This window comes from Rana temporaria, chromosome 8 (assembly GCF_905171775.1).
Source record: "Rana temporaria chromosome 8, aRanTem1.1, whole genome shotgun sequence".
Classification (NCBI taxonomy): Eukaryota; Metazoa; Chordata; class Amphibia; order Anura; family Ranidae; genus Rana; species Rana temporaria.
The window spans coordinates 181,021,788-181,163,088 of record NC_053496.1 but is presented as its reverse complement, the minus strand read 5'-3'; the positions used below and the strand labels follow the sequence as shown (position 1 = coordinate 181,163,088).

Here is a 141,301-nt window from a genome sequence, read left to right as displayed (position 1 = left end):
CTCTAGATATTAATGGATCACCAGATATTTTATGAACTACTTTAAAATCCTATAAAAAGAGAGACACATTTATCACTACAGAGTTCACAGAATCCTCCTCACCTCTCCAGTCAGGTCTATTTAATTAATAGAGATAAGAGTGATGTCATGTGACCTCCCAGAATCCTCCTCACCTCTCCGGTCAGGTCTCTGTATATGGTTTATAGACCAGATACATCCTAAATATAGAAACATTTATCCAACTGTCCATCCAGAGCCTCTGGTTTATAGACCGGATACATCCTAAATATAGAGCCATTTATCCAACTTTCCATCCAGAGCCTCTGGTTTATAGACCGGATACATCCTAAATATAGAGCCATTTATCCAACCAGAGCCTGGGCAGTTGGATAAATGTTTCTATATTTAGGAAGTATCCGGTCTAAAAACCAGAGGCTCTGGACAGTAGGATAAACGGTTTTATCTTGCGTGTGTATCATCATCTGCTGGAGATAAAAGACATCACAGTGACTATGGAGGAAGAGGAAGGACATGACGGGGGAGTCATTGGGTGTAAATATAAAATAAGATCTTATTACCTCCTCTGCTCCTAGTTCCAGGAATGTCTCCTCTCTACTTCCTCCTGAACTCTCACCCGGAATTTCCTTTTTACATCACTTCCTGTTTGTACCTTACATCACTTCCTGTCTCTGCGTTCCACTGACAACACGTAGAACCACCACCTTGTGGAGGATAAAAAGTCTGCAGCCTATATTGTTTTTCGATTCTTTGATCCCGTTTATTGTTGTTATAATACCCAAGTAAAAACCCCAAGCATAAAAAAATAAAATAAAAATATGAGCGACAATAAGATTTTTGATAATTTGATAAATATATATATATTATCAAATATCTCATTGCAGTCTTATATATATATATATATATATATATATATATATATATATATATATATATATATATATATATATATATACACACGGAAAGTATATTTAGATATGATAAAAATTAATAAAGAGATATTAAAAATATATATATATATACACACACGTATACAAGGGCTTTACCAAAAGTAATGCAAAAGTGGGTATTAACTTACACCGGCATTTCGAATTTCAGAGGTTAGTAGGGAAACTCTTCCTCTATGCAAAGTTACTACTCAACTTAGTCTCTATCAAAAAAGTGTTGCATCTGCGTCATCGTTCAACCAAACTCTCAAATCCTCTTTGAAAAAAAATTCAGGTCTGTACTGTTGGGCCCACCACTTCCCATCCACTTTCACCTTATCTGTGCCATCAAATCATTTTCCCCCGAAAAATTGTCCTTCATTAGATTGAACAAGTGGAAGTTGGAGGGCACTTAGGGCCAGATTCACGAAGAATTGCGGCGGCGTAACGTATCGTAGATACGTTACACCGCCGCAAGTTTTCATCGCAAGTGCCTGATTCACCAAGCACTTGCGATGAAAACCTACGCCGGCGGCCTCCGGCGCAAGGCGGGCCAATTTAAATGGGCGTGTGCCATTTAAATTAGGCGCGCTCCCGCGCCGGACCTGCGGCGCATGCTCCGTTTCCGAACTCCCGCCGTGCTTTGCACGTCGTGACGTCATTTTTTCGAACGGCGACGCGCGTAGCGTAATTCCGTATTCCCGGACGGCTTACGCAAACAACGTTATTTTTTAAATTTCGACGCGGGAACGACAGCCATACTTTATACAGCACATACGTGTGCTGTGTAAAGTTAAGGCACCAAAAAAAAAATCTAACTTTGCGACGGGAAACTAGACTAGCGGCGACGTAGCGAACGCGAAAAACTGTCGGGAATCGCCGTAACTCCTAATTTGCATACCCGACGCTGGTTTACGACGCAAACTCCCCCCAGCGGCGGCCGCGGTATTGCATCTTAAGATCCGACAGTGTGAAACAATTACACCTGTCGGATCTTATGGCTATCTATGCGTAACTGATTCTATGAATCAGTCGCATAGATAGAACAACAGATACGACGGCGTATCAGGAGATACGCCGTCGTATCTGCTTTGTGAATCTGGCCCTAAATCTTTACTAAGGGCCAGATTCACGTATCTTTGTGCGGGGCGTAGCATATCCTATTTACGCTACGCCGCCGCAACTTAGACAGGCAAGTGCAGTATTTACAAAGCACTTGCTCCGTAAGTTGAGGCGGCGTAGCGTAAATTGGCCGGCGTAAGCCCGCGTATTCAAATTTGGAAGAGGTGGGCGTGTTGTATTAAAATGAGCCGTGACCCCATGCAAATGAGGGGCCGAACGAACGGCTCATGCGCCGTCCGTGGACGTATCCCAGTGCGCATGCGTTGGATAGAATGCCTAAGATACGTCGAACACTGCCTACGATGTGAACGCAACTTACGTACAGCCCTATTCACGTACGACTTACGTAATCGATGTAAAATTCGACGGCTGTTCCGACGTCCATACTTTGCATTGGCTGCGCAGTGGTAACTTTACGCCGGACGTAAGCCTAACGTAAACGGCGTAGCGGGCATAAGTACGTTCGTGAATCGGCGTATCTACCTCATTTGCATATTCTACGCGTAGATCTACGGAAGCGCCCCTTGCGGCCAGCGTAAATATGCACCTAAGATACGACGGCGTAAGAGACTTACGTCAGTCGTATCTTGGCAACAGTGAGGCGTATCTGATTCTATGAATCAGGCGCATAGATGCGACGCCTCACATTCGGACTTACGACGGCATATCAGGAGATACGCCGTCATAAGTCCTTTGTGAATCTGGGACTAAGTCTTTACTAGCCAAGTTTGCCATCGCTTAATTTGTGTGTGGTCACACATTGTCATGGTGAATGTGGATTGTTTGCAGATTCCTGTTCGATCTCGTCCTCCTAATGGCTTCTCTAATGCCGTGTACAAACGGTCGGAAATTTCCGACAAGAAAAGTTTGATGTGAGCTTTTGGTCGGAAATTCCGACCGTGTGTAGGCTCCATCTGTCTTTTTCTGTCGGAATTTCCGACAACAAAAATTTGAGAGCTGGTTCTCAATTTTTCCGACAAGAAAAGTTCTTGTCGGAAATTCCGATCGTCTCTATGCAATTCCGACCCACAAAAAAACACGCATTATTGAACTTCATTTTTCTCGGCTTGTTGTAGTGTTGTACGTCACCGCGTTTTTGACGGTCGGAATTTTGTGTGACCGTGTGTATGCAACAAAAGTTTGAGGCAACACTCCGTCGTGAAAAAATCCACAGTTTTCTTATGGTGTGTACACGCCATTAGCATCTGAAGTGTCTCCCTTCGCTGGTCGGGGTATGGCCACATTCTAGAAAATCACGGAGAATGACATCCGTGTCATCCCAAAAAACAGTCACCGTGACCTTTGCGCTGATCGCTGGTTCTTGAACTTTTGAGGCCTATGGTAAGAGGTATGACACCATTCCATGGTCTGCTTCTTCTTTCCTGGATCATAAAGGTATGGCCACATTTCATTCACCAGATTGGCAAAAAAACGACAGAGGGTGATAACTAAGTCTGTGGTATGGTTTGTGTGTGTAGTGGTCACTTTGCTGTATGTTAGTAATGTGTTTATTGCAATAAAGCTCTTGGTATATTAGTGAACCCTGTCCCTTCTGGTCTGGAATTCTATAGCTAGTTTTAACTCAGGGCCCAATAACCAGCATAGACTAGAGCCAGGTTAGACATCAGATGACCACTTGGTAGTTAGAGCTCCCGTTATCTGACTGATTAGAAGCTACTAGGGACTAAGACGCAGAGTAGATAAGCTGAGTTCCAGTACCGTGGTTTCTGCTATTGAGAACTGTGTTCCAGGCTGGTTGGACAATGGCTGGGAACCCCCTCCCCATCATTGCTGATCTTGTCTTCGGGGCTTCAGCATCCAGCAGACACCACATCGTGATTATCTTCAGGAGCCCCTGCAATTGGACTTTGCTGCATCATTCATGTAGAACAGTGGTACTTCAAACTGCGGCCCGGGGGCCAGATGTGGTCCTTTGCTTTCCTTTACAGTATCTGACCCTTAGGACACTACTCCATTCATTGACACATATGATGGGGTATAATTCCTGTTGTTGACACCAACAATGGGGCACTATACCGTGAGTCAGTATACAGTGGAACCTTGGATTACAAGCATAATCCGTTCATTGAGAATGCTCCTAATCCAAAGTACTCCCATTGAAGTCAATAGAAACAAAAATAATTAGTTCCGCATTGACTTATATGGCATGCAATACAGCAGCATGTGGCCAGAGGTGGGGGAGGGGCGCCGGAGAGCCTTGGCTGAATTCGGAAAACCTCGGAAAGGCGCCGGAACTGAGTATTTCTGAGTTTTTACGAGTATTTCCAAACAGCTCCGGCACCCCTGCACCTCAGGCCCGACACACGGTCGGGCTTTTTGCCAACAAACTTCAAAATGAGCAAGTTTTCCAAAAAATCCGACCGTGTGTATGCTCCATCGGACAAGCTTTTTCGGTTTTCATCAGACAAAAATTCGCTCTGCAAACGGACAAACTTTTCGGTATCAAAAGTCCGATGGGGCAAAGTCCGACAGTGTGTACAGAAATCCATTGGACGCATGCCCAGAACCAATGTTAAAATCAACCAACAATAGCAGAAGTTGACCAAAGGGTGGCGGTAAAGAGCAGAAAAAACATGTGATCTTGGGAAAGTTTTGGGAAGATTTACAGAAAAGTCCTGCCGTGTGTATGCTATGGGTGTGCCCAGCCTACTACCTTCGGACAAAAATCCACGGAAAAGTTAGTTTGAAGTCCAATCGTGTGTACGAGGCTTAAGTGTTCCCTTCACTGGAACTAGGGGCCAAGCCCAACCCCTGAAAAACAACTCCCACACCATAATCCCCCTCCACCAGGGGACCCCTCTCTTGCCGCCGAAAACGGTGATCTTGCGGTGAATCTGCCGCAGAGACCACCATTATTGTAAACCAGATAGCCGCCTGAAGACGATACCTGGGTTATGGCCATAGAGAGATATCCCGCTTCAAAGTGTCGACGTATATAGTCGTGCGGCGGTCCGGAAGTGGTTAACAAGTTTTCATTTGTGTAGGAAACATTTCCCACACTCTGATCTTGAAAAAGGAAGCTCACCCGTGTGAATTATTGGTGTTTAAAAAAGGTCTTCTTTATGAATAAAGCATTTCGCACACTCGTAGTGCTGCAACTTGAGTCACACCAATTAGAACGGGGGCCATTGAAATACATGGATTTTGACTTGCCATGCCACTTCACACGTGTCAAGTTGCACAACCACTTGCAGTAGTGGAAACGGAGCCTTGAGGGCCGGCCATTGTATTGCACAATGGTCACTTTCCACTCAGGCCCCGTACACACGACCGAACATGTCCGCTGAAACTGGTCCGCGGACCAGTTTCAGCGGACATGTTCGGTCGCGTGTATGGCCGACCGGACAATTGTCCGGCGGATCAGACAGGTTTCCAGCGGACAAATGTTTCTTAGCATGCTAAGAAACATGTCCGCTGGAAGCCTGTCCGTCGGACATGTTCGGTCGTCTGTACAGACTCACCGGACATGTCCGCTCGGCCGAAAGCCCTCGCATGCGTCGACGCATGCGTGGAAGCATTGACCTTCCAGGGCCGCGCACATCGCTGCGTAATCGTCGCGGCGACGGCGCGGCCACGTCACCGCGTATCGTGTCTGCGCGGATTTCTGTTTGATGGTGTGTACAACCATCAGACAGAAATCCGGCAGCGGACTGTCCGATGAAAACGGTCTGGCGGACCATTTTCATCAGACAGTCCGTCCGTGTGTACGAGGCCTTACTCTCCCATCTTCCTTCTCCCCCACTTTCTTTTTTATTTTACCCCATGTTTGTCACTTTATGTCTTTTTTTGTTTGGTGCACGTTATGTTCACTGTGTGATTAGTAGGGTACCGATTCTCGAGCCAGCGCACTGAACGTCTTGGGAGTGGGCGGACATGGCCTTCTGCCTTAGTTCGCCTGCTCTAATGGGGTCTCCCTTCGGGGGAGCCCCACCTAGTACTGGGAGGGTTCTGTTTGGGCAGACCCTCCAAGGAATGGGGTCCGTGTCGGCTTTGGCTGCTCGGACCACTTGAGTACCTCACTCCCCGTCTGGAGCCTAATGCCGCGTACACACGATCATTTTTCAGCATGTCGAAAAAACGAAGTTTTCCCAACTTCATCCTTAAAACGACGTTGCCCACACACCATCGTTTTTAAAAAATGGTCTAACAAAGCGCGGTGACGTACAACGCGTAGGACGGCACTATAAAGGGAAAGTTCCATGCGGATGGCGCCACCCTTGGGGCTGCTTTAGCTGATTCCGTGTTAGTAAAAGACGATTCACGCTTTTCTGTCTGTTACAGCGTGATGAATGTGCTTACTCCATTACGAACGGTAGTTTTACCAGAACGAGCGCTCCCTTCTCATAACTTGCTTCTGAGCATGTGCAGGTTTTTTACGTCGTTTTAGCCCACACACGATCATTTTTTACAACCCGAAAAACGACGTTAAAAAATGCAGCATGTTCGAAAAAAAAAATTGTCGTTTTTCAGAGCCTGAAAAATGATGTGAAGCCCACACACGATCATTTTAACCACTTAAGGACCGCCTCCTGCACATATACGTCAGCAGAATGGCACGGCTGGGCACAAGCACGTACAGGTACGTCCTCTTTAAGTGCCCAGCCGTGGGTCGCGGGCTCGCCCGCGACCCTGTCCGAAGCTCCGTGACAGCGGGACCCGATCGCCACTGGAGTCCCGCGATCGGTCCCCGGAGCTGAAGAACGGGGAGAGCTGTGTGTAAACACAGCTTCCCCGTTCTTCACTGTGGCGCCGTCATTGATCGTGTGTTCCCTTTTATAGGGAAACACAATCGATGACGTCACACCTACAGCCACACCCCCCTACAGTTGGAAACACATATGAGGTCACACTTAACCCCTTCAGCACCCCCTTGTGGTTAACTCCCAAACTGCAACTGTCATGTTCACAGTAAACAATGCATTTTTTTATGCATTTTTTGCTGTGAAAATTACAATGGTCCCAAAAATGTGTCAAAATTGTCCGAAGTGTCCGCCAAAAAAATCGCTGATCGCCGCCATTAGTAGTGACAACATTTTTTTTTATAAAAATGCAATAAAACTATCCCCTATTTTGTAAACACTATAAATTTTGCACAAACCAATCGATAAACGCTTATTGCGATTTTGTTTTACCAAAAATATGTAGAAGAATACGTATCGGCCTAAACTGAGGAAAACATTTTTTTTTTTTTAGATATTTTTGGGGGATATTTATTATAGCAAAAAGTAAAAAATATACAATTTTTTTCAAAATTGTCGCTCTATTTTTGTTTATAGCGCAAAAAATAAAAACCGCAGAGGTGATCAAATACCACCAAAAGAAAGATCTATTTGTGGGGGAAAAAGGACGGCAATTTTGTTTGGGAGCCACGTCGCACGACCGCGCAATTGTCAGTTAAAGCGACGCAGTGCCGAATCGCAAAAACTGGCCAGGTCCTTTAGCTGCCTAAAGGTCCGGGTCTTAAGTGGTTAAATGACATTTTTGAAAAACAACGTTTTTTTAATGCCGAAAAAATGATCGTGTGTACGCGGCATTACGCCCCGGGGGATCAGTTTCAGGTCCTTCCTCACAGGAGGACCATTTGACGCCGCACCCGTTGCACGGTTTTGTGATTCACTCCTTATGTGCGTGCACATTTTTTCTTTTTACGGGTGGAGCTTTTGGGTGTGTTTTTGCACGCCATAGGCTTTTCAATAGAAAAAAAACGGAGCCTTGATGTAGTCATGGTCCCGACCCCTAGAGGCCTAATGGTGACCTCCAGAGTCAGGGGGAGCTGACATCCATCTTCACAGTGTGGTTTACTAAGGCATGGTGGGTGCGGTGTAGATAGAGTAAGTTGGGCGCCAGACACTTTGAGAATACAAAAAGATTTATTGTCTCTTAACAGAACTGGGGAGAGAGGGTTAGGGACTGAACACCCTTAGGCAGATGCAAAATACTTGGCAGACTCCGAGACAAAAAGCTTTCCCAACTTCTTCACCGTCCCCGGCTAATGAGAAAGGCTGCTCTGGTACTTCTTCGGGGTTCACAGAACCTGGCCTCTGATAACAGGAGAGATTTTCCCTGGCTGGCGACTGTGTCCCCGACTCTGGTTCTCCCTTGCCTCTGGCGACAGGAGTGGTCGTCTCTGACGGCAACTGCTTTCCTTCACCTGTGGCAACTACTTGGTTCTCCAGCCGGCAGAACCCTCTGCAACTTGGTTGGGCTCCAAGCCTGAAGCCCCCAACTCCGCGCTGCTTGCTTCCAACCTGGATAGGCCTCAGACCGCCTAGCAGCCAGGTACAGTGGAACCTTGGTTAGGATGAAGGAAAAAAGCTGGGACAGCCGCACTCCAAAAAAACTCCTCCTTTAATTAAAAATCACAAAATACATGCCACAGCAAAAAACAACACAACAAAAGAAAAGCTGACGTTTCGCACTATGCCTTAGTGCTTCTTCATAGCTATGAAGAAGCACTAAGGCATAGTGCGAAACGTCAGCTTTTCTTTTGTTGTGCTGTTTTTTGCTGTGGCATGTATTTTGTGATTTTTAATTAAAGGAGGAGTTTTTTTGGAGTGCGGCTGTCCCAGCTTTTTTCCTTCATCCTAACCTGCATTTTGATTGCACTGCCTGCACCCTTGGCTCGGACCACAGGAATCAGATTACCTGGTTCTCTTTGAGCGGTTACCCACTCTCTCATTACAGTGGAACCTTGGATTAAGAGTATAATCCGTTCCAGGAGAATGCTCGTAATCCAAAGCACTCGCATATCAAAGCGAGTTTCCCCACTGAAGTCAATGGAAACGAAAATAATTTGTTTTGCATTGACTTCTATGGCATGCAATACCGCATGTGGCCAGAGGTGGGGGGGCACCGGAAAGCCTCAGAAAGGCTCGGGGACAGCTCGGTTGAACTCGGAAAACCTTGGGAACTGAGTATTTCCAAGTTTTTCAGAGTATTTCTGAACGGGGGCCCCCGCTCCTCAGGCCAAATGCGGTACTGCACACTGCTGTGGCTTGAATCCTGCTCGTTTTGCGAGACAACACTCACAAACCAAGTAGGATTAAAAAAAAAAAAAGTGCTCGTATTGGGAAACGCTCGTTAACTCGCAATCCGAGGTTTCATTGTACTCCCGGATAGGCCTCAGGCTTCTAGCCTAGAAGCCAGGACCTTTAGGCCCCAGACCGCCTAGCAGCCAGGTACTCCCGGATAGGCCTCAGGCTTCTGGCCTAGCAGCCAGGACCTTTAGGCTCCAGACCGCCTAGCAGCCAGGTACTACCGGATAAACCTCAGGCTTCTGGCCTAGCAGCCAGGACCTTTAGGCCCCAGACCGCCTAGCAGCCAGGTACTCCCAGATAGGCCTCAGGCTTCTGGCCTAGCAGCCAGGAGCTTTAGGCCTTAGACCGCCTAGCAGCCAGGTACTCCCAGATAGGCCTCAGGCTTCTGGCCTAGCAACCAGGAGCTTTAGGCCTTAGACCGCCTAGCAGCCAGGTACTCCCGGATAGGCCTCAGGCTTCTGGCCTAGCAGCCAGGAGCTTTAGGCCTCAGACCGCCTAAAGACGAGAGAGGTGCATCAAACCCAGATTTAGGAAAAGGTCAGTGGATCTCCCTAACAATAAGCAAGGCTGGTTACCACCTAGCAAACTAAATTTGTTAGTAACCCGGCCTAACACCAGGGTGTTCTCAGCAGGCCAAGGGCAAAGAAACCCCTGGCAATTGGCTGAGACAACCCATTCACTCCTAGTCTGGATTTACTAAGCCCTTGTCATTCTAATGCCACAGCTAACAATGCCACCTAGTGACAAAAGAGAGAGGTGCATTAAACCCAGATTTAGAAAAAGGTCCGTGGATCTCCCAAGCAAGGCTGGTTACCACCTAGCAAGCAAAATTTGTTAGTAACCCTGCCTAACACCAGGGTGCTACATTAACATGAAAGAGGATGTTCATGATTGTGACTTGTGTCGTGTTTAAGAAGAGCATGTTTTTCACTAAAGGTTTTCCCGCACACTGAACACGAATAAGGTCGCACACCTGTGTGCGTTTTCTGATGTCTACTAAGTGTAGTACTCAGAATAAAAGATTTCCCACACACTGAACAAGAATAAGGGCGCTCACCCGTGTGACTTCTTTGGTGATTAACAAGGTCTCCCTTCGCGGTGAAGGAATACCCGCACTCTGAACATGAAAAGGGACGCTCACCGGTGTGAATTCTCTGGTGCCTGAGTAGGTTATTTTTTTCACTAAAACATCTCCCGCACTCTGAGCATGAAAAAGGACGCTCCCCTGTATGAACTCTTTGGTGTCTATGAAGGTTTTCTTTTAGACTAAAACTTCTCCCGCACTCTGCGCAGGAGAACGGACGCTCACCCGTATGAGTTAAATTGTGTCTTAGAAGAAATCTTTCCTGATTGAACACTTTCCCGCACTCCGAGCACGAGAAAGAACGTTTACCACTTTTACCCCTGTGAATTCTCTGGTGCATAAAAAGTTCTCCAAGTTCGGTGAAAGAATTCCCACACACGGTACATGAAAATAAACTCTCCCCAGCGCGGCTTAAAGAGGATTCCTGGGGGTCGGAGAGACCTGTAGATCCTTCCGTACTCTGAGACTTTAGATGGATTTCCGGAGTCACAGAATGTGAAGATTCCTCAGGATTAGAGGGATCCATGGATTGCTTCAGATGGTCAGGCCTGTGATATATATTATAAATAACGGAATGGACTACCGGAGAATATTGTGTGAGGACAAGATCTTCTACATTACAAGATGGAGATAAAAGAAAACGTCCCTCAGAATTCCGAACATTGTGTCCATCTGTTGAAAGAGATATTAAATAAATATTGCAAGTAGTCTTCATATCATGTATGGTGTACAGTATCTCCTCCTCATTTGTTGGGAACATGACGTTATAGTGAGGAATGGAGATGGACCCTTTATATGGAACATTTAGCTGTGGAGTAGATACATCGACGATGTGGTTATGGTCATCCTCTAAGTCTCCTCAATTTTTTTCCTTACTAAACGCATTTGTTGGGAACATGACATTATATTGAGGAATGAAGATGGACCTTTCATATGGTGTACAGTATCTCCTCCTCATTTGTTGGGAACATGATGTTATATTGAGGAATGGAGATGGACCTTTCATATGGTGTACAGTATCTCCTCCTCATTTGTTGGGAACATGACGTTATAGTGAGGAATGGAGATGGACCTTTCATATGGTGTACAGTATCTCCTCCTCATTTGTTGGGAACATGACGTTATAGTGAGGAATGGAGATGGACCCTTTATATGGAACATTTAGCTGTGGAGTAGATACATTGACGATGTGGTTATGGTCATCCTCTAAGTCTCCTCAATTTTTTTCCTTACTAAACGCATTTGTTGGGAACATGACATTATATTGAGGAATGAAGATGGACCTTTCATATGGTGTACAGTATCTCCTCCTCATTTGTTGGGAACATGATGTTATATTGAGGAATGGAGATGGACCTTTCATATGGTGTACAGTATCTCCTCCTCATTTGTTGGGAACATGACGTTATAGTGAGGAATGGAGATGGACCTTTCATATGGTGTACAGTATCTCCTCCTCATTTGTTGGGAACATGACGTTATAGTGAGGAATGGAGATGGACCCTTTATATGCAACATTTAGTTGTGGAGTAGATACATCGACGATGTGGTTATGGTCATCCTCTAAGTCTCCTCAATTTTTTTCCTTACTAAACGCATTTGTTGGGAACATGACGTTATATTGAGGAATGGATTCGGACCTTTCATATGGTTTACAGTATCTCCTCCTCATTTGTTGGGAACATGACGTTATATTGAGGAATGGAGATGGACCTTTCATATGGTTTACAGTATCTCCTCCTCATTTGTTGGGAACATGACGTTATATTGAGGAATGGAGAAGGACCTTTCATATGGTGTACAGTATCTCCTCCTCATTTGTTGGGAACATGACGTTATATTGAGGAATGGAGATGGACCTTTCATATGGTGTACAGTATCTCCTCCTCAAAGACAGGTATCCTGTCCCCCCCTCCCCCCGAAAGGTGCCAATTGTGGCACCGGAGGGGGGAGGAATCCGACTAGCAGAAGTTCCACTTTAGGGTGGAACTCCGCCTTAAGGACCACCTACTGCAGTTGTACGTCGGCTGTTTGAAAAGGAATACTGTTGTTATGGCAGCAGATAGCTACCATAACCCCGGTATCCTCTTCGAGAGCGGCTTCAGATAAAAGTGGTCTCCGCAGCGGATTTGGCGCGAGTCTCCACCGCTTACTGGAGCCATCGGTAGCGGCAGAGACGATCGGGTCCTCTTCCCTCACAGGCTGGATGCTGAGTGAGGGAAAGATGGCCCCCCCGCTCTGCTCCATAACGCTTGTAAGACCTCTGCACAAATACAGTGTGATAAAGTATTGCAAACAACTGTGATTTTATTCTCTAGGGTGTCTAAAAAATATATACTGTATATACTCGAGTATAAGCCGAGTTTTTCAGCACATTTTTTGTGTGCTGAAAATGCCCCCCTCGGCTTATACTCGAGTCACCTTTTTACACCTGATCTCCGGGCTTTTGGGGACCCGGTACCGGCTGGCCGTAGGACCCCAAACTTGGCACACATATAGTCACAGTTTTTCTCTACAAGTGTGCAAAGTTTTCTGTCCGGGGGACCTACAGCTGGGGAGCACAGATTTGTCAAACCCGGGCACCCCTTCTATATACTCCCATGTTAAACTTTAAGTCTAGTCATGGACACAGTGAGGCATGGGCACAGTGAGGCAGAGTGAGGCATGGGCACAGTGAGGCATGCACATGGACAAAGTGAGGCATGCAGATGGACACCCTAGGCTTATACTCGAGTCAAGAAGTTTTCCCATTTTTTTGTGGTAAAATTAGGTGCCTCGGCTTATATTCGGTCGGCTTATACTCGAGTATATACGGTATATAATGTTTGGGGGCTCTAAGTAATTTTCTAGCAAAAAAAAAAAGATTTTAACTTGTAAACACCAAGGGGCAGATCCACAAAGCGAGTACGCCGGCGTATCTACTGATACGCCGACGTACTTTCAAATTTCTCGCGTCGTATCGTTGTTTTGAATCCTCAAAACAAGATACGACGGCATCTGGGTTAGATCGGACAGGTGTACGTCTTCGTACGCCTTCGGATCTAAGATGCAATTCTTCGGCGTCCGCTGGGTGGCGTTCCCATCGTAATCCGATTCGAGTATGCAAATTAGCTATTTCCGACAATCCACGAACGTATGAGCGGCCGTAGCATTCTTTTAAGTCGTCTCTTTCCGGCGTATAGTTAAAGCTGCTGTTTCGTGGCGTATAGTTAAACCTGCTATGTTAAGTATGGCCGTCGTTCCTGCGTCTAATTTAATTAATTTTTTTTCGTTTGCGTAAGTCGTCCGTGAATCGGGATGGACGTAATTTCCGTCCAAGTCAAAACAATGACGTCCTTGTGACGTCATTTAGCGCAATGCACGGCGGGAAATTTAGGGACGGCACATGCGCAGTTCGTTCGGCGCGGGGACGCGCTTCATTTAAATGAAACACGCCCCCCTACTCGCCGATTTGAATTAGGCACCGTTACGCCACGAGACTGTTGGGTTGAGTTAATTTTGAAGGCTCCAATGATCAGATCTGCTTCTACAGTTCGTGTGGCCAAAGCCTAGTTATCAATGGGGTCTGTTGGGTTGAGTCCATTTTTAAGGGAGTGCAGCTACGCCGCCGTAACTTACGGCGCAAATTTGTTCAGGATTCGAACCAAAAAAAGTAAGTTAAGACGGCGTAGCGTATCTCAGATACGCTGCGCCGGGGCAGATCTTTGTGGATCTGCCCCCAAGTGTAAAAAATAGGCTCGGTCCTTAAGTGGTTAAAAAGTAAAGAAAACTTTGAAAATTTGTGGTCCTTTTACCTTAATAAAATAATAAAAAAATAAGAACCCAGTGGCTATTAAATATAGTCCAACAAAGCTTTATCTGTCTCAAAATAAAAATGATAGAAAAAATTAAGTTGGGCGCAGTGTTGTTTGAGGGAGTGATTGTCTGTCAAACTATTGCGGCGCTGACAACTGGACAATGGTGTGATAATAAAGGGGCGCTATGATGACTATTTACCTGTGCTGATTCCTGGAGAAGACCGCTTCTCTATAGGCGACTCCATCACCCCGACCTCCTCTGTAGGCTGATGATTGGAACTCACATATGTCTCTTCTTCCTCTGTAACCTCAACTTTCACGTCTGCCAGTTCTTCATCCTAAATAAACAATAAACAACAAATAAACAACCACCAATAACAAAAGAGAAGGAATAGAAGATCATGTTTAAAGTACAGTAGAACCTCAGACTACGAGTATAATCCGTTCCTAAGTATTCGGATATCAAAGCGAGTTTCCCCATTGAAGTCAATGGAAACTAAAATAATTTGTTCCGTATTGACTTCAATGGCATGCAATAATGCATGTAGCCAGGGGCAGGGGGGGGGCGCTGGAAACGGCAGTAAAGCCCAACGGACAGCTCGGCTGACCTATGCAAACCTCGGAAACTGAGTATTTCTGTGTCTTTCCAAGCATTTCCGAACGGCGCCGATCGTCTCTGCTTGGCTTCGACCCCCCCCCCCCCACCTCAGGCCAAACGCTGTACTGCACACACTGCTTTGGCCTGAATCCTGCTCACAAACCGAGTTAGGATTTTTTTTTAAATACAGTGCTCATATTCCGAAACGCTCATTAACCGCGTTACTCGCAATCCGAGTTTCCATTGTAGTTTTAAGTCCTGTTACATTCTATCCACCTACCTGATGATGGTGGGGGAAGGTGTGATCTTCCTGTGTGGAATCCCGGGAATACAGAGGATGGGGACATCTCTCTGGTGGGTTCCCATTACTGGATCCATCTGTAGGAAACACACACACTGACTGAATACATTGTTTCTATTTGTTTATCAGATGATGGGGGATCTAGGTGGACCCTCCGTACTGCTCTCTCCTTTACAATAATGTGCACCACCCTACAGTTTGGGCCCCACTGTTAGCTGGGAATACAGAGGACGGGGACATCTCCCTGGTGGGTTCCCTTTACTGGATCCATCTGTAGGAAACACACACACTGATTGAATACGTTGTTTCTATGTGTTTATCAGATGATGGGGGATCTAGGTGGAGCCTCCGTACTGCTCTCTCCTTTACAATAAAGTCTCCTCTTACCCGGTGATGTGAGGGGCAGCTGATAATCCATCATGACATGAAAAGCCTCCTTGACTTTAGCTGGCACTATAATGGTACCCTCTTCCGTGGACTGGTGACCTTCTGCTTTAACCTCATCTTTTATATCTATCAGATCGTCACCCTAAACCAAGAGAATGTTTGGCAGATATAAGGTTCAATGATACTAGACCACAAAAAAAATTGTAGGGTTCAAACTGTCTTGCATTGTTGAGTCACGTTTATGTATTTGATGCTCCAACCAACCTGATAACAGCGTGAATAGTTGTGATCTTCCTGTATGGAATACAGAGGACGGGGACATCTCTCTGGTGGGTTCCCATTACTGGATCCATCTGTAGGAAACACACACACTGACTGAATACATTGTTTCTATGTGTTTATCAGACGATGGGGGATCTAGGTGGACCCTCCGTACTGCTCTCTCCTTTACAATAAAGTCTCCTCTTACCCGGTGATGTGAGGGGCGGCTGATTCTCCATCATGACGTCCTTGTAGAGATCCTTGTGTCCTTCTAAATACTCCCACTCCTCCATGGAGAAATACACAGTGACATCCTGACACCTTATAGGAACCTGACACACACAATGATACAGTCACCATCCAGACACATCCCTTGTCTGTTACTGGATAATGTCCCAGAATTCCCGGCACCGCTCACCTCTCCTGTCAGCAGCTCCATCATCTTCTTGGTGACTTCTAGAACCTTCTGCTTGTATTTTACCTCTGGTTTCCGGAAGTAAGGTGGAGGTGCACTGCTCGGGGATGTCCCATGTTGATAGTTGTATGACAACCGCTCTACACACGTCTTCTTTGCTCTTTCAAAATCCTTTTCAAAAGTTGAAAGTAACAACTACTTTTATGTACGCCCTCAGAACCCATCAAATCTAATTGTTTAATAAGTAGAGATAAGAGTGATGTCATGTGACCTCCCAGAATCCCCCTCACCTCTCCGGTCAGTAGGTAGATGATCTCCAGGGTGAGGTCCAATATCTTTGTGATACAGTGATCCTGGTCCTCCTCCATCCTCATGTGATCCATACAGGACACTTCTCTCTGTAGATATTTAACAAACTGAGAATTATATGGACTTACATATCCAACATTCCATCTAGAGCCTCTGGTTTATAGACCAGATACATCCTAAATATAAAGCCATTTATCCAACTGTCCATCCAGAGCCTCTGGTTTATAGACCGGATACATCCTAAATATAGAGCCATTTATCCAACTGTCCATCTAGAGCCTCTGGTTTATAGACCGGATCCATCCTAAATATAGAACCATTTATCCAACTGTCCATCCAGAGCCTCTGGTTTATAGACCAGATACATCCTAAATATAGAACCATTTATCCAACGCAATAAATGCAAACAAAAATTGACAATTGAGATGTATCTGGTCTAATAACCAGTGGCTATTGATAGTTTAAAAAACTTGAAATATATGTGTGTATCATCATCTACTGGAGATAAAAGACATTACAGTGACTATGGAGGAAGAGGACGGACATGACGGGGGTTACTGGGTGTAAATATAAAATAATATCTTATTACCTCCTCTGTTATCATTTTCACCAATGTCTCCTTTCTACTTCCTACTAACCTCTGACCCGGAAGTTCCTATTTATATGTGACATCACTTCCTGTTTGTACCTTACATCACTTCCTGTCTCTGCGTTCCACTGACAATGTGTAGCGTCACCTCCTTGTGGGGAAAATAGAATCTGCAACCTACGTAGTTTTTCAATTCCTTGATTGCTGCCCCTTGGCTCACTTTTTACATTTATTGTTGAAATAATAAATAAATAATAAAACCCAAATAATAAAAATAAACAATAAAAATGATTGATTACTATGTATTTTTTTCCCAATACAAAATGTTATTTCCAATATTTACTGTAACGTATTTGCCGGCGTATAAGGTGACTTCGCGTATAAGACGACCCCCTAATTTTCCAGCTAAAAGGTTGGTTTTGGAAAATACTCGTCTTATAAGTCGACCCCCTTCCAACTAGTCTGTCTAGAAGCTGAGGGGTAACAAGAACAACCGCTGACAGCAACAGGCTTTATTCAGCTTTTTTTAAATCTCACTGTGCCCACTGCAAGCCTTACCTCACTGTGCCCATTGCATGCCTCACCTCACTGTGCCCATTGCATGCCTCCCTTTGCCGATCTCCATACCTTATCCCTGACATGTAGAGTCAGACTGCGGGTGTCCATTGTTAAAAAGTCGCGCCTCCTCCTCGTCCTGTTCCGTGATAGGCGGGACACTCAGTTTCCCAGCAGAGCCTGTGTTTTCCGCCTATCACGGATGTCCTATCACGGAACAGGACGAGGAGGAGGCACGACTTTTTAACAATGGATGCCCGCAGTCTGCCCACAGTCTGACTCTGACTCATTCTGCATACAGTTACGGGTAGTACCGGGGGATATAAGACGACCCCCGATTTTTGGAGGATATTTTTAAGTATAAAAGGCCGTCTTATACGCCGGAAAATACGATAAGTTATTTTTGTTGGCTTCTCCCCATGTCAGCATTCTACAAGTCATCTATATCTCTCAACCCCATAGGAAATCCCCCTTATTCCTTTCCATTCAGCTCCCCCACCCCTCCGCAATGTAGACTTAGAACACCAGGACGAGAAGATTTGGCCAGTTTGACTGCATGAACCTCAGTCTTCTACAGTTGGATGTCAGTCATTTAGTGATGCCAACAAATGACAGCTACCTGCCTCCCACCTGCTTGTTTCAAATTGTAAGTGTAGCACCCTCTACTTAGGTAGGTGCTGGAGTTGAGATTTTTAGTCAGTGCAGGTAAATTTAGGCAGGTCTAAAGCCTGAAGCTAGGCCTGTTTGTTTTGATCTGTGGGGCTGGGAGTGGCTCAGAGGAGCCTGGTGACTCACAGCTAGCTTCACCTTTTTGGTTACCTACCATCTGCTTCTAGAAGGAAGGTGGGGAAGAAGGGTGGAGCTGTCTGGGGTGTTCCAAGATGGTGGTAATGGGAATATGACCATGATGAGGAGAACCAAGATGGTGGTAATGGGAATATGAACATGAGGAGGTGAACCAAGATGGCGGTGATGGGAATATGATGATGAGAAGATCCAAGGTGGCAGTGATGGGAATATAACCATGAGGAGGAAAACCAAAATGGTGGTAATGAGAATATGACCATGAGTAGGAGAACCAAGATGGCGTTGATGGAAATCTGACCACGAGGAGAAGAACCAAGATACTAGTGATGGGAATATGACAATGAGGAGAAGAACCAAGATGGCAGAGATGATAATATGACCATAATGAGGAGAAGCAAGATGGCAGTAATGGAAATATGACCATGAGGAGGAGGAGAACCAAGATGGCGGTGATGAGAATATGACCATGAGGTGGAGTATTAAGATGGTGGTAATGGGAATATGACCATGAGTAGAAGAACCAAGATGGCGGTGATGGAAATCTGACCATGAGGAGAAGAACCAAGATGGTAGTAATGGGAAAATGACAATAAGGAGGAGAACCAAGATGGCAGCAATGGGAATATGACCATGAGTAGGAGAACCAAGATGGCGGTGATGGAAATCTGACCATGAGGAGAAGAACCAAGATGGTAGTGATGGGAATATGACAATAAGGAGGAGAACCAAGATGGCAGCGAGGAGAATATGACCATGAGGAGGAGAACCAAGATGGCAGTGATGGGAATATGACCATGAGGAGGAGAACCAAGATGGCAGTGATGGGAATATGATCATGATGAGGAGAACCAAGATGGCAGTGATGGAAATATGACCATGAGGAGAAGAATCAAGGTGGTGGTAATGGGAATATGACCATGAGGAGAAGGAGAACCAAGATGGCGGTGATGAGAATATGACCATGAGGAGGAGTACTAAGATGGTGGTAATGGGAATATGACCATGAGAAGGAGAACCAAGATGGCAGTGATGGAAATATGACCATGAGGAGAAGGTGAACCAAGATTGCGGTGATGGGAATATGCCCACGAGGAGGAGAACCAAGATGCCAGTGAAGGAAATATGACCATGAGAAGGAGAACCAAGATGGCAGCGATGGGAATATTCTACGTGGCAGTTGTAGTGGCTCCATGTATCTTTTAATATCAACTGACATATGTGTGAAAATGGACCTTCTGGACTCTTCGTCTCACCAATGAAACCCAATGGATGGCTCTCTATGAGCTGATCACATTCCAATCACAGATTATATAAAAATGATAATCATTAAAAAAAAAAAAGACTCAGGACTAAATATTGTAAAGCTTTTTTATTTAACAAGATCAGAATAAGTGACTAATACACAATAGAACAAATCTTGAACTTTATATATCTGAAGTATTGGTTGAACTAGATGGAATTTTTCAACCAGACTACGTAACTATTAGGTAAAGGTCCTCTGTCCCTGAGGAATCTGAGGCACGTGGGGTACAAGCATTACGAGGGGCTCCCACTCGCTTTTCTTTATATAATGGAGAATGCCAAAAGAGGAATGAGGACACCCCAAAGGATGGGAACCGGAAACTTTAGCAAGCAGATTTCACCATTGGAGTCCCCAAGACTCGGGTCATCAGGCTCCACCTATGGAAGGAATTTCACCTTTGACAGAAGATAAACAAATTCTTATAATATGCTTGTTCTATGGACCTAAATAGTTCCCCCCGTACCTTTGTTAACATCTACAGTAGGTGTGACTCCTCTGATGTCTAATTAGATTTCTTTCATATTTACATTTCCCGCAATCGCAACATAAAAAGCTGTCCTTTCGAAGGTGAATCCTTTGGTGTTTATGAAAGTCTCCTTTTTGGGTTAAACATTTCCCGTACTCTGAACATGGAATGAGGTCAGGCCACTCAGGTTCCTCCAGCCCAAACTCGCTTATCCATGTCTTTATGGACCTTGCTTTGGGCACTGGTGCAAATGATTTGGTGGAAGGGTGATTATGGTGTGGGGTTGTTTTTCAGGGGTTGAGCTTGGCCCCTAATGCCGCGTACACGCGGTCGGAATTTCCGACAAGAAAAGTTCGATGTGAGCTTTTGGTCGGAAATTCCGACCGCATGTAGGCTCCATCAGACCTTTTCTGTCGGAATTTCAGACAGCAAAAATTTGAGAGCTGGTTCTCAATTTTTCCGACAAGAAAAGTTCTTGTTGGAAATTCCGATCGTCTGTATGCAATTCCGACGCACAAAAAAACACGCATGCTCGGAAGCATTGAACTTAAATTTTCTCGGCTCGTCGTAGTGTTGTACGTCACCGCGATCTTGACGGTCGGAATTTTGTGTGACCGCGTGTATGCAACACAAGTTTGAGCCAACATTCCGTCGGGAAGAAAAAAACACTGTTTTCTTGTCGGAATTTCCGATCGTGTGTACACGGCCTTAGTTCCAGTGAAGGGAACTCTGAGGCCGGAATCACACTAGTGCGGTGCGAATTTCAGCTCTCTTATCTCTGCAGAGAGATAAGAGAAGTGTTCAGCAGATTAGCAACGTTTTAGATGCGAATTTGGAGACCTGGGAGAAGTTGCGGGTGAGAGGAGAGTGGGGGAGAATTGTATTGAGCTGAATGAGAGAAATTCCTGAAGAGAACTGAACACATCTGCGAATCAGCTGCGTACCCATAGAAGATAATGGGCTTGAATTCGCACCTGAGCCGCACCGCAATGCCTAAAAGACGCACACGGTTTTACTGCAATGCGCAGTGCGAATGCATCGCACATATGTGAACCAGCCTCATTGAAAACAATGTATTTTAAAATGTTCTGCGAATTGGATGCGGTTTAAGCTGCACTCAATTCGCATAGGTGTGAACCTGGCCTTAAGGAGTCAGCATACCAAGACATTTTTGGACAATTCATGCTCCCAACTTTGTGGGAACAGTTTGGCGACGGCCCCTTCCTGTTCCAACATGACTGCGCACAGGGCTTTTTTTCAGCGGGAATGCAGTTCCGGCACCTCCTGGACGGACTGTATGTAATGGCAAGGTGTGCTGCAGGGTATTGATGCTCACTGCTGGTGATCTAAATTTGCAGGGGGGTCTATGGTTGCTGAGGAGGTCTATTGTTGCTGAGGGATCCTATGTTGCTGGGGGGGGGTCAGTTATTGCTGAAATAGATCTACTGTTGGGGGAGGGGGTCTATTGTAGATGGCTGCCAGAGAGTCTATTAATGCTGGCTGTGCGGAGATCTATTGATGCTGCCGGGAGTCTATTGTTGCTGGGGGGGGGGGGGGGTTTTGTTGTGGGTGGTCCATTGTTGTTAGGGGGATCTATTGTTGCTGGCTGCAGGGGATCTATTTTTACTGCTTTTCTTGATATCATTACCAAATTCCATACAAATGACTTAGCACCACAAATATATACTTGGCTCTAGATCATGGGTCTTCAAACTACGCCCCCCCCCCCCCAGTTGTTCAGGAACTAAAATTCCCATCCTGCCTAGTCCGGTCTATGAATGTCAGTGTGTTACAATGCCTCATGGGATGTGTAGTTCTACAACAGCTGGGGGGCCGAAGTTTGAGGGTCCCTGATCTAGATTGTCTAAAAGGGGCGGTACTGGGAGGTGGGTAGAGGCCGGAGAAAAGGGGTGACCCGGAAAGGGGGAGTAGCTGCACCAATTGTCTGAGAAAAAAAAAAAGCACTGACTGCACACCAATGCACAAAGCAAGGTCCATGAAGACATGGAAGAGCGAGTTTGGGGTGGAGGAACTTGACTGGCCTGCACAGAGTCCAGACCTCAACACCTTTGGGATGAATTAGACCGGAGACTGCGAGCCAGACCTTCTTGTCCACCATCACAAATACGCTTCTGGAAGAATGGTCAAACATTCCCATAGACACACTCCTAAACCTTGTGGACAGCCTTCCCAGAAGAGTTGAAGCTGTTATAGCTGCAAAGGGCTGGGCCAACTCAATATTGAACCCTACAGACCAAGACTGGGATGCCATTAAAGTTCATGTGCGTGTAAAGGCAGGTGTCCCAATACTTTTGACATTTTAGTGTATATATAAGAACTCTCACTTGTGTGACTCGGCATGAAGGGGTCCTTAAGTGGTTAGTTGTCAGTTAAAGCGACGCAGTGCAGAATCGCAAAAAGGGGCAAGGTCCTTAACCTGCATAATGGTCCGGGTCTAAAGTGGTTAATGATCAGCAGCTACAGTATTCGTAGCTGGTGACTTCATTTTTCGGGGGGGAGCTCCTCTTTAACATGAATGAGGATGTTCACGATTGTGACTTGCGTCGTGATTTAGAAGCGACTGCTTTTTACTAAAAGATTTCCCGCACACTGAACAAGAATAGGGGCGCTCCCCGGTGTGAACTTTCTGGTGTTTAACAAGGTCTGCTTTGTGCAAGAAATTCTTTCCGCACTCTGCGCAGGAAGAGCGCACCCCCGTGTGAACTCTCCTGTGCTTGCGAAGGTCCGCTGTCTGAACAAAACTTTTCCCGCAATCTGGACACGAATAAGGACGCTCGCCCGTGTGTCTCCTCTGGTGCGTAAGACATGATCTTTTCTCGCTGAAAGATTTCCCGCACTCGGAACAAGAAAAAGGGCGCTCCCCCGTGTGAATTCTTTGGTGAGTAAGAAGGTCTCCTTTCAAGAGGCAGGAATAGCCGCACTCTGCACATGAAAAAGGGCGATTACCGGTGTGAATCGTCTGGTGCCTAAGAAGGTTATTCTTTTCAGCGAAACTTCTCCCGCACTCCGAGCACACGAACGGACGCTCGCCAGTGTGCGTTTTCTGGTGCCTAAGAAGGTTTTCTTTTAGACTGAAACTTCTCCCGCACTCTGCGCAAGAGAACGGACGCTCGCCCGTGTGAGTTAAGTGGTGCCGATGGAGAAACCTTTCCTGATTGAACACTTTCCCGCACTCCGAGCACGAGAACGAACGATTGCCACGTTTGGCCCTGTGAGTTTTCTGGTGTATAAAAAGTTCTCCAAGTTCGGTGAAAGAATTCCCGCACGCTGCGCATGAAAACAGACACTCCCCGGCGCGGCTTAAAGAGGATTCCTGGGGATCAGAGAGACCTGTAGATCCTTCCGTACTCTGAGATTTTAGATGGATTTCCGGAGTCACAGAATGTGAAGATTCCTCAGGATTAGAGGGATCCATTGATTGCTTCAGATGGTCCGGCCTGTGATGTATATTATAAATTACGGAATGGACTACCGGAGAATATTGTGTGAGGACAAAATCTTCTACATTACGGGATGGCGATAAAAGAAAACCTCCCTCAGAGTTCCGAACATCGTGTCCATCTGTTGAAAAAATAAAAATTGTAATTAATGTTGTTTTTTTGTACTGAGGCTCAAAATTTCAAGTCCTGAGCTACTAGCCAGGCCTGAAGGGTTACTCGCCACCGGTTGCCCCACCCAACCCTTACCCTGCCCCGCCCCTAATGACGCCCTCACAAATGATCTCATGAAATGACACTTAAATGTTTTATGCAGAATTAAGTTACAAAAATAAATATTAACAACAACTTTATCAGTTCCCCTCAGCACCTCATTGCAGCCTCACCGTGCCCACATTGCAGACTCACCGTGCCCCACATTGCAGACTCACCGTGCCCCACATTGCAGACTCACCGTGCCCCCATTGCAGCCTCACCGTGCCCACATTGCAGACTCAACGTGCCCCACATTCCAAACTCACCATGCCCCCATTGCAGCCTCACCGTGCCCCACATTGCAGCCTCACCATACCCCACATTGCAGCCTCACCGTGCCCCACTTCGCAGCCTCACCTTGCCCCCATCGCAGCCTCACTGTGCCCCACATTCTAGCATCCACCGTGCCCCCATTGCAGCCTCACAGTGCCCCAAATTGCAGCCTCACAGTGCCCCAAATTGCAGCCTCACCGTGCCCCACATTGTAGCCTCACCGTGCCCCACATTGTAGCCTCAACGTGCCCCATTTGCAGACTCACCATGCCCCCATTGCAGCCTCACCGTGCCCCACTTCGCAGACTCACCTTGCCCCCATCGCAGCCTCACTGTGCCCCACATTCTAGCCTCACCGTGCCCCCATTGCAGCCTCACAGTGCCCCAAATTGCAGCCTCACAGTGCCCCCATTGCAGCCTCACAGTGCCCCAAATTGCAGCCTCACAGTGCCCCAAATTGCAGCCTCACAGTGCCCCAAATTGCAGCCTCACCGTGCCCCACATTGTAGCCTCACCGTGCCCCACATTGTAGCCTCACTGTGCCCCAAATTGCAGCCTCACCGTGCCCCAAATTGCAGCCCCACTTTGCCCCCATTGCAGCCTAACTGTGCCCCACATTACAGCCTCACCGTGCCCCACATTGCAGCCCCACTTTGCCCCCATTGCAGCCTCACCGTGCCCCACATTTGCAGCCTTACCGTGCCCCACATTTGCAGCTTCACCGTGCCCCAAATTGCAGCCTCACCGTGCCCCACATTGCAGCCTCACCGTGCCCCACATTGCAGCCTCACCGTGCCCCACATTGCAGCCTCACCGTGCCCCACATTGTAGCCTCACGTGCCCCATTTGCAGACTCACCATGCCCCCATTGCAGCCTCACTGTGCCCCACATTTGCAGCCTTACCGTGCCCCACATTTGCAGCCTCACCGTGCCCCAAATTGCAGCCCCACTTTGCCCCCATTGCAGCCTAACTGTGCCCCACATTACAGCCTCACCGTGCCCCACATTACAGCCCCACTTTGCCCCCATTGCAGCCTCACCGTGCCCCACATTGCAGCCTCACCGTGCCCCACATTTGCAGCCTCACCATGCCTCAAATTGCAGCCTCACCATGCCCCAAATTGCAGCCTTACATTGACCACATGGCAGCTTTAGGCCGCGTACACACGGTCGATCCATCCGATGAGAATGGTCCGACGGACCGTTTTCATCGGTTCACCGCTGAAGCAGACTGATGGTCTGATGTGCCTACACACCATCAGTTAAAAAAACGATCGAGTCCAACGCGGTGACGTAAAACACACGACGTGCTGAAAAAAATTAAGTTCAATGCTTCCAAGCATGCGCCGACTTGATTCTGAGCATGCGCGGGTTTGGAACCGATGCTTTTGTGTACTAACCATCGGTTTGGACCTATCGGTCAGCCGTCCATCGGTTCGATTTTAAAGCAAGTTCTCTAATTTTTGTCCGAAGGACAACAGACCGATGGGCTGTACACACGGTCGGTTTGGACCAATGAAACTGAACTTCAGTCCGTTTTCATCGGTTTGGACCCGTCGTGTGTATGCGGCCTTACAGTGGCCCCATTGCAGCCTTACAGTGCCCCCATTGCAGCCTTACAGTGGCCCCATTGCAGCCTTACAGTGGCCCCATTGCAGCCTTACAGTGCCCCCATTGCAGCCTTACAGTGGCCCCATTGGGCGGAGGAAGTGAGAGGGGTGACGGGATCGTGACTGGAGTTAGAACAGAACTGGATCACTGAGCGGTAAAACACGCTGTAACAGCATTACATTATTATTATTATACAGGATTTATATAGCGCCAACAGTTTGCGCTTTACATCGGGGAAGACAGTACAGTCACAAAACAATTCAATACAGGAGGGATCAGAGGGCCCTGCTCGTTGCAGCTTACAATCTAGAAGGGAGGGTCAAGTGGAACAAAGGGTAGAAGCTGTGGGGGGTTATCAGATGGACTCAGGGATCCTCTAAAAGCTAATAGAGAAGGAGATAGACGGACAGATTGGGGTAAGGAGTTCCATAAACTTGGAGAGGCTCTGAAAATGTCCTGGAGATGAGCATGGGAGCAGGTGATGAGAGAGCTAGAGAGTAGGAGGTCTTGAGAAGAACAAAGAGAACGATTAGGTTAGTATTTAGAGACTAGGTCATTGACATTGCTCTGCTCACTGATCTCACACAGCCCCGCCTCCTCCTAACCCCGCACCTGTGATAGACAGAACGCGGGTCCAGTGCTGGGATGAATTCTGTCTATTACAGACGCGGGGTTAGGAGGAGGCGGGGCTGTGTGAGATCAGTGAGCAGAGTGGAGACAGTTTCAATGTAATGCTGTTACAGCATGTTTTACCGCTCGGTGATCCCGTGGCTCTCCTCTAACTCCAATTACTCTTCCACCAGGAAAACAGGCTCTCGATCAACCCTGCCCGCCAGCGGTGCTTGCCATCCCACTCCCAGGCAGTCCAGCATCTCGCCAGACCTCATTTTCCACTCGCAAAATGCGAGTAGGTCAGTGGGGGCTGGTATACAGTTTCTCTCTTCATTTGTTGAGAACATGACGTTATATTGAGGAATGGAGAGGGACCTTTCATATGGAACATTTAGATGTGGAGTAGATACATTGATGATGTTGTTATGGTCATCCTCTAAGTCTCCTAAATTTTTTTCCTTACTGAATGCATTTGTTGGGAACATGACGTTATATTGAGGAATGGAGATGGACCTTTCATATGGTGTACAGTATCTCCTCCTCATTTGTTGGGAACATGACGTTATATTGAGGGATGGAGATGGACCTTTCATATGGCCTTCTCCATGTCTGTCTGTCCACCTGCAAGGTGATTAATGTGGCCAGTCTGTGGGTGGAGACCAAACCTGATTTAAGCCAGCCAAGCCGGCAATCTCAGAATCTCCTCCTCATTTGTTGGGAACATGACATTATATTGAGGAATGGAGATGGACCTTTCATATGGTGTACAGTATCTCCTCCTCATTTGTTGGAGACATGAAAAATATATTGAGGAATGGAGAGGAATCTTTCATATCACCCTCGGCCAGAGCACTCGTTACTGGCCATGAACCAAGCCATCATCTGATGTCTCGATTCACAAACAACGTACAGAGCAGCCCTCTACCTTGTGCTGTTTCCATTCCTCAGAAGGGGATTTTTTTTTATTAATTAACCATGCAGTTATTACTTCCAGATCAGCAGCAGCCGACATTCTAGGTTGTAGAATTATCGTTAACCCTTTCATCACCCCATACTCTCCTGTATATCTCAGCTAAATCCCGGTCTCTGTAGTTACCTGTATATTAAAACTTTTACGACGCTGAAAACTGAACAATGGCCTAATAATGACCAGGATTATTATTATTTACCTGTGCTATCTAAGGAAGATTCCTCCTCTTTGACTCTTATCTTCAACCCAAACTCCTCTGCAGACTGATGATCGAAACTCACATACGTCTCTTCTTCTTCCTCTTTAACTTCAACTTTTATATCAATCAAGTCTTTGCCCTAAACCCCAAAAGGACAGAGAATTACACCTGCAAAAAGTAAGCTCTAAAACCAGTAGACAACAAAGAGGAATATCAATTCATTCTGGAAAGTTCCATCTACCTGATGATGGTGGAGGATGGTGTGATCTTCCTCTGTGGAATCCCGGGAATACAGAGGACGGGGACATCTCTCTGGTGGGTTCCCATTACTGGACTCATCTGTAGGAAACACACACACTGACTGAATACATTGTTTCTATGTGTTTATCAGATGATGGGGGATCTAGGTGGAGCCTCCGTACTGCTCTCTCCTTTACAATAAAGTCTCCTCTTACCCGGTGATGTGAGGGGCGGCTGATTCTCCATAGTGACATGAAAAGATTCCTTCTCTTCAGTTGGCACCATCATGGCGTCCTCTTCTATGGGCTGATCGCCGCTCACATATGTCTCTTCTTCTTCTGCTTTAACCTTAATTTTTAGATCCATCAGATCGTCATCCTAAACCAAGAAAAGGGTTTGCAAATATAAAGTTTAATAACGCAAGACCATATTTTGGAGGGTTCACACACTGTCTAGCATTGTTGAGTCACATTCATGTTCTAGATGCTCCAACCAACCTGATAACAGCGTGCGTAGTTGTGATCTTCCTGTGTGGAATCCCGGGAATACAGAGGACGTGGACATCTCTCTGGTGGGTTCCCATTACTGGATCCATCTGTAGGAAACACACACACTGACTGAATACATTGTTTCTATGTGTTTATCAGATGATGGGGGATCTAGGTGGATCCTCCGTACTGCTCTCTCCTTTACAATAAAGTCTCCTCTTACCCGGTGATGTGAGGGGCGGCTGATTCTCCATCGTGACATGAAAAGATTCCTTCTCCTCGATTGGCACCATCACTTCACCCTTTTGCATGGACCCATCACTAATTTTCTCAGCTTTGACCTCAACCTTAACACCCATCAGATCTTTACCCTAATTATTGAAAATGGTTGGGAACAAGTGATTTTATAATGCATAATCAATATCATCTACTTATGGTCTTTCAATGTTGAGTCACTTTAATACTCTAGATGCTCCATCCCACCAACCTCATAATTGTGTGAATAATTATGATGTTCCTGTGTGGAATCCCGAGAATCCAGAGGACGGGGACATCTCTCTGGTGGGTTCCCATTACTGGATCCATCTGTAGGAAACACACACACTGACTGAATACATTGTTTCTATGTGTTTATCAGATGATGGGTGATCTAGGTGGAGCCTCCGTACTGCTCTCTCCTTTACAATAAAGTCTCCTCTTACCCGGTGATGTGAGGGGCGGCTGATTGTCCATCATGACGTCCTTGTAGAGATCCTTGTGTCCTTCTAAATACTCCCACTCCTCCATGGAGAAATAGACAGTGACATCCTGACACCTTATAGGAACCTGACACACACACAATGATACAGTCACCATCCAGACACATCCCTTGTCTGTTACTGGATAATGTCCCAGAATTCCCAGAATCCTCCTCACCTCTCCTGTCAGCAGCTCAATGATCTTCTTGGTGACTTCTAGAACCTTCTGCTTGTATTTTACCTCTGGTTTCCGGAAGTAAGGTGGGAGTGCGCTGCTCGGGGATGTCCCATGTTGATAGTTGTATGACAACCGCTCTACACAAGTCTTCTTTGCTCTTTCAAAATCCTTTTCAAAAGTTGAAAGTAACAACTACTTTTATGTACGCCCTCAGAACCCATCAAATCTAATTGTTTAATAAGTAGAGATAAGAGTGATGTCATGTGACCTCCCAGAATCCTCCTCACCTCTCCAGTCAGGTCTGTGTTTTATTAATAGAGATAAGAGTGATGTCATGTGACCTCCCAGAATCCTCCTCACCTCTCCGGTCAGGTCTGTGTTTTATTAATAGAGATAAGAGTGATGTCATGTGACCTCCCAGAATCCTCCTCACCTCTCCAGTCAGGTCTGTGTTTTATTAATAGAGATAAGAGTGATGTCATGTGACCTCCCAGAATCCTCCTCACCTCTCCGGTCAGGTCTGTGTTTTATTAATAGGGATAAGAGTGATATCATGTGACCTCCCAGAATCCTCCTCACCTCTCCAGTCAGGTCTGTGTTTTATTAATAGAGATAAGAGTGATGTCATGTGACCTCCCAGAATCCTCCTCACCTCTCCGGTCAGGTCTGTGTTTTATTAATAGAGATACGAGTGATGTCATGTGACCTCCCAGAATCCTCCTCACCTCTCCAGTTAGTAGGTAGATGATCTCCAGGGTGAGGTCCAATATCTTTGTGATACAGTGATCCTGGTCCTCCTCCATCCTCACGTGATCCATACAGGACACTTCTCTCTGTAGACATTTAACAAACTGAGAATTATATGGACTGTACTCGGACGCGTAATATCTACACAGAGGGCCAGATCCACGTAGCCCGGGCGCAACTTAACTTTCCCGATTTAAGTTACACCGCCGCAATTTTTCCAAGTTAGTGCCCGATCCACAAAGCACTTACCTGGAAATTTGCAGCGGTGTAACTTAAATCGGTCCGGCGCAAGGCGGGCCCAATCGAATGGGGCGAGTCCCATTTAAATTAGGCGCGCTCCCACGCCAGACGTACTGCGCATGCTCCGTCGGGTAAATTACCCGACGTGCATTGCGCTAACTGACGTCCCACCGACGTCATTTGCTTAGACGTTAACGTAAATGGCGTCCAGCGCCATTCACGGACGTCTTACGCAAACAACGTTGATGTTTAAATTTCGACGCGGGAACGACGGCCATACTTAACATGGCTTAAGAGAACTAGGGCTCAGCCCTAGTTTTACGCGGCGTAACCCGACGGAAACTACGTAGATTTAGATCGACGGGCCTTTCGAGACGTTCGGGGATCGCCGTAAGTCTTCATTTGCATATTCTACGCCGGCCGCAATGGCCTCGCCACCTAGCGGCCGGCCTAGAACTGCATCCTTAAGATCCGACAGTGTAATTCAATTACACCTGTCGGATCTTAGGGCTAGCTATGCGTAACTGATTCTATGAATCAGTCGCATAGTTAGAAACAGAGATACGACGGCGTATCAGTAGATACGTCGTCGTATCTCGTTTGTAGATCTGGCCCAGAGTTCCTCCATAATACGGACATCTCAGAAACCTTGTGATATTACAGGCTATTCTACCCTGCAAATAATATTTTGTAGAGAATCTCGCAATTTTGGTCCTATAAATATTTCTTCATGTTTGCAGTGTATTTCTGTTAAACCAGAGGCTCTGGATGGACAGTTGGATAAAAGGCTCTATATTTAGGATGTATCTGGTCTATAAACCAGAGGCTCTGGATGGACAGTTGGATAAATGGCTCTATATTTAGGATGTATCACGCCTATAAACAGCTGCTATTGACAGTTTATACAAGTCGAAATATATATCTTCGTGTGAATAGCTGTTTGCTGGAGATAAAAGACGTCACAGTGACTATGGAGGAAGAGGACGGACATGACGGGGGTTACTGGGTGTAAATATAATATAAGATCTTATTACCTCCTCTGCTGCCAGTTCCAGCAATGTCTCCTCTCTACTTCCTCGTAACCTCACACTCAGAAATTCTTTTTTGTGAGCAATCACTTCCTGTTTGTACATTACATCACTTCCTGTCTCTGCGTAGAATCTCCTCCTTGTGGAGAGTATAAAATCTGCAGTTTATGTTGTTTTTCATTTCTTTGATCGTTGCTTCTTGGTCCACTGTTCATTTTTATTCTTTATATAATATTCAAGTTAAAACCGAAACCATAAAAATCAATAATTTGTTTTCAATTTTTTCTTTATAATTTTATATATATATATATATATATATATATATATATATATATATATATATATATATATATATATATATATATATATGCAGGGCTCAAAATTTCAAGTCCTGAGCTACTAGCCAGGCCTCAAAGGTTACTCGCCACCAGTGCCCCACTCAATCCCTACCCTGCCCCGCCCCTAATTCCGCCCCTAGACACACCCTCATAAATTATCTCATGAAATGACACTTAAATGTTTTATGCAAAAATAAGTTACAAAAATAAATATTAACAATAACTTTATCAGTGCAGCCTCACCTGTGCCCACCATTGCAGCCACACTGTGCACCCACCATTGCAGCCACACTGTGCACCCACCATTGCAGCCACACTGTGCTCCCACCATTGCAGCCACACTGTGCTCCCACCATTGCAGCCACACTGTGCTCCCACCATTGCAGCCACACTGTGCACCCACCATTGCAGCCACACTGTGCTCCCACCATTGCAGCCACACTGTGCACCCACCATTGCAGCCACACTGTGCTTCCACCATTGCAGCCACACTGTGCACCCACCATTGCAGCCACACTGTGCTCCCACCATTGCAGCCACACTGTGCACCCACCATTGCAGCCACACTGTGCTCCCACCATTGCAGCCACACTGTGCTCCCACCATTGCAGCCACACTGTGCACCCACCATTGCAGCCACACTGTGCACCCACCATTGCAGCCACACTGTGCTCCCACCATTGCAGCCACACTGTGCCCACTATTGCAGCCCCACTGTGCCCGTTGCAGCCATACTGTGCCCATTGCAGCCATACTGTGCCCGTTGCAGCCCCACTGTGCCTGTTGCAGCCATACTGTGCCCGTTGCAGAGAAACTGTGCCTGTTGCAGCCATACTGTGCCCGTTACAGCCATACTGTACCCGTTGCAGCAGCACATTGCAGCCATACTGTGCCCATTGCAGCCATACTGTGCCCATTGAAGCCTTACTGTGTCCATTGCAGCATCGCCTGGGCCGAGGAATGCATGGCTGGAGGAAGAAGAGAGCCGTGGGATAGCACGCTGTTACCGACGCTTACATTATGATTGTCTCTGCTCTGCTCGAAAATGAGGTCTTGCGAGCTGGGCTGCCTGCCTGGGAGAGGGGGGGAGAGCACCGCCGGCGGGGTTGATCGGGAGCATGGAGGAAGAGGAGAGCCGTGGGATAGCATCGTTACCGGCGCTTACATTATGATTGTCTCCGCTCTGCTCGACACAGCCCCGCCTCCTCCTGACCTGCGCCTGTGATAGATAGAACGCATCGCAGCAGTGGACCGGCATTCTATTTATCACGGGCACGGGTCAGGAGGAGGCGGGGCTGTGTCGAGCAGAGCGGAGACAATCATGTAAGTGCCGGTAACAGCATGCTATCCCACGGCTCTCATCTTCTTCCATGCTCCCGATCAACCCCGCCGGCGGTGCTCTCCCCCCCCCCCCCAGGCAGGCAGCTCAGCTCGCAAGACCTAATTTTCCACTCGCAAAATGCGAGGGCTGTATATATATATATACACACACACACAGTATCTGCCAAAATTGAGTACACCCCTCACATTTTTGTAAATATTTTCTTCTATCTTTTCTTCATGTCACATCACTGAAGAAATGACACTTTGCTACAATGTTGTATAGTGAGTGTACAGCTTGTATAACAGTGTAAATTTGCTGTCCCCTCAAAATAATTTAACACACCATTAATGTCTAAACCGATGGCAACAAAAGTGAGTACACCCCTAAGTCAAAATTTCCAAATTGGGCCCAATTAGCCATTTTCCCTCCCCGGTGTCATGTGACTCGTTAGTGTTACAAGGTCTCAGGGGTGAATGGGGAGCAGGTGTGTTAAATTTGGTGTTATCGCTCTCACTCTCCCATACTGGTCACTGGAAGGACAACATGGCGCCTCATGGCAAAGAACTCTCTGAGGATCTGATATAAAGAATTGTTGCTCTACATAAAGATGGCCGAGGATATAAGAAGATTGCCAAGACCCTAAAACTGAGCTGCAGCACGGTGGCCAAGACCATACAGCGGTATAACAGGACGGGTTACCCTCAGAACAGGCCTCGCCATGGTCAGCCAAAGATATTGAGGTCACGTGCTCAGCGTCATATCCAGAGGTTTTCTTTGGGAAATAGACGTATGAGTGCTGCCAGCATTGCTGCAGAGGTGGGGGGTCAGCCTGTCAGTGCTCAGAACATACGCCGCACACTGCATCAAATTGGTCTGCATGGCTGTCGTCCCAGAAGGAAGCCTCTTCTAAAGATGATGCACAAGAAAGTCCGCAAACAGTAGGAGGAGGGGAAGAGGACTCCAGTGGCAACATGTGAAGCTCTGGTGAACTCCATGCCCAAGAGGGTTAAGGAAGTGCTGGAAAATAATGGTGGCCGCACAAAATATAGACAATTTGGGCAAAATTTGGACATTTTCACTTAGGGGTGTACTCACTTTTGTTGCCAGCGGTTTAGACATTAATGGTTGTGTGTTGATCCGCTGATCGGTGAAGAGGATGACAGGACAGAGCTCTATGAATGTAAATAATACAGAGCTTTTTCCTGTCAGCAAGGATGTGCCGCTTTACAGATAACGGATAGATCTGAATTTCATTCCATTCGTTAAAGGGCCCTTCTTCACTGACCACCAATGTAAGGAGTCCCTTCTCTACTGATTAACAATCTAAGGAGTCCCTTCTCTACTGACCACCAATGTAAGGAGTCCCTTCTCTACTGACCACCAATCTAAAGGAGTCCCTTCTCTACTGACCACCAATCTAAGGAGTCCCTTCTCTACTGACCACCAATCTAAGGAGTCCCTTCTCTACTGATTACCAATCTAAGGAGTCCCTTCTCTACTGATTACCAATCTAAGGAGTCCCTTCTCTACTGACCACCAATCTAAGGAGTCCCTTCTCTACTGACCACCAATCTAAGGAGTCCCTTCTCTACTGACCACCAATCTAAGGAGTCCCTTCTCTACTGACCACCAATCTAAGGAGTCCCTTCTCTACTGACCACCAATCTAAGAAATCCCTTCTCTACTGACCACCAATCTAAAGGAGTCCCTTCTCTACTGACCACCAATCTAAGGAGTCCCTTATCTACTGACCACCAATCTAAGGAGTCCCTTCTCTACTGACCACCAATCTAAGGAATCCCTTCTCTACTGACCACCATCCAAAGGAGTCCCTTCTCTACTGACCAGCAATCTAAGGAGTCCCTTCTCTACTGACCACCAATCTAAGGAGTCCCTTATCTACTGACCTCCAATCTAAGGAGTCCCTTATCTACTGATTACCAATCTAAGGAGTCCCTTCTCTACTGACCACCAATCTAAGGAATCCCTTCTCTACTGACCACCATCCAAAGGAGTCCCTTCTCTACTGACCACCAATCTAAGGAGTCCCTTCTCTACTGACCACTAATCTAAAGGAGCCCTTCTCTACTAACCACCAATCTTAAGGGAGCCCTTCTCTACTAACCACCAATCTAAGGAGTCCCTTCTCTACTGACCACCAATCTAAGGAGTCCCTTCTCTACTGACCACCAATCTAAGGAGTCCCTTCTCTACTGATTACCAATCTAAGAGTCCCTTCTCTACTGACCACCAATCTAAGGAGTCCCTTCTCTACTGACCACCAATCTAAGGAGTCCCTTCTCTACTGACCACCAATCTAAGGAGTCCCTTCTCTACTGACCACCAATCTAAGGAGTCCCTTCTCTACTGACCACCAATGTAAGGAGTCCCTTCTCTACTGATTACCAATCTAAGGAGTCCCTTCTCTACTGACCACCAATCTAAGAAATCCCTTCTCTACTGACCACCAATCTAAAGGAGTCCCTTCTCTACTGACCACCAATCTAAGGAGTCCCTTATCTACTGACCTCCAATCTAAGGAGTCCCTTATCTACTGATTACCAATCTAAGGAGTCCCTTCTCTACTGACCACCAATCTAAGGAGTCCCTTCTCTACTGACCACCAATCTAAGGAATCCCTTCTCTACTGACCACCAATCAAAGGAGTCCCTTCTCTACTGACCACCAATCTAAGGAGTCCCTTCTCTACTGACCACTAATCTAAAGGAGCCCTTCTCTACTAACCACCAATCTTAAGGGAGCCCTTCTCTACTAACCACCAATCTAAGGAGTCCCTTCTCTACTGACCACCAATCTAAGGAGTCCCTTCTCTACTGACCACCAATCTAAGGAGTCCCTTCTCTACTGACCACCAATCTAAGGAGTCCCTTATCTACTGACCTCCAATCTAAGGAGTCCCTTATCTACTGATTACCAATCTAAGGAGTCCCTTCCCTACTGACCACCAATCTAAGGAATCCCTTCTCTACTGACCACCATCCAAAGGAGTCCCTTCTCTACTGACCACCAATCTAAGGAGTCCCTTCTCTACTGACCACTAATCTAAAGGAGCCCTTCTCTACTAACCACCAATCTTAAGGGAGCCCTTCTCTACTAACCACCAATCTAAGGAGTCCCTTCTCTACTGACCACCAATCTAAGGAGTCCCTTCTCTACTGACCACCAATCTAAGGAGTCCCTTCTCTACTGATTACCAATCTAAGGAGTCCCTTCTCTACTGACCACCAATCTAAGGAGTCCCTTCTCTACTGACCACCAATCTAAGGAGTCCCTTCTCTACTGACCACCAATCTAAGGAGTCCCTTCTCTACTGACCACCAATCTAAGGAGTCCCTTCTCTACTGACCACCAATGTAAGGAGTCCCTTCTCTACTGATTACCAATCTAAGGAGTCCCTTCTCTACTGACCACCAATCTAAGAAATCCCTTCTCTACTGACCACCAATCTAAAGGAGTCCCTTCTCTACTGACCACCAATCTAAGGAGTCCCTTATCTACTGACCTCCAATCTAAGGAGTCCCTTATCTACTGATTACCAATCTAAGGAGTCCCTTCTCTACTGACCACCAATCTAAGGAGTCCCTTCTCTACTGACCACCAATCTAAGGAATCCCTTCTCTACTGACCACCAATCAAAGGAGTCCCTTCTCTACTGACCACCAATCTAAGGAGTCCCTTCTCTACTGACCACTAATCTAAAGGAGCCCTTCTCTACTAACCACCAATCTTAAGGGAGCCCTTCTCTACTAACCACCAATCTAAGGAGTCCCTTCTCTACTGACCACCAATCTAAGGAGTCCCTTCTCTACTGACCACCAATCTAAGGAGTCCCTTCTCTACTGATTACCAATCTAAGGAGTCCCTTCTCTACTGACCACCAATCTAAGGAGTCCCTTCTCTACTGACCACCAATCTAAGGAGTCCCTTCTCTACTGACCACCAATCTAAGGAGTCCCTTCTCTACTGACCACCAATCTAAGGAGTCCCTTCTCTACTGACCACCAATCTAAGGAGTCCCTTCTCTACTGACCACCAATCTAAAGGAGCCCCTTCTCTACTGACCACCAATCTAAGGAGTCCCTTCTCTACTGACCACCAATCTAAAGAGTCCTTTCTCTACTGATTACCAATCTAAGGAGTCCCTTCTCTACTGACCACCAATCTAAGGAATCCCTTCACTACTGACCACCAATCTAAGGAATCCCTTCACTACTGACCACCAATCTAAGGAGTCCCTTCTCTACTGACCACCAATGTAAGGAGTCCCTTCTCTACTGACCACTAATCTAAGGAGTCCCTTATCTACTGACCACCAATCTAAGGAGTCCCTTCTCTACTGACCACCAATCTAAAGGAGCCCCTTCTCTACTGACCACCAATCTAAGGAGTCCCTTCTCTACTGATTACCAATCTAAGGAGTCCCTTCTCTACTGACTACTAATCTAAGGAGTCCCTTCTTCTCTACTGACCACCAATCTAAGGAGTCCCTTCTCTACTGACCACTAATCTAAGGAGTCCCTCCTCTACTGACCACCAATCTAAGGAGTCCCTTCTCTACTGACCACTAATCTAAGGAGTCCCTTCTCTACTGACCACCAATCTAAAGGAGCCCCTTCTCTACTGACCACCAATCTAAGGATCTTGGGGACGGCCCCTTCCTGTTCCAACATGACTGCCCACCAGTGCACAAAGCAAGGTCCATAAAGACATGGATGAGCGAGTTTGGGGGTGGAGGAACTTGACTGGCCTACACAGAGTCCTGACCTCAACCCGATAGAAAGGACATTCAAGTCTATGAGTTCTATGAACTGATGTTTTAATAGGGAAACCTTTCCCCGAACACTGACCCTGAACTGTGATGATGAGGACTCTCACTCGTGTCTTCTCTGGTATTTAACAAGGCTTAATTTGTGAATGAAACATTTCCCACACTCTGATCTTGAACAGAGATGCTCATCCATGTGATTTATTGGTATTTTTTATGAATAAAACATTTCATAAAAAACATTAACATTAATGGGGGTGTTCATGATTGTGATTTGTGTGGTGATTAAGAAGTGACTGTTTTTCACGCTCCCCGGTGTGAATTCTCTGGTGTTTGACAAGGTCTGCTTTAAATGTGAAAGATTTCCCGCACTCTGAACATGAATAAGGGCCCTCGCCCGTGTGAATTCTCTGGTGTCTAACAAGGTCTCCTTTATGCACAAAACTTTTCCCGCACTCTGAACAGGAATGAGGACGCACCCCCGTGTGAATTCTCTTGTGCTTGCGAAGGTCCGACTTGTCGACAAAACTTTTCCCGCACTCCGGACACGGATAAGGACGCTCGCCCGTGTGTCTTCTCTGGTGTGTGAGAAATGATTTTTCCTCAATGAAAGATTTCCCGCACTCTGAACACGAATAAGGGCGCTCGCCCGTGTGAGTTCTCTGGTGAGTAATCAGCTGTCCTTTGAAAAGGCAATTATACCCGCACTCTAGACACGAAAAAGCGCGCTTACCGGTGTGAATCGTCTGGTGCCTAAGGAAGTTGTGCTTTTCACCAAAACTTCTCCCGCACTCCGCGCACACAAACGGACGCTCGCCAGTGTGAATCCTCCGGTGTTTGAGAAGGTTTTCTTTCTGGCTAAAACACTTCCCGCACTCTAAACATGAGAAAGGGCGCTCGCCAGTGTGAACCCTGTGGTGCCTAAGGAGAAACCTTTCCTGATTGAACACTTTCCCGCACTCCGAGCACGAGAACGAACGATTGCCACGTTTGGCCCTGTGAGTTTTCTGGTGTATAAGAAGCTCTCCAAGTTCGGTGAAAGAATTCCCGCACGCTGCGCATGAAAATAAACACTCCCCGGCGCGGCTTAAAGAAGATTCCTGGGGGTCTGTAGATACTTCCGTACTCTGAGATTTGACATGGATTTCCATCTTTCCATCTGTTGAAAAAAAATGTTTAACCACTTCAATACCGGGCACTTACCCCCCCTTCCTGCCCAGGCCAATTTACAGCTTTCAGCACTGTCGCAATTTGAAGGACAATTGCGCGGTCGTGCTACGCTGCACCCAAACTACGTTTTTTTTAGCATTTTGTTCCCACAAATAGAGATTTCTATTGGTGGGATTTGATCACCTCTGCGGATTTTATTTTTTTGCGTAAACAAATACGAAAATTTCGAAAAAATATATTTTTTTCTTTGTTTCTGTTCGTTTTTATTGCAAATAAGTTAGTTTTCTTCTTCAATGACGGGCACTGATATGGCTACACTGATGGGCACTGATAAGGTGGCACTGATGATGGTCACTGATAGGCGGCACTGATGGGCACTCATAGGCGGCACTGATGGGTACTTATGGGTGGCACTGATAGGTGGCACAGATGGGCACTGATGGGTGGCATTGCTGGGCATCACTTTTTTTTAATTTGACCATAATGTTGCCAGTCAGTGCCCATTTGTGGGCACTGATTGGCATCTATTTTGCTTATTTTTTCATATGTGGATGACCATGGGGTACATACCTGGCCATCCACATGTTGCCCCCTTCCCTGGTGGTCCTGGGCGGCATAATGGCGGGGATCCGATGGGGGGGCTGCGCTGATAAACAATCAGCGCAGACCGCCCCCTGTCAGGCGAGCCACCGATCGGCTCTCCTCTACTCGCGTCTGTCAGTACGGGGCATAATTTCCGACAACAAATGTTCGGTGGGAGCTTGTTTTGAAAATTCCAACCGTGTGTAGGCTCCATCGGACATTTGCTGTCGGAATTTCCGACAACAAAAATTTGAGAGCTGGTTCTCCTCCTGATTTGTTGGGAACATGACGGTATATTGAGGAATGGAGATGGACCTTTCATATGGTGTACAGTATCTCCTCCTCATTTGTTGGGAACATGACATTATATTGAGGAATGGAGATGGACCTTTCATATGGTGTACAGTATCTCCTCCTCATTTGTTGGGAACATGACGTTATATTGAGGACTGGAGATGGACCTTTCATATGGTGTACAGTATCTCCTCCTCATTTGTTGGGAACATGACGTTATATTGAGGAATGGAGATGGACCTTTCATATGGTGTACAGTATCTCCTCATTTGTTGGGAACATGACGTTATATTGAGGAATGGAGATGGACCTTTCATATGATGTACAGTATCTCCTCCTCATTTGTTGGGAACATGACGTTATATTGAGGAATGGAGATGGACCTTTCATATGGACCGTTCTCATCGGTTAACCGATGAAGCTGATTGATGGTCTGATGTGCCTACACACCATCAGTTAAAAAAACGATCGAGTCCAACGCAGTGACGTAAAACACAACGACGTGCAGAGAAAAATGAAGTCCAATGCTTCCAAGCATGCTTTGACTTGATTCTGAGCATGCGCGGGTTTTTAACTGATGCTTTTGCGTACTAACCATCGGTTTTGACCCATCGGTTAGACCAGTGTTTCTCAACTCCAGTCCTCGGGGCGCACCAACAGGTCTTGTTTTCAGGCTTTCCATTATTGTGCACAGGTGATTTTATCAGTTTCACTGCCTTAGTAATTACCACAGCAGTTTGATCTGAGGGAAATCCTGAAAACATGACCTGTTGGTGCGCCCCGAGGACTGGAGTTGAGAAACACTGGGTTAGACGTCCATCGGTTGAATTTTAAAGCAAGTTCTAAATTTTTTGACCGAAGGATAACTGACCGATGGGGCCCACACACGGTCGGTCCTTCAGTCCGTTTTCCTCGGTTAAGACTGATCGTGTGTACGCGGCCTAAGTCTCCTCAATTTTTTTCCTTACTGAACGCATTTGTTGGGAACATGACGTTATATTGAGGAATGGAGATGGACCTTTCATATGGTGTACAGTATCTCCTCCTCATTTGTTGGGAACATGACGTTATATTGAGGAATGGAGATGGACCTTTCATATGGTGTACAGTATCTCCTCCTCATTTGTTGGGAACATGATATTATATTGAGGAATGGAGATGGACCTTTCATATGGTGTACAGTATCTCCTCCTCATTTGTTGGGAACATGACGTTATATTGAGGAATGTAGATGGACCTTTCATATGGTGTACAGTATCTCCTCCTCATTTGTTGGGAACATGACGTTATATTGAGGAATGGAGATGGACCCTTTATATGGAACATTTAGCTGTGGAGTAGATACATCGACGATGTTGTTATGGTCATCCTCTAAGTCTCCTCAATTTTTTTCCTTACTAAACGCATTTGTTGGGAACATGAGGTTATAGTGAGGAATGGAGATGAACCTTGAAAATTGAAAAATGGTTTGATAATGAAGGAGATATTATGATAATTACGGTCAGGGCTGGACTGGGACAAAAATTTGGCCCTGGACTTCATCCAGACTGGCCCACTTTGACAGGTCTCTCCCAAAGCGGCCGGACAACTCCCGCACCCCCGACCACCCAAGCCCCCTCTCCCCCTTCACTAGCCACTAGCCGTTTTACTTTATTAGAGTAGAACGGCTGGTACTGGTACTCTTAAAGGCAGTACCAGTGGGCAAGCTAGACATTATTTCTCCCGGGGGAAAGAATCAGTTTGGTGCCCCCCCTTATGGGACAAGATTAGGCAGAAGTGAGAAACTCCCAGACCGCTGTCACTGAAGCCGGCCCACTGAGCCATCGGCCCACCGGGAAACTCCATGTAGTCCCAATGGCCAGTCCATCCCTGATTACGGTGAGTATTTACCTGGGCTGACATCTAAAGGAGATTCTTTCTCTTTAACGGTCTCCTTCACCCCAACCTCCTCTGCACGCTGATGATCATTCCTCACATACGTCTCTTCTTTTTCCTCTTTAACCTCAATTTTCACATTTGATACTTCCTCATGCTAAATAAAGAAAATGTTTGAAAATAATATTCTTAAATATCAGCATCAATAACAAAAATAAATAAAAATAAAAGATCATAATTTAAAGCAGTTTTAAGTCGCTTTCCATTCTCTCCAGCTACCTGATGATGGTGTGCATAGATATGATCCTCCTGGGTGGAATCCTGGGAATACAGAGGAGGGGGACATCTCTCTGGTGGGTTCCCATTACTGGATCCATCTGTAGGAAACACACACACTGACTGAATACATTGTTTCTATGTGTTTATCAGATGATGGGGGATCTAGGTGGAGCCTCCGTACTGCTCTCTCCTTTACAATAAAGTCTCCTCTTACCCGGTGATGTGAGGGGCGGCTGATTCTCCATCAAACCATGAACAGATTCTTCATCGTTAATTGGCATCATTGTGGCGCCCTCTTCCATGGACTGATCGCCCCTCACATATGTCTCTTCTTCTTCTCCTGCTTTAACCTCAACTTTTATATCTATCGGATCTTCACCCTAAACCAAGGGAATGGTTGGCAAATATAAGTTTTAATGAAGCAAGTCTACAAAAAAATTAAAATATTTTGTAGGGTTCACACACTGTCTTGCATTGTTGAGTCACGTTCATGTATTAGATGCTCCAACCAACCTGATAACAGCGTGCATAGTTGTGATCATCCTGTATGGAATCCAGAGGACGGGGACATCTCTCTGGTGGCTTCCCATTACTGGATCCATCTGTAGGAAACACACACACTGACTGAATACATTGTTTCTATGTGTTTATCAGATGATGGGGGATCTAGGTGGAGCCTCCGTACTGCTCTCTCCTTTACAATAATGTGCACCACCCTACAGTTTGGGCCCCACTGTTAGCTGGGAATACAGAGGATGGGGACATCTCTCTGGTGGGTTCCCATTACTGGACCCATCTGTAGGAAACACACACACTGACTGAATACATTGTTTCTATGTGTTTATCAGATGATGGGGGATCTAGGTGGATCCTCCGTACTGTTCTCTCCTATACAATAAAGTCTCCTCTTACCCGGTGATGTGAGGGGCGGCTGATTGTCCATCATGACGTCCTTGTAGAGATCCTTGTGTCCTTCTAAATACTCCCACTCCTCCATGGAGAAATAGACAGTGACATCCTGACACCTTATAGGAACCTGACACACACAATGATACAGTCACCATCCAGACACACCCCTTGTCTGTTACTGGATAATGTCCCAGAATTCCCGGCACCGCTCACCTCTCCTGTCAGCAGCTCCATCATCTTCTTGGTGACTTCTAGAACCTTCTGCTTGTATTTTACCTCTGGTTTCCGGAAGTAAGGTGGAGGTGCACTGCTCGGGGATGTTCCATGTTGATAGTTGTATGACAACCGCTCTACACAAGTCTTCTTTGCTCTTTCAAAATCCTTTTAAAAAGTTGAAAGTAACAACTACTTTTATGTACTCCCTCAGAACCCATCAAATCTAATTGTTTAATAAGTAGAGATAAGAGTGATGTTATGTGACCTCCCAGAATCCCCCTCACCTCTCCGGTCAGTAGGTAGATGATCTCCAGGGTGAGGTCCAATATCTTTGTGATACAGTGATCCTGGTCCTCCTCCATCCTCATGTGATCCATACAGGACACTTCTCTCTGTAGATGGTAAGCAGTGCATTTATTTTAAACCAGAGGCTCTGGATGGACAGTTGGATAAATGGTTCTATATTTAGGATGTATCCGGTCTATAAACCAGAGGCTCTGGATGGACAGTTGGATAAATGGCTCTATAATTAGGATGTATCCGGTCTATAAACCAGAGGCTCTGGATGGACGGTTGGATAAATGGTTCTATATTTAGGATGTATCTGGTCTATAAACCAGAGGCTCTGGATGGACAGTTGGATAAATGGCTCTATAATTAGGATGTATCCGGTCTATAAACCAGAGGCTCTGGATGGACGGTTGGATAAATGGTTCTATATTTAGAATGTATCCGGTCTATAAACCAGTTGCTACTGACAGTTTATGCAACTCGAAATATATATCTTTTTGTGAATAGCAATGTTTTCTGTAAATAAAAGACATCACAGTGACTATGGAGGAAGAGGACGGACATGACTGGGTGTAAATATAAAATAATATCTTATTACCTCCTCTGCTGCCAGTTCCAGCAATGTCTCCTCTCTACTTCCTACTATCCTTTCACCAGGAATATTTATGCGCCATCACTTCCTGTTTGTACCTTACATTACTTCCTGTTTGTACATTACATCACTTCCCGTCTCTGCGTTCCACTGACAATGAGTAGAATCTCCTCCTTGTGGAGAATTAAAAATCTGCAGCCTACGATGTTCTTCAATTCTTTGGCTGCCCATTGGTTCACTTTTTTATATTTAGGGGCAGATCCTCGTACAATTGCATGGGTGCAGCGTATGTGAGATACACTTCGCCGCTATAACTTACTTTTTTAATCTTTGAATCCACAAAGAATTTGCGCCGTAAGTTACGGCGGCGTAGTGTATCCCTCGCGGCGTAACGGCACGTAATTCAAATCGGCGAGTAGGGGGCGGGTTTCATTTAAATGAAGCGCGTCCCCGCGCCGAACGAACTGCGCATGCGCCGTCCCTAAATTTCCCACCGTGCATTGCGCTAAATGAAGTCGCAAGGACGTCATTGTTTTGACGTGGACGTAAATTACGTCCAGCCCCATTCACGGATGACTTACGCAAACAAAATAAAATAACCGGCAGATCCCCGCGCATGTGCGGAAATATGGCATTAACTCCAATTATGCAATTCACAAAAATGGCACGCTCAGTACGCCTGCGCTGTTGTCTACGGTGCAGTGTTTTCAGCAAATATCTCCTTAACCGTGTGGGTTAAGGAGATATTTCTTGCACCTACAGGTAAGCCTTAATCTAGGCTTACCTGTAGGTGCAAGTTGTGTGGTTGGGTTTACAACCACTTTAATTGAGTATGCACATGGAGTCCATACTAGGCACACAGAGGGCCCCCGCTCCCTTACTGGGAGTGAGGTAGCGGAGATAATGGTGGAGTGGGCATAGGCTCAGCGTGTCCCTCCTAAATGCAACAGCAAGAGAGTACATGGACATGGGGGCAAGAGAGTTAACTGGAGGACAGTTTGTTGTTCAAGTGTACACGGTCATCTCTAATGTTGGAGGCCCACCTTAAGGTTGAGCATTCCCTGAATGCGGCCTTGCCTTGTGCTGGGGGCATTTATGGTGGATACGGTACAAGTAAAGGTACTCCAGGTGCAGGGGAGTGACCCTATTCAAGGTGCCTAGCATAGTCCTAAAGAACCCCATGGTGTACCCCTCCAGGCGTCAGTCCAACAACATGGCACTCAGTTCCAGCTATAGAGGCAGATCCTCCACTGTGCACCACTGCCCACTCACATGCAAAATACTTACCATGCCTTTTAGCAAATACCTTGGAGTTTCTACTTTCCACAAAGTCATTTGGGGGGTGTTTATGCTGTCCTGGCATTTTAGAGCCTCAGAAAATGTGATAAGTACACATTGGATTTCCTGTCTACCTAACACCCCTTGAAAGTCTTTAGGTGCTCATTGGATTTTGGGCCCCTGTACGTAGCTAGGCTGCAAAAAAGTCTCACATATGTTGTATCAGAATGTGTTGAGGTATGCTTCCATGTATACCCATGGTATGCTTGAGAAATATCTCATTAAATATTAACAAATTAGTGTAGAAAAAGCAAAACATTTTTTTTTACATTTTCCAAAAATGTGTGGCCAAAAAATAAGACCTTTCATCGATTCAACATGCCTTTCATGAAATACCTTGGGGTGTATGCTTTACAAAAAGGGGCAATTTAGGGGGTGTTTATACTATCCTGGCATTTTAGGGCCTTCGAAAATGTGATAGGTAGTCAGGAAATCCAACGTTTAATTAACGACCCATTGGATTTTTGGCCCCTCTATGTGGCTAGGCTGCACAAAAGTCTCACACATGAGGTATCCCCATATTTGGAAGGAGTAGCAGGATGTGTTTTGAGGTTAAATTCCATGTATAGCCATGGCATGTGTGAGAAATATCTTATTAAAGTGACGACTGTGTAAAAATAATAATTCTGTTTGGGGGATTTTTCAAAAACTTGTGGCAAAAGAGCACCAGAACCCCATTGGACCAGGGGCGCCAATAGGCCCGGGATTAGGGGCTGGAGCCCCGAATGGGTCCCCGTAAACCCCCGAGCCACGGGCACTTAGCTGTCCATTGTTAGCCCCGAGCAGCGAGCACCAGGACCGCTCTGATCCCGAGTGCCGCCCCGCCGAGTGTGGCCGAGACCGAGTCCTGCCGAATGTGACCGAGTCCTGCCGAGTGCGATAGCAGGTCCCGCCTTCTGGAGCCAGCAACGCCTATGATGGACGTCCCACTGATCCAATGCCGAGACCGCGGGACGTCCATTATAGGCGCTGCAAGCTCCAGAAGGTGGGAATTACAATACCGCCGCCGCGCCACATCACTGAGATGATCCCCACTCGGAGCTCAGGCGAGCGGCTCTCGGATAGATCAGGCCAGCGGAGGAGCGATAGCAAGGTAAAAAGGCAACTAGGTCCAACAGGCAGCAAAGTAAATGTAAATGAAAAGTCAGGTAGGTGTATGTACGTCAGGTAGGTGAGTGTATGTAGGTCAGTGTATGTCAGGTAGGTGTTTGTATGTCAGGTAGTCAGTGTAATGGTCAGTGTGTCAGGTAGGTGAGTTTGGTGTTCAAAATTGATGGGCAATGGTAAGCCAGGCAGCAACCAGCAAGCGAGCTTACCCTCCACCGCCCAGCCAAAAAAACCTGCGCCATGACCATCCCGGATCCAAAACCGCCCCGCCCCCACTCCCCCCCCCCCCCCCCGGTGTAGGCGTCAGGCTGAAGCCCCTGGTCTTCTTGCCACCTAGCAACGTCCCTGCATTGGACGCAATGTGTTCCCCTTAAGGGGCGTCCGTCGGGGTCTGGTCTCTGATCTATTTTACAACAGCTTTACCACTTACAGATGGTGGCCGTCCGCATACTCAGAGTAGGCGACACTACTACTTACTATATGAGCTGTACTGGTTACTTTCCTCTTGGAACTTTCTTTGAGTTATTGTAAAGTCATGATTGAAAGAGCTGTGTTATCTTGTATTGTTTTGAACCACTGTAATACATGAAACAAATGTATACCAACTGTAATGTTAATCCACTGAGTTTATACGACTTCAATGAATACTGTACTGTACTTTTTTCGATCTCTTTAAAAATCTAATAAAAGATATTGAAAAAAACAAAAAACTTGTGGCAATAAAATCTTCCATGGGCTCAACATGCCTCTCAGCCCCTCGGTGTCTTTACTTTGGGTGGTGTTTGAACTGTCCTGGCATTCTACGGCTTCTGAAAATGTGATAGGTAGTCGGGAGCCCAATGTGTAATTAATGTCCCTTGAAAGCTTGAAGGTGCTCATTGGATTTTGGGCCTTTTTACATGGCTAGGGAGCAAAAAAAGTCTCGAACATGTGGTATCCCCATACTCGTGAGAAGTAGCAGAATGTGTTTTGGGAGTGTTATTTCAACATACTGTATACCCATCCACCATCCAAGTTTCTGAAACGGAGGTCTAGCTTTATACACAACTGCTTCATTTCTTAGTCGATATGACTAGGTGATATTGCTAGCCAGACCGCTTTTGAAAATGTATGTAGTACATATAATGATAAACAACACAGTTTGATATCCACAATTTACTCCATGCTATTGTCATCTTCCTCTAAACAACGTTATGTGCTAAAATGGGGACAGAACCTGCAAGTGGAGTTGGATCTTGAGGATTGGCACAAACTAGCAAGCAATGCATCCAGAACATACCGTATATACTCTGACCCGAATATAAGCCGAGGCACCAAATTTTACCACAAAAAAATGGGAAAACGTATTGACTCGAGTATAAGCCTAGGGTGGGAAATGCAGCAGCTACTGTAAGTGGAAAAGAGGGTCAACAATGCCCATCTGCAACCTCACTGTGCTTACCAGTCTCATCAGTGCCGAGATGCAGCCTCACTTTGCCCACCTCTGCAGTTGGCGGTGTTCTGTCAAATTCTCCAACTGGGGGTACTGCTCATGCGCGTCCATGTGAACGTCTTTCTGCTGCACGTCATCAACCCATCAAATACACCAACTCCACTAGCCGCCGCACCGCTCCTGCGCGGCCTTCGTTTAACGCACAATAATCCCCTATCACACACCAGGAAAGACGTTCTCGAGGACGTGCCCGCGCAGTACTCCCCGGCAACGGCCGCCGTAAGACAGCATGACACAGCGGGAGACTTGAGTATAAGCCGAGGGGGGCTTTTTCAGCATAAAAAAAAAAAATGTGCTGAAAAATTTGGCTTATACTCGAGTATATATGGTATATTAAAGCAGAGGTCCGCCCATCCCTGTTGCTGCCATTGCGGGTAAGGGAACCCGGCAGTGTAGCCTTACAGCATCATGCCGGGAACCCTACTGTGCATGAGCAAGGCTCTGCTCCTCTCTCCTACTAGCCTGGCGGCGGGGAAAGGAGGAGGGAGCCCGAGCTGCTGGCGTAAGTTGCCGCAGCTGGACTCCCGGAAGTGGGGACACTGCCCCTCAAAAGGTGCCAAATGTGGCACTGGAGGGGGGGGGAGAGGAGAAAAATGAGCGGAAGTTCCACTTTTGGGTGGAACTCCGATTTAACACCTCACTTATAGAGGCAAATTACAAAGTGATACTGGCATATGGTCCCAACGAGACTGGCCTCCTACATCCCGGGAGGCTCTCCACACTGTTTTAGAGTCTGCTCCCAAGGTGGTTTGTTCCTCCATATTTGGTGGGAGTGCCCAAAAGCGCATAGATTATGGATAAGGGTATACAATTTTCTCTGCTCCATATTAAGCATGAACCTTAAAAGGAACCCTCAAGATTCAATTTTAGAAGCTTCCACAATGCGTTTGTGCGGAAATTTACCTGTTTTGTCTTTTTAGCAGCCCATATCGCAAAAGCTAGGTCGTAGAGGTCACCTGATATACTGTTTGACCTGATTAAGGCCAAGCTATCCTGGATAATGATCAACCATCCTCAATGATAAAATGCCAAAGTTTGAAAAGATGTGGGAACCTTTGATTAACTATCTGACAGGGCACTTCTAGAGTCGCATCTGGAGTCCCAGCTTGGAGTATAATCATCGCACCAAACACCTTGCTTACCCTTAACTTTTCTTTTTCTTCTTCCTCAACTGTACCCCCAGACTGGTTATCTGGAGCCTGGGAAATCTTCTTTTTAAGGGGGGGGGGGGGGTAGTCGTAAAGGCCTATTCCTGGTTTGAATGTTATCATTGGTTGATCTTGATGGATAATAATTTTCTATTATAGACATTTGTAATTGTTTGATATGCACTACCTGAAAATTACCAGTAAAAATTGTTGGAAACAAAACCTCTGCCATAACAAAAATAAGAAAGTATATGCCGAGCAAGTATCGCCACCTGACCACCCCACACTCCTAACGCTGGGCATACACGTTATTTTTTATTTATTTTTTATTGCGCATGAGAAATCTCTCCCTGCAGCGCTGCAGCCACTGACATATGTATTCTGAGAGCAACAGTCTGTTGCTCTCAGAATACACAAATCAGTGCTGCAGCGGATTGGCGTTCCTGCAAAGCAAACAACAGTTAACAATAACATTAACTCAATAAAACAACTTTTTTTTTTACTTTTTTCAACGTTTTTGGTAACAATAACTTTTCCAGCCTTTGGTTTTAGGGTCTCTGATAGTTTCCTGACTACCCAACGTCTTTAGAGGCACAGAAATGTGTGGACCTCTTTAATGTGCTGCGTTGTACCCAAGACTAATAGTTCACTAAGGTATGGTAGCGCCGGAAGCAGTTCTTGATGCAGAGACCAGGGTGGTTGGGACAGGAGGGACAATAATACCGGGTGTCACGCCTCATCCCGCGTTTACTACAAACTCGACATCTTCTTTGAGGTGCCCTTTGTGTTGGGGTGGGTTGGAGGATATCTGGAAAATGCCTCTCGTGCAGACGGCTAGCTGCCTCTGGGTTTGGGCGTTGGGCCACAGCACCTTCAGGACACAAACAAAACCAGAATCAGTGACCAACCCACAATAGAACCGATCTTGAATCATTTATCAATTTCTTTTAAAATTACGAACTTTAAATGTAATCATTTCCCGTACTCGGAAGAAGAAAAGCTGTCCTCCCGTTGGTGAATTCTCTGGCGTTTATGAAGGTCTCCTTTTTGGGTGAAACATTTCCTGCACTCGCTACATGAAAGTAGACCTATACCTGTGTGATTTCTCTGATGTAAAAGGAGGCTTGCCTTCTAAGTGAAACATTTCCCGCACTCTGAACATAAAAGTAGACCTACAGCTGTGTGATTTCACTGGTGTAAAGGCTTACTTTCTGAGTGAAACATTTCCCGCACTCTGAAGATAAACAAGGGTTACTCATGCTCAACCGCGTGAATTATTGGTGTGTAACAACATATTCTTTATGGAGAAAACACTTCCCACACTCTTAACATAAATGGGGATGTTCAGGATTGTGACTTGTGTGTGTGGGGGGGGGGGGGGGGATTAAGAAATGTCTGTTTTACATTAAAAAGATTTCCTGCACACTGAACAGAAATAGGGGCGTACAGTCCTCTGGTGTCTAGCAAACGTAATATTCAGACACCCATGTGAATCCTTTGGTGTTTGAGAAGATCTCCTTTTGAAATGCAAGAATACCTGCACTCTGAACATGGAAAAGGACGCTCCCCTCTGTGAATTCTCTTGTGCCTACAAAGGTTATTTTTCACATTAAAACATCTCCCGCAGTCTAAGCATACATATGGACGCTCTCCCGTGTGAATTGTCCGGTGTCTAAGAAGGTGTTGTTTTTGACTAAAACTTTTGCCGCACTCCAAGCATGAAAAAGGACGCTCACCTGTGTGAACCCTGAGGTGTCTAAGAAGAGATCTTTCCTGACTGAAAATTTTCCCGCACTCTGAGCATGGGAAAGAACGTTGATCCCTGTGAGTTTTCTGGTGTATAAGAAGTTCTCCAAGTTCCGTGAAAGAATTTCCGCACACTGTACATGAAAATAAAGTATCCCCTGTGTGGCTTAAAGAAGATTCCTGGGGATCAGAGAGACCTGTAGATCCTTCCGTACTCTGAGATTTTACATGGATTTCCGGAGTCACAGAATGTGAAGATTCCTCAGGATTAGAGGGATCCATTGATTGCTTCAGATGGTCCGGTCTGTGATGTATATTGTAGGTAATAGAATGGACTACCGGAGAATATTGGACAACAAAGTCTTCTGCATTACGATATGGAGATGAAAGAAAAAGTCCCTCAGAAGAGTCTTGAACACAGTGTCCATCTGTTGAAAGAAATGTTAAATCGCGGTTATAAGTATTCTTCATATCGTGTATTCAACAGTTATAGGTTGGTACTGAGCTCCGGCATTAGATTGGGTGCAATCAAAAAAGAAAATACAAATGCAAACAATATAAAGGATACAATACTTCCGAACAACATTGGGTAACAGGAGCTTTCATATAATGTACAATATCTCCTCCTCATTTGTTGGGAACATGACGTTATATTGAGGAATGGAGATGGACCTTTCATATGGCGTACAGTATCTCCTCCTCATTTGTTGGGAACATGACGTTATATTGAGGAATGGAGATGGACCTTTCATATGGTGTACAGTATCTCCTCCTCATTTGTTGGGAACATGACGTTATATTGAGGAATGGAGATGGACCTTTCATATGGTGTACAGTATCTCCTCCTCATTTGTTGGGAACATGACGTTATATTGAGGAATGGAGATGGACCTTTCATATGGTGTATTCTGATGGTGGGATGGCTCTTGACATCTAATGTAAAAGGGAGGGGATGCGCTGGACATCTAATATTACAGATACAACCGGCCCTTTTAGAGGGCAATCATAATGCCCATGCGGCCCACAATAAAATTGAGTTTGACACCCCTGGTGTACAGTATCTCCTCATTTGTTGGCAACATGACGTTATATTGAGGAATGGAGATAGACCCTACTATACAAAAAGGTTGTAATTTAAAAAAATAAAAAAAGAAAATCGTACTTTCCTGTCATTATTTCATACATTTTATATTGAAATGTAATGTTGTTTCACATTGTTGGTCTTCTTTTAAAAAAGATAACAATGAAGAACCCAATTGGTATTAAATACTACCAAACAAAGCTTTATCTGTCTCAAACAATTATATAAAAAATGCCATTGGGTGCAGTGTTCCATAACTGAGTGATTGTCAGTCAGACTATTATGACACTGAAAGAGGATAATGAAGGGGCATTACAAGGATTATTTACCTGTACTGATATCTAAAGAAGACTCCTCCTCTATAGGTGACTTCATTATCATAACATTTTCAGCAGGCCAATGATCAGAACTCACATACGTCTCCACTTCTTCCTCTTTAATCTCAACTTTCACATCTGCCAGTTCTTCATGCTAAATAAAGAAAAAAATTGAAAAATAACATCCTTAAATATCAACACCAATCACAAAAAACAATGATATAAAAGATCATAACTTAAAGCAGTTTGAAGTCACTTTACATTCTCTTCACCTACCTGATGATGGCGAGTGATGGTGTGATCTTCCTGTGTGGAATACAGAGGACGGGGACATCCCTCTGGTGGGTTCCCATTACTGGATCCATCTGTAGGAAACACACACACTGACTGAATACATTGTTTCTATGTGTTTATCAGATGATGGGGGATCTAGGTGGAGCCTCCGTACTGCTCTCTCCTTTACAATAAAGTCTCCTGAGAGCCTCTTGTGCTTCAGACTGTGGGGTACAGACCTGCTGCTCTAGCCTGTCTGTTCCTGCACCAGACAGGTAAGCCACAAAAGACCAGGACCCTAAAGACTGCAGACCACCATGTGCCCAGGACAAGATTTGCGGTATACCAGGACTAGTGAGCGGATTCAGCTGTGTTTTTGTTCCACTGCTAGTAATCCAATAAAACCAGAGACTACCTTTGCATAACAGCCTTGCATTTCTAAAGAGGCGGTAACATGTGCACCACCCTACAGTTTGGGCCCCACTGTTAGCTGGGAATACAGAAGACGGGGACATCTCTCTGGTGGGTTCCCATTACTGGATCCATCTGTGGGAAACACACACACTGACTGAAAACATTGTTTCTATGTGTTTATCAGATGATGGGGGATCTAGGTGGAGCCTCCGTACTGCTCTCTCCTTTACAATAAAGTCTCCTCTTACCCAGTGATGTGAGGGGCGGCTGATTCTCCTTCATAGCATGAAAAGATCCCTCCTCTTTCATTGGCATCATCGTGGCGCACTTTTCCATGGACTGATCACCCCTCACATATGTATCTTCTTCTTCTGCTTTAATCTCAACTGTTATACATATCGGATCGCCACCCTAAACCAAGAAATGGTTGGCGAATATAAGGTTTAATCTTGGAAGACCACAAATAAAATATTTTGAATTGTTGAGTCACGTTAATGTTCTAGATGCTTCAACCAACCTGATAACAGCATGCGTAGTTGTGATCTTCTTCTGGGGAATCGCGGGAATACAGAGGACAGGAACATCTCTCTGGTGGGTTCCCATTACTGGATCCATCTGTAGGAAACACACACACTGACTGAATACATTGTTTCTATGTGTTTATCAGATGATGGGGGATCTAGGTGGAGCCTCCGTACTGCTCTCTCCTTTACAATAAAGTCTCCTCTTACCCGGTGATGTGAGGGGTGGCCGATTCTCCATCATGACATTAAAAGACCCCTTCTCCTTATTTGGCACCATCCTTTGAACCTTTTCCATGGACTCATCACCCATCACATACGTCTCTTTTTCTTCAGCTTTAACCTCAACTTTTCTATTCATCAGAGCTTTACCCTAATTCATGAAAATGGTTGGGAAAATATGATTTCATGATGCTAAAATCAATATCATCTACATATGGTCTTTTATTGTTGAGTCACTTTGATATTCTAGATGCTCCATCCCATCTACCTGATGATGGTGAGGGATGTGATCTTCCTGTGTGGAATCCCGGGAATATAGATGACCTCCCCCTCCTATAGACTGCTGAGCTTTGTTTATAGACATCTCTTCTTCTTCCTCTTTAATCTCAGCTTTGATGTCTTTCAGTTCCGCATCCTAAACCCCAAAGATGACAGAATATATGTGTAAAACAGAATAAGGGATTACATAGAAGAATGTTCTGTCATAGCTTAGAATTCTGTTTTAGTTGATCACTCCCACCTACCTTATGATAGTGGGGGATGGTGTGATCTTCCTGTGTGGAATCCCGGGAATACAGAGGACGGGGACATCTCTCTGGTGGGTTCCCATTACTGGATCCATCTGTAGGAAACACACACACACTGACTGAATACATTGTTTCTATGTGTTTATCAGATGATGGGGGATCTAGGTGGAGCCTCCGTACTGCTCTCTCCTTTACAATAAAGTCTCCTCTTACCCGGTGATGTGAGGGACGGCTGATTGTCCATCATGACGTCCTTGTAGAGATCCTTGTGTCCTTCTAAATACTCCCACTCCTACATGGAGAAATAGACAGTGACATCCTGACACCTTATAGGAACCTGACACACACAATGATACAGTCACCATTAGAGATGAGCTCCGGCGTGTTCGCACAGCCCACCAAGAAGTTGGCACTGTGCTGCGCTAATCACAGGCAGTGAGACATTGTCCCGATGCGCGGTGGCAGAGATCGGGAAATGTCTCACTGCCTGTCATTAGGGCAGCGCAGTGTCGACTTTCTGGCGGGCTCTGCACGTGGGCTGTGCGAACACGCCGGAGCTCATCCTTAGTCACCATCCAGACACATCCCTTGTCTGTTACTGGATAATGTCCCAGAATTCCCGACACCGCTCACCTCTCCTGCCAGCAGATCAATGATCTTCCTGGTGGCTTCTAGAATTTTCTGCTTGTATTTTATCTCTGGTTTCCAGAAATAAGGATAAGGTACACTAGTCAGGGACATCCCACGTTGATAGTTGTATGGCAGTTGCTCACCAGAAGCCTTCTTTGCTATTTCGTAACCCTTTAAAAAGCAACCAGTAACAATTACTTCTATGTACACCTTCAGAACCTTTCAAATCTAGTCACAGATGTTTAATAAGTAAAGATAAGAGTGATGTCATGTGACCTCCCAGAATCCTCCTCACCTCTCCGGTCAAAAGGTAGATGATCTCCATGGTGAGGTCCAATATCTTTTTGATACAGTGATCCTGGTCCTCCTCCATCCTCATGTGATCCATACTGGACACTTCTCTCTGTAGACAGTTAACAAACTGAGAATTACTTGGATTACTGGGACGATATCTGCACACAATTCCTCTATACAGACTTCTTAGAAAGCTTGTGATATTACAGGCTATTCTACCCTCAAGGTGGACACTCGGATAAATGGTTATATATTTACGATGTATCTGGTCTATAAACCAGAGGCTCTGGATGGACAGTTGGATAAATGGCTCTATATTTAGGATGTATCCGGTCTATAAACCAGAGGCTCCTGATGGACAGTTGGATAAATGGTTCTATATTTAGTATGTATCCGGTCTATAAACCAGAGGCTCTGGATGGACAGTTGGATAAATGGCTCTATATTTAGGATGTATCCGGTCTATAAACCAGAGGCTCTGGATGGACAGTTGGATAAATGGCTCTATATTTAGGATGTATCTGGACTTTAAAAATATAAACAACAAATAAACTACAATTATATACACATATTTTATATCTATCATCATCTGTTGGGGATAAAAGACATCACAGTGACTATGGAGGAAGAGGACGGACATGACGGGGGGTTACTGGGTGTAAATAGAAAATAATATCTTACTATTTCCTCTGCTGCTAGTTCCAGCAATGTCTCCTCTCTACTTCCTCCCGACTCACCTCTCACCCGGAACTTCCTGTTTCTGTCTGATAGCACTTCCTGTTTGTAGCTTACATCACTTCCTGTCTTTACCTACATCACTTCCTGTTTCTGCGTTCTTTTGACAATTCATAGTATCACCTCCTTATGGGGGATATGATTACTGCAGCCTTTGTTTTACCAATACTTTGATTGCAGCTTCTTAGTGCGCTCTTCATTTTTATTGTTATTTTCAACACCCAAAAATGTTATTTTAGATACTTACTATAAATTCCCTTTCTCGGCTCCTCCCCATGTCAGTGTATTACAGGTCAGTTCGGCCCTTGACCCCACAGGATGGTCAAATAACTAGTCTACAGTTTTTTTCCATTCAATCTCTCCGCAGTGTAGGCTCCTAATGAAACACTAGGGTGGGAATTCCACCATATCGAGGCACCAAGACAAAATAACAATGGTGACTATCTAAAACATGATTTTTCAGTTCTCCTTGTGTCAGTCAATCCCAACGCTACGACGGACATAAATGGAATAACTATCATTGATCAGGATGAAGTAGTCTATCCCAGAACTTCAACATGTCGATGTCTACCTCTGAGTGAGCAGGTCAAATACTTTGGTTGGATGCTAAAAACAACATACAGTGATAATTTTGGTGGGATAATCACTTTGGCGTTGAGGAGATCACCTGTACCTATGAAGTTAGCCGGAGCCATCTTTCCTCCCCTGCTTCACCAGTAAGGGGAAGCTCCAAGCCTTACCTCCTTGCTGTAGCCTGGTCCTCCAGACACTTCCCAAGAAGACCTCACCAGACTGTTTATACAGAGCCCTACTTAGCAAGATGCCCCACACTGGCATAGGCAGGGTTGATACTACCTCCTATGCTACCACTCTACTATTACTCTGAGGGCATCTAGCAGATACTTGGGATATATCACTAGTCCCTAAGCCTACACTCTACCATGGTAAGCTTAACCTGTGGCCCTCCAGCTGTTACAAAACGATATATCCCATCTTGCCTTTGGGAGTCATGCTTTTAACTGTCAGCCTTGCAATGCCTCATTGGACTTGTATTTCCACAACAGCTGGAGGGCCACAGGTTGAGCACCCATGCACCCAACACCTAGTGGTAAAACTGGGTGACTACACTGGGCTCTCCTGTGCCCCTACTCTGCACTATTACAACTACAACTTTTTCACAGCTCTAGTACCACAATGGCATAGCCAGGGGTGGCACTACCTATCATCTCACACTGCACTACTACCGTGAGGGCATCTAGCAGCTACTTGGGATACTAAACTGGCTCCTCACCATAAAGGTTCCTAAGCCTACACTCCAAGCTATGGTTACACCTAGTGGCAAAATTGGGAAACCACGCCGGGTGCTTCTGTGTCCCTACCCTACAGCATAACAACTTTTTCGCAGCCCTTGTCCCACAGAGGCAGGCCTGGCACTTCCTATCTATCATCTCACCCCACTACTACCGTGAGGGAATCTAGTGTGTACTTGGGACACTAAACTGACTCCTCACCATAAAAGGTGCCTACACTCCAACATAATTTTTGTCGGTGGGAGGAATAGTGCCCCATCATTGTTGTCAGTGGGAGGAATAGTGCCCCATCATTGGTGTCAGTGGGAGAAATAGTGCCCCATCATTGGTGTCAGTGGGAGGAATAGTGCCCCATCATGGGTGTCAGTGGAAGGAATAGCGCCCCATCATTGGTGTCAGTGGAAAGAATAGCGCCCCATCATTGGTATCAGTGTCAGGAATAGTGCCCCATAATTGGTGTCAGTGTCAGGAATAGTGTAAAACTCAGAATTCTCCCAGTAGTAAGTAGTTGCAGCACACATACCCTCTGGATGAGCCACCAGTCTTCTTGCAGTGCTCAAGCCTTCACCTTGCTCTTTGGAACACTCCCGGCAGATGAAATTCCTCCCTAGTGCTCCAGTCCATGTTCCAGCTTCTATCTTCCCCGGTGGACCCTTCAGCCTTGCAATGCAAGCTGATGTAGCGCCCTCCTATGTACATCGTTGTGTAGTGTAGAGAGAGGCTTGCTAGAAGCCTGGGTGTGAGTCAGAGAGTTTTCTTTTAGGTCAGGCTGGAGGGCTCTACAGGTCAGGTCTCTAGTACTTCCCTCTGGTTCTAGAAGCTTGAAGACGTTTCTAGAAGCTAGTGGGTGGAGGTCAGTAGGTCTGGATCTGAATATTTATGGACATTTGGCCAATCCCTAGGCAGAAGGGCTGTCAGGTGGAAGATGGAGTGCTGAAGTGCTCTTGTGTGTTGCCTGGAAGGGGGGCCCCAGAGAAGGGGAGTCTGGAGAGTCTGCTTCAGGAGAAAGGAAGTTGAAAGGAGAGGGCTGATGGGTGCCATACCCAACCAGTTTCCAGGTTTCCCCAGATACTTACACTCCTCCCAGCAGCATTTCTATTCGTTCATAAACGGGAACAGCAGGTGTGCAAAAATGGGAACTCCTAGGGATGGTGAGAACCCTTCATAACGGGGACAGCAAGAATGGTGGGAACCCCTCATAATGGGGACAGCAAAGATGGTGAGAGCTCCTCATTATAGGGACCACAGGAATGGTGGTAACCCCCCTTATAATGGGCACAGCAGGTGTACAGACCTGGGAACTCAGCACAGGGATGGTGGGAATCCCTCATAATGGGAACAGCAGGTGTACAGACCTGGGAACTCATCACAGGGATGGTCGGAAACCCATCATAATGGGCACAGCAGGTGAACAGACCCGGGAACTCAGGGCAGGGATGGTGGGAACCCCTCATAATGGGCACAGAAGGTGTACAGACCTGGGAACTCAGGGCAGGGATGGTGGGAACCCCTCATAATGGGCACAGCAGGTGTACAGACCTGGGAACTCAGCACAGGGATGGTGGGAACACCTCATAATGGGCACATCAGGTGTACAGACCCGGGAACTCAGGGCAGGGATGGTGGGAACCCCTCATTATGGGCACATCAGGTGTACAGACCCGGGAACTCAGCACAGGGATGGTGGGAACCCCTCATAATGGGCACATCAGGTGTAGAGACCCAGGGACCCAGCACAGGGATGGTGGGAACCCCTCATAATGAGCACATCAGGTGTACAGACCCAGGGACTAAGCTCTAGGATCTCACCAATAAAAAAATAGAAGAGACTGTTAGGCTTCTGTAAATTAATGTAATTCATACTTTGATACATTTATATTGTAATTCCCCTTGGAAAAAAAGTCTTTCATGTACAACTCCAGCCCCAATTGGGTCACGGCAAAAAAACAACAAAGGCTTTAACTCTTCCCCATCTGTTCACAAACCACAGCTAGGACAGTCTCATGTTTCATGCACTGAGGCTGTTTAGTTAAGCATACTTCAGGAGGCGGAGTCAGAACACATACAGTAATTGGTGGCTCAGGAAACAGTCACTCTCTTCAGGGGAGGTACCCTTGCGGCAGTTGGGAACACCCTAAAGGAGCAAGGTCTTTGCTTTATTTTTTATTATTATTTAGTTGAATTCCTATATAACAGAATCTCTTTCAAAAAAAGAAAAGAAATTGTAAAATATATATTAAAGGGAAACTCCAGTTATTTTTTTTTTGTTTTGTTGGTTGTTTGTTTTAATCCCGTTGTCCTGTGTTAAAAAAAAAGTTCTCCTCAGTGTGCTCCATCGCTGTCCCCGGCATTATGCCTATTTCTTGAGAGCCCAACCTATCATTTACACGTCCCCCTTAGGGGGAGTATCATAATGCAAGCTGGGCTGACTGTACTCCAGGACGTGGCTCACATCACTCCAGGACAGGGCTCACATCACTCCAGGACGGGGCTCACATCACTCCAGGACGGGGCTCACATCACTCCAGGACAGGGCTCACATCACTCCAGGACGGAGCTCACATCACTCCAGGACAGGGCTCACATCACTTCAGGTCAGGACGGGGCTCACATTAGTCCAGGATGGGGCTCACATTAGTCCAGGATGGGGCTCACAGTACTTCAGGATGGTAAAGCCTCACTCCAGGACTGGACTCACACCTAGGGTGACCACGTGTCACCGGATTCTCCGGGATTGTCCCTTAATTCATATTTGTGTCCCGTGGCCCGGGCCCCTTCATTCCGGGACAATACAGTGTCCCGGAATGAAATAAGGACACACAGCTACACTAATAAACGGCTCAGACGGGGGGCGGATCTGCTTGGCTCGGGCCGGGGCCAGGTCGGCTCAGCTTGGGCAGGTCCACTCTGCTCCAGCGTGGAGCATGTCCCCTCCGCTCAAACAAGCTACACAAGCCGCCTCCCCCATTTATTTCTATGGAGGGCTCCGTGTGCCGCACTGCATGCTTGGAAATGTAGTTTCCAGCGCAGCCCCGTGGATTCTCTTCTCACTGATATGGCAGAAATGAGGCGGGACCCAGGACAGCGAGGAGGAGGAAGAAGAGTCCGGCAGGGAGAGCGCAGGCTTCAGGGAACAGCCTACTAGGAAGAAGTGAGAACCGAGAGGTCGGGGAGACAAGTCCTTATGTGTAAGTGTGCAGTCCCCCTGTCCCTCTATCCATCCCACTGTCCCCCTGTCCATCCCACTGTCCCTCTATCCATACCACGGCCCCCCTGTCCATCCTCTTCCTCCTCTTTTCACTAACTACCTCCGGCCAAACACTCCTCTCCTGTAACATATTACCCCCCTCCATACACTCTACACTCCTCTCCTGTACATATTACCCCCCCCCCCCTGTCATACACTCCACTTGCACACGGGCCCACTGATTTCATACGTCCCTCCCCAAAAATGTCAAAAGTCATCTTTTTTTTTTTTTTTAGGGGGGGGGGGGGGTGTCCCTGAATGGTAGTTTCGAAATGTGGTCACCCTACTCACACCACTCCAGGACTAGGCTGACAGTACTCCAGGATGGGGCTCAGACCACTCCAGGACAGGGCTCACATCACTCCAGGACAAGGCTGACAGTACTCCAGGATGGGGCTCACACCACTCCAGGACTAGGCTGACAGTACTACAGGACTGGGCTCACAGTACTCCAGGATAAGGCTTGCATCACTACAGGACTGGCCTCACAGTACTCCAGGATGAGGCTCATATCACTCCTGGACTGGGCTCCTAGTACTCCAGGATAAGGCTTGCATCACTCCAGGACTGGCCTCACAGTACTCCAGGATGAGGCTCACATCACTCCTGGACTGGGCTCATAGTACTCCAGGACAGGGCTCGTATCACTCCAGGATGAGGCTTACATCACTCCATGACTGGTCTGACAGTACTCCAGCATGGGACTTACATCACTCCTGAACTGGGCTCACAGTACTCCAGGATGGGGCTCCCATCACTCAAGGACTAGGATGGCAATACTCCAGGATGTGGCTCACATCACTCCAGGACTGGGCTCACAGTACTTTTAAGACGAGGCTCCCATCACACCAGGACTGGGCTAACAGTACTCTAGAATGGGCTCACATCAATCCAGGATATTTACAGGTTATTACATGAGCCTTACTCAGTCCTGGAAGAATACCCTCCCACCAAAGCCACTGGAGTAAGAAGAGTAAGTCTTGGTGAAGTCACTGGACTGGTTAGAAGACTGCAGGAAATCGTTATGCATAGGAGTTGTTTTTTTTAGAAAACAAAAAAAACTAGGAGGGGTGACTTTGGGGGGAAGCAAGTTAAATACTTGGAGTTCCACTTTAATAATGTCAAAAAATAACAAATCCGCACAAGACGTCTCAGGAAGAGTCTCTTCTCCCTGACAGGCTGCTCAGTAACTGATCCATCTTGGCTTGCAGAGAGTGCAGAGACTGTTCGATCTTCTCTATACGGGAACCGCCCTCCTCCTCTGTATGGGCTTCACCCACAGACGAGTACCCCTCATTAGACGTATAACTCAGCGGTAGGAGATTTAAGACGTCTTCCCGTACAATATGGTTCTGGCAAGACTGTGTCACCTAGATGGATCAATAATACATCTGTAAAGGTTCTCATTTATTCAGGTGACAGAAAGTTGACAGTAATTTGAAGTAATTTACATAAAACACGCCCCCCCATCCTCATTTGAATTAGGCGCGCTTACGCCGGCCACATTTACGCTACGCCGTCGTAAGTTAGGAGGCAAGTACTTTGTGAATACAGTACTTGCCTCTCTGACTTAAGGCGGCGTAGCGTAGATACGATACGCTACGCCTCCTTAAAGATGCGGCGCCATACTTGAATCTTTCCATTAATCTAAAATATTAAAAAAAAAACTTTTAATAAGTCTCTACACTTAGATGGAAGCACCCTCTTACTGTTGAACATGACTAACTAATACTACCTATCAATAATACAATAAAAAGTTTAAAATATGGTGTATCGTGGGGCCCTATAGCAAAATTTTCATGTGGTCCCCAGGTGTCATCTCTTTTTTATTGTCGTTCTCATAAAGTATGTCTTAAATCGAGGACAGACAGCAGGAGAACTGCCAGCATAGTCTGTACGTCACTAGGGAATCTAGCTTTGGACAAACATTGTCATGAAATATGGAAGCTAAATGGAAGCTTTATTGGTAAATTTACCTTGCCAATGTTGAGTGGTTCTGACTTTAAGCCCTCTGAGAGCCTTGGTCTGTTGGATGTATGTCTGGAACGTATGGTAAGGCCAGATGTAGAGACTTTTAAACCAACATAAATCCCTAAACACCCAATATCGTTATAACATTATAGCACTGTCTCCGCCAATAAAGCTGTAACCAACTCTTTGGGAGGCCGGGTGGGTATGTTCCAAATTGCTGGTTGGGTTCCAAGAGATTGGTTGTCTCACCCCTTCTTTTAAAAACAGTTGTTTATTAAATATGTGGTTTGAATCCAATAAAACTTTGGCTTTACCCTTCGAAAGACAATTCATCTGGTGCTTTATTTGTGGGGCAGGGGTGGGTTAGGGCAGGAACTATGATTGGGATAGGTTATGGTTTGGACTGGAACTATGATTGGGATGGGTTATGGTTTGGACTGGAACTATGATTGGGATGGATTACGGTTGGGGCTGGAACTATGATTGGGATGGGTTATGGTTTGGACTGGAACTATGATTGGGATGGATTACGGTTGGGGCTGGAACTATGATTGGGATGGGTTATGGTTGGGGTTGGAACTATTACTGGGATGGGTTATGGCTGGGGCTGGAATTATTATTGGGATGGGTTATGGTTGGGGTTGGAGCAAGGATTGGCATGGGTCACGCTTTGGGCTGGAACTATGATCGGGATGGGTTATGGTTGGGCCTGGAACTATGATTGGGATGGATTACGATTGGGGCTGGAACTATGATTGGGATGGGTTATGGTTGGGGCTGAAACTAAGATTGGACTAGGTTATGGTTGGGCCTGGAACTATAATTGGAATGGATTATGATTGGGATGGGTTATGGTTGGGCCTGGAACTATGATTCTCAGGAGTCATGTGTCATCTCAATACTTCACCTGCATGTCATCTGCTTGGATATAGCTGGACACCAGAGCGTCCTGTATCTCCGCCGAAGTCATGCTTATGTTTACTTCGCTCTGCATCTCGTCTTCCGAAACCTCGCTTTCCGAGTCAGAGACTTTCCTCAGAGATACCTCTACAAAGCCAACAAAAAATTCAAAGGTCAAATGTGGTGCTTGATGAGGAAAGTCTACAAGACCTTAAACACGTTTGGTATGAGTTGCCTCACCCACCCTTTAGAATTCTGTTCTTTATTTTCATGAATGTTTTTGGCTCGCGGGATTTCAGATCGGAGTAGCGTTTCTGGATCTGGCGCTTTGTTCTGGTGGTTCCGAACTTCTCGTAGAGGTGGGAGGACAGCTGGGTCAAGAGTTGGCTTTTATGCTCGTGGACCCGGCCCGGGAGTCCGCTATCCTCGTAGCCGTGATAGAGCAGGTACTTGGTGATCTCGTATAGCTCGTTGAAGTGGAAGGCCATCGCTCTTTTCCTCGCTGTTATAAGAAAAGTCGTATTATTATATAGGTGCTCAATCTGTGGCCCCCCAGCTCTTGCGAAACTCTTATGCTGCGTACACATGGTCGAAATTTCCAACAAGAGAAGTTCGAGGTGAGTTATTGGTCGGAAATTCCGACCGTGTGTAGGCTCCATCTGACTTTTTCTGTCGGAATTTCCGACAACAAAAATTTGAGAGCTGGTTCTCAATTTTTCAGACAAGAAAAGTTTTGGTCAGAAATTCTGATCCTGTGTAGCCAATTCTGATGCACAAAAATCCTACGCATGCTCGGAATCATTGAACTTCATTTTCTCAGCTCGTTGACGGTCGGAATTTTGTGTGACCGTGTGTATGCAACACAAGTTTGAGCCAACATTCAGTCGGATTTTCCCATCGTGTGTACGCGGCATTATGTATCTATTCATATTGGTGTCATTAACAAGGTCTTGCATACTACCTTTCGAATAGGGGTCCATGGTTTCGGACACTACTATATTGGCCTGTCTACTACTAATATTTCACAAGACTTCTGAGCTCCTAGGTTGAGCAGTGCAAATCTAGACCTTCTTATTATATTTCTCTGCATCTTGTTTGGGTGATCCAATCTCCTTCCACAACCTAAAAACATATGGCTAGACAAACTGACTACCAAACATAATGCCACTGCTGGATATGTCTTGAATACGTGACCATGGTAGGCACATCAGATTGTAAGTTGTCTCAGGAACAGGCACTGATAATGATGGTTGAAGGCCCCTTCAGAACTACGTATGTGTTGCAGTAACGGTTAGTAACACATAGCCATACCTGGGAACCTTGCAGATTTTGTCCAGAGCCTCTGTCTAACTGGTGTATGCTGATGTGAAACATCTGGTTTTGTTTAAATGTTGACTTAAAATTTGCCTTTAGTTTGCTATCTAAAGTTATGAACATTATATGTTTTCAGGCTCTGCCCCTTCTTTGGGGACCAAAGATTTTTGGTGGGGGGAGTGTGTAGTCAGGTGCTTATCTAGAGACAGAAAGCAATTTAGGACACTTTGTTGCAGTGCTCTCTGTGCTCTCAATGGACTTCAACTGACTATCACTACCTCACATCCATCCACCAGATGGTGCACACAAGCAGAAGGCACTCAAGAGACTTGATGGTGGGCAGCATTGAATCATGCAGATGAAATTTGGGAAAGAAACTTTACTATGGCAGTTAATGGACAATTGAACTACAAATCTCTAGTGTGAGCCATGTAAAAAATGAGAGAGCTGTATTTTTCACAGACTAAATATCGATGGGCTTTCTCTTTGCTGCAAGGAGGCCGAGGTCTGCACATCACTGCTCCTGTGTGCACTTCAACCTGCCACAAGCCTGCGCCTGTGTGTTGAGAACTAAGCCTATGATGGGGATAGCCCCATTTATTTATTTTGCGCTTAGCCTGTTACTGCTGACTGTCTCCAGGGTAGAATGGACTCCATGGTTGCCACCATGTTGTGCAGAGGGTCCTGCCATCATACCAAAATCTGTTTGAGGGTGAGGCTTCTTGTATCGGGCAGAGTATGGCCTGCTGCCTACAATGAAGGAAGGCGGGCTGTGCTGCAACTACAAGCTTCTCAAAGGAGCTATGAAGCACCAGACATGCAATAAAGGTGAGGGACATGGTCTCTGCCCTTGCCGGTGAGGAGGACTATGAGATTCTGCCAGCAGAAGTCTTCCTACTAACTTGGACCACAGCTCTTTTATCCCCGTATTTGGCTGTAGCTCACTATGTACTCCGCTATAAATCCCATTCTTTCCGTTTCAGTGTGGAGCACTCTGCACGCCTCTGGTAGCTCCTCCCCTTGCTCCACCCCTCAATCACGGGTCTTAAGGCACCCACTACAGAAAAACACTCACCTCTGTACAAGGAAATTAAATAAGGAATATTGTGGAACATTGAAAAAAAAAAATTACCTTTACTTGCAGAGAAAGCTAATTCCCGTTTTATTAAGTCGGTATGGGGCGAGATTTCATGGTCTGTGAAATGAAAATAAAATAATCAGGCCAACTCTTCTGCAGAAATACTGTATATATTATTTTTAAATCGGGTCGATTTAAAGCTGAAGTCCATAGTTGCATAATCTGGTTAAAAAAAAAAAAAAAAAAACACAAGACCATCTAGTAGTTCAACCATTGAAAGGAGAAAAACAAGAAAAAAGGAAAAAAAAATAATAATAAAAAAACAAACAAAAAACAAAAACAAATCTGATTATATTTTTCTTTAGAATTACCAGTAAATGGTTGAGCTTACCAAAACTGTCTTCCTCTCGCCGTCTGTGTGGGATATGGACGTTGATTGGCCTCTTACTCCTCAGGGTTGGTCTTGTTGCTGTATATACAATGAACATTTGTCAGGAAAAGTAACATATCAAGCTGATAAACAGTAAATTATTCTCTACAGCCACCCTTAATGCCCAACCTGTGGCCCTTGGGCCCCCCACAGACAGCAGTTTGTGTTTTTTTATATATATTTTTTTTCTTATACTCGAAGTGCCACATGGTCCATATGGCTGAAACCAGGCAGACCCTCTGGGAGGTCTGGTGAAACAGACCATCCCAAGTACTAGGTGGGGCTCCCCCGAAGGCAGACCCCATGGGATAGGGAGAACCAAGCCAGAAAGCCATGTCCACCCCCTCACAAGAGTTTCAGGGCAAGCCCGAGTACCTACACCCTACTCATCAAACGTGAAACAAAGTGTACATCCAACCAAAAAAATAGAAAGTGAAAAGACATGACAAACACACAAAAAAACGTGGGGGGAAGGAAAGTGGAGAAGGTCTAAATGGAACCTCACCTTTGCTGACCTCCACAGGAACTTCTTCCTCCTTAATCCTTACTGGCACTGCTTCAAAATCTTTTAGAATCTGATAATCATCTCTTGAACACTCCGGGTTTTCTCCACCACCAACAGGAGAACAATTCATGTATTTGTTCTCTAATGTTCCCTGAACACGGGATTATATATAGATCAGAGAGTGTGATCTTGCTTGGCTTCAATGATCTTAAGACGCATTACCAAAATATGGATTCCACCTACCTGATGATGGTGGGGGATGGTGTGACCTTCCTGTGTGGAATCCCAGGAATACAGAGGACGGGGACATCTCTCTGGTGGGTTCCCATTACTGGATCCATCTGTAGGAAACACACACACTGACTGAATACATTGTTTCTATGTGTTTATCAGATGATGGGGGATCTAGGTGGAGCCTCCGTACTGCTCTCTCCTTTACAATAAAGTCTCCTCTTACCCGGTGATGTGAGGGGCGGCTGATTCTCCATCATGACGTCCTTGTAGAGATCCTTGTGTCCTTCTAAATACTCCCACTCCTCCATGGAGAAATAGACAGTGACATCCTGACACCTTATAGGAACCTGACACACACAATGATACAGTCACCATCCAGACACATCCCTTGTCTGTTACTGGATAATGTCCCAGAATTCCCGGCACCGCTCACCTCTCCTGTCAGCAGCTCAATGATCTTGTTGGTGACTTCTAGAATCTTCTGTACATTTTTGCTTTCAGGTATCAGTGATTGAGGTGGTGTACTGGATTTTGAGAATCTTCTCCAACTTCCTGACAAACTAGGATGACTGCTGGGAGTCAAACACTCGCCAGTCCTCTTCTTCACCACCACGTAATCCTGTTACAAAAAGGCATGCGGATCCCACTACATACATTCCCAGAATCCTCCTCACCTCTCTGGTCAGGTCTGTGTTTTATTAATAGAGATAAGAGTGATGTCATGTGACCTCCCAGAATCCTCCTCACCTCTCCGGTCAGGTCTGTGTTTTATTAATAGAGATAAGAGTGATGTCATGTGACCTCCCAGAAACCTCCTCACCTCTCCGGTCAGGTCTGTGTTTTATTAATAGAGATAAGTGTGATGTCATGTGACCTCCCAGAATCCTCCTCACCTCTCTGGTCAGGTCTGTGTCTTATTAATAGAGATACGAGTGATGTCATGTGACCTCCCAGAATCCTCCTCACCTCTCTGGTCAGGTCTGTGTCTTATTAATAGAGATACGAGTGATGTCATGTGACCTCCCAGAATCCTCCTCACCTCTCCGGTCAGGTCTGTGTTTTATTAATAGAGATAAGAGTGATGTCATGTGACCTCCCAGAATCCCCCTCACCTCTCCGGTCAGCAGGTAGATGATGTTCAGTGTGAGGTTTAATATTTTCTGTGTCACATCCATATTGTCCTTGTCCATTGTGATTGCGAATCTCAGCTTGGACTGTGAAAAAATAACAGAAAAATTAACTGTCGTAAGGCAAGAGAGGAAGAGAAGAGTGAAAGAGAGAAGGACTGGACGAGGGGAAGAAAGAAAAGGAAGAGTGGAGGAGGGGAAGAGAGGAAAAGTAGAGACAAGAGTAAGAGAGGTGACTGGAGGAGGGGAAGAGAGGAGAAGAAGAGACAAAAGATGAGACAAGAGGACTGAAGGACTTGAAGAGAAGAAAGAACAGAGGAGACCGGAGGAGAAAACGTGAGGAGACAAGACAAGGGGAAGGGTGAAAAGAAATAGAGGAGAGAAAGAGAGGTATCCAGGAGGAGGAGAAAAGAGGAAAGGAAAAGAGGAGAGAAAGAGAGGAGACTGTGGGACTGTAAGAGGCGAAGGGGAAGAAAGCAGACTGGAGGAGAGAAAGTGAGGCCAACAGAGGGGAAAGAGAGGAGCATGGACAGAGGGAAAGAGTGAAATGGAAGAGAGGAGACCAGAGGAGGGGAGGAAAAGAACGAAAGAAAGGGGACAGAAGAAAGGATGACAGAAAACCAGAGGAAGGGAGAGAGGTAGAAGAGAGGAGACCAGAGGAAGGGGGAGAGGAGAGGTGGAAGAGAGGAGACCAAAGGAAGGGGGAGACAAAAGGTTGAAGAGAGGAGACCAGAGGAGAGATGAGACCAAAGGTGGACGTGGTAAGACTGAAGGAGGGGCAGATAGGTGGAGGAGAGGACCCCAGAAGAAGGTTGAAAGGAAAGGTGGAAGAAAGGAGACCAAAAAAGGAGTGAGGGGAGAATGGAGAAGGGGGTGAGAGGAAAAAATAGAAAAGAGGAGACTGGGGAGGGGGTGTAAGAAAAGGTGGAAAAATGAGGACCAGAGAGGGGGTGAGAGGAAAGGTGGGAGGAAGGAGAGAAAGAGAGGAGACCAGAGGGGGTATGAGAGGGAAGGTGAAATAGGGAAAACCAGAGAAAGGGGGAGAGGAAAGGTGGAAGAGAGATTAGAGGAGGGATGAGACCAAAGGTGCATAAGAGGAGACTGACGGAGGGGGGCGTGGGGAAGAAAAGTTGGAGAGAGGCAATTGGAGGAAGGGTGAAAGCAAAGGTAGAAGAAGGAAGACCAGAAAAGGGGTGAGAAAAAATGTGGAAGAAGCGAGAGTGGAGAAGGGGTGGTAAGAAACTAGAAAAGAGGAGACTGGGCAAAAGGTGAGAAAAAAGTAGAAAAGAGGACACTGAAGCGGGTGTCAGAGAAAAAGTAGAAAAGAGGAGACTGAAGAGGGGATGAAAGGAAAGGAGGAAAGGAGAAGACCAGAGAGTGTGAGAGGAAATTTGGAAGAGAGGAGATTGGAGGAAAGGTAGAAAAGAGGAGACCAGAGAAGGGGTGATAGAAAGGTTGGTAGAGAAGAGATCGGAGGAGAAGTGAGAAAAAAGGTGGAAAGATGCAACCACAGGAGGGAATGAAAGAAAAGGAATGGAGGAGATCGGAAAAGCAGTGAGAGGACATGTGGAAAAAATTAGACTAGACGAGGGAGTGAGAAGAAAGCTGGAGGAGAGGAGACCACTGAAGGGGTGAGAGGTGACAAATCGAGGGAAGGATTAGGAGAGAGGAGGAGGAAGATAGGAAAGGGAGATGGGAAAAGAAGGTAGGAGGAAGAAGAGCAGAGTAAAGATGAAGGGAGCAAGGGAAAGCAGGAGGAGAATAAAAAGGATAGGTGAGGAAAAGAAGAAGAGAGGATTTGGAGTGGAAGAGAGAAGGAAGAGCAAAGGAACAGGAGAAGGGTGGATAGTGGAAAGTAGAGATGAGGAAGGGGAGAGGATTGGGAATAGACATGAGGAAGGAGAGGTAAGGAACAGGAGGAGAGAGGAGAGGGGAAAGTAAAGATGAGGAAAGAAGAGGAGGATTGAGAATGGAGGAGAGGAAGAGGAGAGGGGAAGAAAGAAGGGGAAAGTAAGATGAGGAAGAGGAGAGGACTGAGAATGGAAGAGAGGAAGAAGAGCAAAGGGACAGGAGGAGGGTGGAGAGGGGAAAGTTAATGAGGAAAGGAGAGGATTCAGAATGGAAGAGAGGAAAAGGAGCAAAGAAGCAGGAGGAGAGGGGAAGAGGTTTGGGAACGAAAGAGAGAAAGAAGAGCAAAAGAACAGGAGAAGGGTGGATAGGGGAAAGTAGAGATGAGGAAGGGGTGAGGATTGGGAATAGACGTGAGGAAGGAGAGGTAAGGAACAGGAGGAAAGAGGAGAGGGGAAAGTAAAGATCAGGAAAGGAGAGGATTAAGAATGGTAGAGAGGAAGAAGAGCAAAGAAAAAAGGAGGGACGAGAGCGGAAGAGGGAAGGGGAAAATAAGATGAGGAAGAGGAGAGGATTGAGGATGTAAGAGACGAAGGAGAGAAAAGGAACAGGAGGGTGGAGAGGGGAAAGTTAATGATGAGGAAGAGGAGAGAACTAAAAATGGAAAAGAGGAAGAAGAGCAAAGAAGCAGAAGGAGGGAGGAGAGGGGAAGAAGGAAGGGGAAAGTAAGATAAGAAAGAGGAGAGGATTGAGAACTTAAGAGAGGAAGAAGAAGAGGAAAGGAACAGGGGGAGAGAGGAGAGGGGAAGAGGGAATGGGAAGTAAGATGAAGAGGATAGGATTGAGAACGTAAGCGATGAAGGAGAAGACAAGACAGGAACAGGAGGAGGGTGGAGAGGGTTAAGTAGAGATGAGGAAAGGGAGAGGATTGAGAATGGAAGAGATGAAGAGGAGTGAAGGAACAGGAGGAGGGAGGAGACGTTAAGAGGAAAGTAAGATAAAAAAGAAAGAAAGGAGAGGACTGAGAACTAGACATGTGCAGACTGGAATATTTTGTTTCGTTTTTTCGTTTTCGTTTGGAAAATAAATTTATTTAGTTACTCCCAAAAATAGTTTTGATTTATTTTGTTTTTCGTTGGGGAATAGCTTTCGTCCGAAAATCCAATAATACTTGGTTTCTGTCGAATGGTCAAAAGAATATTCGACGGAACGTCGAATATTTTTGGTTTCTGTCGATTGGGCAAAAGAATATTCGATGGAACGTCGAATCTTTACGTCGAATCGTACATTTCCGTTCGAATATTCCGCCTACAAGAATTCTAATGTTGTATGACTAGTAATAATGTCGAATCTATTCTCTATAATGTCAAATCTATTTTCTCATAAATCGAAATCTATTCTCTGTAATGTCGAATCTATTATTTCTATAGTGTCGAATCTTTTCTCTATAATGTCGGATCTTTTCTCTATGATGTCGAATCTTTTCCCTATAATGTCGAATCTCTCTATATCGAATTTTTACCGCAACGAAAATAAAGCATTTTTTATGTCGGATCTTTCGGTTTTCGTTTCTTTCTACTTTCGTTATCGTTTGTTAAAACGATAACGAAAAAAACAGATTTTCAGACGAAAATGCATTCTAACGAAAACGAATGCACATGTCTACTGAGAACAGAAGAGATGAAGAAGAGCAAAGGAACAGGGGGAGAGAGTAGAGGGGAAGAGGGAATGGGAAAGTAAGATGAGGACGAGGAGAGAATTGTGAATGGAAGAGACGAAGAAGAGGAAAGAAACAGGAGGAGGGTGGAGAGTGGAAAGTAGAGATGAGGAAGGGGAGAGGATTGGAAATAGAGGTGAGGAAGGAGAGGTAAGGAACAGGAGGAGAGAGGAGAGGGGAAAGTAAAGATGAGGAAAGGAGAGGAGGATTGAGAATGGAAGAGAGGAAGAGGAGCAAAGGAACAGGAGGAGGGAGGAGAGGGGAAGAAAGAAAGGGGAAGTAAGATGAGGAAGAGGAGAGGACTGAGAATGGAAGAGAGGAAGAAGAGCAAAGGGACAGGAGGAGGAAGAAGGGGGGAAAGGGAAGTAAGAAGAGGAAGTGGAGAGGAAAAGATGGAGAACAGAAGAAAGGAAGAATAATAAAAAAGAAACAGGAGGAGAGGGGAAGAGGGGAAAGTAGAGATGGGGAAAGAAGAAGATTGAGAATGGAAGAGAGGAAGAAGAGCAAAGGAACAGGAGGAGGAAGAAGGGGGGATGAGGGATGGGGAAGTGGAGAGGAGAAGATGGAGAACAGAAAAAAGGAAGAATAATAAAAAAACAGGAGGAGAGGGGAAGAGGGAATGGGAAAGTAAGATGAGGAAGAGGAGAGGATTGAGACGGTAAGAGAGGAAGAAGAGCAAAAGAACAGGAGGAGGGTGGAGAGGGGAAAGTAGAGATGAGGAAAGGGTAGGAATGAGAATAGAAGAGAGGAAGAGGAGCAAAGAAAAAGGAGAAGGGAGGAGAGGGGGAGAGGGAAGGGGAAAGTAAGATGAGGAGGAGTAGATGGAGAACAGAAGAGAGGAAGAAGAATAAAGAAACAGGAGAGGGCAAGAGGGAAGGGAAAAGCAGAGATGAGGAAGAGGAGAGGACTGAGAAATGGAAGAGAAGGAGAGGAAAGGAACAGGAGGAGGGTGGAGAAGAGAAGAGGGAAGTAGAGATGAGGAAGAGGAGAGGATTGGGAATGGAAGAGAAGGAGAGGAAAGGAACAGGAGGAGGGTGGAGAAGAGAAGAGGGAAGTAGAGATGAGGAAGAGGAGAGGACTGGGAATGGAAGAGAAGGAGAGGAAAGGAACAGGAAGAGGGTGGAGAAGGGAAGAGGGAAGTAGAGATGAGGAAGAGGAGAGGACTGGGAATGGAAGAGAAGGAGAAGAAAGGAACAGGAGGAGGTTGGAGAAGGGAAGTAGAGATGAGGAAGAGGAGAGGACTGGGAATGGAAGAGAAGGAGAAGAAAGGAACAGGAGGAGGGTGGAGAAGGGAAGAGGGAAGTAGAGATGAGGAAGAGGAGAGGACTGGGAATGGAAGAGAAGGAGAAGAAAGGAACAGGAGAGGGGAAGAGGGAAGGGGAAAGCAGAGATGAGAAAGAGGAGAGGACTGGGAATGGAAGAGAAGGAGAAGAAAGGAACAGGAAGAGGGTGGAAAAGGGAAGAGGGAAGTAGAGATGAGGAAGAGGAGAGGACTGGGAATGGAAGAGAAGGAGAAGAAAGGAACAGGAGGAGGTTGGAGAAGGGAAGTAGAGATGAGGAAGAGGAGAGGACTGGGAATGGAAGAGAAGGAGAAGAAAGGAACAGGAGGAGGGTCGAGAAGGGAAGAGGGAAGTAGAGATGAGGAAGAGGAGAGGACTGGGAATGGAAGAGAAGGAGAAGAAAGGAACAGGAGAGGGGAAGAGGGAAGGGGAAAGCAGAGATGAGAAAGAGGAGAGGACTGGGAATGGAAGAGAAGGAGAAGAAAGGAACAGGAGGAGGGTGGAGAAGGGAAGAGGGAAGTAGAGATGAGGAAGAGGAGAGGACTGGGAATGGAAGAGAAGGAGAAGAAAGGAACAGGAGAGGGGAAGAGGGAAGGGGAAAGCAGAGATGAGAAAGAGGAGAGGACTGGGAATGGAAGAGAAGGAGAAGAAAGGAACAGGAAGAGGGTGGAGAAGGGAAGAGGGAAGTAGAGATGAGGAAGAGGAGAGGACTGGGAATGGAAGAGAAGGAGAAGAAAGGAACAGGAGAGGGGAAGAGGGAAGGGGAAAGCAGAGATGAGAAAGAGGAGAGGACTGGGAATGGAAGAGAAGGAGAAGAAAGGAACAGGAGGAGGGTGGAGAAGGGAAGAGGGAAGTAGAGATGAGGAAGAGGAGAGGACTGGGAATGGAAGAGAAGGAGAAGAAAGGAACAGGAGAGGGGAAGAGGGAAGGGGAAAGCAGAAATGAGAAAGAGGAGAGGACTGGGAATGGAAGAGAAGGAGAGGAAAGGAACAGGAGGAGGGTGGAGAAGGGAAGAGGGAAGTAGAGATGAGGAAGAGGAGAGGACTGGGAATGGAAGAGAAGGAGAGGAAAGGAACAGGAGGAGGGTGGAGAAGAGAAGAGGGAAGTAGAGATGAGGAAGAGGAGAGGATTGGGAATTCGAAGAGAGGAACGGAAAAGATGGAGGATGGGGGAATTACAGATGGGGAAAGGAGAAGAGATGGGGAGTTCCGTGTCAATGTGCAGCGGTATCTGTATTTTCGGAACCTCTTACATCCCAGGTGTCTGACACCACATGAACGTAACAGAAGAACAGAGGATGGTAGGAGGTGAATTTGACCCCATACCTGTCCGCATACAAGGATTATGGTGGACATTTATCAATTCTGTCACCAGCCAGGCAATACTAATCAGGAGCGGTGATTTATTACAAGGTGACAACTCCAGTGATAAATTCCTCCTGAGGTGGCTGGAAAGTCGCACTGCGAGGGAATGACACCCCCCCTCCCCCACTCCTTCGCTGTGCTTCTGTAATATATTTGCCACAGTTGGCTGTCCCGAAAATTCACACATGCATGGTAGATCTGTCACCGAGTCTTTGCTAAGGGTGAGGTTTGTATTTGATAAATGGCCCGCTACGTGTTATTTATAAGGACACACATATAAAGACATATACATACAAAACATATACAGTATATGGATACACAGTCAGGTATATGACCTGTATAGGTCCCAGAGTGGGAGTGCACATTTAAAGGTTGACCCCCTCCACCAGCCCACAAGGCACGTGCTGAGCAGTCTGTTATCTATGAGGCTGCACAGTGCAGCTCACATTTCACCCCAACACTATTAATAACACAGACAAGCCCATATTGTTCCATAAACTGACCTCTCTGTACAAACCTGGTAAGCAGCTGCCTGATAATGTCCCCTGCTGCACAGGATGCTGGGAAATGTAGTTTTCTTCCTCAAGAACAAATTTCATTCTGGTATCCATTTTCTCGTAGTCCCTATCTGAGGACATTTTTTTTTATTTGTTGGAAATACATCATAACTCATTGAAAAGCAATGATATCTCATGCATTTGCTACTTATATTAAATTCCAAACACTTTTATATCTTTTTATTATTTTTTGTTGAATATTAGTATCGCGTCCTACCAACATCTGTATAGGTCTACAACAAAATGGCCTCCATGACGATATGCATTTGTTGTCCTGCAACTGGCCTTTGTTACCCATGAGGCTGTGCAGTACCTGGCTGCTGCTGGAGAGGGTAGAGTGTAGCTTGTATGGAGGACCGAGTGAGCCCAACTCCACCATGAAGAACACCATGCCAGACATGGCCGAGCGGATACTGGACCTCACCCTGGAGATCATCTACCTACTGACCGGAGAGGTGAGGAGGATTCTGGGAGGTCACATGACATCATTCTTATCTCTATTAATAAAACACAGACCTGACCAGAGAGGTGAGGAGGATTCTGGGAGGTCACATGACATCACTCTTATCTTTATTAATAAAACACAGACCTGACCGGGGAGGTGAGGAGGATTCTGGGAGGTCACATGACATCACTCTTATCTTTATTAATAAAACACAGACCTGACCGGAGAGGTGAGGAGGATTCTGGGAGGTCACATGACATCACTCTTATCTCTATTAATAAAACACAGACCTGACCGGAGAGGTGAGGAGGATTCTGGGAGGTCACATGACATCACTCTTATCTCTATTAATAAAACACAGACCTGACCGGAGAGGTGAGGAGGATTCTGGGAGGTCACATGACATCACTCTTATCTCTATTAATAAAACACAGACCTGACCGGAGAGGTGAGGAGGATTCTGGAAGGTCACATGACATCTCTGTTGAGTGTATTGACATTGCAAAGCTTCGAACGTTGAAGCTTATTTTCTCGTTTTCTAGGATTACGTCATTGTGAAGAAGTCTGGTGATGACCCGACCTCAAAATCATTGCCCAAGAGCAAGAGCCTCATCTCATTTTTTCCACCTCCTTTCCTGATACATGATAGAAACAGTGAAAAGAAGATTCTGGAAGTCACCAACAAGATCACTGAGCTGCTGACAGGAGAGGTGAGCGGTGCCGGGAATTCTGGGACATTATCCAGTAACAGAAAAGGGGTGTGTCTGGATGGTGACTGTATCATTGTGTGTGTCAGGTTCCTATAAGGTGTCAGGATGTCACTGTCTATTTCTCCATGGAGGAGTGGGAGTATTTAGAAGGACACAAGGATCTCTACAAGGACGTCATGATGGAGAATCAGCCGCCCCTCACATCACCGGGTAAGAGGAGACTTTATTGTAAAGGAGAGAGCAGTACGGAGGCTCCACCTAGATCCCCCATCATCTGATAAACACATAGAAACAATGTATTCAGTCAGTGTGTGTGTTTCCTACAGATGGATCCAGTAATGGGAACCCACCAGAGAGATGTCCTCATCCTCTGTATTCCCAGCTAACAGTGGGGCCCAAACTGTAGGGTGGTGCACATTATTGTAAAAGAGAGAGCAGTACGGAGGCTCCATCTAGATTACCCATCATCTGATAAACACATAGAAACAGTGTATTCAGTCAGTGTGTGTGTTTCCTACAGATGGATCCAGTAACGGGATCCCACCAGAGAGATGTCCCTGTCCTCTGGATTCCGGCGATTCTACACAAGAAGGTCGCAGCGTCCCACTGCATGGCCAGGTACATGGGCTTGAGGGTCGTAACAAATGTGAAATCACCTTCATATTCTACAGTTTTATTTCTTTTTGGGAATTATTTAGATTGATGATCTGGTTGTGGTTAAAGTGGAGGTCATGGACGCTGACGTTGAAGAAGAAACATATGTGATGGAGGAGCAACTGTTTTTGGAGGAGGAAAGTTCTCCAGATACAGTTGAAGGTGAGTCAAAATACTTTTCACAGATGGTCTTTGTTCAGTCTCTTCAGTCTCCGCATGAATCTCAGGGAACAAAATGTGTCTCGTAATAAGGTAGACAGTTGGCTGAATTTAGGATTTTGTCTAAAAAAAGTTGAGACTTCTTTGCCAAAGCCTCAAGTCAACTAGGCAAGTCACCTCTGTTTTCAGAACTAGGACAGCTTTAGTTCTGAATACAGAGGTGACTTGCCCAGTTGACTTGAGGCTTTGGCAAAGCAAAACAACCAATACCAAACAGAACCCACAAATAATAACAGTAACAGACAAATATATACAAAGAATGGGGAAAACCAGAATCATAAACAGGGTCAGGCTAGGGTCGTCAACGGGAGGTCAGCAGCTGGGGGCAAACAGGACAAGGAGAGGATGGATGGATCAGAGGAGGGACAGGTACAGATACAAGGCCCAGGGTTCAGGTAACAGACAGGATCAGGTACAGAGCTTCTCAGGTTCAGGGTCAGGGTGCAAGGAAAGATACCAAGGCAAAGTATGAGTGTGTCTGCCGGGTATTTATACACCTCTCCTGCAATCAGACTCAGGTGATGCCTGATTGCAGGAGATGATGTCGGCCCCACACTGCCAGGAACCGCCCGCTGGTGGATGCCAGTACTGCGTCCCAAAGATCACATACCGCGTTTCCCCGAAAATAAGCCCGGGACTTATATTAATTTTGGCAACAAAAGACACAGTAGGGCTTATTTTCAGGGTAGGTCTTACCATGTAATGTCTTCTCTCCCCTCTCTCTCCCTGCCTGATAGGAATCCCCAGTGTGAACAGAATTAAAATGCTTGTAAAATCCTATAATCCACTCCATTACTGTACTATATAATGTACAAAGTGTGTGTTTCTGTAATATAATTGTGCCAAATACCTTCGTTACAGCGCCGCTCTGCGCTTCTGTGACCTGCCGGATCTCTCTTCCCCGCAATTATGTTACAGAAACACACACATTGTACGTTATGTACTACTGTAAAAGAGTGGGTTATAGGCTTTTACAAGCATTTTAAACTAGGGCTTATTTTCGGGGTAGGGCTTATATTGCAGTCCTCCTGAAAAATGATGCTAGGTCTTATTTTCGGGGTAGGTCTTATTTTCGGGGGAAACACGGTAATACCACCACCAGGGGAAAGCTCCTCTGGCAGTTTCAGACTGCCAGGAGACACCTGCTGATGGACCACAGTACCGCACGCCAAATATCAGGCAGTGTCATCAGATGGAACCTTCCCTGACAAGGGGTCTCTGCTTTCAAATAAAACTGCTGATTAATGGGAAGAGGAGGACACCTGGCAATAGATTTGGCCATGCCAAGCTCCTTGACAAGTTTTTGGGAGCTGAAAATGAGTTTCAATTTAACCTGATGTGACACTAAACTGACACGGCTACCACATTCACTAAGCTCCAGGGATCTTGAATCTCTAGGAATGCTCTAGTGCAGTGGTCTCAAAACTGTGGCCCGGGGGCCAGATGTGGCCATTTGCTTGATTTTATCTGGCCCTTGGGGTGCTTTTTTATTCATTGGCACCAATGAAGGGCAGAATTCCTCCCAATGACACCAATGATTCGGCAGAATTCCTCCCAATGATGGGGCAGAATTCCTCCCAATTACACCAATGATGGGGCAGAATTCCTCCCAATTACACCAATGATGGGGCAGAATTCCTCCCAATAATGGGGCAGAATTCCTCCCAATTACACCAATGATGGGGCAGAATTCCTCCCAATGATGGGGCAGAATTCCTCCCAATTACACCAATGATGGGGCAGAATTCCTCCCAATTACACCAATGATGGGGCAGAATTCCTCCCAATGATGGGGCAGAATTCCTCCCAATGACACCAATGATGTGGCAGAATTCCTCCCAATGACACCAATGATTCGGCAGAATTCCTCCCAATGATGGGGCAGAATTCCTCCCAATTACACCAATGATGGGGCAGAATTCCTCCCAATTACACCAATGATGGGGCAGAATTCCTCTCAATTACACCAATGATGGGGCCGAATTCCTCCCAATTACACCAATGATGGGGCAGAATTCCTCCCAATGATGGGGCAGAATTCCTCCCAATTACACCAATGATGGGGCAGAATTCCTCCCAATTACACCAATGATGGGGCAGAATTCCTCCCAATGATGGGGCAGAATTCCTCCCAATGACACCAATGATGTGGCAGAATTCCTCCCAATGATGGGGCAGAATTTCTCCCAATGACACCAATGATGGGGCAGAATTCCTCCCAATAATGGGGCAGGATTCCTCCCAATGACACCAGTGATGGGGCAGAATTCCTCCCAATGACACCAATGATGGGGCAAAATTTCTCCCAATGACACCAATGATGGGGTTCAATGACACCAATGATAGGGGATTTTGTACTCCTGATGGCCACAGTCCGGCCCCCTTAAAGTCTGGAGGACAGTAGTCCGGCCTTTTGTTTAGAAAGTTTGGAGACCCCTGCTCTAGTGTACAAATATCATTGAGACCTGGCTCTTCTACTGTGTTGTGATATTAGCCCGAGAGGACACCCATCAAAGAGATAGACAGGAATTGGAAGGTTAAGGGTCCAAGTTGTTAACCAGGTAGTTGAGCTACTCAAAAAGCATGGTCATATTTTAGTCTTTAGTTGTCCGTTTTCAATAACTTTGTTTTGTTTTTTTAATTAGACGGTCAAAAGGTCAAGAGAACCTCGGAGGGAAGAGTCAGGTTTCATCCAGATTGTGATCCAGACGATAAAAGTACACAACATTCTTCAGGAGAAAATACCTTAAATACACATCCGGGATTTTTGACCCGGCCATCTAAACCCTTCAACCCTGAGGGATCTTTTCCTGATCAGTCACGGACATTTGCCCCAACTATCTATCCGAGACTTCAGAATACGAACAGGTTGCTACACTCTTCTAATTCCAAAAAACCTTCTAAAGATACATCTGATAAAGGTCGACCTCACGAGGCTGGTAAGAACGATCCGTGTTCTGAGTGCAGCAAATGTTTTACCGAGAACTCCTCTCAACATGCTGAGGAGAAGCGGTACCAATGCCTCGAGTGCGGCAAACGGTTCTTCTTCAAGTCGGACCTCACCGTGCATCAGAGAGTTCACACCGGTGAGGAACCCTATCCCTGCTTCGAGTGCGGCAAAAGTTTTTCACACAGGACGACTTTGGTCTGCCACCAGCGAATGCACCGAGGAGAAAAACCATTCTTGTGCTCAGATTGCGGGAAGTGCTTCACGCGGAAGTCTTGCCTTCTGCAGCACGAGAGAATCCACACCGGAGTCAAGCCGTACGCCTGCTCGGAGTGCGGGAAAAGCTTCAACCAAAAATCATCTCTGATTAGTCACCAGAGAGGCCACAGGGGCGAGAAGCCATTCACGTGCTCCGTGTGCGGGAAGTCTTTCACACGGAGTTCCAGCCTTGTGGTCCATCACCGGTTTCACACCGGGGAGCGCCCCTACACCTGCCTGAAGTGCGGAAAGTGTTTCTCTCAGAAAGCGAACTTTGTCAAACATCAGAAGATCCACGCGCGTTGATTTTGTCGTAGATAAAAACACATATACAGGACATTTCATCAACAAGCCAGTTGAGTGCTTCCCGAGTACCCGAAATACATCTTTGAAGGCAAAGTGAACATTGATAATGGGCTCATATTGTAAGTGATGGGTGGGAGGTGAGGGTACCTATGTAGGCTTAAAGGAGGCAGGGCATCAATAGTTTGCTAATATTCAACAGTATTCCACAAATATAGTGGGGGGGGGGGGGGGTTAGTGAGTAGCACGAAAAGTGTTGACATCCTTCATATAGGACAACGGGGCGCTTTACAAAACCTTCCAATGGAAAAATAGTTCCTGTTCTTCCCACTGTGTGGGTACTAGCCTGGAGGATGAATATGTGAATGTGGCCAACTGACTTGGGCATGAAAGAACAAGATAATGGGAAAGTGATAGAGGATAGTGTCTTGGGGAAGTTCCTGATCTGTAGACCAAGATGCATTTAATAAAGGTAAAGGGTTTTCCGCACTCCACCTTCACATCTTTGTATGATTCTCGTAATATAAATATAGGAGCTAAGGGCCAGATTCACGTAGAATCGCGGCGGCGCAACGCATCGTAGATACGTTACACCGCCGCAAGTTTTCATCGCAAGTGCCTGATTCACAAAGCACTTGCGAGAAAACTTCCGCCGGCGGCCTCCGGCGTAAGCCCGCGTAATTCAAAGGGGCGTGTGCCATTTAAGGCGCGCTCCCGCGCCGGACCTACTGCGCATGCTCCCTGCTCGTGCTTTGCGCGAAGTGACGTCATTTTTTCGAACGGCGACGTGCGTAGTGTACTTCAGTATTCCCGGACGTCGGGAACGACGGCCATACTTTATACAGCACATACGTGTGCTGTGTAAAGTTAGGGCACCTAAAACGACGACTAACTTTGCGACGGGAAACTAGACTAGCAGCGACGTAGCGAACGCGAAAAACCGTCGTGGATCGACGTAACTACTAATTTGCATACCCGACGCTGGTTTACGACGCGAACTCCCCCCAGCGGCGACCGCGGTATTGCATCCTAAGATCCGACAGTGTAAAACAATTACACCTGTCGGATCTTAGGGATATCTATGCGTAACCTGATTCTATGAATCAGTCGCATAGATACTCTAAAGCCCCATACACACTATCAGTTTTCCTGATGGTTTTCTCTTCAGGTTTACCAAAACCATCTAATATGAGGTCAAACCTTAAGCGTTTCAATTTGAATGCAATCAGGCAGGTCCTTGTACTACATGGTTTTGGTAAACCTGAAGAGAAAACCAGCAGGAAAACTGATAGTGTGTATGGGGCTTGAGAGATACGACGGAGTATCTGAAATACTCCGTCGTATCTCAGCTGTGAATCTGGCCCTAAATTTCTTCCCATTCTATATAGAAAGGTCCAGATTCACGTAGATAGGTGTAAATATAAGCGGCCGCCGCAACTTAGAGAGGCAAGTGCTGTACTCACAAAGCACTTGTGTTCTAAAGTTACGGCGGCGTAGCGTAAATGTGCCGGCGTAAGCGCGCCTAAATCAAATGAGGAACAGGGGGGCGCGTTTTATGTAAACTAAGCATGACCCCACGTAAATGACGATTTTTTTCGAACGGCGCATGCGCGCGCATTCTCAGTATCACGTCGAATTTTCAAATTAAATTACGCCCGCTCAATGCCTAGGCGACTTGAACGTAACTTCCGCAAAACCCTATTCGCGAACGTTTTACGCAAATGACGGAAAATTCGACACTGTCCCGACGTCCATACTTAACATTGCGTACGCCTCACTACAGCAGGGGTAACTTTACGCCGGTCCGACGCCTTACGCAAACGACGCATATAGATACGCCGGGCGCACGTACGTTCGTAAATCGGCGTATCTACCTTATTTGCATATTCTACGCGTAAATCTACGGAAGCGCCACCTAGCGGCCAGCGTAAATATGCAACTAAGATACAACGGCGTAAGCAAGCAAGCAAAAACGAATTGACAGAGGCCCTTAAATGTCTTATGTCGTCGTGGTCTTCTTCTTTCAAATGCTCCATATATGGTTTATCAGATACTAAGTGAAGCCAACCACTCCGTTTTTGCTTTACTTTATCTTTATTAGAATAAAAATTGTGAAATAATACAAGTCAATAAAATACATTCAATGAATAGAATAAAAACACTAAGTGCAACGTTGCCTGAGTTCTAGAAGAGACTTGGAGGCAGAGTTAGTCCGAATGTCATACCGTAGGTCAAACACACATGGAGCTGCCAATGGATGCACTGGAATGGTGATGGACCTCGTGATCTGGAGAAAGAAAGAATGAATTCCCCAAAACAAATCCTAGGCTGTACCAAGGACTGAGCGGCACAGCCTCCAGGACTGTTCGGTGATGGGTACCAGAAAGTCGCCCTTACGGGAGATACAAACTCGTAATTGACCACCAAAGTGTTTTTCTCCACAGCCAAGATTCCGGGAAACATGCTAGAGAAATGTTTTCTGTAGAACGTTAACCATCTAGTCATACAGCGACTGATCGTTTTCTAGATGCTGTGATCAAATTATACATCACAGCTTGATACCTGTACCCTTATGTTGGGGGGATGGGGATAAAGCCTTGGAGGTAAAGTCACACATACCTGACAAAACTAAATTTGCCATAAAATGCTATTTCTTGTATCATTATGGAAATCTCCAGGCTATCGTTGTATAGGCGTTGCAAGAGTTACGTTATGTACTGGGCATAATTATTCCTAGACAGCTTTGTAGTATTCCAATTTCGAAGCTAGGCCCATCCATTCAGCTTCATTGTCATCTCCAGTTTGATGAACGTGTCGAAATTTGAAGGTATTATACTCCCCTCTTTGGTATTATAGAGAATGAGGAAGAGATAGGAGACACTGAAGAGGAGAGTATAAAACCTCTTCTGTTTACAGGGAATGGAGGGGAAGTAGGAGACACGGGAGACTGGAGAGGTGAGTAGAATACCTCTTCTATTACAGGGAATGGAGGGGAGGTAGGAGACACGCCACCCCGGAGAGGGGAGTAGAATACCTCTTCTATTACAGGGAATGGAGGGGAGGTAGGAGACACGGGAGACCGGAGAGGTGAGTAGAATATCTCTTCTGTTACAGAGAATGGAGGGGAGGTAGGAGACACAGGACAGCGGAGAGGGGAGTATAAAACCTCTTCTGTTTACAGGGAATGGAGGGGAAGTAGGAGACACGCCACCCCGGAGAGGGGAGTAGAATAATTCTTCTATTACAGTGAACGTAGGGGAGGTAGGAGACCGGAGAGGGGAGTAGAATACCTCTTCTAATACAGGGAATGGAGAGGAGGTAGGAGACACAGGACAGCGGAGAGGGGAGTAGAATACCTCTTCTGTTACAGAGAATGGAGGGGAGGTAGAAGACACGCCACCCCGGAGAGGGGAGTATAATAATTCTTCTATTACAGTGAACGTAGGGGAGGTAGGAGACATGGGAGACCGGAGAGGGGAGTAGAATACCTCTTCTGTTATAGAAAGCTGGCATTGGGAACTTTTAAAAAAACCTACAAGGGTCACTTTAATGGCAAAGAACACTGAAAAGGTAACTAAAAAAAAAAAAAAAAATGCATCCAAAGGGCCACTCAAAAATTGGTATTCACCAAGAATATTCAATGGTACAAAATCCACATTCTTCAAATATACTTTATTATACTGAAATACTGAATCAGGGAACTTTACATCGTCCCTTCCGACATGCTAAATGATTTAGTTTCTTGACATGCTACTGCCGCCGGTCTTGGCAACTTAACTTTTTCGAAGCCACTTGGAGACGATGGCCTTCTACGCAGAGGTGGTAAATCCCGATGCACAGCCAAACCGACGACAGCTGTCGGGTAGAATCTTATTGAGCCCCCGGCATCAAGAAACTCTGGTCCTGTATGGGGAAGGTCTTATTTGGGTGAAGAAGAAATTGCACTTTGCGGAAACTAAGGGAAAAGGCTCCTAAAAAGTTTGGCGCCTTGGCTCCTGAGATACTTCTTTAGCCCTGTGCTACACATTGAGAATTTAGATGAATCCAAAATTGTAAAAAAAAAAGCCCTTAGGCTACTAAGTACAAGCATACGGCCTCTGCCCTCGGTGGATCATCTGGTGTTTTATGAGCAGCGAGTTGCGGGTGAAGCCTTTCCCGCACTCTGAACACAAATATGGCTTCTCCCCCGTGTGGGTCCTCTGGTGCCGGACCAGGACGGAGCTGTTGGTGAAGAATTTGTTGCATACGGTGCACGAGTATGGCTTTTCGCCCGTGTGGATCCTCTGGTGGGATATGAGGTTTGGGCTGCTCCGAAAACTCTTCCCGCACACCGAGCAGGAATAGGGTTTCTCCCCGGTGTGAATCCGTTGGTGTAGGGTGAGGTTGGCGCTACTCGTAAAACACTTCCCACACACAGAACAGACAAAAGGCTTCTCGCCGGTGTGCGTCCGCCGGTGTTTTATAAGCGAGGCCTTCTGGTTGAAGCTTTTCCCGCAGTCAGCGCACACGAAGGGCTTCTCTCCGGTGTGGATCCTCTGATGGGTGGTGAGGTGGGTGCTGACGGCGAAGCATTTCCCGCAGTCGCCGCACGTGAACGGTTTTTCGCCCGTGTGAACTCTTTGGTGCCGCTCGTACATCGACTTCTTGGTGAAGCTCTTCCCGCACTCGGTGCATATAATGGGCTGCGATCGTTGGTGGACCCTCTGATGCTTAGACAGGTCCGAGTTCCTGGTGAACAGCTTCTGGCACTGGGAGCACTGGTGCGTCCTGTCGACGGTGACCGTTATCTGAGGGGGAAACGGCTGATGGTAAATCATTCCGTTGTACTGAGGAATTGCTCCAAGGGGAGCTTCTAGCCTTTGCCCTGTATCGATCTCAGGGCCGCTGTCGGCATCCGTTTCGGGAACCGTATAATCCGTCTGTGCGTAGAGGTCGCCATCGGTGGCCCCGCCTTCTTCATAGACGGGGGTTTCTGCCTTGATGTGGTCTGCGTATTGCACGCCTGCTTGTCTATAGATGTCTACGTCTGGGAGATGTAGCTCCTCGGTGGACCGTTCCTCCTTCACATGTGAAGCTGAACCCGGTGTACTCTCGGCACGTGGAAGAAGAGTTTCTCCTCCACCAATTGGTTCGTCCTTAACGTGGTTAAACGCATGTTGCTCGCGATCTGGTGGTGTATAACCATCACTAGGGAGAGTATTCTGCTCATCGTGTGATGTCACCAACTCCTTATCATCAGAAGTGTCTTTAGCGTATTCCAAGCTTGCAGGAACGTCGTCGCTGGTAAACGCCCCTCCTTCGCAAGGCATGGCCTCCTCCCCGATAACGTCATCTTTATTTCCTTCCAGTATCAGAACGCCATTTTCTGGGGGGTCCCCCCTGTGACCCGACGCAACTTCGTCCTTAATTCCGTCCTTTGATGTTTCAGATTGGCAAAACTTGGAGGGATCTGTAAGAGATGAGAGCATTGGTTTAACCGCTTGAAGACCAGATCTTGTCTGGCAATTGCGTGCGCAATTTTAAAGCGTGACGTGTTAGGTACCTATTTACTCGGGCGTAACATCATCTTCTACAGGTTACAATAAAAATTGGGTTATACAGTGGAACCTCGGAATGCGAGTAATGAGCGTTTCGCAATGCGAGCACTGTGGCCCAGATTCACAGAGAGGTGGGCGCACATTAGTTGCCGCCGTACGCCACGCCGACGCATCGCAGGGAGGCAAGCATGGAATTCAGGAAGCCAGTGCTCCCAACGTTGCACCGGCGTGGCGTGGGTTTTAAAGGCGCAGGTGGAAGTGGGCGTGACCCATGCAAATGAGGCGTGACCCCATGCAAATGATGGGCCGAGCGCCAGACAAGTACGTTTAACGAACTGCGCATGCGCCGTGACGTGGACGCATCCCCCTGCGCATGCTCACAACCACGTCGGAAAACAACTGCCTAAGATACGCCGGATCACTGCGTACGCCGTGAACGTAACCTACACCCAAGCTAGACGCACGTCCAACGTAAAATACGCCGGCTTGTGCTCCCTGGTGCAGACCTTTGCATGTCTGTTGCCGGGTTGCACCTCCTTTATGGGGCTTAACTTTACGCCGGACGTACAACTTACGCGCACCTCTCGTAGCCTGTGTTGGGCGCACGCAGGTTCGTGAATCGCCGGATTTCCCTCATTTGCACGTTTGAATGGCTAATCAATGGGAGCGCCACCATGCGCCCAGCCTAAATGTGCGCCCACCCTACACCGGCGTGAGCAAGCTACGTCGGCGGGGTGAAGCCTGGTTTTAGGCGCATCTCTGTTTGTGGGTCTGGCGCACAGATACGACGGCGCACATTTGCACTTACGTCGGCGTAACTCGTTATACGTCGGCGTAAGTGATTTGTGAATCTGGGCCTGTATTTTTTTTTAAATCGACCATTTCCGAGGCTCTCTGGCGCCCCCCTGCCGGCGTATCTACTTTCTGTATTCAGAAAGCTCGATACGCCGACTTTAGCCTAAGATACGACTGGCATAAGTCTCTTATGCCGTCGTATCTTAGGGTGCATTCTGCCGCTGACCGCTAGGTGGCGTTCCCGTAGTTGTCAGCGTAGAGTATGCAAATTGCATACTTACGCCGATTCACAAACGGTAGTTTTTTACGTCGTTTGCGTAAGTCGCTTTCGTCGTAAGGCTGCTCCTGCTATTAGGAGGCACAGCCAATGGTAAGTATGGACGTCGTTCCCGCGTCGCGATTTTCAAATTTTACGTCGTTTGCGTAAGTCGTCCGTGAATGGCGCTGGACGCCATTTACGTGCACGTCGAAGCCAATGACGTCCTTGCGACGTCAATTACCGCAATGCACGTCGGAAAATTTTAGGGACGGCGCATGCGCAGTAGGTTCGGGGCGGGAACGAGCTTAATTTAAATGATCCACGCCCCCTACGGGATCATTTGAATTACGCGCGCTTACGCCGGCCCCTTTTAAGCTACGCCGCCGCAACTTTACAGGCAAGTGCTTTGTGAATCAAGCACTTGCCTGTAAAACTTGCGGCCGCGTAACGTAAAAATGTCATACGTTACGCCGCCGCAGTTTTGCGCGCCCCTACCTGAATCTGGCCCTTTGGATTACGAGCGTTCTCCTGGAATGGATTATACTCGTAATGCAAGGTTCCACTGTTTATTCAATTTTTATAACAAAATAAATGTATTTATAGAAAAAATAAATATATATAAATGTATATTTTTTAAATCACTGTGCGAATACCGTGTGACATAATATATTGGCAGCAACCACCTTTTCATTCTCTAGCATGTCTGCTAAAATATACAGAGCCTTGAAAAAGTATTCATACCCCTTGGAATTTTCCACATTTTGTCCACATTTGGGATTTTATGTGATGGACCAACACAAAAGTGGCACATAATTGTGAAGTGGAAGGAAAATGATAAATGGTTTTCAAGTTTTTACAAATAAATGTAAAAAAAAAGTGTGAAAAGTGTGGGGGAGGGGCATTTGTATTCAGCCCCCTTTACTCTGATACCCCTAACTAAAATCTAGTGGAGCCAATTGCCTTCAGAAGTCACCTAATTAATAAATAAAATCCACCTGTGTGTCATTTAATCTCAGTATAAATACAGCTGTTCTGTGAAGCCCTCAGAGGTTTGTTAGAGAACCTTCGAGAACAAACAGCATCATGAAGGCCGAGGAACACACCAGACAGGTCAGGGGTAAAGTTGTGGAGAAGTATAAAGCAGGGTTAGGTTATAAAAAAAAAAAATCTCCCAAGCTTTGAAGATCTCACGGAGCTTCTGTTCAATCCATCATCGGAAAATGGAAAGAGTACGGCACAACTGAAAACCTACCAAGACACGGCCGTCTATCCTAAACTGACCGGGCCGGGCAAGGAGAGCATTCATCAGAGAAGCAACCAAGAGGTCCATGGTAACTCTGGAGGAGCTGCAGAGATCCACAGCTCAGGGGGGAGAATCTGTCCACAGGACAACTATTAGTGGTCTCTCCACAAATCTGCCCTTTATGGAAGAGTGACAAGAAGAAGGCAAATCATAAGAAGTCCTGTTTTCAGTTTGTGAGAAGCCATGTGGGGGAGGGGACACAGCAAACATGTGGGGGAGGGGACACAGCAAACATGTGGAAGAAGGTGCTCGGGTCAAAGGAGACCAAAAATGTCAAGTTTTGGCCCGAAAGCAAAACGCTATGGGGCAGATTCTCGTAGATCGCCGCATCTCTGCGGCGGCGTAACGTATCTCATTTACGTTACGCTGCCGCAAGTTTTATGGGCAAGTGCTTGATTCACAAAGCACTTGCGTGTAAAGTTGTGGTGGCGTAGCGTAAATCCCCCGGCGCAAGGGGGCGTATAGCATTTAAATTAGGCGCGTTGCCGCCCTGAACCTAATGCGCATGCGCCGTCCCTAAAATTTCCCGACGTGCATTGCGCTAAATGACGTCGCAAGGACGTCATTGGTTTCGACGTGAACGTAAATGGCGTCCAGCCCCATTCACGGACGACTTACGCTAACAACGTAAATTTCGACGCAGGGAACGACTGCCATACTTAACATTGGTTGCCCCTCATATAGCAGGGGCAACTTTACGCCGCGCAAATCTAACGTAAACGTCGTAACTTCACTGCGTCGAACCGCACGTACGTTCGGGAATTCGCGTATTTTGCTAATTTGCATACACGACGGGGAAAACTATGGAGGCGACACCTAGCGGCTAAAAAAAAAAATTGCATTTAAGATCCGACAGCGTAAGAGCCTTACGCCTGTCGGATCTAATGGTTATCTATGCGTAACTGATTCTAAGAATCAGTCGCATAGATACGACGGCCCAGATTAGGACTTACGACGGCGCACATTGCGTTGCTCCGTCGTAAGCCCTTTGAGAATCTGGGCCAATCTTTACAGTAGTTTCATTCGAATTATTTCCGATGACCCCATAGAAGCTCTAGGACTGCCATCGACCCCTTGAGTTACCAGTAAGTATTGTAGGTTTATTGGCTTTCCATCCTCAAACACAACTCTGACCAATCCCCTCTTACCTAGCGTAGTGATGGTCTGGTGGCTCTCCGTCGTCGGGTCATTGTACAGAGCCGCGTGACCCAGAAACTTCCAAACCTGTGTGGAGAAAACAGCCCGTCACCTCTACAGTCACCACCCAGACACATCCCTTGTCTGTTACTGGATAATGTCCCAGAATTCCCGGCACCCCTCACCTCTCCTGTCAGCAGGTGGATGATCTTGTGTGAGACCTCGAGGATCTTTTTGTCATTCTTCAAGTCCCGTGTCAGTGAGAAGAACGCCGGTTGGATGCTCTGGGGGCTTCTGGAGGTGACAGGACTCTCGGCAGACTTCCTCACCACTCCATAATCCTAAATGGTAAAGGTGATACCGGTACATGACATACGGCTGGAGTACAAAGATCAAAAACCAAACCACACATCTATCGAAACGTTAAAACAATTTTTTGTACAGAACGCCGACCATTCCAATTCTTAGGACTTTAGGAATACAATATACATGATAATAGGAGTTGGTCACGTTCAACCGGACTTGTTCAGTAATGGTGACGTTTCATAGCTTGTCCAAGCCACACTTCCACAGGGTGTCAGGAAGATAAACCAGCATTTATATCCACACAGGTAGCACATAATCCTTCATCCAATCACCATGGAATGTGTCAAGACAGAAGCTGACTTTCCAAGAATGACTCAACATAGAAGGGCCTAGTCTACAGGTCAAGACTCTTCATTCTTCCTACAATCCCCATGGAATGTGTCAAGGCAAATGTTGACTGTTCGAGAAGAATGACCCAACATAGAAGGGCCTAGTCTACTGGTCAAGACTCGTCATTCTTCCTACAATCCCCATGGAATGTGTCAAGGCAGATGTTGACTGTTCGAGGAGAATGACCCAACATAGAAGGGCCTAGTCTACAGGTCAAGACTCTTCATTCTTCCTACAATCCCCATGGAATGTGTCAAGGCAAATGTTGACTGTTCGAGGAGAATGACCCAACATAGAAGGGCCAAGTCAACAGGTCAAGGCTCGGCATTGCTCAAAGTGCTGGTACTATAAATGCCGGGGTATTTTCCGGACACTCATTGGAACTGAAGAGGCTTGGAGAAGCTGAACAAACGAGATACAAGCTCATGGCTCAAGGAAGTGAGGGGCAATCTCTGGAATATGGACAGTAGTGTTCTTTGCTTTATCCAACACGGCTGGAGGTACGCCTTAAATGAACACCACCAGGTTACTGAATTCTGTTATGGCCATTGGCACTTCCAAGTTTTCCCCGGAGCACAGGCACCGTGGCCTATCAGGAGGTAGCTCTAAAGATAGGCACCTGCTTCAGCTGGCGATGCTACCCTCTGCATTTGACCCCTGCTTCCTCTAGTGACCCCTGCACTTCAGTGACTCCAGAAACTCTGTGCCTATGCACACCTCTGTCTCCAGTGACCCCAATGCTCCTGTCCCTCCAGTGAACCCTGTGAGCTCCTGTGTCTCCAGGGACCCCAGTATCTCCAAGCTCCTGTGACCCCTACTGTGTCTCCAGTGATTTTGGGACCCCTGTGCACTCCAGTGTCTCTGATACTCTTGTGCATCCAATGATTCTGGGGTCACTGTGTCTCCAGTGACCCCAGAGCACTCCGATATCCAATGACTCCTCAGCATCCTGAGTCAGGCAGAGACCCCTGAGCACCCAGTGTCATCTGGTGCCCCCAGTGTGCCCTGACCACCAAAGTGACCCTGATGCCCTTACTCAGGGCACAGTATCTCTCTCGGCATATGGAGCCCAGTCTGTGACACCAGAGGCCTCAAAGACAAATAGGTGGAGATGAGACCCACCAACATTGCAAGATGGAGAAGAAGCTATTCCTGCAGAACATAAAGATTTCTCCGGGGAATGGGGGTGAAATCCTCCATGTTATCAAATGTGGGGCCTCTCCACCCAGACACATCCTCCTGGTGACCAGCTGGAAAAGACCCTCATACCGAACCACCTACCTACAACTCTCTGCCCAGAGACAACATCCTGGTGACCAACTGGAGAAAACCCCCATACTGAAACCACCTATCTACAAATCTCTGCCCAGAGATGACCTCCTGGTGACCAACTGGAGAAGACCCCCATACTGAATCACCTACCTACAACTCTCCGCCCAGAGACATCCTCCTGGTGACTAGCTGGAGAAGACCCCACCTACCTACAACTCTCCACCCAGAGACAGCCTCCTGGTGACCAGCTGGAGAAGACCCCACCTACCTACAACTCTCCACCCAGAGACAGCCTCCTGGTGACCAGCTGGAGAAGACCCTCATACTGAACCACCTACCTACAACTCTCCACCCAGAGACAACCTCCTGGTGACCAGCTGGAGAAGACCCCCCCATACCTAACCACCTACCTACAACTCTCTGCCCAGAGACATCCTCCTGGTGACCAGCTGGAGAAGACCCCCCCATACCTAACCACCTACCTACAACTCTCTGCCCAGAGACATCCTCCTGGTGACCAGCTGGAGAAGACCCCCATACTGAACCACCTACCTACAACTCTCCAGCTGGAGAAGACCCCACCCCATAAGGAACCACCTTCCTACAACTCTCCGCCCAGAGACAACCTCCTGGTGACCAGCTGGAGAAGACCCTCATACCGAACCACCTACCTACAACTCTTCACCCAGAGACAACCTCCTGGTGACCAGCTGGAGAAGACCCCCATACTGAACCACCTACCTACAACTCTACACCCAGAGACAACCTCCTGGTGACCTGCTGCAGAAGATCCCCCCCATACCGAACCACCTACCTACAACTCTCCAGCTGGAGAAGACCCCACCCCATAAGGAACCACCTACCTACAACTCTCCGCCCAGAGACAACCTCCTGGTGACCAACTGGAGAAGACCCCCCATACCTAACCACCTATCTACAACTCTCCGACCAGAGACAGCCTCCTGGTGACCAGCTGGGGAAGACCCCCATACTGAACCACCTACCTACAACTCTACACCCAGAGACGGCCTCCTGGTGACTAGCTGGAGAAGACCCCCCATACTGAACCACCTACCTACAACTCTACACCCAGAGACAACCTCCTGGTGACCTGCTGCAGAAGATCCCCCCCATACCGAACCACCTACCTACAACTCTCCAGCTGGAGAAGACCCCACCCCATAAGGAACCACCTACCTACAACTCTCCGCCCAGAGACAACCTCCTGGTAACCAGCTGGAGAAGATCCCCCCTGCCCATACCGAACCACCTACCTACAACTCTCCGCCCAGAAACATCCTCTCATTGACCAACTGGAGAAGACCCCCATACTGAACCACCTACCTACAACTCTCCACCCAGAGAAAACCTCCTGGTGACCAGCTGGAGAAGACCCCCATAATGAAACCACCAACCTACAACTCTACACCCAGAGACAACCTCCTGGAGAAGATCCCCCCCGCCCATACCGAACCACCTACCTACAACTCTCTGCCCAGAAACATCCTCCCATTGACCAACTGGAGAAGACCCCCATACTGAACCACCTACCTACAACTCTCCACCCAGAGACATCCTCCTGGTGACCAGCTGGAGAAGACCCCCATAATGAAACCACCAACCTACAACTCTCCGCCCAGAGACAACCTCCTGGTGACCAGCTGGCGAAGATCCCCCCCATACCAAACCACCTACCTACAACTCTCCGCCCAGAGACAACCTCCTGGTGACCAGCTGGAGAAGACCCCCATACTGAACCACCTACCTACAACTCTACACCCAGAGACAACATCCTGGTGACCTGCTGCAGAAGATCCCCCCCCATACCGAACCACCTACCTACAACTCTCCAGCTGGAGAAGACTCCACCCCATAAGGAACCACCTACCTACAACTCTCCAGCTGGAGAAGACTCCACCCCATAAGGAACCACCTACCTACAACTCTCCGCCCAGAAACATCCTCCCATTGACCAACTGGAGAAGACCCCGATACTGAACCACCTACCTACAACTCTCCGCTCAGAGACATCTTCTTGGTGACCTGCTGGAGAAGACCCCCCCTACCTACAACTCTCCACCCACAATCCCCCCCACCAATCACATCATTCACAGATGAAGGGGGCCCTCACCTCTCCAGTCAGCAGGTGGACGATCTCCAGGGTGAGGCTGATAATGTCCTCCGTCACCGGATTTCGCTCAGCGTCCATCCTCGGCGCAGGGGGTGGGGCTCCAGCAGTGACCTGTATAAAACACACATAACAGATGAGACAAGAGAACGACCATCGCTGACCTCCTTCTGAAAATGCCGCCTCCCCTGGCTGTCTGGGGCCGGAACAAGCATGTAGCCAGTGAAGTCACAACTACTGATCTCCATAACTGCTCCACCAACTGACGCCTTCCTATTACTGTAACAACTGGGGGGAGGGGGGGGGGGCATCTTTGGGAGGAACAGAACCACTAATACTGGACTCTGATTGGCCCATCTTTCCTTCCTTCAGGGTGGAGTCTGCCAATTAGGTGTCACTGCTCAGCTCCACCCCTCTGATGAGCACCCAGGGCCTGCAATATGTCACTGTCAGAGCTGCTGTACACACAGGGAGCACCATGGTGACAAAGCAGGAAGTGGTGTATGGTGGGTGTCAGCCTGATTGTGAATTGCAGCTGGTGTGGATGAGGTGATGATGATGATGAAGGATGGTGGTGTGTACTCATTGATGATGGGTGGATGATGATGAGGACACAGAGACTCGCCTGCACTGGGGGTCCCCTTGCTCTTTTCTCTCTATCACATGGAGAACACAAAAAAAATCCCATTGAGAGGTCATTTCCGGCTTGCAGGGCATACACTTCCGGTATTTGCGCTCCACGGCTTCATAGTTCCGGGTTTGTGCGTCTCACTGGGGAGAGACCTGTTAAAGCTTACTTCCGGAGTGTGCGTTCCAGTGCACCAGCACCCTGGACTGTGCCGACTTCCGCGTTCCACGACTGATTGCGGACCAAGCGTTTTCTATGTTTCCCTGAGTGGGTGGGGCTTACAACAACTACATCTTTACCAGCTTCTTTAAGTGGGTGGGGCTTACGATGATGACATCGTTACCTGTGAGTGGGCGGGACTTATAACGATGACATCATGACCTTCGAGCTGGTACAAAGTGGGCGGGGATTATGGTGATGAATTTATTATCCATGAGTGGGCGGGGCTTGTAGTAATGACATCATGACCCCCTGAGCAAACACAAAGTGGTTAGGGGATCATTGTCACCCCTTTGATTAGTCACAAATCAGGTGGGGTCTGACATCATTTCTAGTGAGTGGGTGGGGCTTATAGCGATGACATCACGAGCCCTGAACAATCAGAAAGTGGGTGGGGCTTATAGCGATGACATCACGAGCCCTGAACAATCAGAAAGTGGGTGGGGCTTATAGCGATGACATCACGAGCCCTGAACAATCAGAAAGTAGGTGGGGCTTATAGCGATGACATCACAAGCCCTGAACAATCAGAACATGGGTGGGGCTTATAGCGATGACATCACGAGCCCTGAACAATCAGAAAGTGGGTGGGGCTTATAGCGATGACATCACAAGCCCTGAACAATCAGAAAGTAGGTGGGGCTTATAGCTATGACATCACAAGCCCTGAACAATCAGAAAGTAGGTGGGGCTTATAGCGATGACATCACGAGCCCTGAACAATCAGAAAGTAGGTGGGGCTTATAGCGATGACATCACAAGCCCTGAACAATCAGAAAGTGGGTGGCGCTTATAGCGATGACATCACGAGCCCTGAACAATCAGAAAGTAGGTGGGGCTTATAGCGATGACATCACAAGCCCTGAACAATCAGAAAGTAGGTGGGGCTTATAGCGATGACATCACGAGCCCTGAACAATCAGAAAGTAGGTGGGGCTTATAGCGATGACATCACGAGCCCTGAACAATCAGAAAGTAGGTGGGGCTTATAGCGATGACATCACGAGCCCTGAACAATCAGAAAGTAGGTGGGGCTTATAGCGATGACATCACAAGCCCTGAACAATCAGAACATGGGTGGGGCTTATAGCGATGACATCACGAGCCCTGAACAATCAGAAAGTGGGTGGGGCTTATAGCGATGACATCACAAGCCCTGAACAATCAGAAAGTAGGTGGGGCTTATAGCTATGACATCACAAGCCCTGAACAATCAGAAAGTAGGTGGGGCTTATAGCGATGACATCACGAGCCCTGAACAATCAGAAAGTGGGTGGGGCTTATAGCGATGACATCACGAGCCCTGAACAATCAGAAAATAGGTGGGGCTTATAGCGATGACATCACGAGCCCTGAACAATCAGAAAGTAGGTGGGGCTTATAGCGATGACATCACGAGCCCTGAACAATCAGAAAGTGGGTGGGGCTTATAGCGATGACATCATGAGCCCTGAACAATCAGAAAGTAGGTGGGGCTTATAGCGATGACATCATGAGCCCTGAACAATCAGAAAGTAGGTGGGGCTTATAGCGATAAATTAATGTATTATAAATGTTTTACCCATGAGTGGGCGGGGTTTATAGCGAAGACATCATGACCCCCCTGAGCAATCACAAAGTGGGCGGGGCCTTGAAGTGATCGCATTGTTACCCCTTTGATTAGTCACAAAGCAGGTGGGATATGACATCATTACCAGCAAGTGGGTGGGGCTTATAGTGATGACATCATTATCCCCTTAACAATCACAAAGCGGGCAGGCTTATACTGATGACACTCCCACTTACCTCTAAGTGGGAGGGACTTATAGTGATCACATCATGACCACCGAGCTGGTACAATGTGGGTGGGGCTTATGGCTATGCATTTATTACCTCTGAGTGGGTGGGGCTTATAGTGCTGACATCACCACCCCTAAACTATCACAAAGTGGGTGGGGCTTATAGTAATGACATCATGACCCTTCTGAGAAATCACACAGTGGGCAGGGCTTCTAGTAATGATATTATTACCTCTGAGAGGGTGGGACTTTTAATAATGACATCATGACCTTTAAAGCTGTTACAAAGTGGGTGGGGCTTATGATGATTTATGACTTGCGAGTGGGTGGGGCTTATAGTGCTGACATCCCTACCCCTGAGTAATCACAAAGTGGGTGGGGCTTACAGTGATGACATCATTACCTGAGTGGGCAGGACCTATAGTAATGACATCATGACCGTTGAGCAGTTACAAAGTGGGTGGGGCTTATGGTGATTAATTTATGACTTGTGAGTAGGTGGGGCTTAGAGCGCTGACATCACTACCCCTGAGCAATCACAAAGTGGGTGGAGCTTATCGGTACGACATCATTACCCCTCTGAGCACTCACAAAGTGGGCGGGGACCTAAAATGGTCGCATTGTTACCCCTTTGATGAGTCACAAAGCTGGTGGGGAATGATATCGTTACCAGTGAGTGGGTGGGGCTTATAGTCATGACATCATTCCCCCTTTCAGTGGTCACAAAGTGGGCGGGGTGATGACTGAACTGAGGATCTGAGTGCTCACTTCCTTTCAGTCCTGCCGGGAACAGGAAACTGAATCTCCAGCCGCAAGGTACGGTGGGGGAGGGGAGTAAAAAAACATAGGGAGGGGGGAGTAAAAGGCACATGGGGGGGGGGGGGTAAAAAAACATAGGGAGGGGGGAGTAAAAGGCACATGGGGGGGGGGGAAAAAAACATAGGGAGGGGGGGAGTAAAAGGCACATGGGGGGGGGGGGAAAAAAACAAAGGGAGGAGGAGGGGAGGAGTAAAAAAAAAACATGGGGGGGGAGTAAAAAGAACATAGGGAGGGAGGGAGGGGGGAGTAAAAAGAACATGGGGGGGGGGAGTAAAAAAAACATGGGAGGGGTAAAAAAAAACAAAGGGAGGAGGAGGGGAGGAGTAAAAAAAAACATGGGGGGGGGGGAGTAAAAAGAACATAGGGAGGGAGGGAGGGGGAGTAAAAAGAACATAGGGAGGGGGAGTAAAAAGAACATGGGGGAGGGGGAGTAAAAAAACATGGGGGGGGGGAAAAAAAACATAGGGAGGAGGGAGGGGGGAGTAAAAAAAACATGGGGGGGGGGTAAAAAGAACATAGGGAGGGAGGGGGAGTAAAAAGAACATGGGGGAGGGGGAGTAAAAAAAACATGGGGGGGGGGGGGAGTAAAAAAAACATAGGGAGGGAGGGGGAGTAAAAAAAACATGGGGGGGTAAAAAGAACATAACTGAAACATCACCTTTGGGTGGAGCGATCCTTTAAATTCTGTACATCTCCATCAGGTTATGTTATCTACTAACCACACCCACACAATTTTCCTTCTTTGTATTTATTTTTTATGCGTTTATTAATTCGGCATGCGGTAACAAACGTCTAAAAACAAGATTCGGGGGGGCTTCAGGGAATTAAAAAAAAAAAAAAAAACCTAAAGGAAAAAAAAAAAACTCTGCTCCGATCGTAAAAACGCTCAGTGACTTAAACACTTGTACGGCCAGGTATGAGCACTCAGTGAACCGCGGGGGCGGGGTTTATAAAGGTTCATAAGGCAGATCAAGCAGTGATTGACCGACCGAGCATTATCCTCATTCGCTCTCCTTCAGAAGGGGATCCGCCCAGATGCAGAGTTTGTGTTTTTTTCGCAGTCAGTAATTCCAACTGGGGCTGACCCGCCTGAGTCCCCGCCCAGCCACAGTCACCAGGCAGTGTTATAAATATGGATGGATGTAGGAGGAGCAAGTAGATCCAGGATAGGAAGAGCCATTCAAAAAAAAAAAAGTGAAGAAGAAGCAAAAAAAAAAAATATGTCCCATTCGTAAAAACGCTCAGTGATTTAAACACTTGTACAGCCCGATATGAGCACTCAGTGAACCGCGGGGGTGGGGTTTATAAAGGTTCATGAGGCAAATCACGCAGTGATTGACTGACCGAGCATTGTCCTCATTCGCTCTCCTTCAGAAGGGGATCCGCCCAGATGCAGAGTTTGTGTTTTTTCGCAGTCAGTAATTCCAACTGGGGCTGACCTGCCTGAGGCCCCGCCCAGGCGGTGCTATAAACATGGGTGGATGTAGGAGGAGCAAGTGGATCCAGGATAGGACAAGCCACTCCTCCTAGGATTGTCCATCTCCAGGGTCTTCCCCCGCAGTGTTCAGAGGCTTCTCCTTTACTCCAAAAGCGACACAGGGGTCAATCCATTGTACACTAAGGGGGGGGGGGGGGGGACGCTGGAAACTGACACTACCAGAAGTGTCGGATTCCATGCAGTCTCCCCCCCCAGCACTGGCTTCTTATACAGTATCTCACAAAAGTAAGTACACCCCCCACGTTTCTGTAAATATTTTCTTCTATCTTTTCATGTGACAACACTGAGTGTACAGCTTGTATAACAGTGTACATTTGCCGTCCCCTCAAAAATAACTCAACACACAGCCATTCATGTCTAAACCGCTGACAAACAAAAGTGAGTACACCCCTAAGTGAAAATGTCCAAATTGGGCCCGAAGTGTCAATATTTTGTGTGGCCACCATTATTTTTAACCCTCTTGGGCATGGAGGTCACCAGAGCTTCACAGGTTGTCACTGGAGTCCTCTTCCCCTCCTCCATGATGAGATCACAGAGCTGGTGGGTGTTGGAGACCTTGCGCTCCTCCACTTTCCGTTTGAGCATGTCCCACAGATGATCAACAGGGTTTAGGTCTGGAGACATGCTTGGCCAGTTCATCACCTTTACCCTCAGCTTCTTTAGCAAGGCAGTGGTGGTCTTGGAGGTGTGTTTGGGGTCGTTTATCATGTTGGAATACTGCCCTGTGGCCCAGTCTCTGAAGGGAGGGGATCATGATCGGCTTCAGTATGTCACAGTACATGTCGGCATTCATGGTCCCCTCAATGAACTGTAGATCCCCAGTGCCGGCAGCCCCAGGCCATGACACTCCCACCACCATGACTGACTGTAGGCAAGACACACTTGTCTTTGTCCTCCTCACCTGGCCCCTCCCACACACGCCTGACACCATCTGACACCAAATACCTTTATCTTGGTCTCATCAGACCACAGGACGCGGTTCCAGTAATCCATGTCCTTAGTCTGCTTGTCTTCAGCAAACTGTTTGCGGCTCTTTCTTGTGCATCATCTCCAGAAGAGGCTTCCTTCTGGGACGACAGCCATGCAGACCAATTTGATGCAGTGTACGGCGTATGGTCTGAGCACTGACAGGCTGACCCCCCACCTCTGCAGCAATGCTGGCAGCACTCATATGTATATTTCCTAAAGGCAACCTCTGGATATGACGCTGAGCACGTGACCTCAACTTCTTTGGTGGACCATGACGAGGCCTGTTCTGAGGGTAACCCGTCCTGTTATACCGCTGTATGGTCATGGCCACCGTGCTGCAGCTCAGTTTTAGGGTCTTGGCAATCTTCTTATATCCTCGGCCATCTTTATGTAGAGACACAATTCTTTATATCAGATCCTCAGAGAGTTCTTTGCCATGAGGTGCCATGTTGTCCTTCCAGTGACCAGTATGAGAGAGTGAGAGCGATAACACCAAATTTAACACACCTGCTCCCCATTCACACCTGAGACCTTGTAACACTAACGAGTCACATGACACCGGGGGGAGGGAAAATGGCTAATTGGGCCCAATTTGGACATTTTCACTTAGGGGGTGTACTCACTTTTGTTGCCAGCGGTTTAGACATGAATGGCTGTGTGTTGAGTTATTTTGAGGGGACAGAAAATTTACACCGTTATACAAGTGGTGGTGAGCCGTTGGTATTACAAGTTATTACCACCAGATGTGTAAGCTGGCGCCATCTGGTGGTGGCCGTTGGTATTACAAGTTATTACCACCAGATGTGTAAGCTGGCGCCATCTGGTGGTGGCCGTTGGTATTACAAGTTATTACCACCTGATGTGTAAGCTGGCACCATCTGGTGGTGGCCGTTGGTATTACAAGTTAAGCATTACAAGTTAAACAGCAATTCTAATGTCATTTTTCACTATTTTTCACTGCCATCTTCTTCCCTCTAATTAGAACCCCCAAACATTATATATATTTTTTATCCTAACACCCTAGAGAATAAAATGGTGATCGTTGCAATACTTTGTCACGCCGTATTTGCGCAGCGGTCTTACAAGCGCATTTTTTTGGGAAAAAATTACACTTTTTTTAATTAAAAAATAAGACAACAGTAAAGTTATCCCCATTTTTTTTAATATTATGAAAGATAATGTTACGCCGAGTAAATTGATACCCAACATGTCACGCTTCAAAATTACGTCCGCTCGTGGAATGCCGACAAACTTTTTTACCCTTTAAAATCTTCATAGGCGACGTTTAAAAAATTCTACAGGTTGCATGTTTTGAGTTACAGAGGAGGTCTAGGGCTAGAATTATTGCTCTTGCTCTACCAATCGCGGCGATACCTTACATGTGTGGTTTGAACACCGTTTACATATGCGGGCGCTACTCACGTATGTGTTCGCTTCTGCGCGCAAGCTCGTCGGGACAGGGCGCGTTTTCTGGCTCCTAACTTTTTTAGCTGGCTCCTAGATTCCAAGCAAATTTGTCAACCCCTGCACTACACAACATTGTAGATACAAAGTGTAATTTCTTCAGTGTTGTCACATGAAAACATTTACAAAAATACGAGGGGTGTACTTACTTGTGTTAGATACTGTATCTTTCTGAGATTCCATTGGTGAAATGTCCCCCAGAATTCCCCCCACATCTCAGAGCCAAATGATGGTGTCACCGGACAGATCTTCCATAACGTGAGAGGAGGAGTAGCAACACAATTACTGCAGGAAATCTCCCCATTGTGGGAGGGGCAGAGACACAAACTACTGTTGCGAAATCTCCCCATTGTGGGAGGGGCAGAGACACCAACTACTGTTGCGAAATCTCCCCATTGTGGGAGGGGCAGAGACACAAACTACTGTTGCGAAATCTCCCCATTGTGGGAGGGGCAGAGACACCAACTACTGTTTGCGAAATCTCCCCATTGTGGGAGGGGCAGAGACACCAACTACTGTTTGCGAAATCTCCCCGTTGTGGGAGGGGCAGAGACACCAACTACTGTTTGCGAAATCTCCCCGTTGTGGGAGGGGCAGAGACACAAACTACTGTTGTGAAATCTCCCCATTGTGGGAGGGGCAGAGACACCAACTACTGTTGCGAAATCTCCCCATTGTGGGAGGGGCAGAGACACCAACTACTGTTTGCGAAATCTCCCCGTTGTGGGAGGGGCAGAGACACCAACTACTGTTTGCGAAATCTCCCCGTTGTGGGAGGGGCAGAGACACAAACTACTGTTGCGAAATCTCCCCATTGTGGGAGGGGCAGAGACACCAACTACTGTTGCGAAATCTCCCCATTGTGGGAGGGCCAGAGACACAAACTACTGTTGCGAAATCTCCCCATTGTGGGAGGGGCAGAGACACAAACTACTGCTGGGAAATCTCCCCATTGTGGGAGGGGCAGAGACACAAACCACTGTAATGACATCTCTTCAATGTGGGAGGGGCAGAGACACAAACTACTGTTGCGAAATCTCCCCATTGTGGGAGGGGCAGAGACAAAACTACTGTTGCGAAATCTCCCCATTGTGGGAGGGGCAGAGACAAATCTACTGTTGCGAAATCTCCCCATTGTGGGAGGGGCAGAGACAAAACTACTGTTGCGAAATCTCCCCATTGTGGGAGGGGCAGAGACACAAACCACTGCAATGACATCTCTTCAATGTGGGAGGGGCAGAGACACAAACTAGTGTGGGAAATCTCACCAACGGACTCTCCCAGACATTAAGAAGCCAGCCGTTGCCTCTACTCAAGCATCAATTTTGGGGTGGTGTCACCCTTTAATGACAACTTTGGGCCCCGGTTCTGTATAGGAAAGTCCATTTGATATCACACAATTTAGATACTGATGGAGGCCGGGGTCAGGGGAGAGTGTGTACCCTTCTGTGTTTGTTGAGCTGACAGCCCTGGATGAATCCCTTCCCGCACACGTTGCAGGAGTATGGCTTCTCCCCGGTGTGCGTCTTCTGGTGCCGGACCAGGACGGAGCTGTTGGTGAAGAACTTGCCACAGATGGCGCAGAAGTATGGCTTCTCCCCCGTGTGAATCCTCTGGTGCGTGATGAGGTTGGGGCTGCTGCGGAAGGTCTTCCCGCACACGTCACAGGCGTATGGCTTCTCCCCGGTGTGGACCCGCTGGTGCTGGGTGAGGTTGGCGCTGCTGGTGAAGCACTTTCCGCAGTCGGAGCAGACAAAGGGTTTCTCCCCCGTGTGCGTCCTCCGGTGTTTGATCAGCGTGGCCTTCTGGTTGAAGCTCCTCCCGCAGTCGGCGCAGGCGAAGGGCTTCTCCCCTGTGTGGATCCTCTGGTGGCGGATGAGGTGGGAGATGGCGGAGAAGGTCTTGCCGCAGTCGGGGCAGGAGAGCTGCTTCTCGTTTTTGATCAGCATGGAGTTTTTTGCCGAGCAGCTCCCGCAGTCAAAGTTCAAGAGGGAGTGCTGATGGCGTTTCGTCAGATCGGCGTGGACAGCGAAACAATCCTGGATTTCCGAGCTCGGCTGCCTCTGGCCCAGGGATGCTGGAGAATACGTGGAGCCGTACAGCCCATTGTACTCGATGACTGTGATGGAAGGGTCTTCCTCCAGCTGAGGTGACCCGCTCTCCTCTCCGCTGTCCTCTTCCGTGTCCGGTATGTTATACCCATCCCCATCCACAGCGTTTTCTTCCTTATACGGGATGGATTCTTCTTCGGCATAAGAAGAAAACTCTGAGGGACCTTCGGGTCTACAGCCATCGGAGGTTGGATGAGGTTCCTCCTCACCGAAATCAGGCAAAACATTTTTATACAGACGCGTCGTTTGCGGCATCATGTATACACCCCCTTCAGCTACGTCTTCTTCTTCTTCACTGATTTCGCATTCCGCCTTAAGCTCAAATGCACTTAGACGCGACACGATCCTCTTCTCCATCAATCGGTTATTTGCCTCTGCGTGGCACGGTGGTTTGGGAATGTTGGCACATGGAAGGTCATTGTCCTCAAACAAGGGCGGCTCCTGCTTGATTTTGCCCAGAGTCGTTTTATTGTAGGAGACTTTTGAGGAACCTGGGGGGAGAAATATGTCCGTGTCAAACATAAAATTAAAGGGCCAGTACCCTAAATTTGGCTTAGTCTGCTCTACAGCTGGTCATCTATAGAAGGCTTGGAGAGATACAATGGACACCCAACTCATCTACAAAGAACCACCATAAGCGATGAGTTGACTGATCCATCAAACTAGGGAGACCCTAAAAAAAAATTCCCTCCCTCGGGATCTACAGAAATTTGGCTATGCCAAGCACCAAACAGAAAATAGGTAACTGAGGGGGTCTTGTTTTTCTAACAGCCATTGAACATTTGTAAACTATGGAAGGTCATCTTTCTTCTGCAGATTCTCTGGTACCTATATACAGACTAGGGTTGTCCCGATACCACTTTTTTAAAGTGGAGTTCCACCCATAAATATAACATTACATCAGTAGTTTAAAAAAAATGTCATTAGTCCTTTACGAATTTTTTTTTTTTTTTAGATGCCTACAAAGTGTTGTTGCTAGGCAGAATAGTTAATCTTCCCACTTCCTGCACCTAGGTTCTTAATGCTTCCTAACCTACACCGCACAGACTCCTGGGAATGTAGTGGGTGTAACTTTCCAGGAGTCTGTGCACTCCCCAGTCTCAAAGAATCATGTGACTTGGACAGCACAGGTGCTGAAACCTGATCTGACACTGCTTGTGCAGCACTGAGCATGTGCGAGATTTGCAAGGCTGAAATCCAGGAAGTCATACAGTCTGGCTTCATGATGCCCACACTTAAGATGGCCCCAGTCAATTTCTATTTTATAAAGTGTCTAAATGCTGTAACAACCTAACAAAACGGACCTTAGTTTACAGACTAACTTTACTAGAATACATTAAGCTTGTGTATTACAGGGGTATTTATATTTAAAAAGTGAAATTGTGTCCGGAACTCCGCTTTAAGACTGAGTACAAGTACCGATACTTTTTTTCAAGTACTCACCGATACCGATTACCGATACTTTTTTTAATGTCATGCGTCAGCATTTTTTTCTTTTTTACAATTTAAATATTTCACTATTTTTTGTTGTTTTTCAATGCTTTCTTGGGGGGGGGGAGTTTGTGTCAGTGTGTTTTTTATTTTAATATGTATTATTTTTTACAATTAATTATTTTTATTATTTATTGCCATTTTTTTTTCTTAGCCCTGTTGGTAGGCTTTGGTGAGATATCAGAGGTCATAACAGACCCCTGATATCTCACCTTTGAGACAGAGAAAGGGACTAAGGACACAGATTCCCCAGTCCCTTTCTCTGCTGCACTGGAAAGGAATGGAGAGGAGACAGAGGCTCCTCTCCATTCATAAACTGAAGTATCGTAAACACAGTTTACAATGCTCAGTCATATGAATAAACAGAGTCAGTAGTCACTGACTCTGTTCATTCAGAAAAGGTAGGAGCCGGGTTTAGCGGCTCCTACCGCCGCTCTCCATCCTGACAGAGGGGGCGGAGGAGGACATGGAGGGGGACACAGAGCACAGAGGGGGGAAGCAGCGGCACGGAGGGGGGACACAGATCACGGAGGGGGGAAGCAGCGGCACGGAGGGGGGACACAGATCACAGAGGGGGGAAGCAGCGGCACGGAGGGGGGACACAGATCACAGAGGGGGGAAGCAGTGGCACGGAGGGAGGACACAGATCACGGAGGGGGGAAGCAGCGGCACAGAGGGGGAGAGCAGAACAGAGGACGGCAGCGGCACGGAGGGGGAGAGCAGAACGGTAGCGGCACAGAGGGGGAGAGCAGAACGGTAGCGGCACAGAGGGGGAGAGCAGAACGGCAGCGGCACGGAGGGGGAGAGCAGAACGGCAGCGGCACGGAGGGGGGACACAGGAGCATGGAGGGAGAGTCAGGTATCGGTAAAGATTCGGAGCATTTTCCCCGAGTACAAGTACTCGGGGAAATGCTTGGTATCGGTCCCGATACCAGTATCGGTATCGGGACAACCCTAATACAGACCTTTCCTTGTTCAATGCACATCAGCTGATGAGAGAACACCAACCAACTGCTAAGCTTGGAGGCCCATGGATATCTCAGAGAAAACAGTTCTATGGTATGCCCCCAATTCATTTGGCTATTTAGTCTGGAGACCTTCCCCTTTAGCCTAGAGTCGTGCCTCCACTTTCACCTAGACATCATACAAAAAAACATCTCTCATGATTCTACTATTCCCATACACAAGAGATGCACCTTCTCTTACCAGGCGAGATGATGGTCTTCAGATTCTCCTTGACCACTTCATTACACACAGCCACGTGTCCCAAGAACCGCCACACCTGTTTCGCACAACAGACGACATGAAGAGACCGTGAGCAAGGCCCCCTCCAACAACAGACCACACCCAGCTCCCAGAACCCCTCTCACCTCTCCGGTCAGCAGGTGGATGATCTTGTTGCTGACCTCCAGAACCTTCTTATCCGCCGTCATTGATCGGGGTGTTGGTGGCACCATTGGCCTCTTCACGCCTTTGGACCCAAGGATACCTTTATTAGCAAATTCACTGGACTTCCCGACCACTTTATAGTCCTGGAAGTTGAGAGTGAAAATATAGTGTTATATATAACATTGTGGTCAGATCTGAGTTCCCAGCCCCAACCAAACTCGAGAGACAGTTACCACATCCATCTACCATCTGGACCCATTCAATGTCCAAAGGCCAACCAAAATCCTATGTATGCAGGTCAACACAATGGGTGACCAGAAGACAATTAGCCACTTGGCATCCAATATGGCTTCCCACATCCATCTACCCCCAGCCTTCCTCAAGCTTTTACTCAGGAGGAACCCTTATGCCCCATATACACGAGCGGAAATTAAGTCGGAAAAACCTTGGATTGAATTCCGCTCAAGCTTGCATACACACGATCACACAAAAGTTCTCTGACGTCAAAATGAAGTTCAAAACTTCCGACCATGCGTCGAATTGTTTCCGAGCATGTGTCGGAATTTTGCGCGTCGGAATTGCTACAGACGATTTGAATCTTTTGCTGGTGGAAATTCCGACAGCAAAAGTCTGATGGAGCATACACACGGTCATAAATTTCCGACCAAAAGCTCCCATCGGACTTTTTCTGTCGGAAATTCCGATGTGCTTTTGGCCAGGCAAAAGCCTGATCGTGATCATGATCTAGATCAGGGGTGCCCAACCTTTTGAAGAGCGAGGGCCACTTGGTAACCAGTCACCATCGGCTTATGGGGCTCTACTCCGCAGCATTTTTCTTCCTCTACCACGAGCTTCATTCACAACACTGATGCTGTGGTATGACGGTTCGGCAACCTGCGATCTGGACTTGCCAACCCTCCATTCCAGAGCGGGAAATCGCGGGCCACATCAGAGGTCTCCGCGGGCCACATGTGGCCCCCGGGTCACTGGTTGGCCACCCCTGATCTAGATGGACATGTGACTATGGGACAATTAACCACCTGGCTTCTAAAAAAAGAAAATTCCACCATTTGTAAGCCATCTACCTACTACTTAATGTGGGGAATAGGTAGAACCTCTGTCAAGTTTTAATGAGAAAGATCTGACTCTGGCTTTTTTCCCCCAGTGGCACCACAGGAAGTGAGAGGAAATCCCTCCTTAATGAGGGGAAACCCCTTCTTAGAAAATTCTCACAAGAACAGGTGTCCCCATTGGAAGATTTCCCCTCTGTTCCTGTTCTGGTGATAACTATAAAAATTGTGGGTTTCCCATCACTTTCTGTCTTAGCACGACATATAGCGCCCCCTCTATGGATGGGGCAGGAAGCTCACCTCGCCGGTCAGAAGGAAGACGATCTCCAGGGTGAGGCTTATAATGTCCTCCGATACCGGCCTGTGGTCGGGCTCCATCCTGATGGCGTTGGGTTCTGGGAAGCCTGCGGGTGAGAAGATGGGAAGGATAATGAGCCGAACCGGCTGAGAAATGTCCTTCGTCTTAAAGGCACGAAGACAAAGCGGGAATTTTATGTTGGGTGGACAAGTTCTTCGCCATCTACTGGTGGAACCATCGTATAGAATATGTGGTATGACATGGCAACCAATGGAGAAGCTCATTACTGTCAATGGACGGAGGAGGTGATCTGGCACCCGGCGGCGCGTTTTACGGGGGTAACGTCTACCGTTCATAGTTGGCTATCATTTTAGGTTAGAGAAGGCGCCATTGATAGTTGGCGTCATCAGACAGGAAATGAGGTGTGAGCCCTTCAAATATGTCCCCTCACTATTCCAAATTCTATTTTATTCCCCCATTATGGCTGCAGCCAATAGACCTTCCTTCCCCCTTTAGCCATGTGGCCACCATTATAGGGATAGTTTTCTGCAGTATATATCATGGATTATATGGTGGGTGAAGGAGACAGTCACCTGCACTGAGTAGAGTACAGCTGCCTCCGAATCTCCCCGAAATACCACACTAAACTCCCTTTAAAGGGCAAAAAAAAGAGACCACTTCCTGATAAGCTTTGGTCACTTCCGGCCCACAGTGAAGATTTGCGTTCCAGAGGTCGTCCTTGCTGTTCGACTTCCGGGTTATTGCGTCTCACGGGCGGGCGCTGCGGGGTCACTTCCGGGTTGCTGCGTTCCAGGTGATTTCCGGATTCTGCGTTTCAAGCCTCGGTGCGGCTCTCCGGGGATTGGGAGCCCCCTTGCTGCACTACATTTCCCACAATGCACAGAAGTCTAGAAATATGACCCTGTGGAATGTGTTGGGGGTCCAGTGTGACCATACTGGCTTTATTCTATGAAGGGTACAAGGAGCTGGGTGCTATAACCCATAGCAACCAACCCTATGAGCAGTAAGCCATAGCAACCAAGTAAAAGTGCATTAACCTCTAGCAACCAATGCTAACCAGCAACATCTAGCAACCAATGCTAACTCTAGGAACCCGTAGCAACAATTGCTAAGTGCGGTAACCCATAGCAACCAAGGATACGTGTAGTGACCCACAGCTAGGAGCAGTAACCTATAGCAACCAAGGCTAACTGTAGGAACCCATAGCAACCATGGCTAGGAGCAGTGAGCCATAGCAAACTGAATGATGGTTGGTTGCTCTGGGTTACCACAATTAGCACTGCCCATTCTTCCACCATTGAGACTTTGGACCAGATCACCCTCAGTCCTAATTATGGACCAGGGCTCCCTAGTGCAGACTATGGGCAAGAGCTCCAGTACAGACTGTAGAGCAATTCCCAGTGTAGACTATGGACCGGGGCTGACTATGTTCTTGGTCCCCCCAGTTCATGCTATAGTCCAGGGCTCCAGTGCTAATTGTGGACCAGGACCCTCCCATTTCCCCCCAGTGAAGACTATGGACCAAGACAACCCCAGTGCAGTGCAGACTGTGGGCCAGGACACCCCATATTCCCCCCAAACAAAGACTATAAATTGGGCCACCCTAAGTCCTAACTTTGGACCAGAGCTCCCTAGTGAAGACTGTGGACCAGGACACCGTCAGCCCTAACTATGGGCTCCCTAGTGAAGACTGTGGACCAGGACACCCTCAGCCCTAACTATGGGCTCCCTAGTGGAGACTGTGGACCAGGACACCCTCAGCCCTAACTATGGGCTCTCTAGTGAAGACTATGGACCAGGACACCCTCAGTCCTAACTATGGACCAGGGCTGCCTAGTGCCAACGATGGATAAGGGTTTGAGTACAGACTGTGGATCAGGACCCCCCAATCCCATCGAAGACTGTGGACCAGGACACCCTCAGCCCTAACTATGGGCTCCCTAGTGAAGACTATGGACCAGGACACCCTCAGTCCTTACTATGGGCTCTCTAGTGAAGACTGTGGATCAGGACCCCCCCAATCCCATCGAAGACTGTGGACCAGGGCTGACTGTATGTTGATATCCTGATGTTCCTCCTATCTATGTATCTCAATTTAGGGATGTGGTGCCGTTGACTATCCAACATCCGGCAATATTAAATAAAAATCTCCATTTACACTTGTAGGACTCCAGAGTCTCCCGATTTTAGAGTGCAACTTTGGATGGGTGTGACTTGTTGTCCCTCTGGAAAGTCAGACCCACTGTTGCATGTAAAACATCCGGGTGCGACTTCCATGCAACTTTTGAGGGTTAACATTGAAGTCTATGGCCCTCGAGTTGCATGGAAGTCGGACCAAAGTAGTGCATGAACTACTTGAAGTTGCTACCACTTTAACCGCTTGCCGACCGGCTCACGCCGATATACGTCGGCAGAATGGCACTGCTGCGCAAAGTGACGTATATATATGCCACTTTGAAGTTCGCGCCATGCAGGTGCTCTGTCACCGTGCCCGCGGGCCCCGCGGACTCGATGTCCACCGGTGTCCAGCGATCGTGACACGGAGCTGCAGAACGGGGGGGGGATGCCTATGTAAACAAGGCATCTTCCTGTTCTGCCTAGTGACAGGACACCGATCGTCTGCTCCCTGTAATCGGGAGAAGTGATCAGTGTGGTGTCACAGTAAACCCCGCCCCCACACCGTTAGAATCACTCCCTAGGACACACTTAACCCCTTCCTCGTCCCCTAGTGGTTAGCCGCTCCACTGCCAGTGTCATTTAAACAGTAATCAGAGCATTTTTTATAGCACTGATCGCTATATACAGTGGTCCCAAAATAGCGTCAAAAGTGTCCGATGTGTCCGCCATAATGTCGCAGTCACAATAAAAATCGCAGATTGCCGCCATTACTAGTAAAAAAAAAAATATTAATAAAAATGCCTTAAAACTATACCCTATTTTGTAGGCGCTATGGGCCAGATTCACAAAAAAAGTATGCCGGAGTATCTGCTGATACTCCGGCGTACTTTCAAATTTGCCGCGTCGTATCTTTATTTGTAATTCACAAACAAAGATACAACGGCTTTTGGCTAAGATCCGACAGGCGTACGCCTTCGGATCTTAGGATGTAATTCTCCGGCGACCGCTGGGTGGAGTTTGCTTTGTTTTCCGCGTCGGCTATGCAAATTAGCTGTTTACGGCGATCCACAAAGGTACGCGCGTTCATCGTATTCTCTTACGTTATCGCTAGTCGGCTTTTCGCGTCGCAAAGTTACGGCTGCTATTTAGGTGGTGTAACATTAGACAGCCCATGTTAAAGTATGGCCATCGTTCCTGCGTCGAATTTCAATTTTTTTTTTTTTGCGTAAGACGTCCGGGAATACGAAAGGACGTAACGCACGTCGCCGTTCAAAAAACACGTCGGGGTGCCATAATTTTGCGCAAAGCACGGCAGGAAATTTCCTAACGGAGCATGCGCAGAGCGTTCGGCGCGGGAACGCGCCTAATTTAAATGGTACACGCCCCATTTGAATTAGGCGGGCTTGCGCCGGGCGGCTTTACGCTACGCCGCCGCAAGTTTACACGCAAGTGCTTTGTGAATCAAGCACTTCCGGCGGAGTAACGTAAAGGGGATACGTTACGCCGCCGTAATTGCTCGTGAATCTGGCCCTATAACTTTTGCGCAAACCAATCAATAAACGCTTATTGCGATTTTTTTTTACTAAGAATATGTAGAATACGTATCGCCCTAAACTGAGGAAAAAAAATTATATATTTTTTTGGGATATTTATTATAGCAAAAAGTAAAAAATATTGCTTTTTTTTTCAAAATTGTCGCTCTATTTTTGTTTATAGCGCAAAAAATAAAAACCGCAGAGGTGATCAAATACCACCAAAAGAAAGCTCTATTTGTGGGAAAAAAAGGACGTCCATTTTGTTTGGGAGCCACGCCGCACGACCGCGCAATTGTCAGTTAAAGCGACCCAGTGCCGAATCGCAAAAAATGGCCCGGTCTTTAGGCAGCCAAATCTTCCGGGCTGAAGTGGTTAAGTCGCACATATATGAATGGTAATCATTGGAAAACATGGGGTACGACTTGTCATGCGACTCTGATGTCTAAAGTCGTATGACAAGTCGCACAAGTGTGAATGGGGTGTAAGTGCAGCCAAACATGATTGGATGAAGAAAAAAAAAAAAAACGTAGACACCATATCATTTTATTTTATGTTTTTTTTTTTATTTACACGTTCCTCCCCGCCCCTAGTCCGCGTGCGTCTGATAGTGCAGCATCAGCAAAGCCTTCTGAGCAAAGCGTTTCCCGCACACGGAGCAGCAGTACGGCTTCTCCGCGGCGTGGACCTTCTGGTGTTTGAGGAGATCCGGCCTACAAGTGAACCTCTGGCTGCAGTCCGGACAGGAGAAGGGCCGAGAGCCGCCGTGCGTCCTCTGGTGCTTCATGCGGTCGGAATTGGTAGAGAAGGGTTTGCCGCATTCGGAGCAGGGGTAGGGCTTCTCTCCCGTGTGGATCCGGCGGTGGACGATGAGGCTGGCGCTGCAGTTGAAGCTCTTGCCGCAGAAGTTGCAAGAGTAAGGCCTCTCCCCGGTGTGAATGCGCCGGTGCACCGTCAGGTGGGCGTTGCGGTTGAACCGTTTACCGCAGTCCGGGCAGGAGAACGGCCGCTCCCCCGTGTGGACCCTCTGGTGAAGGGTCAAGTGGGCGCTACAGCTGAAGCATTTGCCGCATTCGCTGCACGGGTAGACCTGCATCCCTTTGTGTAGTCTGTGGTGGACGGAGAGAAGGGAGCTGGTGGGGAAAGTCTCTCCGCACTGGGAACACAGGAAAGAGCGCATGCCCTGGTGGACGACTTGGTGCCGGAGGAGCTCTGGGCCGCTACTGAAATTTTTCTGGCAGAAGAAGCAGAAGTGCGGCCTGGCCCTGACGTATGCCTGGCGGCCCTGAGCGTACTGGGTCTCTACAGAAAGGGCGTTCATGGAGCTCTTTGCTCTGGAGAGCGGCTCCTCTTTAATCCTCGGGGGAGCAATGTACTGAGAAAGGTCCAAAGGTGTGTAGATGCTTGGATGTGAAGTACTTATCTGGTCCCATGAGATGGGCTCCTCTTTAATGTGGAGACGGTCATATTCCGAAGGTGTATACATTTCGGCATGAGATAGATCTTCTTCTAGGAGAGGTTCCTCTTTAATATGGGTAACTGTGTACTGCTCCTGTTGTGTCAGGGTGGAGATGTCCAGGCGTAGAGGTTCCTCCTCAACATGATGTTCCTCAGGTTCCTCCTCAACATGATGTTCCTCAGGTTCCTCCTCAACATGATGTTCCTCAGGTTCCTCCTCAACATGATGTTCCTCAGGTTCCTCCTCAACATGATGTTCCTCAGGTTCCTCCTCAATAGAAGCTGAAAACTCTACTGTAGCACCTTCAGATAAATCTGCTAACAGTGAAACATTATGGTCAGGTCTTTAGAATACAAGTCTACCCCTTACTAACAGACCCCGGGCTTTGCCTCTTACCTGGAGATGTGATGGTTTGGTGGTCCTCCATCTTGACGTCCTTGTAGAGGCCCTTGTGTCCTTCGAAATACTCCCACTCCTCCTTGGAGAAATAGACAGTGATATCCTGACACCTTATAGGAACCTGACACACACAATGATACAGTCACCATTCAGACACACCCCTTGTCTGTTACTGGATAATGTCCCAGAATTCCCAGAATCCTCCTCACCTCTCCTGTCAGCAGCTCAATAATCTTGTTGGTGACTTCTAGAATCCTCTTGTCGTTGTTTCTCTGGGGTGTCAGGGAATGAGGTAGAGGCAACGTGATGGTCAAGTGGTTGTGAGACTTTCCAGATGGGCTCTAAAATTAGAAATAAAAGAAACGTGAGTGATGTCATGTGACCTCCCAGAATCCTCCTCACCTCTCCGGTCAGGTCTGCTTTCTATTAATAGAGATAAGAGTGATGTCACGTGACCTTCCAGAATCCTCCCCACCTCTCCGGTCAGGTCTATGTTTTATTAATAGAGATACAAGTGATGTCATGTGACCTCCCAGAATCCTCCTCACCTCTCCGTTCAGGTCTGTGTTTTATTAATAGAGATAAGAGTGATGTCATGTGACCTCCCAGAATCCTCCTCACCTCTCCAGGCAGGTCTGTGTTTTATTAATAGAGATAAGAGTGATGTCATGTGACCTCTCAGAATCCTCCTCACCTCTCCCGTCAGGTCTGTGTTTTATTAATAGAGATAAGAGTGATGTCATGTGACCTCCCAGAATCCTCCTCTCCTCTCCAGTCAGGTCTGTGTTTTATTAATAGAGATGAGAGTGATGTCATGTGACCTCCCAGAATCCTCCTCACCTCTCCGGTCAGCTCTGTGTTTTATTAATAGAGATAAGAGTGATGTCATGTGACCTCTCAGAATCCTCCTCACCTCTCCCGTCAGGTCTGTGTTTTATTAATAGAGATAAGAGTGATGTCATGTGACCTCCCAGAATCCTCCTCTCCCCTCCGGTCAGGTCTGTGTTTTATTAATAGAGATAAGAGTGATGTCATGTGACCTCCCAGAATCCTCCTCACCTCTCCGGTCAGCAGGTAGATGATCTCCAGGGTGAGGTTTAATATCCTCTCGGTCATCTCACTCCTCTTTTCCTCCATCTTCAGGTTGGGAGGCCCACTGTAACACCTTCGAACATGGAAAATGGGTAGAAGACAAATTAATTCCCAAGAATTAGGACAACTAATATAGTTTATGTATGGTATATACACCACTTATAAAGTCTCTTTTTGGTGATATCCCCTTATATCGAAGATTGTCAGATAACTAGGAGGGGCCTCTTGAATGCAGAAAAATAATATCAACTTGGCAACTTAGATTTGGCTCTGGTCTCCTCACTAATGGCCACCTCTAGTGAACAATTTGCTTACAAGCTCTGGTCTTCTCACCCATGGCAACCTCTACTGTATAATTTGCTTATGAGCTATGGTCTCCTCAACCATGGTCACCTCTAGTGAACGCTTTGCTTACAAGCTATGATCTCCTCACAAATGGCCACCTCAAGTGTACGCTTTGCATACAAGCTCTGGCCTCCTCAACCATGGCCACCTCTACTGTACCTTTTGCTTAGAAGCTCTGTTCTCAACCACGGCCACCTCTAGTGAACGCTTTGCTTACGAGCTCTGATCTCCTCATCCAAGGCCACCTCCAGTGTACGTCAAATAAAACCAAAGAATTTCCGTGCTCAACTTACCAACCAGCCAGCAACCAACCGAATTAACCTGTCTAAAGCCCCGTACTCACGACCAAACATGTCTGCTGAAACTGGTCCGCGGACCAGTTTCAGCAGACATGTTTGGCCGTGTGTAGGCCCGAGCGGACCATTTTCGGGCGGATCGGACATGGTCTCCTCAACCATGGTGACCTCTAGTAAACGCTTTGCTTACAAGCTCTGGTCTCCTCACCCAAAGCCACCTCTAGTGAATGCTTTGCTTATGGGCTCTGGTCTCCTCACCCATGACCACCTCTAGTGTACATTTTGGTTACAAGCTCTGGTTTCCTCAACCATGGCCACCTCTAGTATACACTTTGCTTATGGAAAGGCATAGTCCACGATGTGCTTTGCAGCTTACAATGAGCATGTAGTAGGGACGGGTAGAGGTGAGGAGCAGCATCTTGATTTCTAAGGATGAGGATACAGAAGGTGGCCACTTCTAAACTGGTGGTTCTTCTGCATGAGGACAAGAGGGCCATAACTAGGGTTGCCACCTTATCCTTTTAAACCCAAACACATATGAATTACACCGTTTCTGAGGCTAATTTAACGCAGATAAGGCACCGAGAGTGTTTAACTACCACCTTAATCAGCCACGGACCCTGTGTAATTAATATGTGTTTGGTTTTAAAGGGATGAGGGTGGCAACCCTAGCCATAACCGAGACAGCCACCTGCCTTTTGCCTCGTATTCACGACCTGGATTTCCGACGGGATAAAGTCTGTCTGGAATCCCGACAGGAAAAAAGAGAGCCAGTTCTCTTTTTTTTTTGCCGGACGTTTTTGGCAGTTTTCCCATCGGAAAAACTGCGACGGAGCATACACACGGTCGGGATTCCCGGCCAAAAGCCCTCATCGCAGTTTTTCCCGACGGGAAAACCGGCCGCGTGTACGAGGCATCAGCCTACCAGCCCATATGGATACCAAGCGCCTTGAGGAGATTCAGTTTGCATTTGTAGCGCTGTACAAGTTAATCACTCACTCACTAATATGCTCTTTGGCATTGGTTGGGTGCTCCAAAGTTGTATTGAGCCGGTTGATATTTCAAGGTAGTTATGATCCATGAAGCTGCCCAACCCTAGTTGGACCATCATCATGAACCATTTCGCTCATGCCGTCCCACCATTTTTTCTTTTTTTTGATGCTCAGGTAGACATCTCAGGACAGTGTACGCAGAGTCAGCCATCTCAGAAAGCTTGGCCAAAAATGTTGTTGTTGATGGTCAACCATTACCGATAAGGTCTAACCATCTACAAGTTCACCGTGGCCGGGCCACGGCAACCTCTTGCCATTATTTTCTGATGACTCGACTCACTGATTTACGGTGATCTCAAATGTCTGTATTATAGATGAACTCTCTTTGGTCATCAACCTTTTACGACGTCCAATTGTAATATAAAAAGTTACCAAATTAGGATGGCGGCGTGGCAAGGAACGAACGGCCAACCGTAATCAACAGGTGGGAAACTACTGTCATCACCTGCCAGGTATCTTGCATGGGGGAAGAAGCCAAAAACACTTTTCACCCTTTATTTTCCAATCTACGGCGGCGGCCAATGAACATAAACCTTTCTGCGCCTCTTAGATAATTGAAGGAAAACACCCAAAAAACCCAACAAGACGTGTCCTCACCTCCTCGGGATGGATATCAGTGTAGCAGGAAAAGAAGTCTCTAAATCCAAGTTTATCCCACCACTTCCTGCTTCTGCGTTCCAAGCCTCACTCCCAACCCATGACAACTGACACAGGGGGGCGGGGTCACTCTTAAAGGGGTAGTCCCTCACTTCCTTTACCCATGATGCAACGCTAGAATCTTCCTGTCTGTCCGTGTGAGTACAGAGCTCATTGCTGGTTGTTAAACTGGTGGAGCGTAACCACGTCTTCTCCTGTCACATGTGAGTAGACGGATACAATGATACATAGCGCATGCATGGAGCACCACTGTTACATTGAAACCAAATATTGGTAATTAAATGGCAATCATTCCAATATATGTGTCACATCGTACACCCCACCAAGTTTCACCACGCTTTCCATGTGCGCTAATGTAGGAGATCCACTGCGAATACGTTCCTTTTTTAATGAAAGTATTATCATGTGCTCTAATAATATAATAAATAAAAATAAGAGAAAACGCCAACAGGACATCATTCACTTTTATTGGATATGTTTTTTTTTGCTTACAGTAATATTTTATTCAATTTTTTTTATTATTTATTTATTTACAAAATATATGTTTGTATAATAATATATATTAATAATAATATTAAAATTATGTATGCTTACAATAATATTTGATTCTATTTTTTTATTATTATTTATTTATTTACAAAATATATATTTGTATAATAATATATATTAATAATAATATTAAAATTACGTATGCTTACAATAATATTTTATTCTCTTTTTTTTATTATTTATTTATTTACAAAATATATATTTGTATAATAATATATATTAATAATAATAAAATGATGTATGCTTACAATAATATTTTATTCTATTGTTTCTATTTATTTACAATATATATATATATATATATATATATATATATATATATATATATATATATATATATACATATGCTTATAATATTTTATTCAATTTTTTAATTTATTTACAATATATATATATTGTAAATAAACAGAAACAATAGAATAATATTTTATTCTATTTTTTTTTTCAAAAAATATATATATATATATATATATATATATATATATATATATATATATATATATATATATATATATATATATATATATACTTACAATAATATTTTATTCAATTTTTTGTCAAAATATATATGTGTATATATATATATATATATATATATATATATATATATGCTTACAATAATATTTTATTCAATTTTTTAATTTATTTACAATATATATATATATATATATATATATATATATATATATATATATATATATATATATATATATACACATATATATATTTTGAAAAAAAAATAGAATAAAATATTATTGTAAGTATATATATATATATATATATATATATATATATATATATATATATATATATATTTTTTTTTTTTGAAAAAAAATAGAATCAAATATTATTGTAAGTATATATATATATACTTTGAAAAAAAATAGAATAAAATATTATTGTAAGTATATATATATATATATATATATATATATATATATATATATATATATATTGTAAATAAATAAAAAAAATAGAATAAAATATTATTGTAAGCATATATATATATATATATATATATATATATATATATATAATATATAATTTTTTTTTTTATTAAAATTATTTACTGCTTGTTTTCTATTCTATTGCTATTATAACCTTATTATTTATTTACAAAATATATGTTTGTTTAATAATAATAATAATAATAATAATAATAATAATAATACATTATAATATTTATAAATTATATTAATAAATAATGTATTAAAATATTGGAAAAAAATAATAAATATAATTTAATAATATAAATAATATTTAAAAAACAAATAAAACAATTAATAAAGGTTATAATAGCAATAGAATTGCATATTTTCTTGTCAAGCAGTATATAATTACACTTTATATATATATATATATATATATATATATATATATATATATATATATATATATATATATATATATATATATATATATATATAAAAATTAAAATTATGTATGCCTACAATAATATTTTTTTTTTTACAAAATATATGTTTGAATAATAATAATAATAAAACAATATATATATATATATATATTATTATTATTATACAGGATTTATATATTTGCAACCCCCCCCCCCCCTTTTTTTATTTATTTTTTTAGGGCTGGTTCAAATCCGAATCACACAGCAGCGTGGTCCACGTTCTTGTGTGACACCCATGCAATTCAGTACGGTACAATTTCGCAGCCCATTACATTTTTGCAACCCCCCCCCTTTTTTTTTTTTTTTTGGAGGGCCAGTTCCCACCTCATTTGCACAGGAGCGCGTTCTGCATTCTTGTGCGATTCTTGCATTCCGTGCTATGCGATTTTGCAGCATCGCACAACCCAACGCAGCAAAGTAGCGTACACACTACCTTTTAATAACGCACCTCGCCAAATCGCATTGGTATTGCGGCGCAATGCGATCTGGTGCCCCGTAAATGCACTGCGTTTGGGATCTGCTTTTGGGGGGTCGTTTGTATTATACTGGCACCCGCAGCAGATTGCGAAGTCGGGGCGTCGTGAACGCGGTTGCAGGAAGCGCGCACGGAACGCGGCTTTTTCCACACGGTGTGAACTGGCCCTAAATTATTTTTATAAAGTTTTATCATTTTTTTTAGAAAAGCAGCCGACCTTGGAAATGGGTCCAGCACCCCCGATGGCTTATGGCTAACGTCGGCAGCAGACTGGGAACCGGTGCAGTGTCATATTCTGCTCCCTATCACAGAATGCAGCCTAAGTCACGTGGCGGCGAACTGCGCATGCGCAATGCGTTCCAACGCCAAATGTGATGCGTTCCAGGGGATTCACGACACTACCCCTCAGTGAACCCATCACAATTTGTCACGGAAGTGACGAGGAACCATAACGAGGAGGCATACACAGAGCGGGGGGCGGGACAGAGCAGATACAGATCCAATGAGAAACCTACAAAGAGCGGGGGGGGAGGGGAGACGCAGGAGAAAGAGACATGCAGATACATTAGGCTGCATTCTGTGATAGGGAGCAAACGGTGACACAGCCCCGCCTCCAGCCCCGCCCCCAAAGCAGAGGCTTATTGAGGTCCGTAAAAAACATAGACTCTCTGGCTTTTAAAGCATCCCCCATGTATAATAACATGTCACATTGTTTTGGTGTGCGCAATAAAGACTGTGAAGAAAATGTGTATGTAGGAGGAGAGCTTCTGAATACCAACAATCACATTTCCATTTTATTCCTCATTTCTATGGGAAAGTTTAGGGTGGAACTTTAGGTTTGATTTATCTTTGAAGTGAAATGTTACCCAAAAAGTAAAGTTCCGCTCTTCTGTATTTTTTTAGGCTCCATGTACACGGGACCATCCTCACCCCCCCCCACCGCCATCCTCCCCGCTGTACGAATCACCCCCCCCCCCCACCACCATCCTCCCAGCTGTGCGAATCACCCCCCCCCCCCACCACCATCCTCCCAGCTGTGCGAATCACACCCCCCCCCCCACCACTATCCTCCCAGCTGTACGAATCACCCCCCCCACCGCCATCCTCCCAGCTGTGCGAATCACCCCCCCCCCCCACCACTATCCTCCCAGCTGTACGAATCACCCCCCCCACCGCCATCCTCCCAGCTGTGCGAATCACCCCCCCCCCCCCCCACTATCCTCCCAGCTGTACGAATCACCCCCCCCCCCACCATCCTCCCAGCTGTACGAATCCCCCCCCCCCCACCATCCTCCCAGCTGTACGAATCACCCCCCCCCCACCACTATCCTCCCAGCTGTACGAATCACCCCCCCCCCACCATCCTCCCAGCTGTACGAATCACCCCCCCCCCCACCATCCTCCCAGCTGTACGAATCACCCCCCCCCCACCATCCTCCCAGCTGTACGAATCACCCCCCCCCCCACCATCCTCCCAGCTGTGCGAATCACACCCCCCCCACCACTAGGGTTGCCACCTCATCCCTTTAAAACCGAACACATATTAATTACACAGGTTCTGTGGCTAATTAAGGTGGTAATTAGACTCATTTGGTGCCTTACCTGCATTAAATCAGCCACAGAACCTGTGTAATTCATATGTGTTCGGTTTTAAAGGGATGAGGTGGCAACCCTACCCACCACCATCCTCCCAGCTGTGCGAATCACCCCCCCCCCACCACTATCCTCCCAGCTGTACGAATCACCCCCCCCCCCCACCATCCTCCCAGCTGTACGAATCACCCCCCCCCCCCCACCATCCTCCCAGCTGTACGAATCACCCCCCCCCCCACCACTATCCTCCCAGCTGTACGAATCACCCCCCCCCCACCATCCTCCCAGCTGTACGAATCACCCCCCCCCCCCACCACCCTCCCAGCTGTACGAATCACCCCCCCCCCACCACTATCCTCCCAGCTGTACGAATCACCCCCCCCCCCACCATCCTCCCAGCTGTACGAATCACCCCCCCCCCCCACCATCCTCCCAGCTGTACGAATCACCCCCCCCACCACCATCCTCCCAGCTGTACGAATCCCCCCCCCCCCCCACCATCCTCCCAGCTGTGCGAATCACCCCCCCCCCACCACCATCCTCCCAGCTGTACGAATCACCCCCCCCCCCACCATCCTCCCAGCTGTACGAATCACCCCCCCCCCCACCACCATCCTCCCAGCTGTACGAATCACCCCCCCCCCCACCACCATCCTCCCAGCTGTACGAATCACCCCCCCCACCACCATCCTCCCAGCTGTACGAATCACCCCCCCCCCCCACCACCATCCTCCCAGCTGTACGAATCACCCCCCCCCACCACCATCCTCCCAGCTGTACGAATCACCCCCCCCCCACCACCATCCTCCCAGCTGTACGAATCACCCCCCCCCCACCACCATCCTCCCAGCTGTACGAATCACCCCCCCCCCACCGCCATCCTCCCAGCTGTACGAATCACCCCCCCCCACCACCATCCTCCCAGCTGTACGAATCACCCCCCCCACCACCATCCTCCCAGCTGTGCGAATCACCCCCCCCCCACCACCATCCTCCCAGCTGTGCGAATCACCCCCCCCCACCACCACCACCATCCTCCCAGCTGTACGAATCACCCCCCCCCACCGCCATCCTCCCAGCTGTGCGAATCACCCCCCCCCACCCCCATCCTCCCAGCTGTGCGAATCACCCCCCCCCCCCCCCATCCTCCCAGCTGCAGGGATCACCCCCCCCACCATCACCATCCTCCCAGCTGTGCGAATCACCCCCCCCCCCCACCCCCATCCTCCCAGCTGTACGAATCACCCCCCCCCCACCCCCATCCTCCCAGCTGTACGAATCACCCCCCCCCCCCACCATCCTCCCAGCTGTACGAATCACCCCCCCCCCCACCACCATCCTCCCAGCTGTACGAATCACCCCCCCCCCCCACCACCATCCTCCCAGCTGTACGAATCACCCCCCCCACCACCATCCTCCCAGCTGTACGAATCACCCCCCCCACCACCATCCTCCCAGCTGTACGAATCACCCCCCCCCCACCCCCACCCTCCCAGCTGTACGAATCCCCCCCCCCCCCACCGCCATCCTCCCAGCTGTACGAATCACCCCCCCCCACCACCATCCTCCCAGCTGTGCGAATCACCCCCCCCACCACCATCCTCCCAGCTGTACGAATCACCCCCCCCCCCACCCCCATCCTCCCAGCTGTACGAATCACCCCCCCCCCCACCGCCATCCTCCCAGCTGTACGAATCACCCCCCCCCACCACCATCCTCCCAGCTGTACGAATCCCCCCCCCCACCACCATCCTCCCAGCTGTGCGAATCACCCCCCCCCCACCCCCATCCTCCCAGCTGTGCGAATCACCCCCCCCCACCACCATCCTCCCAGCTGTGCGAATCACCCCCCCCCACCCCCATCCTCCCAGCTGCAGGGATCACCCCCCCCACCATCACCATCCTCCCAGCTGTGCGAATCACCCCCCCCCCCACCCCCATCCTCCCAGCTGTACGAATCACCCCCCCCCCCACCCCCATCCTCCCAGCTGTACGAATCACCCCCCCCCACCACCATCCTCCCAGCTGTGCGAATCACCCCCCCCCCCCCCACCACCATCCTCCCAGCTGTAGGGATCAGACCTGTGAAAAAATCGTACCGCGTCACTTCCGGTGCTCGTATGCCAAGAGCACAGCTGATCGCGGGTCCACGGCGCATGCGCAGCTGCTTTTTCTTTGGTCCGTGAATATCCTAGACTGGGGTAGGTCACTTGTGCCCATCATACGCAGCCAGTGTGCCCACTATTTGCAGCCACTTGTGCCCATCATACGCAGCCAGTGTGCCCACCATATGCAGCTACTTGTGCCCATCATACGCAGCCATTGTGCCCACTATATGCAGCCACTTGTGCCCATCATACGCAGCCATTGTGCCCACTATTTGCAGCCACTTGTGCCCATCATACGCAGCCAGTGTGCCCACTATTTGCAGCTACTTGTGCCCATCATACGCAGCCATTGTGCCCACTATATGCAGCCACTTGTGCCCATCATACGCAGCCATTGTGCCCACTATATGCAGCCACTTGTGCCCATCATACGCAGCCAGTGTGCCCACTATTTGCAGCCACGTGTGCCCATCATACGCAGCCATTGTGCCCACTATATGCAGTCACTTGTACCCGTCATACGCGTCACTTCCTTCTTCTTCTGTAGCGGCGGCTGTGGCTCCTGTGTCCGCTTGGCTCCTCAGGCTTCCTCCGTCATGTCTCCTTTTCCGCCAATGCGTTAGGCATCCAATAGGATCGCCTAAAGCTTTGGCCAATCGGGAGACAGGTTTTACTGACCTGCCTGCTGATTGGCAAGGAGGAACTTTAGTGTGAAAATAGCTTCTGGCTCTTATCACGTGCTTCGAAATACACACCCCGCCTATTCCCGCCATAGTATTTCATGTGTCCGGCATCCTAAAAGGGGCCAGGCACATGAATAGGGAGGGCGGCAGAGGTGACGGGGGCGGTGCCCATGCATTGTGGGCCCACCATGCAGGGGCCACCACTGGTCTTTGATCTCTGTCAAGTGCTGGGGTCTGGATCGCCTCCGCTGCTTTCCTCCAATCGGGCCAAAGAAGCTGAGTGCGAGTTTACCTATAGCCCTCACACTGGAGACTTGCACACCATCATCATGGCATCCCAGGACGGTGGGTATCAGGTCATGGGAGGGCAGAGCGCATGTGTGTCCCGCTTTGGGGTCACTGGTGGCTTAGGGAGAAGGAGAGGGCCCCTGGGTGTCCGTGGCAGAAGGAGAGGGCACCTGGGTGTTTGGAGGAGGAGAGGGCCCCTGGGTGTCCGTGGGAGAAGGAGAGGGCCCCTGGGTGTCCGTGGGAGAAGGAGAGGGCACCTGGGTGTTTGGAGGAGGAGAGGGCCCCTGGGTGGCCATTTAGTGAGGAAGAGGGCCCCTGGGTGGCCGGGGGAGAAGGAGAGAGAACCTGGGTGGTTGGCAGAGAAGGAGTGGGCCCCTGGCTGTTTGAAGGAGAAGCAGATGGGCCCCAGTGTTGGCCAAAATTGGAAGAGCTGATCCTTGGGTGGTTGGAGGAGGAGAGGGTGCCACCCTTCTCCCCTTAGGACGGGGACAGACACCCTTCTCTCCCCCGGAGGACGGGGACACCCTTCTCTCCCCCAGAGGACGGGGACACCATTCTCTCCCCCGGAGGACGGGGACACCCTTCTCTCCCCCAGAGGACGGGGACACCATTCTCTCCCCCGGAGGACGGGGACACCAGTCTCTCCCCAGAGGTAGGGGCAGTGCCGATCCTGACCTAACCAGGGGCCCTAAGCAAAATTTGCTAAGGGGCCCTCTACCTGACCCGTGATGCCGTCACCCATAACTCTTCACCAATCCCCTTGGAGAGCGCCCGACCACATAAGAGGGACAGACCTAGAGTGGTGATAGGGTGACCTGTGGCCCCCAGATTTTAGTATCACCCCACCAGGAGTCAGGACTAGTACCACAGTACGAGTACAGAATGCTCTGCCTGGGGCCCACATCACATACATTAGTGCCTATCCTGACCTCCCTGGGGCCCTAAGCAAAATGACATGTCACATGGTGTCACAAAGATTAAAGTTGAGAAGCGGGGGAGGGGGTGTTCTGCTGTCGGAAATGACATCTTACATTAAAGTGAGAAGCGGGGGCTCTAGTAATTTGGGGGGCCCTAAGCGGCTTGCATAGTGAGCCTATGGGGCGGATCGGCCCTGGGTAGGGGACACCATTCTCTCCCCCGGAGGACGGGGACAGACACCCTTCTCACCCCCGGAGGACGAGGACACCATTCTCTCCCTTGGAGGACGGGGACACCCTTCTCTCCCCCCGAGGACGAGGACACCATTCTCTCCCCCAGAGGACGGGGACACCATTCTCTCCCCCGAGGACGGGGACACCATTCTCTCCCCCGAGGACGAGGACACCATTCTCTCCCCCGAGGACGAGGACACCCTTCTCTCCCCAGAGGACGAGGACACCCTTCTCTCCCCAGAGGACGAGGACACCCTTCTCTCCCCCGAGGACGAGGACATCCTTCTCTCCCCCGAGGACGGGGACACTATTCTCTCCCCCAGAGGACGGGGACACCATTCTCTCCCCCGAGGACGAGGACACCCTTCTCTCCCCAGAGGACGAGGACACCCTTCTCTCCCCCGGAGGACGGGGACACCATTCTCTCCCCCAGAGGACGGGGACACCATTCTCTCCCCCAGAGGACGGGGACACCATTCTCTCCCCCGAGGACGAGGACACCCTTCTCTCCCCCAGAGGACGGGGACACCATTCTCTCCCCCAGAGGACGGGGACACCATTCTCTCCCCCGAGGACGAGGACACCATTCTCTCCCCCGAGGACGAGGACACCATTCTCTCCCCCGAGGTAGGGGACACCATTCTCTCCCCCCGGAGGACGAGGACACCCTTCTCTCCCCCGGAGGACACCCTTCTCTCCCCCGGAGGACACCATTCTCTCCCCCGAGGACGAGGACACCATTCTCTCTCCTGGAGGACAGGGACACCAGGGCTGGACTGGGACAAAAATATTGCCCTGGACTTCATACACTTTGACAAGTCTCTCCCATGGCGGCCGGCCCCCATGCGCCTCTGTCCCCCTCTCTGCTCCTCTGGTTCTCCCCCTGCTTCTCTGTTCCCACACATGCTTCTCTGTTCCTCTCCTGCTCCTCTATCCCCCGTCCCTCATGATGCTCTGTTTCCCCGCAGCGCTCACCTCTTCTCCTTGTCCAGCCCTGGTGTCCTCGTCCTCCGTGGGAGAGAATGGTGTCCTCGTCCTCCAGGGGAGAGAATGGTGTCCTCGTCCTCCGGGGGAGAGAACGGTGTCCCCGTCCTCCGGGGGAGAGAATGGTGTCCCAGTCCTCCGGGGGAGAGAACGGTGTCCTCCTCCTCCGGGGAGAGAATGGTGTCCTCGTCCTCCAGGGGAGAGAATGGTGTCCCAGTCCTCCGGGGGAGAGAACGGTGTCCTCCTCCTCCGGGGAGAGAATGGTGTCCCCGTCCTCCGGGGGAGAGAAGGGTGTCCCCGTCCTCCGGGGGAGAGAAGGGTGTCCCCGTCCTCCGGGGGAGAGAAGGGTGTCCCCGTCCTCCGGGGGAGAGAACGGTGTCCCCGTCCTCCGGGAGAGAGAACGGTGTCCCCGTCCTCCGGGAGAGAGAACGGTGTCCCCGTCCTCCGGGAGAGAGAATGGTGTCCCCGTCCTCCGGTGACCTGATACCCACCGTCCTGGGATGCCATGATGATGGTGTGCAAGTCTCCAGTGTGAGGGCTATAGGTAAACTCGCACTCAGCTTCTTTGGCCCGATTGGAGGAAAAGCAGCGGAGGCGATCCAGACCCCAGCACTTGACAGAGATCAAAGACCAGTGGTGGCCCCTTCATGGTTGCATGGTGGGCCCGTCACCTCTGCCGTGAAGCACGTGATAAGAGCCAGAAGCTATTTTCACACTAAAGTTCCTCCTTGCCAATCAGCAGGCAGGTCAGTAAAACCTGTCTCCCGATTGGCCAAAGCTTTAGGCGATCCTATTGGATGCCTAACGCATTGGCGGAAAAGGAGACATGACGGAGGAAGCCTGAGGAGCCAAGCGGACACAGGAGCCACAGCCGCCGCTACAGAAGAAGAAGGAAGTGCCGCGTATGACGGGTACAAGTGACTGCATATAGTGGGCACAATGGCTGCGTTTGACGGGTACAAGTGACTGCATATAGTGGGCACAATGGCTGCGTATGATGGGCACAAGTGGCTGCAAATAGTGGGCACACTGGCTGCGTATGACGGGCACAAGTGACCTACCCCAGTCTAGGATATTCACGGACCAAAGAAAAAGCAGCTGCGCATGCGCCGTGGACCCGCGATCAGCTGTGCTCCTGGCATACGAGCACCGGAAGTGACGCGGTACGATTTTTTCACAGGTCCGAGGATTTTTTACTACAGGTCTGATCCCTACAGCTGGAAGGATGGTGGTGGGGGGGGGGGATGATCCCTACAGCTGGGAGGATGGCGGTGGGGGGGGGTGATCCCTGCAGCTGGGAGGATGGCGGTGGGGGGGGTGATTCGCACAGCTGGGAGGATGGTGGTGGGGGGGGTGATTCGTACAGCTGGGAGGATGGTGGTGGGGGGGGGGGTGATTCGTACAGCTGGGAGGATGGTGGTGGGGGGGGGGGTGATTCGTACAGCTGGGAGGATGGTGGTGGGGGGGGTGATTCGTACAGCTGGGAGGATGGCGGTGGGGGGGGGGGGGGTGATTCGTACAGCTGGGAGGATGGTGGTGGGGGGGGGGTGATTCGTACAGCTGGGAGGATGGCGGTGGGGGGGGGGGTGATTCGTACAGCTGGGAGGATGGCGGTGGGGGGGGGGGGTGATTCGTACAGCTGGGAGGATGGCGGTGGGGGGGGGGGGTGATTCGTACAGCTGGGAGGATGGTGGTGGGGGGGGGTGATTCGTACAGCTGGGAGGATGGCGGGGGGGGGGGGGGGTGATTCGTACAGCTGGGAGGATGGTGGTGGGGGGGTGATTCGTACAGCTGGAAGGATGGTGGTGGGGGGGGGGGGTGATTCGTACAGCTGGGAGGATGGTGGTGGGGGGGGGGGTGATTCGTACAGCTGGGAGGATGGCGGTGGTGGGGGGGGTGATTCGTACAGCTGGGAGGATGGTGGTGGGGGGGGGGGGGGGTGATTCGTACAGCTGGGGGGGTGGGGGGGGGGGGGGGGGTGATTCGTACAGCTGGGAGGATGGTGGTGGGGGGGGGTGATTCGTACAGCTGGGAGGATGGCGGTGGGGGGGGGGGGGTGATTCGTACAGCTGGGAGGATGGCGGTGGGGGGGGGGGGTGATTCGTACAGCTGGGAGGATGGTGGGGGGGGGGGGGGGTGATTCGTACAGCTGGGAGGATGGTGGGGGGGGGGGTGATTCGTACAGCTGGGAGGATGGTGGGGGGGGTGATTCGTACAGCTGGGAGGATGGTGGTGGGGGGGGGGGTGATTCGTACAGCTGGGAGGATGGTGGGGGGGGGGTGATTCGTACAGCTGGGAGGATGGTGGGGGGGGGGGTGATTCGTACAGCTGGGAGGATGGTGGTGGGGGGGGGGGGGTTCGCACAGCGGGGAGGATGGCGGTGGGGGGGGGGGGGGTGATTCGTACAGCTGGGAGGATGGCGGTGGGGGGGGGGGGGGTTCGCACAGCGGGGAGGATGGCGGTGGGGGGGGGGTGATTCGTACAGCTGGGAGGATGGTGGGGGGGGGGGGTGATTCGTACAGCTGGGAGGATGGTGGGGGGGGGGTGATTCGTACAGCTGGGAGGATGGTGGGGGGGGGGTGATTCGTACAGCTGGGAGGATGGTGGTGGGGGGGGGGGTGATTCGTACAGCTGGGAGGATGGTGGGGGGGGGGGGTGATTCGTACAGCTGGGAGGATGGAGGGGGGGGGGTGATTCGTACAGCTGGGAGGATAGTGGTGGGGGGGGGGTGATTCGTACAGCTGGGAGGATGGTGGGGGGGGGGTGATTCGTACAGCTGGGAGGATGGCGGTGGGGGGGGTGATTCGTACAGCTGGGAGGATAGTGGTGGGGGGGGGGGGGATTCGCACAGCTGGGAGGAGGGGGGGGGGGGGGGTGATTCGTACAGCTGGGAGGATAGTGGTGGGGGGGGGGGGTGATTCGCACAGCTGGGAGGATGGCGGGGGGGGGGGGGGGGGATTCGCACAGCTGGGAGGATGGCGGTGGGGGGGGTGATTCGTACAGCTGGGAGGATAGTGGTGGGGGGGGGGTGTGATTCGCACAGCTGGGAGGATGGTGGTGGGGGGGGGGGGTGATTCGTACAGCTGGGAGGATGGTGGTGGGGGGGGGGGGGGTGATTCGTACAGCTGGGAGGATGGCGGTGGGGGGGGGGTGATCCCTGCAGCTGGGAGGATGGTGGTGGGGGGGGGGGGGTGATTCGCACAGCTGGGAGGATGGTGGTGGGGGGGGGGGGGTGATTCGTACAGCGGGGAGGATGGCGGTGGGGGGGGGTGAGGATGGTCCCGTGTACATGGAGCCTAAAAAAATACAGAAGAGCGGAACTTTACTTTTTGGGTAACATTTCACTTCAAAGATAAATCAAACCTAAAGTTCCACCTTAAACTTTCCCATAGAAATGAGGAATAAAATGGAAATGTGATTGTTGGTATTCAGAAGCTCTCCTCCTACATACACATTTTCTTCACAGTCTTTATTGCGCACACCAAAACAATGTGACATTTTATTATACATGGGGGATGCTTTAAAAGCCAGAGAGTCTATGTTTTTTACGGACCTCAATAAGCCTCTGCTTTGGGGGCGGGGCTGGAGGCGGGGTTGTGTCACCGTTTGCTCCCTATCACAGAATGCAGCCTAATGTATCTGCATGTCTCTTTCTCCTCCGTCTCCCCTCCCCCCCCCGCTCTTTGTAGGTTTCTCATTGGATCTGTATCTGCTCTGTCCCGCCCCCCGCTCTGTGTATGCCTCCTCGTTATGGTTCCTCGTCACTTCCGTGACAAATTGTGATGGGTTCACTGAGGGGTAGTGTCGTGAATCCCCTGGAACGCATCACATTTGGCATTGGAACGCATTGCGCATGCGTAGTTCGCTGCCACGTGACTTAGGCTGCATTCTGTGATAGGGAGCAAACGGTGACACTACACCGGCATGCCGGGTGTCGCCAAGTAGCCAGCAAACGTCTTATAACGGTCAGCGCCATCTAGTGGACAAAATGTGGTATTTTTTTCTGAAATTATTAGAAAAAAAAATTAGAAAAAAAAATACCACATTTTGGCCACTAGATGGAGATGGAGAAGGAAGTCCTAGTATTGGAGAATATTCGTGCAGCCTGGGCAGCCTGACACGCCGCACTCGCAAACGCCGCGCTGCAGACCCACGTCCCGGACGTCAATCTGCTATTGTCCAGGCAGGAAGTGGCTAAGAGACTCCTGATGAAGTCGTGTTGTGGCGTGATAATATGAATTGTTTCCTTTCTTTCCAGGGACGTCATGATGGAGAATCAGCCGCCCCTCACATCACCGGGTAAGAGGAGACTTTATTGTAAAGGAGAGAGCAGTACGGAGGCTCCACCTAGATCCCCCATCATCTGATAAACACATAGAAACAATGGGGCAGATACACGTAGCGGATCGTAATTTTCGGCAGGCGTAGCGTATTAACGCTACGCCGCCGCAACTTCGAGAGGCAAGTGCTGTATTCACAAAGCACTTGCCTCTAAAGTTACGGCGGCGTAGCGTAAATCTGCCGGCGTATGGGCGCGGAATTCAAATGTTAAAGATGTGGGCGGGTTTTTTTTGTTAATTTTACTTGCCCCGACGTAAATAACGTTTTTTCTGAACGGCGCATGCGCCGTCCGTGGGGGTATCCCAGTGCGCATGCTCGAAATTGACCCGCAACAAGCCAATGCTTACGACGTGAACGTCATTCTACGCAAAGCCCTATTCGAGAACGACTTACGCAAACGACGTAAAATTTTCAAAATTGGACGCGGGAACGACGTCTATACTTAACATTGAGTACGCCTCATATAGCAGGGGTAACTTTACGCTGAAAAAAGCCTTACGGAAACGACGTTAAAAAATGCGCCGGCCGGACGTACGTTTGTGGATTCGCGTATCTAGCTAATTTGTATACTCGACGCGGAAATCGACGGAAACGCCACCTAGCGGCCAGCGTAAATATGCACCTTAGATCTGACGGCGTACTAAGACGTACGCCAGTCGGATCTAGTCCAGCTTCAGGCGTATCTTGTTTTGTGGATACAAAACAAAGATACGCCGGAGCAACCTAGAAGTTACGCGGCGTATCAATAGATACGCCGTCGTAACTTCTTTGTGGATCTGCCCCAATGTATTCAGCCAGTGTGTGTGTTTCCTACAGATGGATCCAGTAATGGGAACCCACCAGAGAGATGTCCCCGTCCTCTGTATTCCCGGGATTCCACACAGGAGGATCATATCTACGCACACCTTGATCAGGTGGGTGGGACCAAGGCATGAAGAACATCTAAAGGGATGTCAGTGATGGCAGTTCCATATCATTTTTTTTTATCTAGGAACAGGTTACATGCAGCGTGTTCATTCTGAGTTTGTCTGATGTTCAGATACAAAAGTAAAACATCTGTATCACAAGACTTTAAGACATGTAATTGGTCCCTATTGATTCATACAGGGTGGAGACCAGAGTGGTGTTAATCCAATTAAAGAAGAGATAAAAGAAGAACGTAATGAGAATGAGGAAGAAGTAATTCGAGTGACAGTGAAAGAAGAGGAGATTCCAATAGAGATTGACACAGGTGAGTAAAAATTGCTCCAGCAGTGTGGAGTATTTCGGGAGAGGAGAGTTATAGTGATATATTGATATCATGATTTGAGGATAATGGGCTCCGTTCACAAAGCGTTATCTTACCACATCCGAGTATGCAGCCCAACGGGCCAGAAAAGGGGGGGGGCAAGCAAAAGCCCCCCCACCCCTCCTGAACCAAACAAGGCTACATGCCCTCAACATGGTGGGGGGAAGCTTTGGGGCAGGGAGAAAGGCACCTTGTCCCCCATGTTGATGGAGACAAGGGCCTCTTCTCCACAACCCTGGACAGTGGTTGTGGGGGTCTGCTGGCGGGGGGATATCATTATTTGGGGCTAATGGGCTCCATTCACAAAGCGGTATCTTACCACATCCGAGTATGCAGCCCGACAGGCCAGAAAAGGGTGGGGGGACAAGCAACACCACCCACCCCGCCTGACTCATACCAGGCCACATGCCCTCAACATGGGAGGGTGCTTTGGGGCAGGGAGCAAGGCACCTTGTCCCCCATGTTGATGGAGACAAAGGCCTCTTCTCCACAACCCTGGACAGTGGTTGTGGGGGTTTTCTGGTGCCGGGGGGGGGGGGGGGGATATGATGATTTGGGGCCAATGGGCTCCATTCACAGAGCGGCATCTTAGCACATCCGAGTATGCAGCTCAACAGGCCAGAAACGGGGGGGACAAGCAAGAGCCCTCCACCCCTCCTGAACTAAACAAGGCTACATGTCCTCAACATGGTGGGGGGAAGCTTTGGGGCAGGGGGCAAGGCACCTTGTCCCCATGTTGATGGAGACAAGGGCCTCTTCTCCACAACCCTGGACAGTGGTTGTGGGGGTCTGCTGGCGGGGGGCTTATCGGAATCTGTAAGCCCTCTATAACAAGGCGTCCCCCAGATCCCAGCCCCCATTATGTGAATGAGTAGGGGTACCCCTACTCATTCACCCCCCCAAAAAAGTGTAGTGTAAATAAACACAGGAGGCAGTTTTTGACAAGTCCTTTACTAAAAAAAAAAAAAAAATGTTATTGTGTCGTCCCCCCCCCCCCCCCCCCCCCCCCCCCCCCCCGATGTAGTTCCAGCGTCACCGACCAGGGCATGCTGGGTTGATGATGTCACAAGGGGCGGGGCTGTTATTCGGCAGAAGCCTTCGTCGGGGAGTGGAGCTTTTTTTTTTTCCTTTTTCGGTTCGGCGGCCGGCATTCATAGTGATTGACATGGGATCTACACCGGGGGGGGGGGACAATATTTTTTATCTATTAATAAAGAACTTGTCGAAAAACGTTGTTGCATTTTTATTCACTTTCACCATATTTTTGGTGAATGAAACAAGGGGGGCCCCAGATCCTGATTCCCCCTTATGTGAATGAGCATTCACATAGGGGGGGCCAGGATCTGGGGGCCCCCTTGTTTAAGGGGGCTTCTAGATTCTGATAAGTCCCCTGCCCGTAGACCCCCACAACCACCAGCCAGGGTTGTGGGGAAGAGACCTTTGTCCTCATTAACATGGGGACAAGGTTCTTTGGGGGGTGAGGGCAGAGCCCCCCCTGCCCCAAAGCCATGTTGATGTTATGGCCTGATAGGGGGGGGGCACTTGCGCTCCAGTTTAAAAAAAAATGGGCGTGGGGGTTCCCCTTAAAATCCATACCAGACCCGATTTTCTCCCTGATGGTTAAATGTCGGTAATTAATTTCTTTAAATTAAGCTGACAGCTGATGACTCATCGGTTGTCAAGGACGTGGTGGCTGCCCGCTCCTTAACAACCTTGATAGTTACTGGTTGTTAAGGACACCAGCAGCTGCCCGATCCTTAGCAACCAGTTCACATTCCTTAAATACTGCATGCCTCGACCACTACTTAATTACCACGTGCATCTAATTATTTATTTCCTTCTGTGAATTGAGTTTCTCCTCCCGTTCATGCGGTATTTACCAAGTGTTTTGCGGTAAATACCGCAGACCTGTATTGTGAAGTCACAGTTTCAGAATCGCATCCGGTATTTGGGGAAAATGTGTCTGGACACCCCAATATTGCATGCTCTCTGCTTTTGTGAATAGAGCCCAATATCTTTGATTGTCTCTTCCAGCTGGTGGACTCTCAACTGGGACCTTCTCAGAGGGCTGCGATGTCACCAAAAGCGACCCAACAGATGAAGTCGCTGTTACCCACGCACACTCAGCCGCCTCTCCTTTCCCCTCCAATACTGAGGAAGGTTCCCTAGACAGTCTCTCCGATGAACCCCAAACTGCAGACAAGGACAGCGGTAAGAAATGCCTCTGCTCCGTGTGCGGCAAACGTTTCAAGAGGAAGTTCGAGCTCGTCAACCACCTCAGGATCCACAGCGGCGAGAAGCCCTACGAGTGCCTGGACTGCGGGAGACGTTTCACTCTAAAGTCGCACCTCGTCAAGCACAAGAAGGTGCACGCGCTCGACCGTCCCTTCCCGTGCCACAAATGCGGCAAGGACTTCACGAGGGAAATGGACCTTCTCAAACACCAGAAGATTCACACGGACGAGCGGCCCTTCCCCTGCCCGGAGTGCGGGAAGCGGTTCCTGTACAAGGAGCAGCTCACCCGCCATCTTCGAGTCCACACCGGAGAAAAGCCCTTTCCGTGTTCTGTGTGCGGGAGGCACTTTTCGAACACCACCAACCTCAGTGCACACCAGGTGGTCCACACTGGGGAGAAGCCGTACCAGTGCTCGGAGTGCGGGAAACATTTCACGCATCAGTCCAATCTCATCAAGCACCGGGTGACCCACACGGGCCAGCAGCCGTTCCCGTGTTCCGAGTGCGGGAGGAGTTTCTCTCGGAAAATATGGCTGGCCAACCATCTGCGGACTCATACGGGCGAGCAGCCGTTCTCCTGCCCCGAGTGCGGCCAACGCTTCGCCCAGAAGGCCTGGCTCATCATCCACCAGAGGACGCACACCGGTGAGCAGCCGCACGTGTGCTCCGAGTGCGGGAAGAGCTTCTCCCGCCGGTCCGGCCTTCTGTATCACAAGGTGGTCCACACCGGAGAGCAGGCCTTCGCCTGCTCCGAGTGTGGGAAAGCCTTTGCACGCAAAGCGCACCTCGTCAGCCACCAGCGGCTCCACACCGGAGAAAAACCATTCTCCTGCCCCGTGTGTGGGAAGCTCTTCTCCCAGAATTCAAATCTCTATTATCACCTGAGAGGTCACCATAAGTGACGCCGCAGGAGGGAGACTGCAACGCCTGGAAATAAATACTGTTTTCTGGTCTACAACATCAGAGCCAAATAAAGGGAGTTTGTCATTCCGATCCCTTCCTTCACTTTATTGTGTTAATAGAAAACAGGTGGCTGTCTATATCAATTTATAAGAACACATGGCAGATATCATACTTTATAACCAATAGGGTTTGGCGGAAAGGGCTTTCATGAGAAAATTTCCTCATTGAAGCCCATAGTTACTGTAGATCCGTGGTTCCTAATGAAGCGGGACTCAACTGAGACCACTGACATAAAAAAAATGGCGACACATAATGTTCAGAACATGGGATGCTACAGAAAATGGTCTGTTGGATATACTGCAGGAGATATGGATCAGATGTGGTTGTAGGCCGGAGACATGCTGTAGGACACACAGGGGTGGTCAGGGACTGGAGATATGCTGTAGGACACACAGGAGTGGTTGGAGGCCAGAGACATGCTGTAGGACACACAAGAGTGGTTGGAGGCCAGAGACATGCTGTAGGACACACAGGAGTGGTTGGAGGCCAGAGAAATGCTGTAGGTCACACGGGATGGTTGGAGACTGGAGACATGCTGTAGGACACACAGGAGTGGTTGAAGATTGGAGACATGCTGTAGGACACACAGGAGTGGTTGGAGACTGGAGACATGCTATAGGGCACACACAGGTGGTTGGAGGCATGCTGTAGGGCACACAGGTGTGGTCGAAGACAAGAGGCATGCTGTAGGACACACAGGAGTGGTTGGAGACCAGAGACATGCTGTAGGACACACAGGAGTGGTTGGAGGCCAGAGACATGCTGTAGGACACACAGGAGTGGTTGGAGGCCAGAAACATGCTGTAGGACACACAGGAGTGGTTGGAGGCCAGAGACATGCTGTAGGACACACATGAGTGGTTGGAGGCCAGAGACATGCTGTAGGACACACAGGAGTGGTTGGAGGCCAGAGACATGCTGTAGGACACACAGGAGTGGTTGGAGGCCAGAAACATGCTGTAGGACACACAGGAGTGGTTGGAGGCCAGAGACATGCTGTAGGACAAACAGAAGTGGTTGGAGGCCAGAGACATGCTGCAGGACACATAGGAGTGGTTGGAGGCCAGAGACATGCTGTAGGACACACAGGGGTGGTTGAAGATCGGAGACATGCTGTAGGACACACAGGAGTGGTTGGAGGCCAGAGACATGCTGTAGGACACACAGGAGTGGTTGGAGGCCAGAGACATGCTGTAGGACACACAGGGGCGGTTGAAGATTGGAGACATGCTGTAGGACACACAGGAGTGGTTGGAGACTGGAGACGTGCTGTAGGGCACACACGGGTGGTTGAAGGCATGCTGTAGGGCACACAGGAGTGATTGGAGACAAGAGGCATGCTGTAGGACACACAGGACTGGTTGGAGACTGGAGACATGCCGTAGGACACACGGGAGTGGTTGGAGACTGGAGACATGCTCTAGGACACACGGGGGGGGTTGGAGACTGGAGACATGCTGTAGGACACACAGGGGTGGTTGGAGACCGGAGACATGCTGTAGGGCGCACAGGAGTGGTTGGAGACTGGAGAAATGCTGTAGGACACAGGGGGGTGGTTGGAGACCAGGGACATGCTGTAGGACACATGGGGGTAGTTGGAGACCAGGGACATGCTGTAGGACACATGGGGGTAGTTGGAGATCAGAGACATGCTGTAGGGCGCACAGGTGTGGTTGGAGACTGGAGACATGCTGTAGGACACACAAGGGTGGTTGGAGACCAGGGACATGCTGTAGGACACACAGGGGTGGTTGTAGACCGGAGACATGCTGTAGGACACATGGGAGTGGTTGGAGACCAGAGACATGCTGTAGGACACACAGGGTTGGTTGGAGACCAGGGACATGCTGTAGAACACACAGGGGTGGTTGGAGACCAGGGACATGCTGTAGAACCACATCGGAAGAAGTCAGTTGTGACGAAATGCGTATAGTGGAGCGGGATTCTGACGTCATAGCGTAAACCAGAAGTAAAAACGCTGCACAGAACGTCTGGGAGGTTTTCCTTATTGCGGAATTGTTTTTATCTTTTGTGAGTTTTAAGCATTAGTGAACGCTTTGAAAAGGGTTTATGTGGTATATTACCTGGTACTGGTTGGAAAGTGAGGTGAGGAGGATTTACTGTTGAATATCGGCATAGGAAGTGATGGGGTCTGGAGGATGATTAACATAGGAGCCGTTAATGACTTCTCTTTAGTTAGATGGTCCTCCGTTTTATTAGTAAGCTTACCTCTGTACCCTCAGCTGGGCCCGTACAGCTATTTTACTTCTGGTTTATGCAACAACGTAAGTATGCTGCTCCGCCCTATGCGATTCGTCTCAACTGACGTCTTTTGGGGCTTCTCCTGAGGCGGTGGTGTTTCCAAGAAGTGGCGGTGAGGGAAACGCGATCACTTATCTTCAAGTGGGACTTTTTATAGCTCCTGCGAGTGGACAGTTTTCACACATCTAGGTTTATTGTATTACACTTTCTACGTATTCTCACACATTGAATTTATACATTTTATGTATCTTTATTATCTTAGATCTCTCAGATTGTGTTTGCAGCGTTTCACCTGATCCTTATTGGTACACCACCGCAGTTTACTTTTTTCCAATTAATCCCAATAACCAGAAAATCTCCAATTCATGAGAAAATGAAGAATCCTCAATACGGGGGACTGGAATGAGAGCCTCGGAACTGTTCAGTACAACGAGTTCCCACCATCCCTGCTGTCCTCATTATGAGGGCTTCTCACCATCCATGCTGTCCCCATTATGAGAGGTTCTCACCATCCCTGCTGTTCCCATTATGAGGGGTTCCCACCATCCCTGCTGTCCCCATTATGAGGGGTTCCCACCATCCCTGCTGTCCCCATTATGAGAGGTTCTCACCATCCCTGCTGTTCCCATTATGAGGGGTTCCCACCATCCCTGCTGTCCATTATGAGGGGTTCCCACCATCCCTGCTGTCCCCATTATGAGAGGTTCTCACCATCCCTGCTGTTCCCATTATGAGGGGTTCCCACCATCCCTGCTGTCCCCATTATGAGGGGTTCCCACCATCCCTGCTGTCCCCATTATGAGGGGTTCCCACCATCCCTGCTGTCCCCATTTTGAGAGGTTCCCACCATCCCTGCTGTCCCCATTATGAGGGGTTCCCCCATCCCTGCGGTCCCCATTATGAGGGGTTCCCCCATCCCTGCGGTCCCCATTATGAGGGGTTCTCACCATCCCTGCTGTCCCCATTATGAGGGGTTCCCACCATCCCTGCTGTCCCCATTATGAGGGGTTCCCACCATCCCTGCTGTCCCCATTATGAGGGGTTCTCACCATCCCTGCTGTCCATTATGAGGGGTTCCCACCATCCCTGCTGTCCCCATTATGAGGGGTTCCCACCATCCCTGCGGTCCAATATGAGGGGTTCCCACCATCCCTGCTGTCCCCATTATGAGGGGTTCCCACCATCCCTGCTGTCCATTATGAGGGGTTCCCACCATCCCTGCTGTCCCCATTATGAGGGGTTCCCACCATCCCTGCTGTCCCCATTATGAGGGGTTCCCACCATCCCTGCTGTCCATTATGAGGGGTTCCCACCATCCCTGCTGTCCCCATTATGAGAGGTTCCCACCATCCCTGCTGTCCCCATTATGAGGGGTTCCCCCATCCCTGCGGTCCCCATTATGAGGGGTTCCCACCATCCCTGCTGTCCCCATTATGAGGGGTTCCCACCATCCCTGCTGTCCATTATGAGGGGTTCTCACCATCCCTGCTGTCCATTATGAGGGGTTCCCACCATCCCTGCTGTCCCTATTATGAGGGATTCCCACCATCCCTGCTGTCCCCATTATGAGGGGTTCCCACCATCCCTGCTGTCCATTATGAGGGGTTCCCACCATCCCTGCTGTCCCCATTATGAGGGGTTCCCACCATCCCTGCTGTCCCCATTATGAGGGGTTCCCACCATCCCTGCGGTCCCCATTATGAGGGGTTCCCACCATCCCTGCTGTCCATTATGAGGGGTTCCCACCATCCCTGCTGTCCCTATTATGAGGGATTCCCACCATCCCTGCTGTCCCCATTATGAGGAGTTCCCACCACATCCCTGCTGTCCCCATTATGAGGGGTTCCCATCAGCTGATCATGTTAATTTCTGTTATTATCAATAAATGCAGATGATTGGACATCCCCTGATCCCTGTAATGCGATTGGTTGGATCCCCTTATCCTCTCAGTACTACAACAAAGATGAGGTCATCCCTCACTGGTCAGTATATACAGATATATAGGAGTGTACAGAGGGGGATGTATTAGGTTTCTCCTCCCGGTTCTCTTCTCTGTAAGGGATGTCGCTTTTGTCGGCTACAACAAAATGGCCGCTGCCTTGTCTCAGGCTGTATGCCTTAGGCGTACGTACCGTGCGTGCTGCATTCCGCGCTCTCCGGCGGCCATATTAGTGTCTGGCAAATCCCGCTTTTCAGCGGAAGTAGGTGGGGTGTTTCCGGGGGCGGGTCAATGGCGGCCTATGGACAGTAGAGAAGTTCCAGGTCGGTATGTCTGATCCTCCAGTCCTTGTCTTCCTTCTATAGAGACAGCCAGGGGGGGTCTGCACCTCCCCCACCCTGTGTGTGACACCCCCACAGAGTCTGCACCTCCCCCACCCTGTGTGTGACACCCCCACAGAGCCTGCACCTCCCCCACCCTGTGTGTGACACCCCACAGAGTCTGCACCTCCCCCACCCTGAGTGTGACACCCCCACAGAGTCTGCACCTCCCCCACCCTGTGTGTGACACCCCCACAGGGTCTGCACCTCCCCCACCCTGTGTGTGACACCCCAGAGAGACCTGGGAAATCAACCCCTCCCCCAACACACACCCTCCCCCATATAGATCCTGCCCCTCCCCCATATAGATCCCCTATACCACCCTCCCCATATAGATACCACCCCTCCCCATATAGATCCCCTATATCACCCCCTCCCCCATATAGATCCCCTATATCACCTCTCCCCCAAAAAAGATCCCCTATCCTCCCCCTCCCCCATATAGATCCCGCGCCCCCATATAGATACCACCCCTCCCCATATAGATCCCCTATACCACTCCTCCCCCATATAGATCCCACCCCTCCCCATATAGATCCCCTATACCACTCCTCCCCCATATAGATCCCACCCCTCCCCATATAGATCCCCTATACCACTCCTCCCCCATATAGATCCCACCCCTCCCCATATAGATCCCCTATCCTACCCCTCCCCCATATAGATCCCCTATCCCACCCCTCCCCCATATAGACCCCACCCCTTCCCCATATAGATCCCCTATACCACCCCTCCCCCATATGGATCTCATATACCACCCTCCCCCAACACATACCCTCCCCATATAGATCCCCTATACCACCCCTCCCCCACATAGATCCCCTATATTACCCCTCCCCCATATAGATCCCATATGGATCACATATACCACCCTTCCCCCAACACATACCCTCCCCATATAGATCGCCTATACCACCCCTCCCCCAACACATACCCTCCCCATATAGATCCCCTTTACCACCCATTCCCACATAGATACCCTATACCACCCTTCCCCCACATAGATACCCTATACCACCCTTCCCCCACATACATACCCTACTGCACCTCCCCCCAACGCTTTTTCTACATCATTCCCATCCCGCCCCATAGGTATCCTACACTACCCCTCCCCACCCTGTGTATGAGACCCCCAGAGAGGCCTTGGAAAAAAATGTTCCTCCCCCCCATACATACCCCCCACCCCATAGATGGCCTAAACGTCTTCTCCCCCCACCCCCTATACATACCCTTAAACCTGGTCTGTGATATCCTCCCTTCCCCCCACGCTAGCTAGAGGTGCTTGGAATGTATTTGTGGCAAAATAAAGCAGATGGGTGGAGCGCTTCGGGTCTGAGAAGATCTTACCTTGGTTGTGGAATGGTGAGGCACATATGGGTTGTGTGTGGCACCTTTATCGGACCTGAGAAGGTTTTACCTTGGTTGTGGAATGATGAAGAACATTTGGGTTGTGTGCGGCACCTTTAGCTTCCGGTCTGAGAAGGTCTTACCTTGGTTGTGGAATGGTGAGGCACATATGGGTTGCGTGCGGCACCTTTAGCTTTGAATCTTTGAAGGTCTTACCTTGGTTGTGGAATGGTGAAATACATATGGGTTGTGTACGGCAGCTTTAGCTTCGGACCTGAGAAGGTCGTACCTTGGTTGTGGAATGGTGAAGCACCTTTGGTCGTGGAATGGTTAAGCACATTTGGGTTTTGTGCGGTGCCTTGGCTTCGGGTCTGAGAAGGTCGTACCTTGGTTGTGAAATGATGAAGCACATTTGGGTTGTGTGCGGCACCTTTAGCTTCGGACCTGAGAAGGTCTTGCCTTGGTTGTGGAATGATGAAGCACATATAGGTTGTGGAATGATGAAGCACATATAGGTTGTGTGCGGCACCTTTAGCTTCGGACCTGAGAAGGTCTTACCTTGGTTGTGGAATGGTGAGGCACAGTGCCTGAACTTCAGGTCTGAGAAAGTGTAACCTTGGTCGTGGAATGGTTAAGCACATTTGGGTTGCGTGCGGTGTCTTAGATTTGGGTCTAATATGTCTGCCAATGTCTGTTTCGCAACCAAGGTAAGAGTGCCATGTATTCTCCTAGAATGTGAAGTACATATGGGTTGCATGCTGGGCCTTCACTTTGGGTCTGAGAAGGTCGTACCTTTTTGGTTGTGGAATGATGAAGCACATATGGGTTTTGTGCGGTGCCTTGGCTTCGGGTCTGAGAAGGTCTTGCCTTGGTTGTGAAATGATGAAGCACATTTGGGTTGCGTGCGGTGTCTTAGCTTTGGGTCTAATATGTCTGCCAATGTCTGTTTCACAACCAAGGTAAGAGTGCCATGTATTCTCCTAATTTCCCAGAACGTGAAGTACATATGGGTTGCATGCTGGGCCTTCACTTCGGGTCTGAGAAGGTCGTACCTTTTTGGTTGTGGAATAGTGAAGCACATATGGGTTTTGTGCGGTGCCTTGGCTTCATGGCTGAGAAGGTCGTACCTTGGTTGTGAATTGATGAAGCACATATAGGTTGTGTGCGGCACCTTTAGCTTCGGACCTGAGAAGGTCTTACCTTGGTTGTGGAATAGTGAAGCACAGTGCCTTTAACTTCAGGTCTGAGAAAGTCTAACCTTTGGTCATGGAATGGTTAAGCACATTTGGGTTGCGTGCGGCACCTTTTAGCTTCGGACCTGAGAAGGTCTTGCCTTGGTTGCCTTAACTTCAGGTCTGAGAAAGTCTAACCTTTGGTCATGGAATGGTTAAGCACATATAGGTTGCGTGCGGCACCTTTTAGCTTCGGACCTGAGAAGGTCTTACCTTGGTTGTTGAATGGTGAAGCACAGTGCCTTTAACTTCAGGTCTGAGAAAGTATAACCTTGGTCGTGGAAT

General features: G+C 48.0%; 8 protein-coding genes across 8 annotated transcripts; 2 read left to right on the top strand and 6 right to left on the bottom strand.

Moving 5' to 3' along the window:
* Positions 1-9,167: 9,167 nt before the first annotated feature.
* Positions 9,168-14,919, bottom strand: LOC120910168 (gastrula zinc finger protein XlCGF7.1-like). Its single transcript, XM_040322050.1, has 3 exons — positions 14,884-14,919; positions 14,205-14,343; positions 9,168-10,880 (listed from the first exon to the last, which is right to left on the bottom strand). The coding sequence occupies exons 2-3, from the start codon at positions 14,248-14,250 to the stop codon at positions 9,991-9,993; spliced, it is 936 nt and encodes a 311-aa protein (XP_040177984.1). The 5' UTR covers positions 14,251-14,343; positions 14,884-14,919; the 3' UTR covers positions 9,168-9,990.
* Positions 14,920-15,162: 243 nt separating this feature from the next.
* LOC120910575 lies at positions 15,163-28,693 on the bottom strand. The gene is made up of 7 exons (XM_040322334.1): positions 28,591-28,693; positions 28,327-28,474; positions 28,113-28,210; positions 27,831-27,993; positions 15,556-15,644; positions 15,292-15,433; positions 15,163-15,212 (listed from the first exon to the last, which is right to left on the bottom strand). The coding sequence occupies exons 2-7, from the start codon at positions 28,460-28,462 to the stop codon at positions 15,163-15,165; spliced, it is 678 nt and encodes a 225-aa protein (XP_040178268.1). The 5' UTR covers positions 28,463-28,474; positions 28,591-28,693.
* Positions 28,694-49,252: 20,559 nt separating this feature from the next.
* Positions 49,253-61,121, bottom strand: LOC120910574 (zinc finger protein 37 homolog). The gene is made up of 7 exons (XM_040322332.1): positions 61,035-61,121; positions 54,509-54,676; positions 53,873-53,902; positions 53,617-53,763; positions 51,931-52,072; positions 50,511-50,948; positions 49,253-49,645 (listed from the first exon to the last, which is right to left on the bottom strand). Exons 1-7 carry the CDS (start codon positions 61,119-61,121, stop codon positions 49,413-49,415), a joined length of 1,245 nt encoding a protein of 414 aa, XP_040178266.1. The 3' UTR covers positions 49,253-49,412.
* A 23-nt stretch (positions 61,122-61,144) lies between these two features.
* On the bottom strand, positions 61,145-66,570 carry LOC120910173. The gene is made up of 7 exons (XM_040322056.1): positions 66,533-66,570; positions 66,290-66,440; positions 65,746-65,823; positions 65,409-65,471; positions 63,207-63,464; positions 62,970-63,109; positions 61,145-61,461 (listed from the first exon to the last, which is right to left on the bottom strand). The coding sequence occupies exons 2-7, from the start codon at positions 66,417-66,419 to the stop codon at positions 61,243-61,245; spliced, it is 888 nt and encodes a 295-aa protein (XP_040177990.1). The 5' UTR covers positions 66,420-66,440; positions 66,533-66,570; the 3' UTR covers positions 61,145-61,242.
* A 9,180-nt stretch (positions 66,571-75,750) lies between these two features.
* LOC120910155 (zinc finger protein OZF-like) lies at positions 75,751-80,446 on the top strand. The gene is made up of 4 exons (XM_040322036.1): positions 75,751-75,781; positions 76,092-76,189; positions 76,270-76,387; positions 79,090-80,446. Exons 1-4 carry the CDS (start codon positions 75,751-75,753, stop codon positions 79,953-79,955), a joined length of 1,113 nt encoding a protein of 370 aa, XP_040177970.1. The 3' UTR covers positions 79,956-80,446.
* Positions 80,447-83,605: 3,159 nt separating this feature from the next.
* On the bottom strand, positions 83,606-107,610 carry LOC120910573 (zinc finger protein 16-like). Its single transcript, XM_040322331.1, has 9 exons — positions 107,407-107,610; positions 106,816-106,919; positions 105,427-105,588; positions 105,263-105,338; positions 101,897-103,056; positions 93,083-93,301; positions 89,169-89,324; positions 88,995-89,070; positions 83,606-85,401 (listed from the first exon to the last, which is right to left on the bottom strand). The coding sequence occupies exons 2-9, from the start codon at positions 106,891-106,893 to the stop codon at positions 84,029-84,031; spliced, it is 3,300 nt and encodes a 1,099-aa protein (XP_040178265.1). The 5' UTR covers positions 106,894-106,919; positions 107,407-107,610; the 3' UTR covers positions 83,606-84,028.
* Positions 107,611-111,040: 3,430 nt separating this feature from the next.
* On the bottom strand, positions 111,041-115,823 carry LOC120910087 (zinc finger protein 391-like). Its single transcript, XM_040321949.1, has 5 exons — positions 115,725-115,823; positions 113,402-113,507; positions 112,552-112,683; positions 112,340-112,463; positions 111,041-112,257 (listed from the first exon to the last, which is right to left on the bottom strand). The coding sequence occupies exons 2-5, from the start codon at positions 113,477-113,479 to the stop codon at positions 111,074-111,076; spliced, it is 1,518 nt and encodes a 505-aa protein (XP_040177883.1). The 5' UTR covers positions 113,480-113,507; positions 115,725-115,823; the 3' UTR covers positions 111,041-111,073.
* A 14,368-nt stretch (positions 115,824-130,191) lies between these two features.
* LOC120910181 (gastrula zinc finger protein XlCGF7.1-like) lies at positions 130,192-133,886 on the top strand. Its single transcript, XM_040322063.1, has 3 exons — positions 130,192-130,284; positions 130,478-130,601; positions 132,693-133,886. Exon 3 carries the CDS (start codon positions 133,085-133,087, stop codon positions 133,793-133,795), a length of 711 nt encoding a protein of 236 aa, XP_040177997.1. The 5' UTR covers positions 130,192-130,284; positions 130,478-130,601; positions 132,693-133,084; the 3' UTR covers positions 133,796-133,886.
* Positions 133,887-141,301: the final 7,415 nt, after the last annotated feature.

Coding starts and splice junctions, on each gene's coding strand:
- LOC120910168 (XM_040322050.1), bottom strand. CDS start 14,250: ATGGAGTCGCCTATAGAGAAGCGGTCTTCTCCAGGAATCAGCACAG. Junction 10,881..14,204: donor TTCTCCAGGAATCAGCACAG/GTAAATAGTCAT, acceptor CTCTTTCAACAG/ATGGACACAATGTTCGGAAT.
- LOC120910575 (XM_040322334.1), bottom strand. CDS start 28,462: ATGGGTGTTAAGGTTGAGGTCAAAGCTGAGAAAATTAGTGATGGGTCC. Junction 28,211..28,326: donor GCCGCCCCTCACATCACCGG/GTAAGAGGAGAC, acceptor TGTTTCCTACAG/ATGGATCCAGTAATGGGAAC. Junction 27,994..28,112: donor ACTACGCACGCTGTTATCAG/GTTGGTTGGAGC, acceptor TTCTTGGTTTAG/GATGACGATCTGATGGATCT.
- LOC120910574 (XM_040322332.1), bottom strand. CDS start 61,121: ATGCATAACGATTTCCTGCAGTCTTCTAACCAGTCCAGTGACTTCACC. Junction 53,903..54,508: donor TTGATCTGCTGGCAGGAGAG/GTGAGCGGTGTC, acceptor GATTCCACACAG/GAAGATCACACCATCCCCCA. Junction 50,949..51,930: donor TTCTTTAGATATCAGTACAG/GTAAATAATCCT, acceptor TTCTTTCAACAG/ATGGACACTGTGTTCAAGAC.
- LOC120910173 (XM_040322056.1), bottom strand. CDS start 66,419: ATGAATTGTTCTCCTGTTGGTGGTGGAGAAAACCCGGAGTGTTCAAGA. Junction 63,110..63,206: donor AAAGAACAGAATTCTAAAGG/GTGGGTGAGGCA, acceptor TTGGCTTTGTAG/AGGTATCTCTGAGGAAAGTC. Junction 61,462..62,969: donor TCCAAGCAGATGACATGCAG/GTGAAGTATTGA, acceptor TGATCCATCTAG/GTGACACAGTCTTGCCAGAA.
- LOC120910155 (XM_040322036.1), top strand. CDS start 75,751: ATGGAGAATCAGCCGCCCCTCACATCACCGG. Junction 75,782..76,091: donor GCCGCCCCTCACATCACCGG/GTAAGAGGAGAC, acceptor TGTTTCCTACAG/ATGGATCCAGTAACGGGATC. Junction 76,388..79,089: donor TTCTCCAGATACAGTTGAAG/GTGAGTCAAAAT, acceptor TTTTTTAATTAG/ACGGTCAAAAGGTCAAGAGA.
- LOC120910573 (XM_040322331.1), bottom strand. CDS start 106,893: ATGGAGCCCGACCACAGGCCGGTATCGGAGGACATTATAAGCCTCACC. Junction 103,057..105,262: donor GAAGACCATCATCTCGCCTG/GTAAGAGAAGGT, acceptor TTCTCCCCCCAG/GTTCCTCAAAAGTCTCCTAC. Junction 85,402..88,994: donor CCAGACCATCACTACGCTAG/GTAAGAGGGGAT, acceptor CATCTCTTACAG/ATCCCTCCAAGTTTTGCCAA.
- LOC120910087 (XM_040321949.1), bottom strand. CDS start 113,479: ATGGAGGAAAAGAGGAGTGAGATGACCGAGAGGATATTAAACCTCACC. Junction 112,684..113,401: donor TCTACCTGCTGACCGGAGAG/GTGAGGAGGATT, acceptor TTCTAATTTTAG/AGCCCATCTGGAAAGTCTCA. Junction 112,258..112,339: donor CCAAACCATCACATCTCCAG/GTAAGAGGCAAA, acceptor CACTGTTAGCAG/ATTTATCTGAAGGTGCTACA.
- LOC120910181 (XM_040322063.1), top strand. CDS start 133,085: ATGGACCTTCTCAAACACCAGAAGATTCACACGGACGAGCGGCCCTTC.